The sequence below is a fragment of the Heterocephalus glaber genome, unplaced genomic scaffold (assembly GCF_053883595.1).
Source record: "Heterocephalus glaber isolate CG9 unplaced genomic scaffold, H.glaber_assembly_v1.0 deba00001442, whole genome shotgun sequence".
Classification (NCBI taxonomy): Eukaryota; Metazoa; Chordata; class Mammalia; order Rodentia; family Bathyergidae; genus Heterocephalus; species Heterocephalus glaber.
The window spans coordinates 21,611,735-21,720,387 of NW_028258296.1; the positions used below are offsets into that span (position 1 = coordinate 21,611,735).

A 108,653-nucleotide genomic window follows, 5' to 3' on the forward strand; every position below is an offset into this window, starting at 1 on the left:
ACTGATTAGCACAATTATGTCACCTTGGCTAAAATAGTACAATCAGCAATACCAATAACATCAAATACAGACTAGAAAATGACAAACTGTGGTAACTATTATTTTGCTACCTTTAACCATATGAACTAGATTCGTGGTTATGTAATGAAATCTGGAACAAATCTGAAAGTTGTGTGCAATAAATAAGCTTTTAATATGGCAATTTTACCGTTAGGGAAGAAGATTTAAAAGGGGTTAGTGGGTAAAGAACAGAAGTAGAAGAAGAGAAAGAGATCAGAAGCAAAGCTGGAGGAAAAACTTTAGGGAACTGGTGAAGAAGACTGGTGAGAAAGAGAAAACCAAAAAATAAAAAACAAGAACGGGGCCGGGGATTTAGCTCAGTGTTTTCGCTGCCTGATGCGCAAGCACGAGAATCCAAGTTCGATCCCCAGTACCAAAAAAAAAAAAAACAAGAACAGAACAGAACAACCAGAAAAAAACTAGAAATCATGTTCAAACAAACAAGAAAAACCAAACAAGAAGTAGAAAAGAGGAAAAAAAGAAAAAGAAAACAAAAAACTAAAAAACGTCCAATTCAAGGTATGTCTCTGCTGTCACTGGTAGGCAGTGTGGGCAAACAAGAGTCCAGAGCTTAACGGATTCATCCCAGTAACCAGCTGCAGCTTCATGGTTGTGTAGTGGATAATCCCAGCCAACCTTCTCCTTTAGTTCCTCTGAAGTTCAGGCTGGTTTCTGGCTATGAGGCTGGAACCAGATTCCTTGAGCCTACAATAGCCTATGTAGCCTCTCCTTCCAGCTTGAACTCTGTTCCCTGGCCTCTCGCAGCACCCGCACTGAGGCATCTGGAGCCACTAGATAGAGTAGGCCCATAGCTGTTCTGAGTTCCGAGCTCAGGTGGGCCCTCTCCAAGATGACTACTGGCCAATCGCCCTTCTCCTGGGAGAGGTCTGAAACTGGATACTCGTGAGCCACTGCTATCAGCTACGTCCACTCCTCCGTTCCAATGGTACATTTCTCTGTGGAGGACTCTGGGGTCTCTAGTAATCACTGCATCTCCAGGACCTGCCTACCATTCCCATGCCATGACCTAGGCTCTGGGAGAATACTGCTTGCTACCTCCCTCCTTTTCATTAAAGTCTCTCTCTTCACTCTCCCAGTGGACTTCAATTCTCACTTCAGATCTTTCCTATGCTCTAGGGGTACACTGCCCTCTTTCTTTTCCTCCTTGTCCTGCTATGTTCCAGTGTCAGGACACCAAATCTCAGGGAGGCTCTTTCTCTGCTGCTCATCACTCTGCCATCTTCCCGGAAGTCCCCTTGAAGTGCCTTTTATCAGTTGTAACAGTTTCTGCTGGAAGCAACCAATACTCAACTAAAAATGACCTTCTGGAATACTGTAGGAGCTCTCATTGCTTCACAGACTTGGTGCTGTGGGGGTGCCTCAGGAGTCACCCATGTCACCTGGGACTCAGGCTTTGTCTGCCTTTCAGCTGTAGTATCTTTTGTTTGTTGATTACCCTCTTCAACTTTCTAGTGATGGATACAGAGTTTTCAACAATCTTTGGCACCATTATAGGAAAGAAGGGTGGAGTTTTCCTAGATATTTCTTTTCAGAGGGAGAGAAAAAATATATATATATACATATATACATATATGTATATATATATGAGCTCAACATTACCACTTCCTTCTATTTCCCTCCTGCTACCAGATTCCTTTCCCATCTTTTCTCTCCTGCTAGCAGATTCCTTAGGTCTGATTGTCTGGGTTCAGGTCACACACTCATGCTCCAGTGTAAGAGAGCCTTAGAGAAATAAGCATCAGATATTTTGACCTCTGCTATCAAAGATGGATTCTGCCAGCAGGAAAGAAAAAGGAAAATGACTGTTGGGTAGACAACTAATGGTGCCTTTTAAAGTGCCACACATACCAGGGAAAGGCCATAAATTGATATTGCATTAATATTTATTAAACTCTTACCCTGACTTAAATATAGTTTAGATCACTACACTTACTGCTTATTTATTACACCATTTTACAGTGTAGCCACTGACACAAGTTTAATAACTTACTGGAGCCCATGCAGCCTCTAAAAGGCAGAGTTGGGATTGCAATGCAAGTACTCTAAACTGGAAAGCCCAATTGCTTAATCATTTAACCACTGCTACTGTACAATTATGGCAATCCAGGATTAGCAGGAAAATGTGAATAGAAATTTATGTCATTGAAAACAGAAATGATGGCAAGTTTTAATGCATTCTTAGACTGTAGAATTTTAATACTTGTTTTGACTTTATTCCCTGCCTGATAACTAATTACAATGTTTGGCTTATTGCTATAATCTATAATAATTTATCCAAGAATAAGTAAGACATAGATGTTCTAAAATGACATTTAGGGTATATTATGACACTCAAAGAATCCATTCTTTTATTCTTGGATGAAGAAGACAAAATTCTCTGTGAAAAACTTGTTTCCAGAAATATGTCAGTAGTCTATAACTATTGCTCTTAATACACTCTTTAAAATTTTAAAATATCAATATTTTTTCATGGCTAAAAAGTATCACCTGCCGTGCATTTTTTTTTTCTAAATTATTGTGTTTTAGTAAACAATTATAGCATTATATTAAAGAATTAATTGATTTTATTTTTTCCTAGTTATATGACTAAATAATTCCTACTCAGAACACATCCTGTTATAGTACTTTCTAATAGAGTAAAAATGAAAACAGTATGTCATAAATATACACCCTAATATATTTTTCAATTTCTTACCTATGCTTTTGGGAAAATAGAGAAAATAATGAGACAAAAGGACTCACATGGGAGACACAAAAAGAATTACTGAGTAATGAAGAATAAAGAAAGAAGATCAAAAAGAGTCTCAGTGTAAGCAGGACTTTCACTGGATTTTGCAAGCAAGCCACTGCAAAACTCTTGAAATAATCACAGTAGGAGATTATTCAAGAAAACTGGGATTAAGGTAGACTGCTAGGCTCTGTGGGATATGAAAAGAGCTCTGGGGCCTTAGCTATGCCCAACTAGTTAAAGGGAAATTAGCAGTTTAAGAGATTCAAACTTACATGTCACAAGAAAAACAAGGTAGAGGAGTATTTTGACTTTGAATTCAGAGGAGAAGCAATAGAAATGAGCTCCAGTGCCCTTTGAAATACCCTGGAAGACTTAGTGCTTATTTTCTTAATTTGCCTTTCAAAGTAAGGAAAAGAGAAAAAGGATAAGAGATAGGCAGAACGAAGCTGAGATAAATTAGGAGCCAAAGGAGCCCCGCATTTATAAGGAATTATTTAAAGACTGTCAATACTTTCAATGACTAGTAAAAAATTTATATTTTTGTGACACAAATACCTCTTTCATCTCCCTATGAATTCTTCAGTGAAGTCTAAATTGCAGTCAGACATGCCTATGCTTCTTAGAAAAACTCACGACACTACACTTGAGGCAATGTAGTAGAGCACAGGAACAGCGGGTATGGCTCAAGTCAAGGGTCTGGGTGGGTGCAGAAATCTAGGAGGAAGCCTGGTCTTCCACAGGCTGCAGAATGGACATTGATAAAAGCCAATTACACTTAGATCTCTGAGGAGCAAGGAAGCCCAAGTGGACAATACTGATAGTTGTACTGATATAGGAAAAGTAATATAACTCCCGACCTGCTAGATGTCAGATACACTGAGTTTGTGTTCCCCAAAATCAAAGAATGAATTCTAGGGAACAACGTAGGTTAAGAGGAGAAAAATTTTATTGCGAGAGAGAGCTCCCGAGAAATGGGAGGGAACCTGAAAGTGCATTGCCAAAGAGCCTGTTTCTCAAAGGAAGTTTTATACAGCAAACTCATGAGGTGAGTACAAAATCATAAGGTGGATACAATGTGGGCATCAACCAATAAGATTATAAGTATAGTCATTTAGGTAATATTGATCCAATGCTGAAGCAGGTCATGTAACAAGTGTACATGAAGAGAAGGGATGGATCAGGAGGTCCTTGTCACCCATCTGGGTGACTGATGTCTATCTAGACTTTATTGGACTACGTGATACCAATTTAGTAAATTGGGGGCTGGGGATTTAGCTCAGTGGTTCCACCGCCTGCCTCGAAAGCACAAGGTCCTGAGTTCAATCCCCGGTACCAAAACCAAAAAACAAAACAAAACCAATTTAGTAAATTACTTATCCCTTTGGGAGGCATGAAGGTCTAGTCATTCTGTCTTTGTCTTGAGGCCTGGCCTTCAACAGATGCACCTCCAACTACAGTTGTAATGTGTTTTCATCCTCTGCCCTGACTCCCTCTAGGGCCTATCCCTATCTGACTGCCTATAATATTTCTACCTAATTTAGCTGTCTATAATATTAGTATTGATAATGATAGCTGCTGTTTTTTGAGACCTTATGAATGAGGCCTTATTTTATAAACTTAAACTTGGGCTATATTGTCATTTGACTACAGAGGATTATGAGTCTCAGTTAATTTTCATATCATTATGTCTCATTTTATCTCTTGTCACTCACCCTTATGTTAGGCACTTCAAGGCAAGCAAAAAAGTGTGACTTGATTCCTTCCCTTTAAAAAGCCTATAAACTAAAGGGGCTGTTATTTCACACACTCCCAAGAATAACAACAACAAAATATTTCATGGAGAGGGGAAAGGAAATTCCTAGAAAGCTGGAGGAAGACTTAAAAAAACAAGAAAACCAGGTTCAAAACTGTAGTCTGATGTCTGTCCCTCTCCACAGCCTCAGTTGCACCTGAGCAATAACGCCCAGGTGGCCTTTGCTTCCACCCTCGGCTTTTGCCTACCCACTCAGCACAGCAGCTGGAGTGCTCCTTACAAAATGATTTCGGAAAGTAAGATTGTGTCACCCTCACAGCCACAGACTGAACTCCGTGAGCTGCAAGCCACACCGGACCCATGCTCTGGAGGCAGCTCCACGCCACAGGCCCTCTGATCTCAGGGTCTGTCCACCTCAGCCCTCGCTGTGCTCACTCCCTCCAGTGCACACCAACCTCAGGCATTCTCCCCTCTGCCTTCATTATTTTAATTCCCTCAGAGAATTATATGACTCCTCCCCTCACTCCTGATAGATAATCTCACATGTCTTTCCCAGACCACCTGACACAAAATAGCAAAGCCCAACCTCCACCTTCTCGTTGTCTCCCACCTGATTAAGACTCCATAACACCTTCACTAGGAATCGCAGTTGTATTTGTTGCTCATCTCTCTCTGCCTGCTCTAGAAGGTAAATTCTGTCAAGGCAGGATTGTACACTCATTGGTTCTGTTCACTCATATCCACATTTAGAATAATTCTTGGCATCTGGAAGGAACACAGGTTAACATCTTTATTGAGATATCGTTGACAATATTTTATTTTTAATAAATGAATGAATGAATGGAGAGTGAAGTAAAAATTAAGGGGGCTGTTCCTTGCCTGAATAAGGTATATTACTGAGACTTACATGCTTGAGGATACATGCTGGCGATTGTTGAAGAAGGGAAAAAGAAGACAAATGTGTCATTAAAACAATCTTACCATTGCTTTCATAATAGTAAAAAAGAAAGTAAATGAATTGAATTTGAGGCAGGGCTTGAATAAGAGAAACAATTTAAACTAGAAAGTTTTAAGAATCTAAAATCTACATCTGTGTGGTGGTATTTTTTTAACATAGCACTTTACATTTTTTCACAAAGAATATTTAATTAATAAAAATACATCATTAACTCAATGTTTTTTCCTGAGTGCCGAAGAAAACATAAGCAAAAAAATAAATATTTTCCATGGAAGGTAAACGTGTTTAAAGTCTACAGAGTGCTTCTTTCTAGTATAAAGGTTGTACTCAAGCAGGACATCATTGCACATTCTCCACTTTTCTGATAAACTATGACAAGTGTGGCCCAAGGACCTTAGCCACATAAACATATTTCTAATACAAATCCTATACATTGGTCACACTGAGCTTAGGATATTAGTGTTTACCATAATGATTAACTGGTTCTTTACAGGCAATTCTTGCTGATTGAAACTGTTACTGACTGAGGTAAAATTAATTTTCTCTTAATTCAGAATTCATGTTTAGGTGGTGTGTTACTGTCTGTCACAGTGACAGAATACTCTAGAAAATTATTTTAAAGGAGAGAGTATTTATTTTGGCTCACAGTTTCAGAGGTTTCAGTCCATGGTCACATAGCTACATTGTTTCTGAACCTGTACTGAAGTAGAACTTCATGGCAGGGAGTGCATGGTAGAGCAAACTGCTCATTTCATGGCAGCCAGGAAGGAGGGATGGGGAGAGGGAGGGAGGAAGAGAGAGAGAGGGGGGGGGGGGGAGAGAGAGCGAAGCGAACCAGGGACAAAATATATCCTTCAAGGACATGCCCCCACTGACTTAATTTCCTAACTAGGCCACATCTTCCATAGTTTCCAGAACCTCCCTTACCCCTATAAATTACAAAGCCTTGAATGAGTTAAATCATTGATGAGATGAGAGCCCTTATTCTCAAATTATTTCCCCAAAGACCCATCTCTGAGCACTGCTGCATGGGGGACCAAGCTTCAACACGTGAGTTTTGGGGGGGTCATTCCAGATCCAGACACAGCAGATAGTAGTTATGACATAAAGGCTCCATCAGTCATATATTAATTTCTATATCTATTGGAAATGTATGGAAGTTTGGTAGAATATTGATCTCATCTTGACCTACAGAATCAGAATTCGAACACGTGATGATTCTTAGGTTCATTCTATTTGCTGCCAAATTCCTCTGGACATTCAGACCTCCAGATAGCTGCACTTCAGAAACAGAAGGGGGAGCCCTAATACTCTAGTAGCCAGCTTTCAAGGGGTTGATCTGTTCACAGGGATGGCTGGATTTGAAGAATAGCAGAACTAAAGGAAGGAAGGAAAAAGAAAAAAGACTTGCCTTTGGAATTGGAGGCAGCAGGAGAATTTGGCAAAGACTTGGCGTCTCAAAGACTTATTGAGACCAGAGTCAGAGCAGGAATAAAACAGAAGTGGAGACTACGGAAAACACAGAGTCAAGAGCTTATGCTACTCCTAGGTGCTGTTCTCATAGTTTCTCTGGTTGTTTTTCATCTCCTTCAAACTTTCCCCTACATTTCTACCTTCTTTTTTTTTTCTTCTCTCAAAAATAATGCTGTATTCGATCTCATACATGACAGATATAACAGTATTTTATAGAAGGCAGTTTTTTATACCTGCTTTGCAAATGAAGACTATTTCATACCTTTTCCCATTTTCTTTATTGGGTTGCCATTAATACTAGTTCTTATTTTCCATTCATTTCAGCAAAATTTGGGGTGTGGTTGTGTGTGTATGTACATACACACACGAAGTAATCTGCTAAGTTACTGTCACATTGAATCACACAAAGAATATGCCATTAAGTAACTTAACCTCCTTATTTTTTATTTTTATTTTTATTTTTATTTTTATTTTTGGTACTAGGGATCAAACTCGGGACCTTGCACTTGTGAGGCAGGCGGTAGAACCACTGAGCTAAATCCTTGGCCTTAACCTCCTTACTTTAAAGGTGAAGAAACCAAGCCTCAAGAGTTTAAGTGATTGTACAACCAATATTTCCTGCTCTTTTCAGCGTACATTCTCATGATATGCACAGAATGAATTTTAGAAAAACCATAAGCTAAATGGAGTTAAATTTTAGCTTTGTATCCATGAAAAACCTCATTCAAATGATCTTCAAAAGGAATAACTACCTCTACCATGTTTTAATTTCCACAGAAGGATTCATAAGTTCCTGTGATTCATGAAGTAAAGTACATATTGAAAAAGTACATGCTTTGAAAATTATAAACCCCATACAAACATGAAAGGTTGTTTGTAATAATGTTCGGGGTTCCCAAGTCTTTATCCCACATACAATATCCAAATTCAATGCTTTCTTCTGCCCTGTAAGATTGTTTGTTCAATTTTGGAATTTTTTCAGCAGCAGGCCCTCAAGGAATTATCTCTGGGCATTGCTTGCTTTATTGACGTGCTTAATTCTGTGTTTATGTTTTATTGTATCTCACCTTTTGTTCTTGATCTCCATGCTTGGGCATGATGGTGACTCAGCGGAAAAAAACGGCTTCTCCAGCTTTGTGTGGACCATCTGCTTCACTCTGTTGCTCTGAAAATGGAAATGCGAAAAAGGTAGTACAAGAAATGCCATCAGGGCCCTTGGCAACCTCTTTTAATTTCTGTTTATATCTTGGGTTTTAGAATTTGTCTCACTTCTATTTTGGTTCATTTCATAAACATTGCATAAGCCAAAGTACCCATAAGCTTTATAGTCCAATCACACACTGTCCACACTTTTCTCTTTTAAATAGGATTGTTGAAACAAGAGACAGAAGAAAAGATCCCAAACTTTCTGACTCCTCAAGATTTCAAATCTCCTCACTTCTCAGACACTAACTAGATGGTTTATTCACTTTGCCTGGGGCTCTGCACCAGCAGCCTCTTTGAAAAGAAACAGACAGGCCTCTCTGAGGCTAAGCTGACCCACAGATTCAGACAATGAACAAAGATGTGCTTTAGATTCTTCAGTTACTGAAATTGAATAACTTTTATTTTTTGAAAGCAAGTAAAAGCAGAGTAGATTCCTAGAGTTTATATAACATTAAAATAAGTCCTTGAGAATTGTATTCACATTTTTCTTCACTTCAGGTATATTTTATTTCTCAGATATCAAAACATCTATGGACGTGACTAGTAAATACCTTTTGCATAAAAGGATAAATTATTTATTGAAAGTCATACTTTGCCAGAAGAGAACATTCTGCTCAAGAGTAACTTTTAATCATTTAGTCAAGTCAGTTTTCTCCAGCTTTTCAGTTTGGTGTCCTGTAGGGTAGGAGAGGAGAAGCAATAAGAAGAAATACTGCTGAGAGGTGAAGGCAGTAAGAAGAAATCTTCAATTGGCCTGGCTCCATGCCTGATTGCTGACAGCAGAATGGGTTTGAAAGGGCAGGGAAGAACAGAGGTGACAGGAAAGGCTTTTAGAAGTTAATGTGATTCCCAAAACATGGCCTGAAAATGAGTTAATGACTGGGAACCGAAACCGTTGGTAAAAGTAGAGTCCCATATGATAAATGTAAACATATTGTATACCTAAAATGTACCAATAAAAGAATTTAAGGAAAAATAAATAAATAAAAGATCACAAAAGGAAAAAAAAAAAGTAGAGTCCTGTAAAGTGGCCAGACTAGATAGAACCAAGACACCAAAATGAAGATAGATATGAGTAGATGTCAGCCTGGACTATCAGCGCAGGCTAAGCAAAGCCCAAATGATTCAGGTTTTAAGTCAGGTAAAGTTGGACAAGATTGCTCACTTGTGGTTGTTCTTTATAAATCCACATGCACACTGTAGCTACTATCCTCCATACTCACACCCTAACGCGGTTGTTTTTAATTGATAGCAGAAACAAATGGAGAACACTGAATGGCTGTCTTAAATTCTCTCCTCATCCAGTGAACAATTTACACAAGTATATCTAGTGGCAAGAAACACTTTCCTGATTTCTGGGGGCGGGGGGCAACTATTCTTGTGATCTGCTTCTGAGTTTAAGTTTTGAATATATTGCTTTACAGCTGGGTATAATTTTTCTTAAAAGCACGAGAGACTGGCATAAGAAAATAAACTGCCAAGAAAAGTTGAAATGAAGTGTTTTATTCTGCTGAATGAGTCACAGTTATAGGCAGACTTTTGGAATTGCCAGCCAGGGGGCTCGGCGGGGGGAGCTCACGCTGGAAATCAGTACCATAAGATAAGGCTGAGCTGCAGGGGAACAACTTTGGCAGCCACATGGTGAACGGGGATATTGCATTCCTAACACACCCAGAGAGCACCAACAGGCAACAGCTGCCTGTCAGGAGAGAGCAGGTGGAACACTGCTTGGAACAGAGGAGATAACCTGCTAGGAAACAAAAGTAGGGAGCAGCATTTTTGCACTGAAATCCAGGGCACCTTTGTGATATGGATTTATTTACTTCTGCTAACTCCATTTGTTCATTCAACATTTATTAAGCACTGACTCACCTAGATGCTGGGGAGGCAATGAACAAAACAGCCATGGCCCTTCTATCATACACCTTACCACTGGAAGCTGTGATTACACAAATGTCTCAGTGTAACCATGCTCATGCTTCAGAGAAGAGATATCTGATGCTGTAAAAGTATGAAAGGAAGGACTTGTCCTAGTGAGAGAGCTCAGGTCAGGTTTGTAGGACAGTGCTGGAATTTGAAGGAAAACCTGGTAAAACAAAGTAAGAGAGGAACTCTGCACAGAGGGGCTAGAAGGGAAATATTCCCCTCAATATTCCTGAATGGTGCAGCTCTGACACTTTATTTCAGGTTTTGGAATTCTCCCCATTCAGCCCTTTACCTGAAGGCTTTTGCTGTGAAGGTTCCTCCCCAACCTCAGTCACTCCATCTTGGTTAAATCCTGCTCTTTCTTTTTGGCTCAGTTTAGATAGCCTTGCCTTCAGAGAATCTTTCCTGCACCCCATCTCAAACCTGGTTTAGATGTTCCCCAATGGGTTACAATTATCTCTAATGCTGACCCTTTTATAATTTATCATTGTTCCTGTTAGGTTGTGAGCTGCTTGGGGGAAAGGAGCTGAAATTTGTTCACTGATATTCTCATTGCTTCCCACAGTGCACTGAGTTACTGAGCAATAGATATTTATGAGAGGAGAGAAAGGTTTATATATGTCAGGTGATGGTAGTAATAACAATGATAGCTAATATTTATATGTCACTTACTATCCGCTAGATACTGTTGAAGGTATTAATAAAAACTTTTTTCAACTAGCCAATGAGGTGGCTATTATTTTCTGTTTTATGGAACCTATTAAGTCCCAGTTCCTCATCTGCAAAATGAAAATCATAATATTACTTACTTTATAAAATGAGGACTGCAATCAATAAGCAAATTACCTGCATGGTAAGTGCTGGTTAAATTCTGTCTGTTGTTATGATTATTTGCCTTGTCAAAGACACCAGAAGACTCCAGTTCTTAGGGAAGTGAGAACAACTTCAATCTGCCCCTGACCATGGCTGGTAGAACTGATAAGAGTCTTCATGAGAGATCATGCTGAGAGTAGGAACAGATAAATCCTTCCCTGCCTGCTACCCTTCCCTCCCCAGCAATACTCAGAGAGGGAACCATGGTAGAGAAGAGTGTGCAGGTGATCAAAAGTCTCCAATAAATAAAACTTTCCCCTTAGTGTTAGACAGTTTTTCAGTGGTTTCCACTCTGATGGTAGGCATACTTGCATAAAAAAGAAAGAGAGAGAGAGAGAGAAAGAGAGAGAGAGAGAGAAAGAATGTTCATAAGATAATTTGGTAATGTGATAGTGACAAACAATGAAATTTGGAGCCAGTTGGTCTCATTTCAACACTGATAATAAACACAACCTTGAACAAATTTTATAGACTTTCTGAGCCTCAGTTTTGTCACTCATAAAATGGCATAATAAAACCTATCACTAAATAAATATTAGTTCCTTCCCCAATAGGCTAATTATCATAATCTTTCTGATACTCAGTGTCTTTATTTGAAAAGTGCCAGCAAAAGTTATACGTATATCAGGGAATTTAAATGGGATAATTTGTAAACTATAAAGCATTACGTAGTATTCAGACATTATTAATCAGTCATAAAATATTTGTGAAGCCTACTGCATACTAAATCCAGTGGTACTGGTCAAATACATTAACTGAGGCAGGGCCTTGCCCCCAGGAGGGAATTGCTGGGGGTGCAAGAAGCCTGTTCTTCTCCTTGGTCCAGAGGGAAAATGCAACAAGGTCAGAGAAAGGCCTTGTGGCCTGCACACCATTAAGTTCCTGGCACTTGGGCCTCCCTAGGGGATATCTGATACCCTACCCCAGCTATCAGTTGATAGTTTGCCAGACTGCTTCACCCAGAGCTCCAGGGACAGGGCTGCAGAGAGGATTTCTAAATCTTCAAAATAGGGAGGAAAAGAAATCTTACAACCAACAAAAACAATGACCTGAGTACATGGAAGTAGTTGTGCTGACTGACAGGAGGCTGCCAAGGATGAGCAAAGGAAAATCACTAGAGACTCCTGTGTTTCTACTGCAAGTGGATTCATTAGTCTGAATACACTGATTCCCAGCCCAGCAAGGCAGGCATCTGCTTTTAAGTTCCTTTTGAGTTCTTTCCCTTTTCCTTCTGAGAAGATATAAAATGAGTAAAAGGTGAAAGGATTCTTGCCCAACTATGAATCAGGAGGAAGCTTAATCACAGAGGAGTCAAGCGTAGTATTGTCTTAGAGAAAAAGAACTTGTAGAGACAGGTCCCACATAGATCCACCCCAGATTTTTCAGAGAAGGAATTTCTTCATCGAATGTTCCAGACCTTCCAAGTAGAGGAAGAAACCATCTGCTTCTACATTGAACATCTGATACAATGTGCCCAGCAGTCCCCCTGTGAATGAACAGGATACTTCTTTACAACATGACCCACAGGGACAACCTAAGTCCTCTCTGCAGCCTGAAGTTTGTGACTCTTCTTGTTGCCCTAAACCCAGAACTTCTATTCCTGGGAGCTGAAGTACAGCTTCAAGACAATGGCTATGATGGATTACTCGTTGCAATTAATCCGCAGGTACCTGAGAATCAGAATCTCATCCCAAACATTAAGGTGAGTGTCAATTCTGAATCAATGTTATGATCTCATTAGATCAGACTTGTAGGCGTCATTAAAAAGCTAACAACTGCACCTGATTTGCATTTGACTGGTACAGAGAACAGCACTTCTTAAAGATATCACCAAAAATCATGATTGTGATCAAACCAGTTTGTTCATCTAATTGTGTATAATTCAGTTCACAGAGTAATGATCTAGCTCTCTTTTTTCTTATCTGTTACTGTCGTCCTCTTTTTTTGTTGTTGTCTGTTACTGTTAATTTTCATTTTGTTGTTGTTTACCTACATGATTGTCTTGGGGATAACAGCTCATAAAACTAACATTCTATTACCGCAAAGTAAGACTGGGTATTTGGTGAATAACCATAACAGTACTTACTAGAATCATCCTGTTGGATCTCAACCCGAGGCTGAACATTCTCAGACAGAAAAGGTAAGAGTCTGTATTGAGTGCCAGAGAACAAAGCTATCTTTTCACCTGGTGTTCTGTAAATGAATGTTTCACTTGAATATAACAAGGGAGAATCATTACTCAAGAGCCTCTTTTTGGTATTGCCGGAGTGAAAGATGTATCATCATAAGGTGTGGTCATGAACATGCCTACAGATATGAAATGAAAAGGACTTGTTTTGTGAAAGCTTAAAGCCCTTTCAAAATTTTAGGATAATCACGAGGGCAAGCCTAGACACATAGTTTCCTCTCTTCCACATAATTATTAAAAATTGTTTTTTTACAAATTTTGCTCTTATGTTTTCACACAGCCAGAGAACCAAAATAGAAATGATTTACAAGTGATAAAAACGTTCTCTTTTGGTTTGTGTATAGGAAATGATAACAGAAGCTTCTTTTTACCTGTTCAATGCTACCAAGAGAAGAGTGTTTTTCAGAAATATACAGATTTTAATACCTGTCACATGGAAAGTTAATAATTACAGCAAAGTAAAACAAGAATCATATGAAAAGGTAAGAAGCCAGCATTTCATTAAATAAGCTTACCTACATTGGAAGGGAAAAAATACCAAAATATATTGTGTTATAGAGGTTAATACACAACTAATACTTCTGAGCAGTGTTATTAACAAAATGCATGGATTGTACCCCATAAACACATAAAATTATTGTGTCAGTTAAAATTTTTAAAATTAATAGAAAAAGAAAACTATGTGGAAATAAAATAAAAGAATGCAAATCACGGAGTAAAAAAATAAGTAGAATGGCATTTCCCAAGTAGCTTTTTAGAAGGCCTCTTTGTTCTGTAAGTAGCAGGATCTTTGCTGAAATTTTTGGTTGAGGACCAAGAGTCGGTTGTATCCTGCTGAGGATGAGTAGTGAAGGGAACATTTCCAATTATGAATATCTTTTTTAGTAATATGCATGTCTAGACAGAAACATAAGCCACCCACGCATATTAAAAATATGACTGTTTTCTAATAGTATGAATTATCATAATTTCACCTTAAATCAAGTCCAGGATGTTAATTTAGAGGAGTAAGGAAATAGGAAGGAAGGCCAGAAGGTTGAGGGTAGGTGGGGGAAAGGCTATCTTTTCTTTTCCAACTGAAGAAAGAACTTAAACTCAAAAGATTCTCACAATTGCCGATCATAGGTAATCACCCATAAGGTTGCCTGCCATGTACTGGTATGTACACTCCAAATAAATATTAAATATGTCTGGCCAGTGACTGTTGGAAATTAATGTGAACAAGAGCCACTCACAGCTACCGGAAGGGCCAGGAGAAGAGGCCCTGAGAACTTGGCTCGGGGATTCAGCAGTAGAGTGAGCTTGAGATCTCTAACTCCAGCTCAATCAGTATAGCTAGAACACATGACACAACTTTCCTTTTTCCTTATTTGTGTCTTTTGGTATGAATGATCCTAAGATTGTTTTCATTCTTAGCTCTCCTTTGAAGTTACTCTGAGGATTTAGATGGTATAGCAATGTAGATAGGAACCCTAAAATCCTAAAGAAGTTAAAGGAGCCTTTAAAAGCATTTGATTTATGATCAATGAAAGCATCTAGCAATGCTTACTATGGAGATAAGATAGATAAGTAAACTGGAATAAAATGGGAAGAGAACTAGTGTTATTAAACTTCAACTAAGTGCCAGGTATTTTACATATATTATTGAATTCCTATGGAGCCTGAAATTAGTTACTGTAATTGCGTTTTAGAAAATTGTATCTCACATAAGATAAGGATATTGTTCCAAGTGAAACACCTAATAAATCACAGCGCCACAATTTGAATGTCTGTTCAACTTCAAAATGCATGTTGTTTGCACTAAGCTATGGAGTTTCTTATTATCTATAAAGAGCACATTAATCAATTTGGCCTTTAGTAAAAGGGGAAGTATTAGAAACACCCAGGAGCAGAACTAGGTTACCAAAGGTAGCAATCCTGATCTTAATGGCAGGGAGAGAAATAAATAAGTCATCCATACATGAGATTATGACAAACCAGAAAGATCAGAGGAAAGAATAATCATTGAATTCTGTTTATGTATCTCATGGATTCACAATGTCAATTAACACTGAATGAATAATTATATGTACAGGGACCTTGTGAAACACTGCAGAGGACATAAGGACAAGCAAGGTATTTCTTGATCTTGTGAATCTACAGTGTGGTATAAGTAGGAATCAGGAGAGAAGAGGGAAGATTAGGAAAAGTAGATAAAATCTGAATTATTACAGTCTACAAGGTACAGCATAACCCTGAATAACCTCTGAGTATCCTATTGCATGCAGGGCATTTTTTCCTTTTTTGCTTCAGGACTAAGTTCGCAACAGAAGAGTGAGGTGGTGTCAAAGTGAAGACTATCCAAGGGCATGACCTCTCGCCTTGCAATGCCCTTGGTTTTCTAAAAATAAATAGTAATAATAATTTTTAAATTATAATAATTTGTGTTCATTGGGAAAAACCAAAACATATAGAAAGATTGAAAATATCATCTTCCTCCACTCCTCTATGTCTCACATATATACATACACATAGCATGTACGATATATACATATGGGATCTAATTGCTCCACATCCAGGCCCCTTTATTAACTTGTTTTAAGGGTTGATCTGAGACATGTTATCCTTCTTCCTAAAAATAATGAAAAGTAATGTTATATGTAAATTTCTGCTGTCTTGTTGGCTATTGGAACAGAGACTTTATTTTTGGACTTAAAATATCATGTTTTAACAATAGGAGTTTAAATGGTCACGGCATAAGATGAATTATAATTTCATTAGAATGATTGTTTTCCTGATTGAATTGGTTATAGAAATGAAAGGAAGGACAAAGCTAAAAAGAAACACATCCTCCTGCCTTCACTCATGAAATAACTCATGGTTGTTTTCAAAAGACTATAACTCTTTACAGCACGAATTTGAATAGTATACATGAATGCTCTTAAAACCTCTATTTTGTTACATTTTATAGCATTTTATAATATCAGATTTTTATAGTTTTGACTTTTGAGAATATTTTTACCTGGAAAATGGGAACTTCAAAGGAGGTAATGAAGTGCCATGGAGATTTGCCAAGCATTTGAAATAGTTTTGAAAGTGCCAAATGATTTAGTTGATATTTAGCTATGTCTATTCTAAACCCAACCTAGAAGGCATTCCTTTTCTTTTTTCTTTAACTTGTTTTTAATTTAGGGCATAATTACATCCAGTGAAATGTACAAATCTTAGGTGTACAGTTCAAAGTGCTTTAGTATACATTTATGTCACCAACATCTTAGTGGAGATACAGAGTATGACAATGTATTTCTTTCAATTTAGGCTAATGTCATAGTGACTGATTGGAATGGAGTAAATAGAGATGATCCATATACCCTACAATACAGAGGGTGTGGGAAAGAGGGGAAATATATTCATTTCACATCAAACTTTCTACTGAATGATGACTTGACAACTGCCTATGGATCGCGGGGTAAGTGCAACTAATAAAAATGGGCAGTACTATTCACAATGTTTTGTGCTGAAAGGGGCTCAGAAAACCTGAAATTTGTCAATGTCTTACTTACCACTTGGATAGAGAGGCCACATGCACATGTAAAGGTAAGAGAGAGTGAGCCAGGAAGAATTAAGTGCCTGATTAGTGGCCCAGGACAGGAGTACTCTAGGAATTCAGTGAAGGAACTTTGAGCCAAAGGTGGTCAGAACAGGTCTCACAAAGTGCTTTCAAGGTTGACATAATTTTTTTAATGGAAAGAACAAGAGATTAGTGGAGAGAATATGAATAAAGCTGTGGTTGTAGAGGAATCCAAGGCCTGTTTCAAAGGTGCAGAGAAGTAGATTCTGAGACTGGCTATAGGAGAAAATGATGAAAGTCATAGAGGAGCCAGGTGACGTGATGGATGCCAAAAATACTCCCATGATCAAGTTACCACTGACAGTTCACAAGCACAGTAGTGGCACCATCACGACATTGTTTTCAGAAGATTAATCTGGCTGTGTGATAATCTGACCCACTGAAATCAATGTGGGAGAAACTGGGTATCAGGAAGAAAATTGGGAGGAGTCCAAGAATGAGGCCATCAGACACGTGTTAGAATGGAAGCAGAAAGCCAAAAAGACATTACGAAGAGCAATAAGGACTCCCTATGTGGCAGGAATTCTGGGCTGTCTTGCTGAAAGGTTCAACCTCTGGTTGGATATCAATGGCTGGAGCTTGGGAAAAAAGTCAGGATCACAGGTCTGCAGACTCTGGGCAGGCAGGCTGCGAGTGAGATCTGAGTAAGAAACAGTGAGAAGAGATCAGCTGGTCAAGGGAGAACTTTCTCAAACTTATTTTTTTTAATTTATAGTAGTGCCTTTCAAGTAATGTTTCAAAGTTTTAACCTATTTGAATCTAAATAGATTTTGTTATTTTCTGTATAGTTAGCAGGAAGTGCAGCTTCATGTTATGAAACATTATTATACCTTTATAAAGCCCTGTAAATGATTTTTCCCCCCTGGTTATCATAAGGTGCAGATAATCCTGCACCAACAGATGACATAATCAGTGCTTCTAAATTCCGTGTTAGGCACAAACTCCTCTTAATACTTTCAGCTGGGTCTGTTCTCCTCCCTTCCCCTCTCCTCCTTTGTCCCAAGATCCCCAAATTGCACAATAGGACCCAGCCTGAGTCAATTCAGAAAATGCTCCCTGGGCTTCCAGAACTTAAAATAATTCAGAAAAAAAGAAATATGTGCTTTGCAAGAGTAGTGCATGTGGAAAACTTCTATGAGGAAGTAAATTCTGGTCTTAACTTTGCAGGAAATATAGGATTTAGAAAGGTAAAATATAAAGAATTTGATGCCTAGGATGGAGTTTTTCCATGAAATAAGAGCTGGAAATAAACATAAACATGAATAATAAAAGATACAGGAGGGTGAAAACTGGAGAGGGAATTCTGCCAAGTTTTTTTGTCCCCCCACCCCACCCCGTTTCAATCATTGTTATAAATAGGAGAATTACTTGCAAGAAAAAAAAAAAAACACAGGCATGTTTGGATGGCACAGACTTGAGATGGGGAGAGCTTTATTTGCTCTCCTGGATATACTTTTTCCTGTTTCCCCAGGCCCTGAATTTATAGGCCTCTCTGAAGCCCAATAGAAACCTGTTAGCTTCACTGGGGAATGAGATGATATGGGACTCTTCACTACCTTTCAATAGATGTAGAACTAAATCGCTGCTTTGCATTTACAGGACCATTAATGCTTTCATGTTGTGTGTTTTTTATGATTGTACAGAGTAGGACGAGAAGAAATGGGAGAGGAAAGTGGGAGAAGGAAATGTATTTCAGTTCTTTCAAATAGGATATACTGTGTAGTCAAGTGAGGCTTCATCTTCCTGATCAGTCAGGCCCTTTGCTGAGATTTTAGGAACTTCCTCTCTCTTCCACAGGCAGAGTGTTTGTCCATGAATGGGCCCATTTCCGTTGGGGTGTGTTTGATGAATATAACAATGATAAACCTTTCTACATAGATGGCCAAAATGAAATTAAAGTAACAGGGTTAGTATTTTTTATGTTTATTATGTATTTGACTCTAAAATTAATGAATGTATTATACATTTCAAAAAATAGAAGAAAGCATTTTGAATGTTTTTACCATAAAGAAATGATAAACTTTTGAGGAGGTAGATGTTTTTACTGATTTAAATGTCACATGATCTGAAAAAATAATAAAATTAAATCTATAATGGCAACTGAAACTTAATAAGAGATCCTTTCATTTTAAAAAACTTTATTGCATTTTTAAGAAAAATGGGTAAATATATGGTTAAATATCAAAAAAATATAAAAAGTTATATTCTCAGCTGTCTTTATTCTATCACTGTCTTCATTTTGTTCCCTTTCATCAACTCTAAATAGCCATTTTGATTAATATTTTCTTGATTTATAGTATTTCTTCAGAAAAAATTAAATAAATATGAATATACATTTTCCTCACCTTTTTTTAAGTTGTTGCACGGTGTTTCATTGTGTGGATATCCCATAATTTGTTCAATAGATTAAATCTCATCTTTTGTTATTACCAATAACACTGCAAGATATAATGCTACGCATATGCCATTTCTAATTATGCAGGCAGAACTATATATCTATTGAATTCTTCCAAGAATTACTGTGTCAGAGGATACCCTTAAGTGTAATTTGACAGATAGTCACTGATTGCTCTCCTGAAAGTGACACTTATCACTCCCATTGACAACATTTGAGATCACTTATTGAGGAAGAAATTTTTTAAATTCCATCGTTGTATGATCATTCCCTTCTTTTCTTGATATCCAGGACACGAACCCAAAGGAACATTGACTCAAGATTTTGCTGCTTATGCCCTTGCTTGGGATTCCCAAAGTTCCTCTAGATTTCCTGGTATCTTTCGATTTGATTCTGGTTGTTAAAATCTTCAGCAACACACAACCCTTTCATTGACATAAAATGCTTTACAATCAAGTGGCATGCATTTTTAAATTAACAAACTTTCTTAATAGAGCAGTTTTTGAAATTTTTTATGTGTATTTAGCAAGCTACACTACCTGGAATAAATTATTATCTAAGCTAAGTCAACAAGAAATATAAGTACTTCTAAAACAGAACCAATTTCCAGTTTCTCCTTCTTTTTTAGGTGTTCATCAGACATTACAGGCATTTTTGTTTGTGAAAAAGGCCTTTGCCCCCACGAAAATTGTATTATTAGTAAGCTTTTCAAAGAAGGATGTACATTCCTCTACAATAGCACCCAAAATGCAACTGCATCAATAATGTTCATGCAAAGTTTATCTTCTGTAAGTATGTCCTTGGAATGACAAACTCCTATCAGATTTCATCTCTTCCCAAAATGAACTGACATGTTTTCAATATTTAAAATACAAGACAATTAAGATTCTTTACACTAGCGCTTGTTGGACCTTAGGGCTCATTTAGTTTCTATTCTGTGTATTAAAAAGCAGAGGCCCTCCAAGATGATCAGCAAATTTAAATTTCTTTAGAAAAGTGATAATTTGCTTTCCAAAGAAGGTGATTTTACAAAAGGACTCTAGAGGTCACAAAATAAATTGTTCACATAGTGGTGTTCCTGTACCCTTTCATAGGAAAGTGTTTTAGGTTAATGAGAAGAAGAAAACAGATGATTGTGTTTTCCTGATTTGAGGTAGCAAATCATTTTATATTATAATTGCATTTGCCAATTCTCTTTGTTTTGCATAGCTTAAAACTTGAAAAGAAATTTAAGGTATCACTTGCATCCTCTAGCTGTCTCATTTTCTCTCTGAAGGAAGCAAACAGAATAGCCAAATTCTCAGCAGAGGCCTGCTCTGAAAGCATGGAGTCAGAAAGGAGGGAGTTGGATAACTCAGAGATTTAGAGGAATCAGCCTTTATGACCTGGTGTATCTATCCAACTTCACAAAGACCTGAAAGTCACACCTGTGGGTCTTCTCTCCGAGGGGCTGGGAGCATTGTGGACACGTGGCTATGAGGAGTTTCCTCTTTGTTTTCACAGCTGACCAATTGGCATTGAAATGCTGCTTTTTTTGTTTAAGATTGTTTTTTCTCTCAGCCTGGTTTTAGACAAGGCTAGGAGGCATTTGTAACTTTAAGGTGATTTTTCATATTTCTCATGCTGTATATTATACTTTTAATTTATAGCTTTCATATCTGAAGCCAATCTAATTCCAGATATTTAATTCATATTATTTTGTGACTAGGTACAATCTTTGTAATCCTTTAAAAGACCTACTCAAAAAACATCCAGCTATAATTTTGCAATCTCCTAGCCACAATCATGAAATGTAGGGAAAAAGACCTAAATACAACAAAACAAGTTCTGCTCCTGCATCACACCCTCCTAAGAAGCTCATGTCTTGAGCAGGTATTAACTTCCCCGAGCTTCAGCTTCCTCTTCTATGAATTAGAAATAGGACTAGAGTCTATAAGTGTTCTAGTTCTAAGTTCCCATGACTTAGCAAGAAGTCTAGGTGTTTGTAGAAATGGAACTACTGGGAACAGGTGGTGATACATTACTTTGCAATGCAAACCATACCTTTAAGTGGGATGCTGACACTGATTTATTATTTTTGTTAAGTGCAATAGAGCTGTATTTCTAAATGAAAAGTTTTGGGAAGTAGATTTAAGTTGCCTTTCCTCTTATCCTACTCTTACAGGGATCAATATTTGAAGTAGATCATAAAATAAACATCCATAAATAAAGGTGCAGAGGTCATTTAATATGACTCCAAAGAATAGGCTGGCCAAGATAATATCTCTTGGGGTGTTTCCTTAATACAATATCACTCTAAGAAAGGAGGGAGATTGTTTTTTTAAGACCAAGATAAATATACATGGTCTGTTGTCTGTTATCCCAGTACAAATAAACTTTATGATAGAATTTGTCCTCACTAGCACAAGGATGCCACTGTTTCAAGCAAAGGGTGTCAAGGTTTATTGGTAAGCTTGATGTCCTTTTTGAAGGAAAGAAATACATGAATGTAGCATTTTCATTGTTTTTCTTTCAGCTCACCTTTCCTTAACCTACAGTGGCTTGAGAATGAGAAATGTGTCTGGGAAATGTGTCTGCTCTTACTCTCTGATGGACTCTGCTCTTTTTGCAGGTGGTTGAGTTCTGTAACACAAATACCCATAACCAAGAAGCTCCAAACTTACAGAACCAAATGTGCAGCCTGAGAAGTGCCTGGGACGTTATTATGGGTTCCTCTGACTTTAGTCACAGTTTTCCCATGAATGGGACTGAGCTTCCACCTCCTCCCACATTCTCTGTTGTACAGGATGGTGACAAGGTGGTCTGTTTAGTGCTGGATGTGTCTAGCAAGATGGCAGAGGTAACATTTTGAAACAAAATTATTGTAAATCATTCATCATTTTTCAATTCTTTTCATTTTTAGGGTTAAGGATGATGGTTAGGGAGACAAAAGTTCAAAATAGTTAAAAACATTTTATTTGGTGGAGAATAGGAGGAACAAATTCAGAATTCGGCCCAGAAATCAAAAAATAAAATCCAGAGATCATTTCTAATCATTGTTTTTTAACTGATTCTAACTTTTTCAATCAAGACCCTTTGCTAAAACTCTGACATGTAAAATAATCACTCACTGGTGAACATCATTGCTTGAGATAGTAGACTGAACTTGCAGGGAGCACGTGTGTCCACTATGCATGTTTTTCGTGTCATTGTGTACAGTTTTCTGGCAATCTGGAAGCCTCCTGGAAACCCACTCTGGAAAACTCCAGCTCTCAGAGAATGATTAAAGGCTTAGTGTCTGGAATCAGGCAGATATGTTTTAAGTCTTGATTCCTTCTATTGCTTGCTATGTAAGCAAGATGACCTCTTTGAATTAGTTTTCTCATCTTTAAAATAGATACAATGATATCTAGTTTCATGAGAGTCAACTGTCAAATTTTTAGGAGACTTGCAAGCCAGTTGTTAAGCACAGCCATTATTAAAAATTGAACTGTGGGGCTAGGGTGTAGCTTAATGGTGACAGTATGCCCCAGAACCACACAAAAATTAAACTATTTAATCTTACAATAAATAAAATATATTAGAAAAAAGTGCTAAATGCTCAAAACTCATCACTTCCTAACCTACTATTGATTACACGGTTATCTATGTTCAGGGTTGGAAAATTATTCCCACGTGCCAAGGTTGCCCACTATCCATCTTTGAATGGCTTACAAGCTAAGAGTGGTTTTACACCTTAAGTGGTTAAGGAAGAAAATCAAGAGATTATTTTATGACACATGAAAATTATATTAAATTTCAGGGTCCGTAAGTAGAGTTTTATTAGAACACAGCAACTCATTTATTATATATCCATGGCTACTTCAGTGCTATAATATCAGAGTTAATCACGTGGAAAAGAGAACTTATGGCCCACAAAATCTAAAATTTTTACTATCTGGCCCTTTATAAAACATGTCTGCTAACACCTGATCTATACTGATAAGGTTTTCTCTGTCCTATTGTATTTGTGTGTATCCCTTTCCACTTCTGCAGTCACTGATATCACAACCTGAAATCATCCATGCTAGTAATACTTATCCAATAGAAACTGGCAATTGCTACAAATCAAGTCTCTTTCTTTAAACCAGAAAGCCAGTTATTAAATATTTAATAGCATACTCACTACCTATGTTATAGAATCATCGAGGAAGCATAGATGAGACAATAAATATAAAATTTTGGGTTAATAATTAATAATAAGTGCTTGTTGGGGAGAAATTTTATCTTGTTTTACTCTCTGGATCAATGATTCTGGGATATTTACCTTTTTTGGCTTGTCTCTAAAATACTAGGAACTCCACTAATACAAGTCGGCATCTGGATAGTTTTGTCATGTTGCTTAACTGCAGTTTACCAGAGCGTGATTTTCTCAAATGTATTCTTTGTGTAATTTACACAGTATTGGCATTCTGCCTCTAATGAGTAAGAATGAATGGAAAGAGAAAGATAATTGTACTCAAGAGAAGACTTGAAATAAGCAGAAGAGAAATAAACGCAAAGTAACAAACTCACGGCCAAATAACCTTCCTTCCCTTTCCCTACTAAAACTGTCACTGAACTATGGTGGGCATTTGGCAATGAATTAAAAATGAGTAGAATCTGAGGTATCTATGGAACATTATATTGGTGTTGTGTACTAAGAAGTATGAAGTGCAAGTCTGGATGCTAAGGGAAATGCCTATGTTGGAGACAGAGATCAGTCATCCCTAAATGAAACTCACCATGTGCTCCTTTCTCTTCCTCCACAGCCTTCAAAACAAGAGACCCTAATGAGTTAATTGGTAGCATTATCTGCCCAAACCTTGGCACTAACATTACTGTGGAGTTGGTTAGTAGCTCACAATGATATGCAATTTCCAGGTACAAATCTCAGTTGAACCTCATAGCAATTCTAATTCAATAATCAAGAAATATATTATTATTTCCACTTTACAACTTCAGTATCCAGCCTAAAACATCACCATACCAGAGAGTAGCAGCAGGATAGACTGCTACTCCTCTCCATGATCTGGTCTCTTTATAAGGTCTACTCTTACCTGGACTGAATTTTAAAAGAAGCAATTATAAACCTAATCTCAGATGGTTCCATGTATCTTTGAATTCTAAGCTGGAGAGAAATAGTGACAATATACGTTTTTAATTACAAAGAGCTTGTTCCAAATCAGTCCCTCTTCCTACAGAAGCAGGGTTTTCTGGGGCCTACAATTAATCAGAAAGTATTCTAGCATTATGTCACTCTTTGTAACTCAAAATTATTATGCAATGTCTCTAAAGAATTGTAACTCAAAATTATTATGCAATGTCTCTAAAGAATTAGAATTTGATCATTGAGTTACTTAGTCATACTTTTGTCTACCAATCAAATGTTGTCACTTTTCTTTTTTCTGTTTTGGGACATAGGCTGACAGACTCCTTCGACTGCAACAAGCAGCTGAATTTTACTTGATGCGGATTGTGGAAATTCATACTTTTGTGGGCATTGTCAATTTCAACAGCAAAGGAGAGATCAGAGCCCAGTTACACCAAATTAACAGTGATGATGACCGAAAGCTTCTGGTTTCTTATCTGCCTACTACTGTGTCAGCTGAAGCAGAAACTAGCATCTGTTCAGGACTTAAGAAAGGATTTGAGGTATAGTACAGTAACCTAAAATTTGATCACCATCAGTATCCTTGTAGCTGAGGTTCCTTCTAATGAGGGAAGATCTGCTACAGTGTGGTCACAGCCTCAGTATGGAGTAAAGATAGATCATCTTTAAAGTCAGGGACAAAGTCATAGTCACCACTGTACTCAGCAAAGTACTTGGCATGTAATTGTTGCTTAGCAAATGCTTATTGAAGAAATGACTATATAAATGAACACAACACCCAACACCGAGGGACTTAAACATCATATGGACAATTTCTTAACTGTCTCTGTTTATTCTGGGACATCTCAGTTGTGGCCATTGTTAACCCTGGATTTTCTAGTCAAAATCAATATGTCTGGTTCCTGACTATAGTCATACTAGACCTTAAGTGTATGGGAATCAATTAAGGTCAGAGGCATATTTTAGGAATGATACTTTGTCTAAATAAGCATCTGGGATGTAGTCCTGTGTTAAGTACAGTTATCTGATAGCAAGCAAGACATAAGTGTGGTTGTCGCTGTATATAGCCAAGTGGCTCTCAACCAAGGCTGTCTATGGAACCACCTAAACAAGAAAATACTTAGAGGTTGGGGTTATGTAGCAGTGGTAGAGCACACACTTAGCATGCTTAAGGCTCTGGGTTCACTCTCCAGCACCAAAACAACAAAACTGATGCCTGGGTCTCATGCCCAGTTACTCTAATTTCATTGATATGGGATCTCCCCATCTAATTCCAGTGTGTAGCCAAGGTTGAGAACATCTGCTCTAAGCCCTTTTATTAGTCACTTGGTAGACTTCAGAGGCAAGGCTGTCCTACGGTCCTGTACCCTATTTCCTCTGTGATGGACACTTATGAGCACTATGAACACATCAAAGTGGTTTAAACAGGAAAAGTCCCCAACCACAAGTAAACTGGCACTGGCATGCAGGGTGACAAGTGCTGTGATGGGAAGAGGTGAGAGCTGAATCAGAGAGGGCCTGGAGTATAAGGAGCTGCAGAGGACATCAGAGGCATTCTAGGGAATTTAGAATGAGAGTGAATTCTTGTGCTCAATAAGAAAATGTGTGATCTACATTTCTTTCCCGATGACTGATACTTTTGTTCAGGTGGTTGAAAAGCTGAATGGAAAAACTTCTGGCTCTGTGATGATATTAGTGACCAGTGGGACCCATGAGCACATCAGTAACTGCTTGCCCACCGTGCTCAGCAGCGGTGCAACCATTCATTCCATAGCCCTAGGGTCCTCGGAGGCTGGAAAACTGGAGGAATTATCACATCGCACAGGTAATAATTTCTGAAAACTAATTTTTTTTTTTGGTACCAGGGATCGAACTCGGATCCTTGTGCTTGCACAGCAGGCGGCAAAACCACTGGGCTAAATCCCCAGCCCTAAAAACTAATTTTTGAGAGCATTTCTTTAAAGTTGAATATCCAAAGTACAACCATGAAACTCAGATTATATGGCTTAATTTAAAAAAAAATAGAAAAGACTTTCTTAAAAACTACACAAATCATTACTAAAATTATGAAATGACTAAAATAATTGCTAAAATCAGTCATACAATTTTATTATATTCAATAAAAATGTGTATGCTGATTTACCATTGAAATTTAGAATGTATTAAATTATATTTTAAAAGTGATTTCAGAATATAAATGTAAATATAGAATAATATAAGTAGATAGCAATTACCCTAGATCATCTAGAAATTACCTTGATCCCAAAGCTATTTAATAAACATTTATTGAGTTCTTACATAGTTGACAGAGAACAGGCTGCTTACCATGTGGCTCTATAGGATGTCAGGGAAAGTGAGTTGAACATTGCTCCTACTTCCCTAAAATTAACACTCTAATGCCAAAGAATATTTGTTGGAAAAGGCATCACACTTTATTTTTTGTTTTATTTTATCCATTTAAAGTTAATGTTCCAATCATGTATTTCAGGTGGCTTAAAGTTCTATGTTCCAGATAAATCAAACTCTAATAGCATGGTGGATGCTTTCAGTAGAATTTCCTTTGGCACTGGAGACATTTTTCAGCAAAGCATTCAGGTCAGTATTTCCTCCGTGTTATATTTACATTTTGGTAGGGAAATGGGGGAGAGAAAAAGAGAAAGTGAGGAATAAGTTGATTGTTTTATTTGCTTTATTTGAAAAATTAACAAGGGCTGGGGGAATAGCTCAGTGTTAGAGCATTTGCCCAGCATGTGCGAAGCCCTGGGTTCAATCCTTAACACTGCAAGAAAAAAGAAAAAAGATTCCTTTAAGTTAAAAAAAAGTAACAGTCTGAGTTCTTGGTGTCTTGAATGCTAGGCTTTCTACCTGAGGTCTTTACTTTTGAGTTCTAGGTGATATTTTCTGTAATTACAGTACTAGTTCAGTTTTTCAAAGGTGTTTGAGATAACTTGCTTTTTCTTTGTGGCTCAAAATGTAGGTAAATGAGGGAGCAGGATGGAGGCAGGTCCAGGAGAAAAATAAGAACCATGAATTTGGTTCCATAATAACTTTCCACCAACCAGACTATATTTATTTTTTGCTTCTTTACTGTCTTTGAAGCATCAGCTAGTTCATTAAATTCTAAAAATTTCTAAATAGCTTTTTACCCACAACTTTCTTGATTGTGGTCACAAAAAAACTTCCTCTAATCAAGCCATTTTTAAAAGGACCAATTTTTTCTAAGCAGTTTAAAGATATTTTGTACATAACTGAATAATGTTTCAAAAATTTTTATCTGTAGTTTGCTCACAGATGGTGAGTGAACTTGCCAAGTTAATAACTTATGTAAACAATGAACTCAGTACATTATTGTTAGAAAATATTTAACATGAAGATTATATGTACATAGTAAAGGCAATAACCAGAGTCTTGTTGCTAGAAGTAAAAAAAGAAAAGAAAAAGCCCCAATGCACACTATAATCAAGCTCTCAGAGGTTAAAGAGAAGATTGACAAGGCACCAAGAAAAGCAAAATGTAGGCGTTTGTCCCAATTTGCATGACAGCAGACTTCTCAGCAGAAATCTTAGGGCCAGCAAAAAAGTGGCATGAGATTTTTCATAGTACTGAAGGAAAAATAAAAGGGCCAACCAAGAATCTTGGACCCAGTGAAGCTCCTCTTAGGAATGAAAGAAAGATAAAGACATTCCCAAACTTAGCTGAAAGAATAGATGTCCACCAGACCTCTCCTATAAGAAAGGCTAAAGGGAATTCCTCCAAAGATAGAAATGTTAATGAGGAAGAGGAAAATATCAAAACGTATAAAATTCACTGCTAGAAGTAATAACATAGACAAATTCAAACTGCTGTAATATGGCAAGCATGATAAGCCAGTCATATCTTTAGAATAGACTAAAAGTAAGTCAATCAAAATAATCACTATATTAATATGTCAAGAGATAAGCAATATAGACAGATGTAAAATGAGACATCAAAAATTCACAATGTCAGGAAGAAGAAGCAAAAGTGTGGAATTTTTTCTTTTAGTATGTTTTCACTTTGTCTCTTTTCTTATATTTATAATCACATTATTTTGCTATCATTTCAAAACAGGTTATAACCAAAAGAAGTTTTTTGTAAGCCTCATAGTAACAAAACAAAAATCCGTAACAGTCAAAACAAGATAATTAGCAAGGAATCAAGCCACTATTAGAGTAAATCACTTAACCGTAAAGAGCCTGTAAGAGAGAGAAAAGAGTGCAAGAAATTACAATAAAATTAAAAAATAAGTTACAAGATGGGGTAATAAGACCTTACCTATCAATAATTACTTTATGTGTAAATAGGTTACATTCTCCAATTAAAAGACAGAGTTACTAAATGGGTTAAAAAATCAAGACTCTTGGGCTGGGGATTTAGCTCAGTGGTTCTGCCACTGGCCACGCAAGTGCAAGGTCCCGGGTTCAATCCCTGGTACCAGAAAAACAAATCAAGACCCTTCTCTGTGTTGTTTATAAGAAGTCCCTTTGACCTCTAAAGACACACACAGACTGAGAGAAGAGGGCTAGAATAAGATACTCTATGCAAATGGAAGGAATTCAAAGGAAAGCAGGAGCCAAACTTACATCACATTAAGTATATTTTAAATCAAAAGGAATTAAAAATAGACAAGGAATGTCTTTATATAATGATAAAAGGGTCAATTCAGCAAGAGGAAATATATATATATATATATATATATTATATATATACAGAGTACTCAAATATTCATAGACCTAAAAGAGAGATAGACCCCCCAATACAATAATAGCAGGGGATTTGACATTCTACTTTCATTAATGGACTGACCATCCAGGTAGAAGGTCAACAAGCAAACAGCAATATTAAAGCATATATTATGGACCAAATGGACCTAAGAGACATCTAAAGAATATTTCACACAACTGCAAAATACACATTCTTTTCAACAGCATGTGGAACATTCTCCAGGGTAGAGTATATGATAGACCACAAAACAAATCTCAACACATCTTGAAAAATTAAAATCACGATGAATATCTTTTATAATCACTATGCAATAAGACTAGAAATCAATAACAAGAAAAACTTTGAAAACTATACATATATATGGAAATTAAATAACTTACTCTTGAACAACCAATGGATCAAAGAAGATATCAAGCAGAAAATTAAATACTTTGGTGAAACAAATAAAAATGGAAGCACAACATGCTCAAACTTATGGGTTACGACAAAAACAGTACCAAGAAGGAAGTTTGTGGCAAAAAAAACTTATATCAGAAAAACACAGAAAGATCCCAAATAAACAATCTATTACTAGATCTCAAGGAGTTAGAAAAACAAGAAGAAACCAAACCAAAAATTAGTAGAAGGAAAAAAATAAACATCAGTCTGGAGGCATGACTCCTTGTAGGGTTCCTGCCTAGCGTATATAAAGCCCTTGATTCAATCCTCAGAACATCAATATAAGCAAAAACAAAAACAAGAAAAAAGCACCAATTAAAAAAGGGGTTGGTTCTTCTAAAATAATGAAAAATAAATAGTCAAACCCTTGGCTTTACTAGGAAAGAAGATTCAAATAAATAAAATAAGAGCTGAAAAAGAAGACACTGCAACTGACACCACAGAAATACAAAGATTGATGGAAATTATATAAAATAATTTAAAAATAAATTAAATAATTTAAAAATAAATAAATTAAAAATAGAACTACCACATGGTCTAGCAATCCCACACTACTGGGTGTTTATACAAATGAAATGAAATGATGTATGTCAAAAAGACATGTACACTCATGTGTCGATTGGAGATTATTCATAGCAGCAAAGAAATGGGAACAATCTCAGTGTCCATAAACTGATAAATATATAATATATAAGAAAACATAGTACATATATATCCTGGAATGCTATTAGGCATAAAAAGCCTACCATTCATGACAGCTGAGTGGATCTGGAAATCATGGTATTAAATGAAATAAGCCAGGCACAGAAAAAGAAGTACTGCGTGACCTCACTCGTACTTGGAATATGGGAATGGATCTCATAGAAGTCGGAGTAGAATGGAGATTACCAGAGACTGGGGAGAGTAGAGGGGATGGAGAGAGGAAGAAAGGTTTATCAGTGGGTAAATTTTAGTTAGATGGAAATAATAAGTTCTAGTGTGCTATGGCACAGTAGGGTGACAATAGATTATAATAATGTGCTTTCTATTTCAGAAACCTAGAAGAAAGAATTTTGAACGTTTTCACCATAAAAATGATGAATTAGGAGATAGATATGCTTAATCTGATTTAAACATTATATAATGCATACCTTATTGAAATATCACATGATATTCCTAGAATATGTATAATTTTTATGTTTTTATCTATGAGTTAAAAGTACATTCAAATTAGAAAGTAAAAATGTGAATTATGAATGACAATACATAAGATATATTGTAATTGGCTTTCCTGCTGATAGTTCCCAATAATCTTTATATTTTATTTCCTTTTAATACAGATAAAAAGAATTGTCAAAAAACAAATTTAACGTAAAATATACTTAATATGGTCTCAAATTAGCCTTCACATTCACAATGTTGGCTGCCTCTCCCTAGTTGCTAAGACATCATCAGTCCCTTGAAACTCAGGGCAGGAGCAACCTCTAAAGCTCACTCTGCAGCCCAGGGTCCAGCACAGAGTGCAAAACATAGTTGGCAGCCGGCAAACACTTGTTAAATTGGTTTGAACAAATAATCCATAATACTTTTGGTGCCATCTGCCAATATAATTTTACATGGTGTCTCAGTCTGAGCAATTTTACAAAGCGTTCCTAATGTGTTTAACAAAAATAAAATTTCAAAGTTATTCACAGAATTGTACCCATTGTGAATACACAGTGATTAAATGCAAGGTCTCTAGAGTTAGCCTGGTTAGGTTTTATCCTAGTTCCACCTTTCTGGTGTGTGACCCTGGGAAAATTGCTTCTCTAAGCTTCCGTCTTCTCATCTGGGCAGATAGTGATAGTACTTATTTCAGAAGGTTTTCATGAAAATCAAGTGATGCATGTAGTACAGTGTCAGCCATATGTACACACTCTGTACACTGTGTGCACACGTACACAATCTCATATACAGTTCATTGTGAATGGCTAATAATTTGTTTCATTATACCAAAAAGTAAAATTAAATATACCAAAATGAAAATTTTATATTTCTCATTAAAATCTGTCAGAGTATCTGGATATATTATATACAAATTAAAACAATTTAAACACATTCACAAATAAAAGTTTTAAAAAGCTTATTAAAATTGTCTTTGATTTGGATGAGAGATAATACAAGAACAGCTAAATTATTCTTCACAAAGAATAATGAAGTAACACTTGCATTAACTATAACAAAATATTTTAATAACTATTTACATAATATATAGTATGTAAAATGATTTATGTAAATATAGTAAATGTCAGAACTAAATGATTTTTTGTCAATTTATTTTTGTGATTAAAGAAAAAGAGGGAATGACTAGAACATTTTACATATATATTCTCTTTAACAGCTTGAAAGCATGAGTGAAAATGTTAAACCTTACCATCAACTGATAAGCACTGTAAATGTGGATAACAGTGTTGGAAACGACACTGTTTTTCTAATCACATGGCAGACCAGTGGTCCCCCTGAGATTGTGTTATTTGATCCTACTGGAAGAAAATACTACACAAATAATTTTACCACCAGTCTAGCTTCTCAAACAGCTAGCCTTTGCATTCCAGGAACTGCCAAGGTAGGTGTTATGATCTTGTTTATTATGACAACATTTGGCCAAGTATATAACTTTCAACTGAACACAATTAGATGCATTTTATAAAAGAAATTTTATTCTGATATATGAAAGCTTTGCAGTTATGAAAACCTTTTGTTAGTGCTAAAAGTTAAAGGGGAGCAAATAAGCTATATTCAAAACTTTAAATATTGACTGGATAAAAGTTTCTCATGTCAACAATGAAAATTAATATTTTCAGTAGTTGTACAAATAACTTCTGTAGCTTACATTTTTCTTTACATAATCCATACATTTCTATAAGCTTAGGAAAAATTCTGTATCTAGAATTTATAAGATGAGCAATGTAATGCATGTGCTTTTGAGTACCTTTTTTATGTGGAGGTTCCTGTCATACAGCTGTTAGTAATGGTACAATTCCAAAACAAAAATAGGTAGAGAGATCTCAGGGCTTGAATCAGATGTCACTGGAAAATGAGGAAGCACAGGAAGAAGGCTGTGCTGGGTGTGACAGCATCTGAACTCCCCGCCTTGACGCCTTGCTTTCCTCTGATGGTTCCTGCTGTTACCTCTGGGATTTAACAAGGAGCAGCAGCAGGAATCAGGAAGAAATCTGTATATAGCTTAATTGCAAGGACATGTTTTGATGCATTGAAATCTCAGCCTTTTCCTTCACACTTTCTTTCGAGGATTTCTTCCAGGTAGTCTAGGAAGGCAAGAGAGTGGTGTGTAGCAATATTTCTTATTTTTAGTAAAAGAAAATGATTTATTTGAAGGTGGGGAGAGGGGAAGAGAGAGAGAGGACAGAAAGCTATTCTGGGTGAGTAGAGAGTATTCAAAAGCTGATTATTCGTGGATTTCTTGTCTGCAGCTCCTTTTATTGAGATCAGTATGACTGTAAATTACTCCACACAGACCTTGTAACATCCTGACCTACCAAAAATAGATCTTTTCTTGGTCCCTAACAGTTCCTTATTTTCGTTGTTTGAGGTTTCTTGGACTGGAGGTTTGGGAGGAGTGAAGGGAAATAAGAATATTATTGTCCCTAGTCCAGTGTATCTACATAAATCCTAACAGCCCACTTAATTTGCTATAAATTTCTCAGTAGTGAAAAGGAATAAAAACACTTAACCTCTTTTCAGGTAAAGGGGCCCAGATTAATATTTGCAAAGAACTTTGATCTGGATGCTGCTACTGTTATGTGCTAAAAATATGAATCAAAATGTATCCTCCCTCCTCCAAATAAACCCACATTATAATTCCCTGAAGTTACTTAACAGTAACAGTGGCTTGTTAGCCATCATTTAACCAATATTACTTTTTCTGACATCCTTTTACAGTATTTTGAAAAATACAACATCAACAAACCAAAAACCCTAAAGTCTTAGATAGATCCTGCAAAATTAAGTGTTCATTTTTTTCATCACACTTCACCAAACAAAAAGTGTTTGTTTTGCAGCCTGGGCCCTGGACTTACTCCCTGAACAACACCCACCATTCTCCTCAACTCCTGACAGTGACAGTGGCCTCCCGCGCCTCCAGCTCCGCTGTGCCCCCAGCCACTGTAGAAGTCTTTGTGGAAAAAGACAGCACTCATTTTCCTGACCCTGTGATGATTTATGCAAATGTGAGAAAGGGGTTTTATCCCATTCTTAATGCTACTGTCACTGCTGTGATTGAGCCAGAGACTGGAGATCCTGTTATGCTGAAACTTTTTGATGATGGAGCAGGTAACAAGAGAGGAATGATGTTTTTACATGTGCTTTAAGAGCTGTCACATCATGATGAGTTTGCACCGATGTGAAGCTTATCTGTAAAATTTTAAAATTCTTTTTCTTATTTGGTCATATCATACTCTCAAATTCTCATAGAATTACTGACATACTAAGGATGTATGGGCTAACCTGGGGAAAAATAGTGTCAGGGAGGCTCCTCAGAGGGGCTATGCCAGAGCGAAAGTGTGGGAGGAAGCCACTTGACACCTAAATCTTGGCTTCCACATGGCCAGCAAAACTGGCCACAGTCACTTAATGAGATCACACCGAAATAGGTGTATGCGCATTTATGACATGCCCATTATCTTCTCAAGTTTCAGAATTCCAAGAGACAGGAGAGACCAGTGGGAATCAGGAGGACTTTAGTTCAGGTTTTAGGTGAACACAGGCTCAGAAGTCTCCTGTCCAAAGGAAATGTGCTGAGCAAACAGAAGTTCCAGCTTCTATACATTTTGTCCAAGGGTTTGGTCTTTCTAGTAACTAGCAAGGAATTTACAGCAACAGAACAAGGACAGACAATTTTGTAACTTAGCCTTGAAAGAAGACAGAGCCTTATGAATCATAGGAGAACAGGGCGTCATAAACTTTGTTTATGGGACATAGTTGTCAATTTTATCTGTATCAGAACAAGGAGTTACAGCTACAGGGGAGAAAGGGATGATGGGGGGTTATTGCCCAAGGCTGGGAAGGACTTGTTTTTCATTAAGTCCTGCTTCACTCAGAGTGACCAGCTTTATTCACTGCAGCAATCAGACCTGACAACTCAAAAGAGCAAACAAAAACCAACAAGGGAAATGCAGTGATAGTTAACCCATATTTTCCTTTTGGATCCAGTTTTGAAAAAAAAAAAATGGAAAATTGAACTTTTGACTCATGAGATAACCCTAGATCAGTAATGGTAAACCTTTGGCACACATATTATTGTGTTTTTCTTTTAAGACAAAAGATGTTAATGTATGAGTTGTTTTTTTCTAAACTAAAAATCTCAGTATTCAGGTTTAATTGCAGTGTTGGTACTTTGCAATGAATACATGGATTTTAGGTTGCAGTTTGGGCACTTGGTCTCTAAAAGGTTCACCATCACTGCCCTAGATTATTCTTTAGCCACGTAATGAGGTTAACAAGAGGACAAGCCCTTCTCTAGTACAACCAGGGCCAGTGACTTAGTCCCAAAAAGACTAGATCAGCAAGCTAGTGGAATCCAGAAGATTTCCCTTACCACTAGGAAAACAAAGTAAATCAAGAAAACTCTACTGTGAATCTCTCATTCTGCACAATAGAATTTGAAGCCCCCTTGGTATGGTGTATGGAGAGCACAGTATCAGGCCAGGCAGACAGTGGCTGTTGGACTCCTTCTGAGTAACATTTTTTGACTTCTAAAAACAAACTCATTTGTCATTCCACTTTTCCTGTTTCGTGTTCTGTTCTTTTACTAAACTAAATTCTCAGAATGATAATGATCCTTAAAGTCTGCATTGCTGTCTTCAAATTACATATCTTTGCTCTGTTATTTCAAAGTTCGGTTTTTTGGTTTTTTTCGAGATTCTTGGGTTTGGCACTCCACCATGGCAATCGTGTACGACATTTATGAACAGAAGTCTATTTAGAGGACTTTAGCTCAATTCTGCTGTGGAGGGATACCAGAGAAGTCTTCTTTGCCTGTTGAAATGAGTCCAAATGGACTCTCATGTTCTGATTGCTTATGAATGACCCTACCTTTCATTTTTTTGTATATGGTTCAAAAATCCACTTTGCAGAATGTTTCTCCCTTGCTTCAGCCTATGAGCTGACCTGGAGAGCAGATCATGCTGTCTTAGGGAAAATCACCTGATTGAACTCAATAGGCTCTTATATTTATTTCCTGGGAAAATTCATTTGTTTGTTATCTAAATTTATAACCTAGTAAAAGAAACAATAAAAACTATTTTAAGTGTTTTATTATACCACATTCACACTTAGAGAATAAGTTTTTAGAGGTTAAAGAATCACAAAAGGAAATTATGGAGCTATTGAATTTTAAATCACCAGTTATACCCATGGTAACATATACTAAAATGGAAAAATTGAGGGGGGATATTATTTTAATAGCTTTTAAAATATTAGCAATCAACTATGATGGCAAGTGTTGACACTGACTTTTTGTCTACATATACAGGTGCTGATGTCATTAAAAATGATGGAATTTACTCGAGGTATTTTTTCTCCTTTGCTGTAAGTGGTAGATATAGCTTGAAAGTGCATGTCAGTCACTCTCCCAGCATAAGCACCCTAGCCCACTCTATCGCAGGAAGTCATGCTCTGTATGTACCGGGTTACATAGTGAATGGTAAGAATCATCAGCACTGTTAACTTGTGATATCATTTCATGTATATATCTCTGGTGTGTGTGTGTGTGTGTGTGTGTGTGTGTGTGTGTGTGAGAGAGAGAGAGAGAGAGAGAGAGAGAGAGAGAGAGAGAGAGAGGAAGGAGAGAGAGAAGATAAAAAGGAATTTCAAAACTTTATGTAAGTTAATCCATAATTCATTGACCACCTTGTCAGTCTCATTTATAACAAAAAAGGATAATTTCTTTAGCTAATTCCTACCCTCATTTTAGTAATTATTTTGACCTTTCTCTTGTGACTGTTTTGACAGAGTCAGTACTATATATATTTATTGAGATTTCTAAGTTCCAGCTCTTATATTTCCTCTGTAGAGGTTTAGGCAAAAGAAAGAAGCAAAAATTTGTCAACAGCTGAAAGAAGCAAGCTTCTGGCTCAAATAATCTACACAGGAAGTGGGTTCCTGAATAAATATGAGTTTGGATGTTACAGACATCTGTGGGATTCCTGAAGAGATTCTGTTTCTCTTCAAGATGAAAAAAATCCCAGATGAATAGGAGATAGACATCTTTAATTTTTTAACACTATTATGTTAGTTCCTCATAGAGAGCAGTAGTTGGAATATCACAGACAATGTATCATGCTGTAGTCTCTCTAAAAACAGTCTCAAAAAACATTTCGAAGCATTTTAATGATGATGAGTATTACTCATTATTTCAGCAGTTACAACCCATCATCTGGACTATTCCATAACATGATTCTGTATTTTTCTGTTCTATTCATACTTCACACTAGAAGCTAATCAGGGTGCTACAGCGGATTTGCATTTCCTGGTGTTTTTTTGTGTTACCTGGTAGACAATTTCACTCTCACTTATATTTACAATAATTGGGATTGCTTAAAAACCAATGTAAATCAATTTGCAAGGTAACATGGTTTTATTGCATAGATATGATGTTATATCTAGATAAAATACTTCATTTCCAAATAAATATTCTGTTTTTTATTAATGCATAACATTTTTGCAGGCCTACTAGGTGACAGGTTAGGAACTTGGCACACCAAGTAGAAGACCTGATTCTCATCAAGGAGCTTGCAAGCCCCTGACTCAATTGAGTACCTTTCCAAAACCCATAAGTTTAAAGGATGCAAATATCAGTACCTAGTGTGCAGTCTGACTTGAAATGTTCAACTGTGCTTTTGTTTTGGTATTTCATATAGGCCTTATAGCACAGAAAAGAAAACCTTAGGGCTCTCATGACATGCCTACTGTTCATAGCATTCACTCTATTAGCTCACTTCCAGGTGATGACTTTGAGCGCACACTTCTCTGAAAAAGTGGGAGCTACTCTTATTTTCATACCACCAAACCTCCAGACAGAGCAGCATCTGCACCTCCCTCTCCTCCCCTGAGGCCACTGCCTCTGCTGGGTGTGCTCTGCACCCTGGAGAGCCCATGAGAGCTCTCCCCTTTGCATTCCCTCTCTACTGTCCTCTCTGGGCACCATTCAAGCACACACCCATATTAAAAATTAGTCACCTGCGAGCTATCACCTCTCTATTTCTATCATTTTCTCCCGAAATTAACCAAAACCTCACAACTGTACTTTCTCACCTCCTATTTACTATTCTGCTCCCTGCAATCTGACTTCCACCCAAATGTTCCATTGGAATTTCTCTGGCCCTAATTGCCAATGGCCGCCCTCCCACTAAATCCAAAGGAAACACTTCAGACCTCATTTTTCTTGACCTCAGCGGTATTACACAGAGACTGCTATTTCCCCGTTTCTATGACCCCACAGTCTCCTGGCTATCTCTTATTCTCTGGAATATTTGTCAGCCTCTTTTTCCAGCTCCTTCTTTCTTAACAGGCCTCTAAATGTTGGAAAGTCTCAGCGCTCACTCCTGACCTTCTCACTCTACTGACTGGAGCCAAACTACATGAGATTGAGCTATGTGACTTTGATTAAGTTGCTTAGCTTCTATGTCTCAGTTTCATCATCTATAAAAATGGAAGCAATAACTGTACCCTACTCATAGCTTTGCTGACAAAATGAAATATTTGTTATACACAAGGTTCTTAAAAAAGTGCTTGGCATAGAGTCACTCAGTAAATACTATTTATCATTATAATTAAAATTACTATTAGGTAATCTCCTTAATCTACACAGCTTTAACAGTATCTAAATGCCTAGAACCTCCATATTCAAATTCATCATCCACTTTTGCTGACTTTTTTCTCCAAAATGCACCTTACCATCTCTCACTACTATCACCTGTCCCAAGCTGCTTTCTTCTCTCATCTGCACCATTAGGTGGCTCTCTAAGAGGCCCCCTTGCTTGTTATGCTCCTTCATGAACTTCTGCCTCCTGTCTCATCTAAACTCCTTTCCTCTCCTCTTCTTCCTGCTCTCGGCTCCCCTCCCCTCCCCTCTCCTTCCTCCCTCCCTCCCTTTGTCTTTCTTTCTTTCTTTCTTTCTTTCTTTCTTTCTTTCTTTCTTTCTTTCTTTCCTTCCTTCCTTCCTTCTTTCTTTCTTTCCTTTTTTCTGTTTTTGTTTTTGTTTTTTTTACTGGGAATGAAACCTAGGGCCTCAGGCATCCTAGGCAAGCACTCTGAACACAAATCAGGCACACAAGCTTAAATATTAAATAGAAACTGGGAGATTGAGATAGATCTTTTGCAAATAGGCAGGGGACCAAGGGAGGGGGCCATAAAGAGAATTAAGATGTGCTGTGTACTTGTAGCAGCCACCACAAAGAACGTAATCATTATCTATTTCAAACACGTACTAATAAAAATAAAAACAAAACAAACAAAAAAGCTCTTCTGACCTCAGAATTTTCACACAAACTGTACCCGTTGCCTGAGATATTGTTTACCTGGATGATATTTTAACCTTTAGAAAATCTTTGAGTGTGATATCACTCTAAATTATGTATTTGAGCTATTTTCTTTCGAAATACCACAATTTGTCAGTGTATATTACTAATACAATTTATTCCATGAGGAATTGTTTTCTTCTGTCTGTAATTACTGGCATAGCATATCCACTCAGTACTTACAGAATGAATGAATGAATTATTGAATAAACTCAGGTATTCTAAACAAGTAGTTTTTTTTAAAAAAAGTTTTGCAAAAGTCTCTTGATAATCTGTCAGGAACAAGATATTCAGGAGATTGGTAATTCGTTGCCTGCCTATGCTTTTCTTTTGGGCCCAGATAACATTCAGATGAATGCTCCAAGGAAATCAGCACACAGAAGTGAAGGAGAGCAAAAGTGGGCCTTGAGCAGAGTAAGCTCAGGGGGCTCCTTTTCAGTGCGAGGAGTTCCAGATGGTTCCCATCCTGACGTCTTCCCACCGTGCAAAATTATTGACCTGGAAGCTGTAAAGATGGAAGAGGAAGTGATTCTATCTTGGACAGCACCAGGAGAAGACTTTGATCAGGGTCAGGGTAGGTTTGGTGGCTTCATTATCTATTTTTCCACAAGACAACATTGCTAAAAATGAAGTCAGGAGTTAGTGGGGTGAAAATAACTTGGGGATTTAGAGCCCAAAAAGCTGCAGAGCGCTGTCATGAAAGGCTCTGAGTTGCTCATAATGCTTGACATCCTGGAGCCCAGGAATGAGAGTGAGTCAGCTGCCACAGGAGTAGAGAGGCCAGGGTAGACTCACTGCAATCACACAGAAACCTTGATTGGAGACATGCACACCACACAGGTTGGTGGTCTCTTCAGCAGAAATGAAGTTTGTTACTATGGAATCTATATTTCCAAATACTTACAGTGACTATTTTTCTGAAAATTCACTAGCCAATACTTACAAGTCAGGTTTAGAGAACTATTTCCCATGACTGAAAAAAACTTGGTGCCCTCTCCTCTCCTGCTCTAGTCATCATTTCTGTGATAAAGGCTGAGAGGAGTTATCTAATCCAGGGCTTTCTCACTTTTTCTTGGATGAACATTGATGAGAACCTACTCCTACTCTCCCTTCTCTAAGGCCTGTGCTAACTTTTGAGCTTCCATCTATGCCATTTTTTTCCAGATTTTTATCCAATTACTACAATGCCTTTTATTAAGAAACTTTTATTTTTCTCCTATTAATTTGAATTCTATTTTATACTAAATTTCTGAATTTGGCCTAATTTTGAATATAAGTCCATTCATGTACTAGTCCATGGTAGTTTAGTTATTGAGGCATTATACTATTTTTATATCTGGTAGAATCTGTCTTTTTGAACTATATTTTAGACTCAACCTGGCTATTTTTATTATTTATTTTCCATATAAACTTTGCAAAAAGCTTCACTAGTTAAAGCAAGCATTGAAAGCATTTTTAATAAATATCACAAAATTTACATCACCATAATAAAAACATTATAATGTTAATCTTAATCTCAGAAAACATAAATCCTCTTGCTCACCTTTTAGTATGACTATGTAGTGTTTTAAAGTTTGACTCTTATTTATTTTTCTTGTTATGTTTATTCCCAGATATTTTAACTTTTTTGTTGCTATTCTCTCTCATTAGTCATTACTAATAAACTATGAAACTTACTTAAGGTGACTTCTTCCCATTTATGTTTTTAATTTCAGCTGCAAGTTATGAAATAAGAATAAGTAAAAGCCTACAGAATATTCAAGATGACTTTAACAATGCCATTTTGGTGAATACATCAAAGCTAAATCCTCAGCAGGCTGGTACCAGAGAGATATTTACATTCTTACCCAGACGTTTTACAAGTGAACTCGAACATCGACCTGAAAGAGGAACACAAGAAAACTACAGAATTTATTTGGCCATTAGAGCAACGGATAGGAACTCTTTAAAGTCTGCTGTATCTAACATTGCCCAGGTGTCTCGGTCTAGTTCTCCAAACTCTGCTTCTGTTCCTGGCAGAGATCATCTTATAGTGAAAGGAGTTTTAACAGCAATGAGTTTGATAGGAACCATTTGCCTTGTTATAATTGTAACATATTATATTTTAAACAAGAAAAAGAGCAGTCAAGGAAGAGAGTGGGACAAAATTACTATGAACAAATGTACAGAGTATCTTCCTTCTTAGTTTTATGACCCCTGGGCTTTACATTTTGCAAAAACATAACAATAAATTGAAATGAACATCAAATTGTATAAAGTGCATTGGATTTTTGTGTAATATGGATCATAGTTTTATATATAATACTCATTTTTGGATGAGAAATTAGAAAATAGTCTTAGTTATGGAAAACTAATAAAGATTATTCTTCACAGTAATGTCTTTAAAGGCAAGGGCAAAGTTGAGTCAGGGTCAAGAAAAGCTTGTTTTATTGAAGTGGAAAAATAGCTCCAAGTATAGGAAAGGGAGTTAGATTCTGAATTATGCAGTATAACTGTCTATATGAACCAATTGTTTAGTTACTTTGATTAATTTTTCATTTGTCCTTATCTGTGCAGAACAGATTGCTTGTTTATGACAAATGATCAAGCTGCATTTTTTATATGAAGCCCCAATTGTAAAATTCTTTATCTCTTGTCATTTCATTAAATGTACTATGGATCAAATCCCACCACTAATGCTCAAAGGGACCTTTTTTAAGAGTAAGAGGCAACCTTAAGATGTGGTTATTATCCTTGTCCTTTCAGACTGGTTTTGTAACAAAGCTTTATTGAATTTATTGTTTATAAGTTTCTACTCCCATCAAAGCAGTTTTCCAAGTTATTGCCCTGGGGATAATTGAATGAAAATGGTTCTCATTCTCATAAAGCTTTAAAGAATGAAAGACGAGGTTCTCAGCTTATTTTAAGAAGTATGTAGACAATACAGTTTTATTCAATCTCCACTGAAGAAGAGGTCAGGGGGAGAGACTGATCTTTAGAAATGACTATCATGTTCTCTTCTTTGGTTAAATAAAAGTCTAAATCCTTTTTCCATCAAGGGCAAAGGAAAGGGGAAGCATATGTCACAAGGAAATAAAAATTATCTTCCTATAATTTTACTTGCTGGTATTTTGTTAAAGATACTTGAATCATTTGGTTTTTAAAACTGGAGAGCTTAAAGCTTTATTGAATAAGTTTAAATAATAATGTAGAAGTGATCTCAGTTTTATAACCAGGACCTGTTAAGAATGAAAACTATGATATTTTGAAAGGTAAGTAGAGAAATGTGACCTCGGACAAAAAGGAAGGAAAAGCTTGAAGCCCTGAGTGGAGAGACATGGTACAAGGCTGGGGAGAAAAACAAACAGTGAGGTTCCCCATCCAGCCTGCTTCCTTGTAGCGCTACTACAGCACATGTCTGGCCTGTTACACTCTAAGTCTCAGTGCCTAAATTTTGGCACATGACAGCTGCGATCCATGCAGCCTGGTTCCAACCCCCCCGGAGGTAACTTCTGGTATGGCCATTTACCCCTGCTGGCCTGGAATTTGTTTCTCTATGATTTCAAACATGGCTGGTAAGATACAGAGAAAAGGTTGTGATCAGTTTCAAGTCCTCAAATATTTTCCTCATTTTACAGACAGAAGGATGAAAAGTTAAGTGAATAATTTGAAGTTTTGTGCTGATGAATGGCAGAGCTACAGAGAAGAGGAGCCAGGTTCTCAGACTACTCCTTCACACTGCCTGCTTGAGAAGGAATGGAAAGATGCTGGGGATTGTGCCTAGAATACTTAGCTCTTTAAAGATCAGATACCAGGCCATGGATGTAGCTTAGTGGCATCTTGCCTGCCTGGCAAGCACAAAGTCTTGAGTTTGATACCTAGTATCAAAAAAAGAAAAACAGAAAGAAAAAGAAAAAAAAATCAGATAGCAGGAGAGCAAATCTAGCTTCAAAGGAATTGGTTTCTTTTTGTGCATATTTGCTCTTTAGTTCTTTTTTCCATTTAGTGAATACAAGGATAGAGGAAGCGGACTAAAGTCTAGAAATTGGTGAACTATAAGAAGAGGCAAAACTAAGGGATATCAAAGATATAAAAAGTTTCAACCATAACAAGGTAGAAAGAGTGATCTTGTGAAGGGGGTATGGTAAACAATGTTCAGTGTTGTGAGGGTGTGAAAGCATTAGACAAAAAAGACGTAAATGTGAGGAAATAGGATTTAGAGACCCTAGTAATCAATAGAACAGAATCACTGTAAAGGCCCTCCTGATCCTTAATAAAAAATAGAAACAGAATAATTGGGGCAAGGAGAATGAGGAACTTTTCCCATTTGTCACTGGTGCAACACCAGATGAACAATGATATCATTGAAGATTTGATTCAAGATTACAAGATGATGATGTATGTGAGTTAGATGCTCAGTTGTCTTGGAATACAATTCTAGGAAATGAAGGTGGGTTGAGGATGTAGCTAGGTGATACAGCACTTGCCTAGTATACTTACAGCTTTGGTTTCAACCACCAAAAAGAAAAAGGAATGAATGCAATATATATAGATGATATTATCTTCAAATGCCAGAATAATCATTGCTCTGCAATAAATATAAATTTGTTATGAAAATTCAAAAAAATTCAAGAAAATATTTCCCCATTTCTGCCCAATTCTTTTAGTGACAGTACAGTAAGATTAAATTTCAGCGGTGGAGAGATAAAAGTAGTATGTAGCTCATTTTTAAGGGTGGTTGATATAGTTTATACACAAGTAGGCTACTGTTTATGTGGGCACTGTTGATTGCCCCCAAATATCTTTGCACTTGGATTTTAATACATTAAATCTACAGAAATGTTTTTACTTATGATTATTTTTCATAATGTAACTATTCTTGGAAGAAGTGAGCCCTAGATACATCATTCATTTTAAAATATGACAAATTTAATAATATTAATGGTGAGGTTGTTCAATCAACTAATCCTTTTGATGATAATATAACTCTGGACACAATAGAAAACAAAATTCTTAAATACACTGGACTCTTGACAAAGGCAGGCAGAACTAGAAAAGGGAAGAAACCCAGGCGAAGTGCATGCTTAACCAGCTTTCTTTTGGAGGCTCTGCCCAGTTGGCTTGGTCCATCTAGACAGGATTCACATGGAAGTCAGCAATCTTACTGGTTTGAGAAACCAGAAGTAGTAGTCCTAGATTGCCAGGATATTTAGAAATTGAGGGAGAAAATCCAAGAATGGAGGCAACCACAAAAGGAAAATTTCCCCACCCACATTCTCTTAACCTTTGGATGAGTCCTGAGCTAAACGAATCTAGTGGAAAATGAGAGCTGAGAAAATGAGCTGAACAAAGATTTCAGCTTCTGCTTAGTTCTTGACAGAAAAGGTTTAGAATTTAATTCCACTTTTATTAGAGGGGAATGGTAAGCACTGTGGGTTTCCACTGGAACTCCAGAACATCCACAAAAGGGATGAGGACCTTATCCCCAGAACAAGAGTTATGCCCTGGAACTCTAGGCAAATCTTAGATAAATTGGCTCTGACAAAGCCTAAAATGAAGTTTCCACAAAATCAGGGTGATTCACTAACAATTTACTACCAGAACATAACTCAGAGAAAGAAAACATAATACAGAGACCCTACAACATACCATCCAGTATGTAGTAAACAATGCTAGATATGCCAACAAGCAGGAAATCTGTCAGTATTGGAAGAGTCAAAATTATCCAGATCTGAAGTGGAAAACAAAACTCAAAAAGTATTAAGAAGTGAGTGGTGCCAGGTGGGACTCTTAAAAGGTCATTAGATCGGGCTGGGGATTTAGCTCAGTGGTTCTGCTGCCTACCTTGAAAGTGCAAGGACCTGAGTTCGATCCCCAGTACAAAAAAAAAAACAAAAAAACTTGATTAGGTCAAGAGTGCTCTGCCATCATTAATGGATTAATGAATTATCTCAAGAGAGGGCCTTGAAATAAAAGCCACATCAAAGGGCCGAGGATTAGCTCAGTGGTACCACACCTTCCTCGCAAGCACAAGGTCCTGAGTTCGATCAGAAAAATGAAAAAAAAAAGCCACATTGGTTTTATATCACCATGTGATGTCCTCTTCCACGTTGATGCCACAAGAAAGCCAAGCAGATGATAGCGCCATGTGTTTGGATTTCAAAACCTGTTGAACTAGGAGCAAAATAAATCTCCGCTTTTTATAAATTATTCAGTTTGTGGAATTCAGTTGTATCAATACAAAACAGATTAAGACAAGGGATTCATTTTCAAAGTTTATAAGGAACTCAACTCCATATCAAGAAAAAACAGTTGTATTTTTCAAAATGGATAAAGGTGGGCATAGTGGCACATGTCTGTAATGCCAGCAATTGGAAGGCTGAGACAAGAGTATTGCAAATTTAAGGCCATCCTGAGCCACACAGCAAGTTCAGTGCCACCCTGGACTATATAGAAAAATCCTGACTCAAAACAGATAAATGGACAAAATACCTGAACAGACATTTCTAAAAGGAGACATATAAACAGCCAACAGGTATATGAAAAAGTGTTCAACATTGCTAATCATCAGGGAAATGCACAGCAAAAGTATACTAAGATATCACTTCACACTTGTTAGAATAGCTAACACCAAAAAGATAAGAGACAATCAATACTGGTTAAGTATATGGAATAAAAGAAATAACTATATATTGTGAGTGAGAATGTAAATTAGTACAGCCATTATTGAAAATAGTATGGAGGTTCCTCAAAATAATAATAGGACTTTCATATGATCCAACAATCCCACTGGTGGATATATATCCAGGAAATAAAATCAGTATGTCAAAGAAATATGTGCATTCCCATGTTAATAGTATTACTCACAATAGCCAAGATATGAAACCAACCTAAGTCTATTAAGGGTGGTTGGAAAAAATGAAGTATATAAACACTATGGAATATCATCCAGCCATAAAAATAAAATCCCTTGATTTATGACCATATAAATGAACCTGCAGAACAGTATGTTATGTGAAATAAACCAGCCACAGAGAAATAAGTGCTGCATTGTCTCACTCATATGTGGGATCAAAAAAAGTTGATGTTTCATGGATCAAGAGAGTAGGATAGTGGTTACCAGGGGCTTGGGTGGTTGGTGGGGTGTAAGAGATATGAAGAAATGAGAAAATGTTGGTCAAAAGATATATAATTTGAGGTCATCCTTTGTTGATCAAAGGACATTTAATTTGCATTAGGTAGATGGACTACTAACAAATATCCAAATATAGAGAGACAGAAGGTAGACAAGTGATCACCTGGAGTCAGGGTCTTAAAGAAAAAGTTGGGAATGGGGGCAGAGAGAAGTAGAGAATGACTACTAATGATTTGTGGAGCTTTTTTTATGGCTGATGAAAACATTCTAAAATTGATTGTATTCAACTCTGTGAACCAACTAAAAACTACTGGATTGTATTCTTTAAATGGGTGGATTGTAAGATATGTGAATTATTCTCAGTAAAGCTACTTTTCAGAAAAGAGAAAGAAAAATTCACCTGGTGAGAAAACAAAGGAGGATGTATATAAATTCGGTGGCTGCTGCACTGTGTATAAAGATTTGTTAAGGCAAACTCCAAAAATAAACCAAACAAACAAGGAATAGAGGCAAAAAAATTTCAAATGAGAAGTGGGCTCTGAAAGAAAGGAGAATCTGACTTCTCCTTGTGTATCATAAGAAGTTGAAAAAGTATGGAGCAGGCTCAAAGAGACAGAAAATGAAATGTGAAAGTTAGAGACACAAAAAGCAGCGTACATGATGACAGAGAAGCACTCAAGGACTCCACACATAATATGTGGAGGTAACAAGATCTTATGCCCAAGGTCCAAGAAATGTTTCCAGCTAAATCCGTCCTGCTCCTGGATTGGACAGCTCTTATCAGAGAGATGGTTCCTGGGATGGGTGGAGAGGAACCCAGACGGTAACCAATGTTATTTCCATCTGCCTGCCAGATACCGGATGCTGAGTCTTATCAAAAAGCTGTTATCTTTCCCTATGCCAATGTCATTGAGAGTTCTACCTAACTTCTTCCAGCCTTTATGAACAAAACCTCAGTAGCACGGGAACTAGCACAAAGAATCAACAACTGGGACTTCATCTTATTAAAAAGCTTCTGCACTCCAAGAGAAACTTAACAACAGAGCTAAGAGACAACCTACAATATGGGAAGAAATTTTTAGCAGCTGTACCCCAGACAAATGTCTACTATCTAGAATATATAAAGAATTGAAAAAAAATCAGACCCCCCCCCAAATTAAAAGACCCAATTCAAAAATGGGTATCTGAAATAAACAGACATTTCTCAGACAAAGAAGTCAAAACAGCAAATAAATACATGAAAAAATGTTCAACATCACTGGTCATTCGAGAGATGCAGATGAAAACAACACTGAGATTCCACCTCACCCCACAAAGAATGGCTGCTATCAAGAAATCAACCATCTGGGCCAGGGATTTAGCTCAGTGGTTCCAGTGCTTGCCTTGCAAGTACAAGGTCCCGAGTTCGATCCCCGGTACCAAAAAAAAAAAAAAGAAAAAAGAAATCAACCAATAACAAATGCTGGCAGGGGTGTGGAGAGAAAGGAACCCTTCTCAGTTGTTGGTGGGAATGCAGACTGGTGCAACCACTGTGGAAATCAGTATGGAGATACCTCAAAGAACTAGGACTAGAGGTCCCATTTGACCCAGCTGTTTCCCTACTGGGTATCTTCCCCAAAGAATTAAAAGTATCATACCACAGTGACATATGTGCACTTATGTTTATAGTGGCACAATTTGTAATAGCCAAGGTTTGGAAACAGCCCATGTGCCCATCAACTGGAAACTGGATAAAGAAGATGTGTTTTTTTTTATAAAATGGAGTACTAATCAGCCATAAAGAATGAGAAACTAGAGTCATTTATAGCTAAATGGATGCATATTAAGGCCATACTCTTAAGTGAAATAAATAGGACACACATGTGTAAATACCGAATAGTATCTCTAGTGTGAGAAACTGAAAGTGTAAATAAGGATGAAAATGATTAAAACGAATAATTGATAATTTGAAATAGGAAAAGGTCCAAAGGTGGAGGAGTGGTGGGAGGGGAAGGGGAAAGGGAAAAAAATTATGAGAAAAAAAAAAATGGAAACAAAATCTATGTAAATAGGGAAGGGTGGTGGGGGTGAAGGGCACTTAGGTAATGGGGAAAAAAATAAGAACTAAGATACATCATGTTCAGGTACAAACACCCAATGATAAATGTAAATGTATTGTATACCTAAAATGTACCAATTAATATATAAATTAAAAAAAATATTTTAAAAACCTGTTATCTGAGAACAGTTGTCTGAAGAGCATAGCAAGGAGGAAGTGACCCAATACAATGGGTAGTGTTTTCTATCTCCCTGGCTCCAGGAAGCAGTAGCGATATAATGAACAACCCTCCAAAAGGAATAACTTATAAATTGATTTCACCTTATTTCACATCAATGTAGGAAAGAAGCAAGAATATTAAGAAGATAAAAGGTGAAAAAAAGTGAAATGGAAGGGTAAAGAAAAAGACGGAATAAACTAAAAGTAGACAAGACAGGATTACTATTAAATTACTTCATTGGGATTTTGAAGTGATGCTTTTTGGTATTTTTGTTTTTATTTGTATATTTATTTCAATAATAAAAATACTGTCATTGTGAAAAGCATTGATGTTGAAGTGAGATGCAATAAATAAAACAAATGGGAAATAAATGGGACACCTTTGTACATATACTTTTATAAACCTGTGTGAACTTGTCCCTTGTATATTTAACCTTGTGCACCTTGTATATCTGTAGAATAAATTCCTAGTAGTGGAAGTGCTAGGTTAAAGCTAGAAGCAGTTAAATTTTAATAAATACTTCCCTCTGAAACATCTGTATTATTTTTTCTCATCAATAATGAATGTCTTTTGCTTCATGACTCTAATGTTACTAAAGGCAGTAATGAAATGGAAATGTAGGAGCAATCAGGCTGTGCATGGGAAAGAACTTCAAATTGACTCTTAAACATTTGAGTCCTTAAATTAAATCTTCAGCATTCTTGTTTGATGACATCTGATGTAAAGCCTTAGCTTGCTCCATTTTGTTGGCTTTTCTCCGGTCTATTCTTACAAAGTTAAGCACTGGGTAAGTGGGAGGAAAGGAGTATTTTAAAGACACTTAGCTTATTGAATAAATTCTATGTGTCAAGCATCATATTAGCCATGCTATATTTGTTTTCTTTTTAAATTTTCAATATTAAAAATATAGCAGTATATCACAGATAATATCATAACAGAAGCGGTATTATTAGAGACAGAGAAGATGTACTGCACCTGGCACAGTAGTATATTACGTAGCTGTAATCCTAACTACTTAGGCGGCTGAAGCCTTTCTCAAATTTTTAAATAATAATTTTGTAGGGCTGGGGATTTAGCTCAGTGGTTCCAGTGCCTGCCTTGCAAGCACAAGGTCCCAAGTTCGATCCCCGGTACCAAATAATAATAATAACAATAATAATAATAATTTTGTGAAAAGCTTGGTACATAGCTCAGTGTGAAGGCTCTCTGATCAATCCCCAGTAATGTGCATACACACACACACACACACACACACACACACACACACACACACACATGGGCAAGGGACAGCTAAGTATGTAGCTCAGTGGTATAGCACTTAACCAACATTCATAAGGTTCTAGAACCACAAAAAAGAAAGATAGATCATAAACCTCAATGTTAAAGGTAAAACAATAAAATGTATAGAATATAATATTATATAATTTCTTAATGAACTTGGGAAAGCTGTCTTATATATGACAAAAAAGCCACTACACATAAAAGAGAAGATTAAATTAGACGTTACTAAAAAAGTAATTATGTTTATCCAGGGATCCCATTCATTAAGGCAAGCCATCAACTGAAGGAGACACTTATAATACATAGATCAAGCAAAAGACTTAGTATCCAGAATATATAAATATATTTTATACATCACTAAGAAAAAGACAACGTAATTAAAATCAGATTTAAATAGCCATTTCACAAAAGAAGATACTCAAATAATAAAGAAGTATATGAAAATATGCTTTAAAATATTAGCAATCAGGGATTGCTAAATAAATAAAAAATGCAGAGCAATATGGGTATCCTAGAATGGATAAAATTAGAAAGACTGACAGTTGAAAGGGTGGAAGTGAAACAATCATTTTGAAAAGTGTTTGACAGACCCAAACATTAGTTAAAGATGGTAAAAGGGGGCAGCAGCACTAGAAACAGGGACCCCTGTAATAGGGGTCACACGCTGGGGAAGAGAGATTGAATTTAACTACTGCCCCAATAAGAACGTGTTGAGATTTATAATCAAAGAGTAGGGTGGTGTCAGTGGAAAGAAAATCACTAAAAGGAAGCATCAGGATAAGATACAGGGTTTCTTGGGCTGGGGATTTAGCTCAGTGGTTTCGCCGCCTGCTGTGCAAGCTCAAGGACCTGAGTTCTAGCCCCCGTACCAAAAAAAAAAAAAAAAAAAAAAAAAAAAGATACAGGGTTTCTGGCTGAGCTACCTTGTTAGGATTACTGTGGAAGGAAGGCCAGGGTAACAGGATACTGAAGGTGGTCAACTCGAGACCCCCAGGTGAACAAACAACCGATAAGCCAAAACGCTGGCTAGGGGAGGGAAACAGGCGATGAAGGAGGGAGATGATCAATACCTATAATGGCCTTGGGACCGGCCGTAGCAGCAAGTACCTGCCTTATGTAATTTAGGAAATTGTGATTAACCATCAATTTGAAGGAGATTCTATCAATGATTTGACTTGTAACTTTTCTAAGGGAACAAGTGAGACACTTTGCACTCACCAAAACAAAAGCAAACCCTACATTATAATATTGGATGGAGCTGGACATGGCAAAAGTGAGTCTGAGCTATTCAAAGAGAGACTCATCTTAATGAACGTACTAGAGTCATTTTAATGAACAACCTCCGATCTGGTCCCCCCATATATGAGAACCCCAGTCACCTCCATCATTACCCATTCCTTGCAGATGCCAGTGGTTTTGCTGCCTGAGGCCAACCTGGCAGCCTTTGGAATCACTGGCCTTTCACACACGACAGGTCATGGATCTTCCTTTCCACCCAACTGCTGGAGGGGTTGAATGACACAGCCAGGAAGTTTAGGAGAATTAGAACCTGTGAAAGATGAGAAGGAGCCAGAGTTCCCTTCTCCTCCCTCCAGGGGACAGCTCCAGGCATGGTTCCTTTTTCCACCCTTAGGAGACAACCCCTAAGGGAAGGTAGTTCCCCTTGCAGGCTGATCTGCTGGATCTCCCTGGTGTATGGCATTGGACAGTTTATTAACACTTCTTTCACTGCCTCTCAGCACTCCCTGGTTCATTTTCCCTTCCCCTCATGTTCTTGCTGTGGAATTAACTCTTCAATAAACCATTAGATTATAAGCTTTGACTGAGGCTTGCTTTTCTAGGGAACTCAAACAATGACACATATTGCTGGGCATCTAGATACTTTTGAATCTACATTTTAAAATTTGGTATGTATAATACATTTATTCATTTTTTATATGAAAGCATCTAGAGAACCACTTCATCATTTTGTACTTCTTTATTTCAATGCTTCATTTTTAATTACTGAAGTTCATGTTAGCAGTAAGTACTTATTTAATTTTATGAACCAGTGAATGTCAAAGAAAAGGGAAAGACAAGATGAAATAGATGTCTACCACTACCTGAAGACAAAAGTAAATTTGGATAAGAGATATTTCCAAATACTTTGAATACAGAAATGTGGGTTTTCATTTGGGGTTTGGCAAACTTAAGCATCTATACAGTAGCTGACAATCTACAATTCATATTCTCAGAGAATATGAATTTCACATTTAATTTCAGCAAAATAAGTTAATATTATTAATTTAAACTTTATTGACTGTTGGGAGATGTGGAATAAAGAGGAGAGGGCTGATGAGGAAACTTGAAGGAGTTTGCTTTACAAAGTGGGATAGAAATTTTATCTTTTCTTTCTAATATAAAGTAATACATACTATCAATATTACTTGCTAATGCTTCTGGTGGATTGTCTAAAGGGAACACCAAGAGCTGCTGAGGTTATGTCAAGTTAGAGGAGAATAACAATAAAGACAACCATCAGTTATAATTAGATATCGAACATGCAAAATTAAGCCTCTGTTGGGCAGGGTTAGCAAGGGTTGGTGGTGGCGCTGGGTGGGTGAGTTTTCCTGGCTGGACAAACATTTGTAAGTAAACACATCCTTCAGTGTGTTAGGGATGAGTATTTCCAGGGAACTGCGTATGGGCTTCCCCACCCTCAAAAAACATCTGGCACAGCTGAAGGCAAACCCAACAATCCTTCTACATCGAAACACTTAAAAAGTACACAACTTGGTTAAGCAATAGCTGTTTTCATACTGAAGACAAATGCAATAATGAAACATTTCAGGTCAAGAGGTTAAAGTCCTGTGATAAACCACCTTTGATAAGTTGGAAAAATTGTGTGCATATTTTCATATATATAGGAGTAAGGAAAGTCCTCTCCCTAAGCAACATCGTCCAAAGTAGGATGTGCAGCCATGAGATCATTTAAGAGTTCTCTCTTCATCTTGGTCCTTCACTTTCTAGAAGGGGCCCTGAACAATTCCCTCATTCAGCTGAATAACAATGGCTATGAAGGAATTGTCATTGCAATTGACCCCACTGTGCCAGAAGATGAAGGACTCATTCAACAAATAAAGGCAAGTTCAAAGTTATACTTATTTATGCTTTGATAATGATCAATAGTAATGATCGTAACCAGCACAATATAGTGAACATAAATTCTCTCATTCTAGGTACATGACACTGGTAAGTTAATTTTTTATGTGTGAGTCTCAGTTTTTTCATGTGTGAAATGGAAATAATAACCCTTAACCATCAGAGTTCTTGTGAGGGATGAAATGAACACAGTGCACATAACTCAGCTCCATCATTGTCATTTAAGGAAGGATGCCTGTATTACTGACAGTGAGTTATTTCACTGAAAATGACTTCATTCTACACTGAAGCAGAGTCAGCTTCATTTGGCACATAATGTGAGATGCACAAAGGGGTATTTCTTTGCCTGATTTTACCACGGGCACATATCAGGCTCTCTTTTATTCTCCTAGTTGTAATCCCCTTCCCTATGATGCCAAATAAGAGCCCAGGATGCAAGCTCTGAGTTAAGAACAACCTGGAGCCTTCTGGGGAAGGAAATTGCATTTTGTCAACCCAGAAGCAAGGGTCATCTCAAGTCTGCTGAGGGCCAGCACCTCACCTTATTTCCTCTTTGGTGGGAGAAGGGAGACAATTAGATGCTTGGGGTTCTGGCAAAGGCATCCAAACTCTTGTTGAGCTGGAGGGATTAGAGGTCTTATACAACTGCAAACCACTAGAAATAAGAGAAAAAAGCCTTTTGAAAGAATGTGGAAGTAGCACATCCAGAAGCAGTATTGCATAAAGAATAAGAGTAATCTGTAAAATGGGAATGATAAAAAAATAGGATGTTATGAGGATAGAATAAAAAAATGCATGCATATAAAAGGAAACTGGGTGGAGAGTAAATAGGAAATCTGTACAATTTTTTGCAAGTCTGAAATCATCTGAAAACTTTAAAAATACCTTTAAAATACATCATATATATATATATATATATATATATAGCTCTATAAATAGTAGACATACTCACCAATCACATGTACCATTTTTATATCTCTAGATGGAAAGTGAATAATAGTACAAGGGCTCAGAGGTTCCTCTCCTAAAAATTTGGAGAAAGAACCATCACTACTTGTAAGGGGTTTTTTAGTCCTCACGCCATAGTTTCTGATTTCCTTCCTGTTCACTGACTGCTTCTTCTGACTCTTCTTTGTTGTCTCCTCCTCTGCCCACCTGGAAGTGCTAGAGCTCCCCTCCTTCCTCCATCAACACTCGCTGTCGGTCCTAGCAGACCCAATCCTCCCCAACCCCCTCTAGAGCAATCATTTGCAAGACTCGCACTACTATTTGGTCAAAATCCACCTCAGAGAGCCAGCACAGGCATTTAACATCATGGCTCTTTCATTTTAGAGAAATAAAGTTACATGTAATTAGAAAATATGTAGTATGCCATCTCCCTGTATCCACTTCTTAATACTATACTAAAAATGAAAGCCATCATAAAATGTAGTATTAAATTTAGTTTAATTTGGTACTAAATCCCAAAATTATTATAAGATTTGCCAAGGGTTGAGGTCATACTCACTTTGACTTTCTCTCTACTGCTGTTTGCTAAATCTCAATTTCTTCCTGAATTGTTCACTGATCCCCAAGAAAAGACATGCAATAGAATTACTAGGTGACATTTAACAAGAACTTACTTGTGCTTAGAAAGCACCATTCCTAGTGTATCACATGTTTGATTGCATTTGTTCCTAGCATCAACCTTATCAGGTAGTCACTATAATATTTCCCATTTAATAAATGGGGTAATTAGGACTCAGGATTAGAAAGTGTCCAAGTGGTCGAGCCAAGATTAGTGTCTTCTTCTAGCATCTGGATTGCCTACCACTACACTATGTCACAGAGTATGTGGTAAATGCTGAGAAGGTTTAGCTGCTATTATTAATAATGCTATCTCCACATTTCCCCTTCCCATCCAGTCTTTCCAAAGGTAAAATAGAGGTGTAAATTTAAAGGTTTGGTGTCCTAGTCTATTTTCAGTCATAATTGTTTGTTTCAGTATGTTTTCTTTCTTCCTAGGACATGGTCACTGAGGCATCTCCATACCTGTTTGAAGCTACAGAGAAAAGATTTTACTTCAAAAGTGTTTCCATTTTGATTCCTCAAAACTGGAAGACAAAACCTGACTATGTGAAACCAAAACTTGAGACCTACAAAAATGTGAGAATACCAAGTTCCTTTTTCACAGTTATTTTTCTTCTGTGATCCAGATTTTTTTTAAAAAATTAAAACCCTCCTGAATCAAATGGAATTGTTTGAAAATACTCCAGTGTAGTTGCTGAAATGTTGTGGTGATTAAAAAACAAACAACTTTTTTTTTTAAACCTCAGGCTGATGTTCTGGTTGAACCTAATCAACCAGGTAATGAAGAGCCCTATACTGAGCAGGTTGGAAAGTGTGGAGATAAAGGTGAAAGAATTCATTTCACTCCTGACTTCTTAGCGGGAAAGATGTTGAATCAATATGGACTCCAAGGTATTGGCACAAATAAAATGTTCTATTATATCACTCATAATCCAATAATTGTATTTTCAAAGTGAATATGTAATAGTAGTATCTTTGTGAATTAGCCCATATAAGCTAAATAAACTGACAAAGCATGTTTTTTTGTGTAAAATTCAGAACAAAGCATTTCCCAGCTATACCTTATTATTTTGCATATATGTGTAAATGTAGTATTTTAATTTAGAAATTATCATAGTATCAGCTTATAACTATAAAATAGTTTAATACAGTATGTAGTGTTAGCTTTCTATAGATCTGTGAGGGACCTAAATGAAACCTCCTACCTGCAACTCGGGTGTCAGCCACCAGAGGGTGTAGATTCACGGTGCTGGTGTTTTCAGACCAGTGCTTTGTAATTACAAACAGCTCCTGTTAAATGTGGACCCTGACTCAGCAGGCACCAGAAGAGACCCAGGGCCTGGGGGGTACTGACACTCCTGGTTTCTGTGCCACACTCTTGAGTAGCATGCAGAGTATCCTTCAGCATTCAAAAGCCTGCTACTAAAAAAAGTCCAGTTTTCTTTTGCAAAATAAAACCCTATCATTCCTACGTGAGCTTTACCCAGCAATCTTTCAAGGAAATATTGAAATAAACAAGAAACAAGTATATATATATAATGTGATTTTGAAGTATAATAAAATATATTGGTTAATAAATAATTGTGTTGAATTGATTTACCTAGCTGCCCCATCCCACTCCTGAGTCCCTTCCATCCACCATGGCACATCTTTATGATGTCCCCTTTCTGTGTTGTGGCTCCACTCCTACACCGTCACAGTCTGACCTTACCTGTAAGAAGCCATCAGCTGTTCCCCCAGCGCCTACTGAATAAAGTCTCAATCCTTAGTGTCCCATATCAGGGCTCCCTTAGTATGCCACGCTCATATAACTCTCCAGATGCAGCCTACCTTGGAATTTACAATTCAGAAAAACTAAACTGTACCTAAATTACCAAGATCCATCCAAACTTAACAGATATTTAACCAGATGCCTATTAATTTCAAGATACCATGTGCTCAGACATGACAGTGAAGGAGTCATACTGCCTGTCCTTATAAGACAGGTGTCTGGTGTGGGAGACTAGGAAGGAAGCAGCAACGACCATACTATCTAAGTGTCCTAATGGAATATATTGAAAGCTTAAAGGAGAGCACCTGGTCTAGCCTGAGCATGTCAGGAAAGGCTTGTAGGCAGACAGAAGCTTCACTTTGAAACAACAGTGGGAGTTAGCCTGGCAGAGACAGGGAAAGGATATTCCACCAAGAAGAAAACTGTGACAAGAACCGGAGATGAACAAGAAGACATGATGCATGAAGCATGATGTGGCCTAGAATACAGAAGCTCAGGAATTCATCTCAATGATAGAGTTTCAGAAGTGGGTGGGGAACAGCAAGAAATATGGCTGCAGAAAGGAGCAAGACCTGAAACATCAGGTACATCATCTCCCTTGCTAAAGAGTTGGATCTGGCACCATGAGGCATTTCATTTATTGGATCTTGCCTGTTTCCTACCCAACCACGGGCTGTGTGGGGAAGGGTCAGTGTCTCTTCCTTGTGTGAATAACTGCCTGGCACATACTAGGTGCCTGATTAACATTTGATAAACGAAAATGAGTATTTATGCTTTACAGAAGTGTACGTTTGTCATATTAGATCACTCTTCAGAAATCAAACCTCTAATGTAAAAAATAAAATAAAATAAAACTTAGCTGGAGATAGTGGTGCATGCCTGTAATCCCAGCACTCTGGAGACTGAGGCAGGAGGATTGCAGTGGGTTTGAGGCCATCCTGGGGAACATAGTGAATTCAAGGCTAGCCTGAGACTACATAGTGAGACCCTGTCTCAGGAAAAAAAAAAACTGTCAAAACATAATAAACATTTGGAAGAGCTGCTTTCTGCTCTAACCAGGTTATCTTACCATTCTTATTGTACTCAGATGTCTAAAATATTTTCTCACAGGCAGGGTCTTTGTCCATGAATGGGCTCATCTACGATGGGGAGTGTTTGATGAATACAATAATGATGAGAAATTCTACTTATTAAAAAACAAACCTGAAGCAGTAAGGTATGTGCATTTGGACTTCATCTTTGTCAAACTATTTTAAATTACAGCCAGTTTCTTCTTGAATTGGTTACTTTAAAATCAGTCTTTGTATTTTTTTTAATTCATTCTCTCAATGCATTCTTTTTGATTTCAACAAAACTACTGCTTCGCATTCTTTTGAGTGCATCAGTTAATTGAAATCTCTACTTTGCAACTATAAATCATTTGCCCCTTTGAAAAATAATAGTGTGACAACTATAATAAGTCCATGGGCGCCATGTGTAGTGTCTGTCTCCCTGCCCCAGAATCACTGATGTAAGGAGAGCTGATGGGGCTCAAGACAAAACGATATAGTGTGTGGACTTTGTCAGTACAAGTGGGTCTGGGGGCGACTGGAACTTACCTGAAAGACAAGCAGATATCAAAACAAAGCAAAAAAATCTTCACAGTTTGAATTAAACAAACACAAGGCCCAGTAGGATCTTCCAGCAATCCAAAAATGTAATGTTAGGTAGGAAGGAGCTATAGTATATCAAGGAAAGCAAAAAATAAATGAGTATTCAAAAAGTCTCAAAATCAACTTGACAAAATTACACATTTATTCATGAATTAAAAAGTAATAACCTCCTTTGGAAAAATAAAAGTTGGTACAACACCCTTTCTGCTTCCAGTCTGTCTGGACTGATGATTCCTTAAGGAGGTTGCTCAGCTTTGGTTCATTATTAGCCTTGACTTGGTACAGTCATTGTCAAGGGGGCTGCAGTGGGCTCAGGCCTCAACTTGACCTCCCACATGAATGCTGCTGTTCTCCACATTTCTCTGTCATTCTTACATTCAAGCTCTTTAAGTATTGTCTGCCCCATTACATTGTCCCTCATCATTGGTGCTCTTCAGCCATAAGTGGACACTAGGTATAATACTAAGTCCACACACAGCCTCTCAGATTCCTTCAGCTGTGACAGCCACATCCCAGGGTCACTTCCATGATATAACACATGCTGGTTGACCTTTCAGATCTCAGCCAATGAGCACTATTTCAAACCCAACATCTGCCTGTCTCACTTCCCTTTTCTAAGCTTCCAGATAATGAAGACACTGTATCTTTCTTTGAAAGAAAGGCTGATTCACACATCTTCCTTTCTGAGATATTCTAGAAATATTCATATATCAGCATGTTCTTCCTTCCACAGTAACTATGTATACTACATTGGCAAAGCTAATATGATGGTCATGTCCTCTTAAAAATAAATTTTATAATAACACACTAATAATATGTATTGCTTCTTACCTTCCAAACTTTTAAATTATTCTTTAGGCCTAGAAGCAATCACCAAAATGACAGTACTTCCTAAAACAGAAGGTTACTCCCTGAATTTGACATGACATCTGTGAAAACCAAGTCTATACCCTATTTCATGAAGAAACACTAGACACATTCCCAGGAATGAGATAAAGATGGCCACACTTATCCAGATTTGTTTAAGAAGTTGTAGTTATGCAGTAACATGTGAAACTTGGGAGGTACTAAAATGGAACAGACAGAAAGGAAGAGAAAAAGGGCTTTTATGCAGATGATGCATAGTCCATTTACAAAGCCCAAGGGAATAAGTTGAAATTAAAATCAACAAGGTAGCTGGGCATGGTGGCATGCACCTGTAATCCCACCACTTGGAAGGTCAAGGAAGGAAGATTGCTGTGAGTTTGAGGCCAGCCTGGGCTACATAGCAAGACCCTGCATCAAAAATAAATAAATAAATAAACAAACAAATACATAAATACAACAAGGTGACCAGATACAAAATAAACAGTCAAATTGCTTTTCAATGAATTAGCAGTAATTACTTCAAAAATACAATGGAAAAAATACTCTACTTAAGGTAGCAATTCAGTAAAAAAACTCTTAGAAATGTGAAAGATGTATTTGAAGAAATTATAAATTCTTTCCAAAACACTTAAAAGAAAATCAAGATAAATTAAGAAACTTTTAATTCATGAAAGACACAAATTCAATGAAGATTCATATGTAGATTTTATGAAACTTTAGTAAAAAAAAATAAAATAAATTTTTATCTCATTTCAAAAATCCTAGAGTTTATTCAACTGAGATAACTTTTGAAAAAATCATAATAAAGGGAACTTTTACCTATCAAATTTTTAATATACTATAAGACTAAAAACAATATGATTTACAGTCATTTACATGTATGAGTCACTATTTAATATAGTTTGAATTCCAAATCTATGAGAAAAGAAAGGAATTCATAAGATAGGAGGAAAATTTTTAATTGTATGGAAAAAATTAACAGATCTTTCAACTGGGTAGACTCATTAAATGTAAAAATAAAATTATAATGCAAACTGGAATAATATAAACAAGTATCAAGTGCCTGCATAGTGAAGCTCTTTCGAAGCATTTGGGAACTGGAAAAAGACATAATTAAGAGACTGGCCAGCTGTACTAGAACATTCTTGTAATCCCAGCTGAGGCAGGAGGATTTCAAGTTTGAGCCCAGCCTGGGCAACTTAACAAGAACTTTTCTTAAAATAAGATTTTTTAAAATGGCTGAGATGTAGCTCAGTAGTAGAAGCCTTGCCTAAAATGTGTGAGGCCTTTGGTTCAATCTCCAGTACAAGGAGAAAAAAAATACATATATATATTTATGATATGTATGATATATATATGATATATATAATTAAAAGAACAAAGGAAGATAAATGTCACTACATATAAATTAAAATTTTTGTTGAACACAAATCAAACATAAACTAAATAAAAAGGTTAAAAAGCAGAAAATGATATTTATCAAAAGAAAAATAAAAGCTTTTTGAAGCCTAGAATTGAAACATATTAAGAACTCTTGAATCCTGTAAGAAAAATCGGCAAAAGAGAAGAATATATAATTCATAAAAGAAGAAATAAAAATGGCCAATAAACATATAATGTTCATACTTACTAGTAACCAAAGAGATGCAAATTGAACAAAAAAAGAGATTCATCTATTACCTAGAAAGTTATTGTCACAGGGTTGATAGTGCCCACAAATAGTTGTTAGAGCATAAATTTGGTCAATCAACTTTTCTGGCAAGAGATTTGGGTGCTACATACCAAATCTTTTTTTTCTGTTTTTTTACCCAATAATTTCATGTTTAAAAATCCATTTTAAGGAAATAATAGAACAACCCAAATCAACAGGCTTTAAGACGTTTAAACTTTAGATCTGATAATTTGCTCTGGGAATTAATTGTATGACAAACTTGAAAATATAATCAAAACTTATTGTAAAATTTTGCTTATTCGTTAGTGTTTTATTTTTAGTGTTGACAAGTTAGGGGAGAAATTAAATAAAGTATGCTGAATTTATATTGTAGTATCAAAAGGTGAAATTATAAAAATCACATTTTGAAAGAATATTAAATTTTAGAACATACTAACATACTAAATTTTTTAAAAGCAGAAAACAGCTATCTGTGCAATATAATACTGTTTTGTAGAATGAGATGGAAATGCTTCAACATGTTAACAGTAGTTTATTTCTGATGGTGAAACATGGTTTTTTCTTGTACTTTCTTTTTCTTCCTTTTACTTTTTATGATTTTTTCCAAATATTCTATAATATTCATGTACTGTTTATATAATCAAAACTAATTAAAAAATAAAAGATGGGGAAAATAACTCCATTTATAACAACAAAGTTCATAGCATATAAAAATTTTACAATATCCATGAACATAAAGGGTCTATGCAAAACTGTGTGAAATAAACTAATTGAAAAAAGCAAATTAAACAGGAAATGTCAGCACATCTCTTGGAGAAAACAAAGAGGGCTCCTGATTTTCAAGGGTCCAGAATAGATTAGGAGGCGGCTAAAGACTTTGATCCTTGTAAATGTTGATAGCAGCCATAGCCAGACTTAGTTTTCTGCTGCATAAAAATAAACTCTGATACCGAGGGGTCCCCTCAGATACTTTCTACCAAGCAGAAATGACTTTTAATGAAAATTCAGTAATTTTGCTAAAGGCACGTATTTGTTTCTTGAATTATAAAAAGAAATCATAGACAAGCAACTTATCAGAAACTGAACATAGTCTACCTCTTTGAAATGATTACATTGCCTAAATAGCTAACCTTAATCTATTTTCAGATGTTCAGCAGATATTACTGGAAAATATGAAGAAGTTAAGTGCCAGGGGGGCAGTTGTGTTGTAGGACGACCATGCAGTTTTGACAAAGTAACAGGACTGTATAAAGAGGGATGTGAGTTCATACCACATAAGCAACAGACTGTGAAGACTTCCATAATGTTTGCACAAAGTATTGATTCTGTAAGTACCTTATTTTTCCCCCCAGACTCTTACCAATTTAGTAAGGCTTTTCCTTTGTCCTCCAATGGAAGATTGAATTTCAGAGAACATTTTTTGGAGAAATTATCAGCTTTAAGGAAAAATCAACAGCTGATTCTTTCTGAGACAAACTGGGAGCACAAAATCAGGGATAAAGTCATAGCATTCCTAGTATTCTGTCCTACGTACATTCTTTCTTCTGCATCATCTTTCTTCTATCAGCTTTTAATTTGTAAGTGCTTAGAATTACTTCAGCTACTCTTACCTTCATGCAAACACAAAAACTTTTAGTTAAATAAGACGTTTACCCAGGAAGATTAGGTGGTTCTTTTCATTAGTTAAGAATGAAAATAATGAACAATAGTCCTTACTTCAACTTCCAAAAAACTCTTTTCTGCTTGCGTATTTGCCTTTAATTGTCAACCAAAACTTTCTATCATTTAAAGATCACTAATACTCTTAGGGAGTTCTTTCATAATTTTAGTAGCTTTAAACAGTGTAAAAATACTGTTTTGGTTTGGTTTGATTTGATTTGTTGAAATAGGGTTTTGCTACGCTGACCTTGAACTTGGGATCTATCTGCATCAGCTTCCTGAGTGCTGGGATAACAGATGTGCACCATCATGGCAGGCTTACTGCTTGTTTTCAATGATCAAGTAGTCATAAATGAACTTCACTATCCATATTAATGTTAAATATATACATCAGCAAATTTCCACAAGATAAAATGAAATGCATCAGCTACTTGACTTTAGTGGGGAGTCCTTTTTATCTTCTAGTATCCTACATAAAATTAAGTTTTCCCAGTGGAATAGAGGGTGATATAATTTACCAGAGTCTATCAATAACAATGTGATGTAATTTTAAAAATCTGATGAACTACGGCTCACCAGGCCTCTCTCTCAATCTGTCTTTTTAGTCCACTCCCAGACCTATTAAGAAACTTTCAGGAAGGGCTCAGAAAATATACAGATGATCTTTAACTTATGGTGGGGCTAAGTATCCCAAAAAACTCATTTTAAATTGAAAATAATGTAATTTGAGAATTGATTTAATACTCCGAACTTACAGGGCATCGTAGCTTCGCAATGTAGTGAGCCAAAGTATGGGCTGTTTATGAGCTGCTGGACTGGGAACCATGGCTCACTGCCACTCTTCCAGCATCTTGAGAGAATATCTCATTCAGGAAAGGACGAAAATACAAAGTACAGTTTTTACTGAATATCTGCCCCTGTTGCACCACCAAAGTTGAAAAATCATAAGATGTACCACTGGAAGTCAAGAGCCATGGATGTTTTAAATTAGCTACCGAGTTAAATTTGATGTAGCTTTAGGGAATTCTGGTTGAGGTTCACGTAAAAGTTTTTCAGGTTTCCTTGTTAAAAACTAGCCATACTGATAATATGGGAACACTACCAAAACTGATGAGGTGGAAAATGAAAATACAGAGAAAAGTAAGTGTTTTACAAGTAATGATTACTTTCTAAATCATTAAACTCCCAGATATGTAAGATTTTTAATTGAATGATAATATTATACAGCCACTGAGAGGAGGAACTAGGTTATTCCTTCTTTGTATATTGAGCTTCCCTTTTTAGTTCCCCAAATGCTATGGACATAAACACCAAGAAAATAAAAAGGAACCACTTTCTACTGGCTGTTAGTAATGACCCTGTTGCATGTATTTTTATGTTATTCTTGCATAATAAACATCATCATTTTGTAGATTAAAGAATTGAGGAGTAAAAGCAACAAACTTAATATTGAGCTTTTTTCCCCTAACACTGAGTGTTTATTATGTGTTAGACACAGGACCAAATTTTGAGAAAGTAAAATTTAATGAGAAAGATTTCTTAAATATATGGTTTTATAGCCCAATGCGTGCACCACAATGTAAAAAAGACCTTAGTGAAGTTTCTACATTGTACTGTAAGCTCACGAATTGTTAATTAGAAATTCTCTGAGGAAGGACAGAAAATGAGAAAGCATTTCAGAAGTGACCTTCCGGCTGAAACACAAGGTAGATATATACAGTGCAGGAGAGCCACAAGGAACTTCTTGTCCAAGTATCATGAGCAGAGGCACTGGGCTAAAGAAGTCTGGCACATATGGGGACTAATAGGAAATAGTGGGAGAAAATAGATACCAGGAATGTGTAGCCAGAATGAGAACAAAGAGTGAAACAAAAATGTAAATTATGGAGATTGCTGTTTACTATGTGAAGGAGTCCGGCTTATGGTATGTGAGAAATGATAAACCTCAAAAGGATTTAATGTACAAAAGTAAGAAGGAAGACACCTCAGGCAGCTGTGGGGTGGACCAATGGGAGGAAAAACAATACGGAAAATTCAGACAGGAAATTACAGTAGTCTGAAGGAGGGACTCTGAGGGCTTAGATCATGAAAATTCCATTAGAAAACGAGAAATAATGATGAATTGGAGAGATGGTGAAATGTATTGATTTTAGTTATTTTGTAGTGGGGGAGGAAGGCAGCAAAACTTTCAGTTTCCAGATACAGGCAACTGGAGGTTAGTGGGGACATCAAGTTAGGTAATACACGAGGAGAAGGAGCAGTGTTGGAGAAAAGTGAGAGATCATTTATGAACATGTAGCGTTACAGAGCCAGAGGGACACCAAGTGGATCTCAGAGAGCTGGAATGATGGATGTTGAAAGTTGGAACGAGGGGTATTGGTCAATGAGTGGTAGGTAAGAAAGTGAAGTTTACTGGTGCAAGGAGGGAGGAAGAAGATAGTATCAGGAGAGGAGTGCAGAAAAGTGTGGTGAGAAGAGAGCTGTGATGACTTGGAACTGCAAGCCTGAGGATTACAAAGGAGGTAAATGGATTTCTACCTACAGTAGAAACAGTAGAAACTACCTAGTGTAGGTAAATGGATTTCTGAGAGGCACTAAAGGTACGTTGAAGTGGAAGACATGGTGTGAGGTGGCAGCTCCAAATTATGGCTAAGATTTTCCCCAGAATCCTCTGTAGTAGTTGTGGTGTAGAGCCATGGTGAGAGGTTAGCAAGGCAGACTGGGAAAAAGAGATGGGAATTTAAATTATTTGATATTTTTAAAAGTAATTTATTGTTAACTGTATTATTTTATTGACAATTTCAGGTGGTTGGGTTCTGTACGGAAAAAAATCACAATAAAGTAGCCCCAAACATGCAAAACCAAAAATGTAACCTCCGGAGCACATGGGATGTGATCAGCGATTCTGAGGACTTTAAGAAAACCACTCCTATGACGACAGACCCACCCAATCCCACCTTCTCATTGCTGCAGATTGGACAAAGAATTGTGTGTTTAGTCCTTGATAAATCTGGAAGCATGGCGGTACGTTCACTGAGCCTTAGTCTTTCCTGGGTCCCTCATAAATATGTGTATGATATGAACTGGAATACAACTTTGAACTGGCTGGAAATAAATACATCCCCAGAATTAGAACAGTTACAATATCACTGTCATCAGACCTGCCCACCTTACTTCATTCCACAGAGATTTGGCATCAGTTGCCTTATTTACCAAATTAACCTGGTTTTAATTTATGAGCAAAGATTTGATAAGTTACATAAACTTAATTTTTTAAATGTTTCATTGACATTATGTACTTCTATAGGTCTATAATTCTATATAGGACGTATCTAGAACTACTACTAAACCATTGTATTTTAATAATTGTGTTATCTGGCTTTATCTTTTGCTGTTTACGCAAAAGTTCTAAAATTTTACCCAAAGATGCTCCTAAATACAAATGGAAAATTTCCCCCATAAGATATGCCTCAAGCGAACTGCTTGTCGTTTACTCTTTCTCAAGGCAGCCGCTTCAAAGCATCCTCTAATTTGCTCAGTGATTAGTCTGTTCATTTAAACCCAACATGACTACTTTTCCTCTTGTCCATTCAGAATGATGACCGGCTTAACAGAATGAATCAAGCAGTCAAGCTTTTCCTGCTGCATACGGTGGAGTACGGGTCCTGGGTTGGAATGGTGATATTTGACAGTCAAGCCAAAGTACAGAGTGAACTCAAACAGATAACCAGCAACACAGACAGAGACGCACTCATCCAAAGCTTACCCACAGTAGCTTCCGGAGGGACATTTATCTGCTCTGGGCTTCGATCAGCATTTACTGTGAGACATGTTATCCTATTGTGGTTTGCCAATGTTTGCAATTTTTTTTCCTAAGAAATGTTTCCAGTGTTTCCACATTTGCCTTGGATCTAATTGAATTAGAAAACCAAGAGCAAAGCAGTGGTTCAAATGATGGAAAGACATAGGCCCCCAACTCTTATTAACTCATTTATTCATGATTTTGTTCTTTTTGCCATCTGTATAGTCATGCTTTTTCTGCACATATGCTTGCACTCATGGTATTCATGGTGGCCTTCTACATGCCAGGTATAGTGCTAGGCACTAAGGGTACCATGAAAGCCTGGGTGAGGTGCATTAACTATATTAGTAACACAAATAAGTGTATACTCATGAACTGTAATGAGTGCCGTGAAAGAAAAGTACACAAGGGTCTAAAAGTATCTTCTGTGGAAAAAAAAATCTATAAATATAGTGAAATTGTGAGGCAGCTGGACATGCCAAAGGACATCTTTTGGGGGGAAGAAAATGACTTGTTGAAGCAGCAGGCCCTAGGAACTTTAACTGTGATTGTATTAGGGTCATATCTAAAGAGCTCACTGGACCATCCCCCAGTTAGACATCAGCGTCTCCCCATCTTCAAGAAAATTTGATGTAAATTTTCTATCTAATATTTACTACTTTCATTGTAAATCTACTACCTACCTTTCCAGGGTTAAGCAGCAGAGCCTCTTCCAGGTATCCTGCATTTAAGCAAATCAAATCACCTGTCCTTCAGAGCGTCCACACCTTTGGCAGGCTAGCTCCTCAGCTAGAGTATGTTTGCACCTTAATTTGCATCTCAAATCATACCTGCCCTCAGCAAACCATCACAGGCATCATACACTTATTGGCATCATTTCTGATGCTTTCTTCTGTGTAGGAATATCTCTTTCTGAATCCTATAACATTTTTATTTAAAAACATCTCTTAAGACTTCTGGGCTCACCTGTCTAATTATTTAATCATGTATTTCAGCCAAGCAAAACTTCTTTAGAGACAGGATTTAATCTTTTTATTTCCCAGTCTGCTGACTTAGTATCATTTATATAGGAAGTTCATTGTTAATAAAATTGAACTGAGTTATTTGATACACTAATAACACCTAATGTTTAATTGCTCCAAATAATCTATATTTATGTAGGGGCTGTTTAGCCACATGGAACAGAACAGCAGGCTGAATGAATTGCGCTGGCCTAATGCTTCAGAACCTCACAACACCTTTGGCAGGTCTACCTTCTGCCTGCTCTTTGGGCACTACACACATATTGATAGGTGTTGGAGCTGTTACAGCTCCCAAAGAGGCTTCAGGAATATGTAGTTTCCAGGTCACATAGTTAGAAGTGGACACTGGACATGACCATTTCCTCAACACTTTGGCCCTTTCACTCCGCCTTGAAGATCAGTTCACTGAGAGTACTTTGTATTGTATACATAGATGCAAAACCCTCCTCCAGACCAGGAGTGTGGACCCTGTGCATACCTGGGTTCTGCTGCCTCTGCCATCACCCAAACTATGATTAAAGGCATGAAGGAGGGAAGAACACTGACAATGAAATTGCTGGTGTGCTGTACTGAACTCCTGCTGTACAGATCCCAGCTGGCATGGTGGCAAGCAGAGAATTTCTGATTCTGCATTTTTCATTCAGATGGGTGAGAGAGTGTGAGGGATGCAGCTGGAATTTAGACTGCTTCTCCTCCTGGTGGAGGCTGGGTGTGGGGTGAAGGAGCTTGTGTGACTTGTGAGAGGCGAAGGGCCTTGGAGCTCACATTGCCCTCCAGATCCCTGCTGGTCCCTGCTGCAGAACCTGGTCAGGTCTGTCCTGACCCCTGCAGTGGTGCCTGCAGAGGTGGTAAGAGCACCTGCTTGTTCTCTAGGTGTGGCCAGAGTCCAGTGGTCCTCCTTGGCCAGTTCCACCAGCACAGCAGAGTCTAGACAGCCCAGGTCCTCCAACAGGTCCCAGTCAGGCTGCTCAGACCTCAGCCCTTTGGCAGGATCATTTTCCACACCTGCTGACTTTCCGCTCAGTCTTCCTTATGGCAGATGAGGGAACATCTTCCTATTTCCCCTGACACACAGCACTGATGGGGAATGAGACAAGGGCGTCCACACTGGCCATTTCTCTAGCCTCTCAGGCCCTGAGCTTGGTCAGACCAAGGCCTCAACTGTAGCTGGCCAGCTCCTGGGCCTTGGCTCTGTTCCATGGCCACAGTCCCAGTTCTGCCCTCTCCTCGTGTCATCACGGCTGCCTTGTGTGCTGGCCTTTTCTCAGAGTTCACATAGGGAGGGAGACAGAAGGTTCCTCTTTCCTCAGCTTTCCCTTCAACCTTCTGAGGTTCTCATCCAGATTCTCAAGCAGCACTTAGGCCTGATTGCTTGTTTTCCCTACCTCGGGGTCTTTCCTTCCAGTCATTTAGGGGAACAATGGACTCCTACCTTCATCTCCTTAAATGGGTCACATATTCTTTTTTCTAACTTTTCTTCCATCACAATCTTATTATGTAAAATTAATTAATAATATTAATAATGGTGGCAGAACCAAGGATAGTTGAGACATAACAATCATAGGACAACTAGGAACTCAGGATTAATAGGAACAAAATACTTTGTTTTAATTAGAAGACTATGAAAAAAATTTAACTACTCCTATAATCTGGGAATAACCAGCCAGAACCAATGCCAGCCATAAACAGCTGCTTATTGTCAGAATGGTGAATATCATACAAGTTAAAATCTTCCCTGGGTCCAGTATCCTACAAATAACCTGTATTGTGAAGATGTTTTCAGAAGGGACGTTGGAACCTCTACAAGTACATCCAGGAGAGATCGGGTGAAGAAAATGAGAAAAATTTTTGCTGCTTCTCCAGTGCTGTCCATCCCCAGAAGTGCCCTCACCCCACAGAGTCCTTTTCTGTAGGAGGCCAACCAAGAGGAAAAACAATTGCCAAATTCCATGAAGCTGGGCATAGTGGTACCCAACTGTAATACCAGAACGCTAGGAGGCTGAGGAAAGGGAATCACAACTTTGAGCCAAGCCTGGGCAGCTTACTGACTTATCTCAAAACACTAGGGGAGTATAGCTTAGTGTGAAGGGCCTGGGTTCAGTCCAGGGGGAAAGAAAGAGAGAGAGAGAAAGAGAGAAAGGGAGAGACTGGTTCATTCATGTTGTTGGTGCCATAAAATCATGTCACATGATGTGATCATTTATGCATATCAAAAGTGTACCAATTAAATTAATTTAAAAAAGAAAAACAGGCCCATAAGCACTCCCACGAAGTTCTGTTTATTGCTCCTGGAATTTCTCCACTTGTCCCTTATAGAGAGAGTTTTTACATACCCCAATAATCCTGGTCCCGAATTATGTCTTTAGGTGATTAGGAAGAAATACCCGACAGACGGCTCTGATATTGTGCTGCTGACCGACGGGGAAGACAACACTATCAGTGGGTGCTTTAATGAAGTGAAAGAAAGTGGAGTCATCATCCACACAGTCGCCTTGGGGCTCTCTGCAGCTGAAGAGCTAGAGCATCTGTCTCAGATGACAGGTGAGGGATGAGTGAATGAGACCTGCTGTGTTGTCTCTCCCACTGGACTGAAAGCTCCATGCATTGGAGAGGAGAGGGACTTGGGATGAAAAGAGATGGGAGTGATCTTCTTGACCAACTAGTTGTCCTTCCCCCATTAGCCATGAGAATGAACTCTATCCATTTATCTTAACAACTTGGGCTAGGACTAGGGCAGTCTGGAGAAGATAGGTCAAGCAAGCATGGCACCTTAGTGAGGGCTCAGGGCTGCTTTCTTTCCCAGCACCTTATAAGAACTAAGAGGAATCTAATAGATTAACCAGGGCCACTTACTTTCAGTTGACAATGGCCAAGAGAGCCAAGGGAGACAGGTGACAAGCCACTGACTACGTACCACTGCAATACAAGTGTTATATTAGCAATGCAAAGTACTATAAGGCACAGAAAAGGTAGAATTTAACTTTTCCTGGGAAAGAAGGTCCTGGGGAGGAGAGCAAGGAGTAACATGAAAGGGCAAAGACCCTGATGAACAAAACAGAACGTTGCTCCGTACTGTATCATATAATGTAGTTTATCTATAAAGCATTAATGCATCATGTGTCTAACTCCCATGAACAGATGGGTTAACTAGATCCCATGTGTCTCTGGCTACTTTAGCAGAGTAGGTAAGCACAGTCTTTCTCTTTTACTTAGGTACGGATGGTATGAAAGATATAAATTATTATACTGAGCTGCCTTCTGGGGCAACTTGGATAAGATTTTAATAGCTGAAATATGATTTCACATTAACTGGGTTAGTTATGCTTATTCTAAATAGCCCAAGACTGGCAAGCTTGGTGCATAATCTTATTTTTACTATGTACCCTACTTTTCTATAATTATCCCTTTTTGTACTGGTATTTCTTGCTGTGGTCACCTGCACATCTTACTTGAGTTAGAAGAAAACTCTAGAACTGAGTGTGATAGAGTTACATCTCAAGCATAAACCAGTCTCCGGTGACTGATGGACACAGCAGTATAGATGATGGACACAGCAGTATAGAAGGCGGCCTTCTTGCCTCAGGGTGCAGTTCCTGATGCAGAGCCCCTGAAGGTGGCCTTCTGCTAGACTCCAAGTTTAGCTCCTCCCCCCATCACTCCCTCCCTCCCTACTCCTTTTTACTTGAGAGCCTTCTCTCCCTAAATCACATGAGCCCAAATGCCCAAGAGAGGCTTAATGAATTCTCTCATGTGCAAGTGCATGATTTTTAAAATGTAGATTTTATAGTATCAATTTTAGCTTCTCAGTCAAGGCTGCTATGCATATAGTTGAAGTAGCTAGATGACAGAGATACTGCTAAAGCTTTATTTACTAGTATTAAAAATGTAGTAACAACTTCTAAGTTAATTTGTGCATACGTTTGATGTTAATCTATTTTTACTTTAATAACCCAATTAAATATTTATTTTATGTATTCTGCCATTTTAGCGACAGCTAAAATGTTGCAAACACTTGCTTTCTGGAAAATAACCTCTGCTAATGTAATTGTGTTTTAGGAGGTCTACAGACATATGCTTCTGATGAAACTCAAAACAATGGCCTCATTGATGCTTTCGGGGCCCTTTCCTCAGGAAATGGAGCTATCTCTCAGCGCTCCATCCAGGTAGGAATTTTTCCTCCTTGGTTTTTTGTGTTTATATTTAATCATAGCCAAGATACAAAATTTCATGGTTAAAAGTTTTAAGTTCTATATTCCTCTAGTATTGCATTAAAATGAAAATAGAAGGTTCAGTTTGATATTAGACATTATTCCTAAAATGCAACAGTACACAATTAATGTTTACTTGCTTAGAAATAAAGCTAAATGAATTCCTCTAGAAATCAGCAATAGGTCCAAAAATTAACATCTGCTAGCAAGCACCCAAAGCACTATAATTGTCTCAGAATTTTCTTCACAGTAAATTATCTCATTACAAATTTTCTGGGATATGTGTTCAGGGATTATTTGCTGTTTTTTTCCATTACCTCAAATCTCTAATATTTGCCAAGATTGTCACATAACACAGGGGAAGCACTTTGCACTGTAGAAAGTCCACGGTGTCCATTCAGATGCCTGCAGTTCAGTCCTTGGTCTGTCATTAACTCCAACCAGAAGCCAAGCCTGTCTAGGTATGAACTAGAAAATGTCCATGACCCCATCTGGTTCTAGAGTTTCCAGAAAACCAAATTATCTTTCAGAATTCTTGGGACTATTTTTAAGAGGACAAATGTATTTTAAAATACTCATTGTAGTAGTTGCACACATTACTTACATGAGTTTTTTAACTAGAGAGAATAAATAATCAATAATGACATTAGTGTAAATTATATTATTATACAATTAATTATTTTATTATAAAAGTTTGGGTAAAGGTAAAAGAATATGAGAATGTCCAAGTCTAAATGTCACATTTCAAAACCATAGACTTTTGGGTCTACTGATATAACATTTATTCAATCTAGGAAGACAGTGACCATACCGATCTGGGCTATCCTTGATCAGATTTAGAGAATTAAACTCAAGAGCCTGGTTTGGAAATGAAAGGAAAATGTCTCAGAAAAGTAATTTCCTAATGAAATGACAAACTCACAGGCAGTTTTAGGAATTGTTTTTATATAAATAAATTTAACAGGGTTAGGAGAAATGATCAGGACTCACCAACCTGCCACAAGAAGCAGATCTAAGGGCCCTTCATATCCTAGATCATTAATAATCTACATGTGAAACTAAGAAACCTGGCTCCATGACCAGGCCACTCTATCTTCTAAATTAATAATTAATAATTAATAATATCTAGGAGATAATTCTCAAAATCACATTTTCTACAGAAGGCTGATTAATCCTTCCCCACTCCAATCCCTGCTCTGAAGTTCCTCTATTCCAAAAAACAAATCCACCTTGGTCATCAACATATTTCATCTATCTTCATAGGGACAATGGGGATGGTCAGCATAGCAATTAGTTATTTGTAATTTAAATAATTTATGTGTGGGTGAAAATAAGTCAGAGACAATCCTTGTAAGGTTTATAGTTAGTAAATGTGATTAGCCATGTACTCTCATAACTTTAAGATAAGTGTAATGTGATGGACATCAGAGACTGAGAAATAAAAAGCTAAGAGAGTTCACAGGAAGAAGAAGTGTTGTACAAGTAATAAATGACGTGAACATCAAAGGAAGTTTCATGGCGAAAGTGATTGGAGAGAGGTATTGGGATTGAACCCAAGACCTTAGCACTGAGCTACACCCCCACCTCCTTTTTATTTCTCTTGAGACAAGATCTCACTAAGTCACTAAATTGCCCAGGCTTGGCTCGAATTTACAATCCTCCTGCCTCGGCTTCCCAGAGTGCTGAGGTTACAAGCTTCTGACAGCATGCCCAGCTGAGAAAGTGATAGTTGACTTCAATTTTTAAGGATAAGTAAGGTTTAGACAAATGGAGAGAAATGTAAAGATTTCTAGGAAAAGCAGAGAGTGCAAAGTTATAGATTTATAATAGGGATTTTTTTAAAGTTAGGGATTTATTAAAGTTAGAGATTCATAAGGATCCTTTTAGAAAGTGCTCTTGTTTTCATAGAAAATTGTGGACACTAAGACTAGAAAAATAATTTAGAACTGGATCATAATAGTTGTAAGCACCAAACCAAGGACTTGGGCATCACTGATGGCTTTTTAATGGGCACTTGGGAGTGGGGAGAAGTGGGAAAGACCGTGAGATGTGAGCTGTGTTCTCTAGAAGGTAAAGAGTTGTTTTCTTAACAGCTGGAAAGTAAGGGATCAACCCTTGAGAACCTTCAGTGGATGAATGGCACAGTGATTGTGGATAGCACAGTGGGAAAAGACACTTTATTTCTTATCACCTGGACAAAAAAGGAGCCCCAAATTTTTCTCTGGGATCCCAGTGGAACAAGACAGAATGGCTTTGTAGTGGACAAAGCCACCAAACTGGCCTACCTCCAAATCCCAGATATCGCTAAGGTATGGAGACAGGTTTTTTTCCCCCCTTCTCATAATCTGAAAAGATAAAACAAAGTTTTAACAGAATAATTATGACTTTTTAAATGTTGGTAGTTGCTAAGAGGAGGGTAAGTATTGAATCAAGAAGAAAATGGTAGAAATATCTCCATCCAGTGGAAAATGACTCTGTTTGCCATCAGGTCAAAAGAAAGGAAATTGATGATGTTTTGTCCAAATACTAAAAGGAGAATCTTCATATTACATAGCATTGAAGATGGAAAACAATCCTTGAAGTTTTGACAACACGAAAAGAGTTTCCTCTACCTTAGAAATCCATCTCTTGGAAAACCAAGGCAATGATATATGAAGGCACAGCTTTTAGACCTCATTTTCTCTGGTTGGGACCTTCTCGACTATGGGGACCATGTAGTCTGCTCAAATATTATGAAAGTTGCTTTGGCTGACCAAGTGTCAAGGATGCCCACATCTTAGATATGGATATGTTTGCAACACACTGTGTCAACAGGCTTTTCCTATAGGTGACACTGAAGTCAAGCCTTTGTCACACTGTAACTCATTGGAAATGTCTGCATCTATTTTGGTCAGGTTGGCATTTGGAAATACAGTCTGCAAGCAAGCTCACAAACTCTCACTCTGACTGTCACCTCTCGCGCATCGAGTGCCACCCTGCCTCCAATTACAGTGACCTCCAGAACGAACAAGGACACAGGCAAATTCCCCAGTCCTATGATAGTTTATGCAAATATTCGCCAAGGAATCTCACAGATTCTCAGGGCCAGTGTCACAGCTGTGATTGAATCGGCCAGTGGAAAAACAGTCACCTTGGAATTACTGGACAATGGAGCAGGTAACCATCCAAAAAATTGGAAAACATATTTTTGTTTTTCCAAGAAGCAACGAGGGAATTGCAGAAGGGTATGGGTCTGGTGAGGGAGCCCAGCTGTGGTCTCGTGGGGGGCTGGCTGGAAGAATCCTCTGTGTCCCCATAATTCCTGCATTCCAAAACGCTGGAAAACATGGAGAAGGGCTTGCCTTCACTTTTGCAAAACCAAAATGCATTAGCGGCTGGAGCTCAATAGGCTCAGAGACTCTAGAGAGATTTTAGACCCCCAAACTAAAAGAAGATAAATTAATAGATTATTTTGTTAGATATTCTCTCTCTCTGTCTCTCTCTCTCTCTTTCTCTGATTCCCTTCCTTCCTCTCTCTCTCTCTACACACACACATACACACACAATGCATATATATGTATATGCATATGTATATATAAGCATATATAGAGATATATAGATATATATATCTTCATCTTTATGTTTACCATACACTTTTAGACATTATTATTCCTACATTAGAGTGAATAAATGGAAGCTTTCATATTTAAAAAATAGCAGCAATGGATCCCAGCACACTTCTGCATGATTACTATGTCTATGCAGACTCTATGTTAGCTTGTTCCCAAAGTCAAATCTCTGCCCATTATTCTTGTATTCAAGAAACCTACCAGAGAGAGAAAAAGAATTCTACATTTCTTTTCAGAAGAAACATGTCTGCTTACCATGATGCAAATATCCTTATTAAAATGAATTTCCCAGCTAAATCTACCTTGAAAAGTCAGGAATTTTATTGAATATATAATATTTTTTCTTCCCTAGTCATATACGGTAATTTTATTCTGGTTGAACAAATACTTACTGAATAGTTATCTTGTGCTATGTTGGGTGTAACAGAGACACATGACATGATCTCTAATTTTCAAAAAGAATGAATAATTCAGGAAAATAGACATACAAAACTACACACACACACACACACACACACACACACCACACACAGTGGTAAAATAAGAAGTAGGCCTAATTCTTAGCACAATCAAATCTTAAGGACTTTTGGAGATAATGCTGATTTCTCTTTGCTTTGAGAAATGCTAATCCATATATGAACTGGAAATATATGAATGCCCAGATACCTTTAAAACATTCATTATATCCTTCATTTTCCTGTCCAGGTGCTGATGCTACTAAGAATGACGGTGTCTACTCCAGGTATTTTACAGGTTATGATACAAATGGAAGATACAGTGTGAAAATATGGGCTCTGGGAGGAATTAATACAGCCAGACAGAGAGCAGTGTTCCAGGCAAACGGAGCCATGTACATGTCTGGCTGGATTGAGAACGGTAAGCAACTTGGCTTAAGTAAAAGGCTTAGAAACAGGAGGAAACCATTAAGTCTGGGAGGCAGAATGATTCAGGATTAATTTAGGGTTTCTCAACCTTGGCACTATTGGCATTTGGGGCCAGACAACCTTTTGCTGTTGGGCACTGTGCAGTGTACTGTCGATTATGCAGCAACATCCCTGGCCTCCCCTCACCAAGATGTCAGTAGCAGCCCCCACTCATGACAGTAAAAAATGTTCCCAGACAGCATCCATTGTTCTCTAAAGAGACAAAATAGTTGAAAACCACTTGATAAAACATAGTTTTTTACTATCTTGGTACAAATCCTAGCCCTCTACCAAATAAAATGTAAAATTTCTTTGTGCTTCGCTTTTCTCTGTTGTAGAGATAATAATGATAACTGCTCATTTGATGGTAGTGAGGAATAAACAGGGAAATATATCTAGTGTCTTGCTGCTAGAAAATATTGTTTAATAAGTGATTTTATTGTATTTTAAAACTTTAAAATATTTTGTAATGAAGCTCATTTCACTGATATTAACAATTCCACAAAATAAAAATATAATTTAGAGTTTATTGTGTACATCAATATTATCATAAGCCTGCTGTCTCCCTTTCCTGCCTTCTTCCTGCTCAGACCAAAGAGGACAGTAGACAAATCTGATACTGGCCAGCACACTGAGCCCACATGTAACCAGACGGGAAAATTATGCCTATGAAATAGATAATTCCATACCACTCTTGTTGCAAAAACCTGCCCTGGATAAGTGCAGGAATTGGGATGAAGAGTGAGTCCAATAGGTTCTAGGCCTTGCTTTCCATCCATCTCCATTGTGTCTTGGGCAGGCCTCTTCTTGTCACTCAATGGAGAAAGAGAAGAGCTTCTCCAAGAAGCTTCCCCATGTCCTCTTTTCTTGGGTGAAAGAGGACTCTGGGATATATGGTGTCCTATCAGCAAGGATGATCATAGGAAAAGCATGCTTTAAAAGATACCTGTCTTAGTTACTCTCATGGCTGGAACAGAATATCCAACAGCCACAAGTTAAAGGAGGAAAGGTTTATTTTAGCTCACACTTTGTAGAGGTTTCAGTCATAGTCATCTGGCTCTAAGGCAGGGTAGAATGGCAGAAGAGCATGGCAGAGGAGAAGCAGACCATGGCAGGGCGGGCAGCAGGCAGCAGCCTTCTGTCTTCTTTCCCTTTTTATTCTATCCAGGCTACAAGCCTATTGGTTGGTGCCACTCATTCCCGGGGTGAGTCTTCCCTCTTCAGGAACCCCATCATCCACACCTGGAACTATGCTAAATAAATCAGTGAACAAATTCAATAACACACACCCATGGTCCAAAGCCCATCTGTAAGTGCATGAAGTTTTGGTGGGAGATCTAGATATAACCCATAACAATACCTTTGCATCCAAGACACTTTCATATATTTCATCATATTTTATTACTGTTTTCCCTTCCTGAGTTAGGAAGAAAATTTAGGAGAGGACAGGGTTAGTGACAAAATTTAGCCTTAGCCTTAGCTCAGTGTTTAATTACATCAGTGTAATTACATCATTCTCCTAAATACCTCTTTCACAGACAGAGAAGTAGAGCCAGAGCATTTGTTTGAATCCAAAGATTACTTTTATACAAGAAGAATGTGAAGAAAATTGGGATTGTTACAAGAACAAAGTTCCCATGAATTTATTGAGTAAATTGGAAGTCTTTCAGAAGTATAAAATGTTGGAACTCTTAACATAAAACATTTAATGAGAAATTGTAATCAAACAAGGAAGATAAAACACAAGTATGGAGAAAGTGAAAGAAGGATGCTTAGAACAAATAATCAAGGAAACTCTTGAAGGCCTAGATGATTCATTATTAACAAAATGGGAAAGATCATGAAGCTCACAGTATTGTTTATCTGGGTGAGAGATTTCTTAAAGAAATCAGGCTTAAAACAGAAGCAATATTTAAACTGACCTTGTGGAAAGCCAAGATCAGGGTTGGCAAAAAATGAAAAATAGATAATTACAGAGCAAAAGTTATGAAAATAGCCTTGCAAAAGGTTTTTCACTAAATCTGAAAGTATCTGTGAGATAAAGAAATGTCATTCTTTTTTTTTCTCTGATGCAACCTGATTTGAGGTCTCATACATGAGTTGCTGAAGTGAACACTGACTTGGGATGGGGTCTTGTCACCAAATATTTAATAGAAATTTCATCTGTGGGAGAAAAGAAGAGTTGGAAGAGGGTTATCCAATAAGAACTAGAGGGAAGTACAGCCATTTAGTGGTGTTGCTTACCATATTTTGAATAATCTTTTAATACAGGTGAAATAAAATTGAATCCACCAAGACCTGAAAATAATAAGACTCAAAACAAACAAGTGTGCTTCAGCAGAACATCTTTAGGAGGTTCATTTGTAGCCTCTGATGTCCCAAGTGCTCCCATCCCTGACCTCTTTCCACCTTGTCAAATCACTGACCTGAGGGCAAAGATCTATGGGTACAGTCTCATCAATCTGACCTGGACAGCTCCTGGCGATGATTATGATCATGGACAAGGTAAGCTGAGCAGTGTGGACTCTGTCAAGTTTACCAGCCAAGCAGTGGTACAGAAGGAAGTGAGGAAGGAAGGTGTGTGGGAATGCAGGATGGGGCAGAGGGCATGGGATTCTTGGATATTCTCTGAAATAAAAGGAAAAGGGTTTTAAAGGAGAGAAAAGATGGCCTACTTGAGGAACACAACTTCAAAGAGAAGAAGTTTATTATGGCTCACAGTTTCAAAAGTTTCCATAGCTCCCAGGAAGAATCCACATGGTGGAAGGGTCTGCCACAGAGGAAAGCCTTTCATGTCATCTTGGCCAAGAAACACAGGGAGAAGAGAGGAGCCAGGGAGAGAGACACACTTCCAGGTCAGGCCACCAGTGATCCGCCTCTTCTAAGGAGGTCACACCTCTCAACAGGACATGCAGCACTATTAGAACAGCATCCTCATGATCCAATCACTTTCCAAACACATGAGGATTTGGGGACCGTTTTAGACCTAAGCCATAACAGGGAATAAGAGATTTCAGCCAAGAAAGGCAAACCTTAGGGTTTTTTTCTCAAATTATTCCCTTGCCAAATTATCCTAGGAAACCCCACTTTTCAGTAGTGTTCTCTGGAGAAGGACTAGGAATAGAGTATAAGTATCTATGGAGCAGAAATGTCCTTTTGGAGAAGTCTCAGGTCCTGCCAGACTCTGCCTCTCAAAAGGTGATCTATGTATAGCAGCATAGGCATCACGGGGACACTTGTTAGAAATGCAGAACCTCCAGCCCCACCTCAGGTCTAATGAACTAGAGCCTGCATTGTAAGATCTCTGGGTGATTTGTATGCACATTAACATTTAAAAAGCATTGGTATCAAAATCTCCTTTATAAATAATAAAACAATAAGCAATAAATAAACAACCTCTTCTCTCTGCCAGAAATATTGAGGAAAGTTTTAAGGCATGACCAGTACAATTTTATATTCATCTTTTTTTCAGGATTTACAAATAAGAATATAGAAGAAACATTAATCATTGACAATATGAACCATTGATTTCACTTATTCATTGAAACCTTATGGGATGGTGATATAATTTCTAATTGACTGTTAACAATTATAATGTGAGAATTACAAGTCATATTTTCCCTTTTTCTTTATAGCTTCCAAGTATATCATTCGAATAAGTACAAGTATTCTTGATCTCAGAGACAAGTTCAATGATGCAGTTCAAGTGAACACGAATGATCTCATACCAAAGGAGGCCAACTCTGAGGAAATCTTTGTGTTTAAACCAGAAAACATCACTTTTGAAAATGTCACAGATCTTTTCATTGCTATTCAGGCTGTTGATAAGGTCAATCTGGAATCAGAAATATCCAACATTGCCCGAGTGTCCTTATTTATTCCTTCTGCTCCAGAGACACCTAGTCCGGATGACACTTCTGCTCCTTGCCCTAATGTTAGTATCAACAGCACCATTCCTGGCATTCACATTTTAAAAATTATGTGGAAGTGGATAGGGGAATTGCAGCTGACCCTGGCCTAACACTGAGTTTTCATGCGACGAGCAAAATAAATCATCCAGGCTATTGATTATAACATTTTCTAAATTATATTTTAGGCTTCCTGCAGGGGGCAATATAATAAAATGCTAAACAAGTAGGAACATAGGAGTATAAATGTATTCTCTCCATTGGAATCCAAAAATTTAATCATTGCTCAGTCTTTTAATAATGATTTGAATTCTAGATAAAAGAAGTGCTTGTATCAATACATGAGAGTATGTTTTAATTTATTTTTAAGAAGCTTTGCCTGCTAAAAAGGACATGCAATTGTTGTTCATCTAATGAGTAGCTAAAGGATTTTGTTTACTTTTGAAGGATGCCAGAAATGCCCAAGGTAAATTATTTAAATGTAAAAGACATAACTTGTAATGTATGGGATTTGGAATATGTTTTTATGTTGCTAGATTTGAGCAAGGATAATGCATTTAAGGAAGTCCTGAAAGAAATAACTACATGAAGTTTCCACAGACACAGACATGTGTGCTAGGTGCATGAAATTACAAATCAGTGATGCTCAAGGGATTGCATTTAGAGCAAGGCCTTACAATCTAAGGGTTAAAAAGCAGAAGACAACCACTACCATTATCACCCCGCTGGCCAGGCGGTAGGGTGGGGATGAGGTGAGCAGGGTTTCAAGATCATGGCCAAGAAGAGAACAGTGTGACATTCTTGTTATCATTTTTCATTATTTTATCTGATAATGATGATGGGCACCATTACTGGACTTCTGCTAAGCTCCAGGCACTAAGTGCTACACATATTCACACCCAGTCACTCTTCTAATATTTGGGGCTTCTTGGGCAAGAGTACATAAGAAGATCTAGATACTGTGTGGCTAAATATGCAGTCATAATAAATTAAGATAATAAGCTCATAATACTGACAAATATATCTTCATACTGAACTGGAAAGCCAGGTTCACATTTAAAATTCTTAGAAACCTCTCAGTGTCACATTGGAACATAGCAGCTGTGGAGATGAACAGGAGAGATACCCCCTTTTCTTCCTGCCCGTCTCCATCCACAGTCCAAATCCCAAGGGGCTCATGTCCATGAGTATGGCTCCATCAGTCCACACACCATATCGACAGTTGCCCTTTGGCCATCTCTCCAGCCTGGAGGTGCGCACACCTTTGATCCTCTCTGCTCTAGTGAGACCCGATCCTGGTCCCAAAGTCAGCTCTGGCCTATGCAGACCACAGAATGAGGATCGGTTACCTGTGAGGGAACCTCAGTTCATGCATCTGAAGTATGTCCTATAATTGAAGGTCCCTCAAAGGATAGGCACATCCCTTTGGCCCTGTGGATTTGTCACTCCATCAAAGGAGGACATAACTTGGGGAGCCTTATGCAAAATGAAACTTCAAGACCTCTTTATCAAATGGTAGGAAAAGAGTAAAGTGAAAGCTAATAAGATGTAGAATTTTTTTTATTTCTTCCACAATGCTTTTCTTGTTGTGTTTTTTGTTAGCCATTTAATATTGCTCTAGGTAAAGAAATATTATAATTTTAAAGAATCATACAAATATCATCATTTGTTTTTATATTATGCAATGACAGTTTTAAATACAGATGTAACTTAACTTGCATGATGAATATACATACAATATGTATTTTGTAGATTATACATACCTGTGTGCTTTGCTTTGCCAGAACAATGAAAGCATAGCATAAAACATACTACCAATTCCCTCTGCTTTTGGCTTGCTGATGAGTTAGAAAGGGCTGACTGTAAAGGGGACCATTTTGTCCTATCTTTCTCTTTCCTTCTATGTCTTTTCACAGGTATTTGGCTGATATAGAGGAGTAACAGAAAAGAAAAGCGCATTCTTTGTAGTTTATGGTTCTTAGAATGTCACTGCATTCTTTCTGTATTTGAAGAAAGTTTTTGTTTGAACTGAAAGTGTGTTGTCTCTGGCTGTCAGGGAGCCTGGTTTTCCATCAAGAATACGATGTGCTCGCCTTGCATTGTGGGACTCTCTGAGCTCCCACGCACTGTGGGTTCACCTGAATTCTGGGCACAAACAATGCCAGAAACCTGTTTGCAAATGGCATAGCAGGGAACACTGAACACACACACACACGCGCGCGCGCACACACACACATGCACGCGCACACATGTATCTCCTCCACTTACGTTCTCCATGGTCCCATAGCACTTCCCTTATAAAACAAACATTCAAAAATAAAGTTATTAAGAATTTCAAGACAGCCACAGCAGAGCATTCAAGCAAGCACAGGACTGTTCTGAGAAGAGGGTCAGATGTGATGGCCCAGGTCTGTTGTTCACAAAGCCAGTCCTGGAGGAGGCACAGCCAGGGAAGGGCCAGAGCAGGGCCCTCTAAAAGGAAGGCATGTCCTATCAAAAAGCTGCAGAGTTGGACAACTAAGGCTTAGATCTGAATACTCTGCCTGCAATCTCATCTACTATGTGATGGAAGCTGTATTATCTCCCTAGAAACAGAAGCCCAGTCATGTGACCCAAGCCAATGTTACACACAGCTCAGATTCTCAGTTGTTCTGTTCCTCATAGCCAAGAAACATTTTCAAGTTATTTCACTGACAGGCTGGCTCCAGAAACAGAGTTATAATTATACTCATGCCATTCACAAGATATTGGCTTGATGAAGTCAACTACTACAGAAGTAATAATGATTATACTATTCAGACTAATATTTACTTTTATGAGAGAATAGCTAGTATTTACTGAGCATCTACTATGTGCTAGATGATCCTCTAAGAGCTTCTGTTAGAATATCTTACTTTTCTTCACAGAAATTCTATGAGGTCAGCAATATTTTTATGCACATTTAACAAATCAGAAAGCTGAGGGAAAGAGTGATTCAACAAATTGAGTAAGGCCGTATAACCAGTTAGTGACAAAGTCAACTTGTTCAACTAGGGCAGTTCTGCTACTTTGAACCATCTCTCCACATGAATGATGTCTATGCCAGCAAAGCCCACTAGCAGGCAGGTGGAAGCAAAGTCATTCATCCTGAAAGGACAGTCAGTAGGATACTGACTATTTGTAGGATACTACAACCAGGACTTTAATAACATTTTAATTTATGTGATGAAAATAACTAAATACATATTAGCCACTTTTTCTTGTATTTTGCTTTTTAGAAAATAATTTGTAAATACTTTTATTATAGACCTAATTCTTTACCATGTGGCCAAAACCCCACACGCAGGAAACATTCCATGAGGTTCCATATGAGGAAACATTTTATATTTAACTGGGTATCCTGTGTACCTTCCTTATCTACCCTTCAGGTACAGTCAGGAACCAGGAAATAAATGGAAAGCCCCACTGACTCAAAGAAGGGATTGTTCTCAACATTGACTTTAGCTTTGTGCGTCAATCAAATTTTCTAACTTAACATACATGGTTAGTTGCCTAGTTTGCTTGTTTGTTTTGTTTTCTGTTTTTATGCTGGATAATGTGTTCATGAAACTTGACAATTTAGCACAACAAAGTTAATCTAGTTTGTTTTGTTGTTCTGTTTTATTTGTGGAGTGAATCAAAGCTATGAGGTAACTCATGTGTCAGGTATATATACCAACTAGTGAATCAGTGGTTCTGAGTAATAAGCAGTGACAAAGTTAACCAAGAATAACAAGCAGAAGATCCTAAGCACTAGGATTTATGCTTATCAATTTTCTTATCTCAGAATAAGAGTATCTTTCTTAATTTTCTGTGTGCTCTGAGAAATCTCAGTGATTGGGAACGACGCCAACAAATCTGTGTTACCAAAATAAATTATTTTTACTTTTCAAACTAACAAAAGTATCTTTAAATGTTAATACTAATGAGTGCAGTGAGGTGTATGCTGTCAAATGCTGTCTCATGGACTACAAATAAGTACTGTCTTTCTTGAAAAAACTGATAATTGCAAGGCCCGTAAAAATGCTTACTTCTTGATGCATCAGTTTGTGTCCGGACATACCCATAAAGAAATAACTTTGCTGATAAAGATGTTCTTAGCAACATTATTTTAAAATGCTAAATTAAAAATGATCTTAATATTTGATAATGAGTAAATTATGATATGTTCATATGATGAAATTCTAGCCAATCATTTAAAATGGATTTCATTAAATACAATAAGATGCTTAAAAATATATCTCTTCACTAGTTACGTAACATTAGGCAAGTTAACTTATTTCTCTCTACAACTTATTTCTCTGTGCTTGGTACAGAGGAAATACTAAGTCAATGTTAATTATTTTATCACCTCTATCATCATCTTCATTCTCACTCCAAAACAGTTTTTGGTGGATTTCTTAAAATGTCCAGTTTTTAAATTTTAAAATATGTAGTTTGATCTTAATGGTTTAAGAAATATTGTGTGGGCATGTTTGGGCGTGTGTGTGTATGTGTGTGTGTGCACATATGTGTTTACATGTAAAATAACAAGTAATTAAAAATTTCTTCTTTAAACCCTACAATATTTTCCATTTTTAAAATAACAAATGTATTATTTATTATCAGAACAGAAGTTTTTCGATATAATACTGAATGTGTATAATACATTGAGAAAGGATTTATTCTGCTTGGTATATCTTCTTTTAGAAAGATAAGCATGAAAATAGCTAAAATTAGGCTTTGAGACTAAATGAGTTACACTTCACTATCTGGAAAATTCAGTGACATTATTTATTTCTGATTAATGTCAGACAATGAGACTACAAACAGTAACAAAGGATATCAAATTGCCTGAGACTGCTTCATCCTGATCATCCTAGATAGCAGCCTGCTGCTTGATACCTAGGTGTTTTCACCTGGCACCATATCAAATTTCAGGAAATTATCCCCTGGAATGTCCCAGAATTTTTTCTAGATTGAAAGAGTTCCCCATAAAAGTCTGATTCTGTATTGCTTCCTAGATAATCTGTAGTCTGAGCTAGTTCAGAGTTCTCTCACGGACTTACTTCCTGAAAGAGCAACAATTTAGCTACTGTCCTGTAAATTTTCCAACTAATAAAGAGGGCCCTCAGCTACTGTAATTTCATTACAATTCAGGCTACTGTAATTTCACTACAATTCAAATGTATAATCTGTTCTTTGGAAACAGTACAACCATATATTCTGAGAGTAAACGGGAAATGCTTCAATAGGCTTAACAAGCTATATCTCTTTAAATTTCTGCATCAGATTGCAGCTCATAGAACAATTCAAGCCCCTCAGTATTCATTTCTTTAGTCTGTTACAAGACGGTTCCTCTTTCTTTCATTTCTTACTTCTATGACTAAGTGGTACACAAACAAGAGGAGAATCTGCTGGGACTCACCCAATAGGAGTGACCACCTTTCCATGGTGTTAGTATTGTCTTCCTAAAGTAGCAGAAAGTGAGAAACCCAAAGTATAAATAATTTAAATAGCAAAATAAAAGAGAGATGATGGGAAACAAGGAGGTAGATCTTGCGGAAATGGGAAGAGGGTCTGGGGATGGGGGAAAGAGGTACAGGAGAGATGAAAGGGGAAGTAAAAGATCAAGGTGTGATATGCATATGTACCAACTCCCCATGGTTACAGTAGGTATTATGTATCACAAACATACCAATAAAAATAATAAAGTAACACAAGGCATTAGATATCTATAAGAGCTTTCAATAGGGCAGATGCACACACTCTCATTTGCCAATATAAAAAAGTTTTTGTTATCTAAAAATAAACCTTTCAGTTCTCCATTTTTCTTTGTGTATCAATGAATCCTTCAAAAAGTTTTGTGTCTTTAAAATTTATTAGCCTAAGTTGTTCTATTTTCTTTTGTATGAAATCATTAAATAAATTTATCTTAAAGATTTGATTCTCAAATTGGGAGATCTGGTATCTTGCTGAATCTTCCTCACCATGGGCTAGATGGTATAAGAACCAAATGAGATTTTTGGATCTGAATCCTGAAAGTGATTTCAGATACTCTAAATTTTTATGCCTGTCTTAAAAGAAAAAAATCTAAAACGATTTAAATCATTAACACAAAAAGTAACACTACTAAAAAAAATTATCATGTTTTGATTTAATCCATCAACAATAAGTCACAAAAGCAACTCTGTAAAAAGTCAATAGTCCGCTGAAACTGTCTTCCATCCTTTGGGGGTCTGTAATCAACCTTTGTTTTGAATGTGGACAAAGACACTGCCTGATGTTTTAAAAAATCTTGATATGCAGAGAAGATAAAAAGAATGATTAATTCTTGGGAATATTTCTTCCATCCACCAAAGAACAAATTATTTGGTGTCAAAAAGCATTTTCTAGATCTCACCTGCAACTCAAAGGAAGAGGAGATTGGTGAATATAAGAAACCTGTTACTAATTTGATATGCGAATAAACCCTTACCTTTGTTCTTTCCAGGAAAAGCACTCACAACATTGTGCACAGCATAGTATGGAAGGCCCAGCATCTCACACATGCTGAAAGGGTGACACAAGTTACTCTTACACAAGCCCAGAAATGTGTAGATACCACCCTAGGACCATCCCAGGAGCGTTCATGGTCAGGGTCCAACTGTTAGATCAGGATCATCCGGGGAAAACATAATGAGAGTGAGGCCCAGGGACAGAGAGACATTGGTATAGAAATGGGGACTTCCAGGAGCAAGCACTAAATCTCTGGTGTTTGAGATAAGAGAAATTATATTGGTTATAAAAATGATAAAGGAAGTTGAAATGTGTATTTCTTTGCACATGTGACAATCTGTCCCAGAGAAAAACAGTGAATATTTCTCGGTGAAATTTTCTCAAAAAGAACATTCTGAAACTTTTCATAATATTTTACTTAAGATCATCTTGCAAGTATATTCTTGAGATACCTCCTGCTACAACCCAAAATCAGTGCTAACTTTCCCAGCCTCAGGAGAAATAAGAGAATAGCTATTTCTGATTAATGCATCCCGTGCTTCTCAAACTTGAATGTGCACACAACTCACTTGGGGAGCTGGTTAAAATTTGAATGAGCTACTGCAGAGGATGCCAAGGACTTCACTTTGAAAAGCAAGGATTGTGACTCTAGTAAACCTGCCAATCTGACCTTGCCTTCCGTGCTACAGTTGATCCACCCAGCAGCGGCGCCTGACTCAGGCAGATGCATCTTCTGATTACAGTTGATTCATTCATTGGGAATGGGCACCTGACTCATTCAGGGCTTGTCAGTGCTCTTCTCTGGGACCTTTTGAACCATAAACAGTATATCAGTGTCTCTGTGGCAACAGAGCTATGTGTCATGATGTTCAGGTTTAGTCTCTACATTTTTCCTGCTAAAAAAGAAATACTGACATAAAAATGAAGCCAGTAAGTCAAGAGATGGGCAGAAACCTGGCTACATCCATGTTTCTAGTTTCCCCAGTTCTCACTGAACCTGCTTTAGGGGCAGCCTTGCCTTTGCAGTGCCATGTGAGACTTGTTCAATATTCTTTATGTACAAAGTATGGTTGAAAAGTACGGTGAATGTTTAACTTTTAAAAAAATTTATTACAGTAAAAGACATGTTGCCATTAGTTTTCCTCAAAGACTCCCCCTCACTTCAAATACATTTATTCCATCATTTTTGCAGCTCAGGGAGTCTTCCTTTGTGAGTGTCTTTAGTTACATTTTTGTGGTTCCCTTGATGTCCCAGATCTACTGTTTTTGATCATTTTGACTTTGGGGAAGAGCAGAAGTTGCATGGAGCCAGATCTTGTGAATAAAGTGGGTGATGACATGCTATAATGTTTTTACAAGCTGACCTTTCTGTTGGATGGCACTCAGCAGCAGCATTTTCCCTATTTTTTAATCACACCTCATAAAAACACTCATGAAAGAGAACTTCTAGAACTCCTTCAGAAGGTGGCAAGAACAATGGGATATTGTTCCATTGTTCCAAAGTGGGGGGAGTATTTTGAGGGGGATTAGTGGCAATGTGACTTTTAGTGTAATGGACTTTTTAAATTTAAGCATTCATCATATATTTTAATCATGCCTTGTATATATAAACTTATTGGAGTTGGTTTTCTGTCACATGGAACCGAGTGCCACCTAAATACAATACTCATACAATGAATTTTTTATTTCAGAAAATAGCTTATCTTAATTCCTCTTTTCCCATGAGCTAAATAATCATTCACTGAAATGTTATACACAGAATCTACTTCCTAAATTTTTATTTCTCAACTTGTTGACTGAGTCTACCACTGTCTAGCACTTGAAACATGATATTTGTGGATAAATTTACTTTTAATTGAGTATAATTCATACTATAAAGGAGGTACCATACTAGTGGCTAGTTTCATATGATCCTTGCCCTTCCAGTGGCTAATGGTTTAGTAGAGAAGACAAATAAGCAAACTAATTTAATATGATCTCACATATCACAGGAGCAAAAAGGAAAAAGCATCATGGAAGACTAATTTGAAGGATAAACAGAAAAAAAAGAAAAAAAAAATTCCAGGTAGAAAGAACCAAAGAGGCAAAGGCGTAGAAATAAAAGATGAAGTGTTCCATTTAGAAAAGTTCAAATATTCTGGCCCAAAGAAGAGAAGACAGGAAGGTAAGAAGTGAGGAGAAATTGATCTTGTGCAATAGCGAGGAAAGGTCTAAAGGAGCAGGGGAAGTGGGAGGGGTAGGGCAAAGAAAAGAAGAGAAAAGAAAAAATATGAGAAAAGGAAAAAAATGGAAACAAAGACTTTGTAAATAAGGAAGGGAGGAGGGGGTGAGGGAGGGCAGGGGAATGGGGAAAAAATAAGAACCAAGATACATCATGTACAGGTACAAGATCCCAATGATGAACGTAATTGTATTGTATACCTAAAATGTACCAATAAACTTAAAGAAGAAAAAAAAAAAAAGAAGTGAGGAGACAATGGCAAGGTATCCAGGCTACAAACCAAGGAGAGCTATGACGTGCCAAAAACACTTCATCCTGTAGGCAGTGCATAGGGACCGTGGGAAGCAGCAACAAGGTCATGTTTGTTTTTAGAAACTATGCTGAAAAATATATTGGCAAAATTCAGAATAGAGACAAAAAGAGTTCTGTTAGGGACAGATTGCAATCTTTGAGCAGCGAAGTACTGTGTAAGGGTAATAATAAAAATAAAATTTTTCAGTATCAACTATGTTATTACCTGTTAAAAATAGCTCACCTTTCTTTCTTTCTTTCTTTCTTTTAATCTTTTTTTGGTACCGGGGATCGAATTCTGGTCCTTGCACTTGTGCAGCAGGCAGCGAAACCACTGAGCTAAATCCCCGGCCCCTTTCTTAATTTATTTTATACATATATAATTTTGGAATTGCTGTAACATTATGTTTTTACATGTATCTCTACAGACAACATTATTTTTGTATCTTTTAAAAATCTAAGCTGTGAGTTTCTATCTTACTAAAAGTCAGTTTAAACCAGTCCACATAGGCTTAATTTTTAAGAATGATTTTTGCCATCTTCTTTCACATTTTCCATTTTATGGATTTTCTTTTTTGTTTTTTCCATTTCCTTCTTTTCCTAACTTCTACTGTATAGCTTGAATTTTACTCTGCTGGTTTGAATCTCTAACAATATGATTTTATTCTTCTTTCTCAATTTATAGCCTAGTCTTATATTTATTAGCCATTCATTTATTTTTATACTAATAGAATTCTAAAACTTGCCAAAGGCTGCATTTCACTCATCCCATTATCTTCCAATAGAAATGCCTTAATAGACTCTTGTCTCTCTATAGACTTCAATATCCACCTGTCTCACATTGGTTTTTTCCAACAGTAAACCATTCATAGAATAGTTTAGTAGATTTTTGTTGTTACTAGTTGCTTCTTTAGACAATACATTTTTTAAATTACTGGAAAGAAAAATTTTAAATTATTTACTGATATTTGTTTCCCATATTTTCTTGGTTCTTAGATTTATTTTGCTTCTTGCTGGAAAATTCCCTTCAATTATACTTTCAACATGTGTGCAAAGTGGTCAGAGGCCTAGAATTCTTACATTATTTTCATCTCACTTTATCAGATATGCCTCATTTAACAACTTACCTGTTTAACAAGTGTTCAGATTTATGACAGAGGTGTGCTGTTCAGACTTATGATGCATCACTTGGACTTACCACCTGTCTTTTTTTAGTACCATTCTTTACATCTTGTTTATAGAGCCTCAATGTCTGGGTTGTTTTGTACATTACACCTTGTGTATACAGAACCATACTTTTTGCTGATTGTACTATGCAGTATAGTAGTATAGTTTTATGCTCTCTTGTACATTACAGTACTGCATGTAAGAGTTATGCAAAAAAAGCCATCAAGTTGCAGTTTCCCTGACCATTCCTCTGTTCTGAATATTGTAATGTACTTACTGTATACAGTTCCTTATTTAGAGACCTATTTACTTAATGGCCCAGTTGCAGAACATAGCCTGGTCATTAAATGAAGAATGTCTATAGTTGTTATAATTAAAAATACCAAATTTTTCTTTTGACATTTTGGAAACATTATTCCACTGCTTCTTGTACCTAGGGTTGTGGCTGAGATGTGTGCTTGTTCATCCTCAGCATCCAGAGGATAACTGAAACCATGTGCAGGAGTGAGATCACCAACTGGAACAGGGAGCCAAAAATAAAGTGTTGAGAAGGGCCAACTTTTAAGGGGGGATAAAGAAAGAGACATTGTGAACCAGACTGGAAAGGAACAGTCAGAGATTTGTAAATACAATCAGAAGTTTGTCATGAAAACCAAAGGCAATTTCAAAAAAGAAGTGATCATGACATTAAATATTACAAGAAGGTCAAATAACATAAGTATGCCAAATTGTTCATTGCATGAAACAATACATCCTGTTTAATGTTTTTTTTCTTTTTAAAATGAAAAAAAGTTTTTATTATTTTCAGATTCTGGTGAGAGTGTATAGAGAGAAGTAAGAAGCCAGGAGAGAAGAAAATACACAAAGGAGAGGAACAATTAATGTATCCTCAAAGTACTGGATAAGAATGGAGGATAAAGACCACAAGTGCATGGAGATTAACCTTTAAAACAGTATTATGGCCAGATGTGGTGGCACACACATGTAATCGCAGCACTCAGGAAGGTTGAGACAGGAGGGTCCTGAGTTTGAACCCAGCTTGGACAACTTAATGACTTGGAGAGAACATGTCTCAAAAAAAAAAAAAAAAAAAAGGAACAGAGGATATAGCTCAGGGCACAGGTTCAATCTCCAGTACTGAGAAAAAAGTATAATCATGCTTGAGGAAAGAACAAGTTCATATAGAGACAGATTTTTAGATGTGAATGAAAGTATTTGGAGGAGACTTCATATCTAGAAGCTTCTTTTCCTTGTGAAATAGGAACCAAGGACTTTTGCTGATAGGTAATAAATGAGGTGAATTAATACAATAGTAACCATAGTATTGTGACTATTAATAATACCAGTAAAGAGTAGTAGTAATTAATATTGGTCCACTTTCATTAGTGGTATTGGATATCCTTTCAGAGCACACCAAAGAATAGAAATATTTGCTTAAAGCAAATAATTAGATATGCTCATTTATTCCCCAGAGCCATAACAAAAATAGACTTGAGAGAAGAAATGTTGCTTTCATTCTCTTCCTTAGTTACATAACAGAATATATTGCTTTGACTGTACTTTTAAGGACCTATTATATTTTCCCTTTAAAGTTATGAGAAGAAAAGAGGTTTGATGAGGGACTGGTAAGAACCTACAAGATAGGGAAAAATTTGGTCTCAACTCAAATTTTTGTAACTCTAAATTCTACAATTAAGGTAAAAAAACTGGCTAATAAAGTTTTAAAAGTTAAAGAATGATGAGGGAGCAAAGTTTTAGTCCTTATATTGATTTCCTAGGGCTGCCGTAACAAAGTACCACAAACTAGGTGGAAGGAATGTATGGTCTCAGGACTGGAGACCAGAAGTCCAAAATTCAGGTGTGGGCAAGGCTGGTTCCTTTTGAGAAGTGTGAAGGAGAATCTATTCTGTGCTTCTCTCTTGAAACTTCCAGTGGTTTGCTGGCAATCTTTGGCATTCTTGGGCTGTGTATATACCACTGTCTCCCACGTTCAGGTTTTCATAAGTGTTTCCTTGTTTAAGGGTCTGTGTCTAAAGTTTTCCTTTTATAAGGACATTGGCCATACTGGAATAGGGGCCCACCTTACGCAGGTATGGTATCATCTTAACTAATCACATCTGTAATAGCTCTATTTCCAAATAAGGCCACATTCTGAGGTATTAAGCGTTTGAATTCAACCTATGAATTTTGGGGGAGAACATGTTTCAACTTATACAATACTTTTTCAGACTTTCAAAAGAGTTTCCAGAAACTATTTCCAAACAAACCATTTCAAAACTTTTCAGAGAGCAAAATGTAACCTATGAGATTTCAAACTTGCAGTCCATGATTATTTGCTTTGCTTTTGTTTCTTTTTCCTGTTTCTTCTGCTAATGGGAAGGAGGGCAAGGATGAGTAGGAAGAGCTGTGTATATGAACACCTGGAAGAAAGGTGCTGGAAGCCTAAAGGAAAAAAATGTAAACAGAACTGGTCTACACAGGATGGAGATTGATGTAGAACATCATGGTGGGGAGTGCATGGTGGAGCAAAATTACTCACCTCACAGCAGCCAAGAAGCAAAGAGAGAGAGTGGAAGGGGCCAGAGTAATGACATCTGCTTCAAGGGTATAGCCCCAGTGACCTAACTTCCATCTACTTGGGCCCACATTTTAAAGACTCCACCATCTCCCAATGGTGCCATAGGGCTATTCACCCAGCCTTTACCACATGGTATGTTAATGTTAATGATTAACTATATAATTTATCAATTGCATTTTTAAAAATCTAGAAACAAATTTTAAAACATTTTATAATATGTTGTTGTCATTACTTATGAAGCTTTTACCTTTTGAGGAAATTTACTTTTAAGAAGATATAGACTAGGTACTTTATTTACTCATATTTGAAACTCACTTTGCCAAAAGAAAGTTAAGATTGATTTTCCTCTGAAAATCTTCTAAATAAAATATCTCAAAGTAAACAGGAAGAGAAAAATATATGTACTCTATCTAGAGTACATATCTAGAGGGAAAATCTGTCATATAAACAATGTATTTCTCTAAATAAGGAGCTCCATAATGACTCTGAATTTTATTACTTTGGTGCAACATGCATGTAGAAAAAAGCAAAACAAGCAGCCCAACCAATGATTACTTAGGCAAGTATTTCACTGAAAGAGGAACCTCTCCTCCCAATCACCTTCTTCAGTTGGTAAGGATTAAGCAAGAACAAGAGCAGAATCTGAGCAGGCTTTACAAGAATAATTAGAAAGCCATAACACAGCATGAGTACACAAGCTAACTGAACCAAGAACCAAGGCCATGCCTACTAAGGCAATGCAAAGATGTGAATACCTAACAAAGAAAATACATCAAGCATGAAGGATTATGAGGGTGGCAAGCCAATAAGCCTATTTTACTTTATAGGTCATTGGTACTAATGTATTTGTATCCAAGTCAAACTAATAAAGCCAATGTATAACAACAATGGTTAATGTGGTAAATACCAGTGCTTTTCAAAATGGAATGTGCATATGAAACTTAGGAATCCTGTTAAAATGTAGATTCTGATTCATTAGGTCTAGGGTAGTGCTTGAGATGCTGCATTTCTAGTAAGTTCTCATGTGCTTATTAGATGCAAATGCAGCTGGTCCATAGACAGCACTTCTAATAACATGATAAACAATCAAATCTGGAAAATTAGATAGAAAGTGAAATCTTTTGGAAATTTTGGTGAAATTTTTTCCTTTTCTAATGAAAGAATAGACATTTTTAGGCTTACAATTTTCCTCTGCTTAATAGCATATATACAGGGCCTGTGACTACAGCAGTCATCTTGTGATTATGAGTAAAACGTCTTCAATCCAAGGTCATGGGGGGAAAAATTATAGAAAGAACCTATTGATGCCACATTAAACCACTCCACCAGCCCTGGGCTGCTCTGTAGGGAAAATACACCACATTTGATTAAGCTACTGTTAGATTTTATAAATGAAAACACTCTAATGAATGTGTAGGGCAGAGGTACTAATGTGTGACAAAATTGCTCACAAGATAGGGAAAGGAAGGAGGAGTAAAATCATGTGTCCATGATTATAGCATCATACAGAGTCTTTTCAGTGCCCTAAAAATGTCCTATGTCTGACTATTCATTCCTCCCCCAACTCAAATGTGGAAACAGCTAATGTTTTTACTTCTCAAAAATTTTGCCTCTTTCATAATGCCAAATATTTGGCTCATACAGTACATATATCTTATCAGTATCAGTTGTATAGTTTTTGTAGTTGTCATATAGTACTTGGATATTCCTTTCTTTCTTTCTTTCTTTTTTGAAACAGGGTATCTCTATGTAGTTCAGACTGGCCTTGAACTCATTTTGTAGCCCAGGGTGGCTCCAAATTCATGACAATTTTCCTGCCTCAGCCTCTCTAGTCCTGCAATTACTATCAGGTGTCACCACATCCAGCAGTACTTCGATATTCTGTTGTGTTTTTGTTCTGTTTTTAGTCTTTATTGTCATTGGTTTTCAGTTTGGGAGGTTTGATTGATATAATCTTGAACTCAGAGCTTCTTTTCTCAGTTGTGTCCAGTCTACTGATAAGCCTACCAAAGGCATTCTTTATTTCAGTTACTGTATTTTATCTCTAGTATTTCCTTTCTATTCTTAGCATTTCAACTCTGATTACAATGTTCATCTGCACATACTATCTATATTATTCATTAGCACCTACAGTATACTAATCACTGTTGTTTTAAATTCCCAGTCTGACAATTCCAATATTCCTGCCATGTGTAGTTCTGATGCTCTCTCTGTCATATCAAATTATTTATGACTTTTAACATTCCTTGAAATATTTTCTTGAAAGCTGGGCATGAAGCACTGCATAAAAGGAATGGCAGGAAATGGGTGTTCAGTTATGCAGGAGTAAGACATGAGTAAAAGGAGAAAATGTTCTATAATCTTCAGATTAGGTGTCACCTTTAAGTGAGCCTCTTTATGCCCCTGAACTGTGATTATCACATGAATATCTCAGGGATTTTTTCCTCCTCCTCAAGTGGGACAGGATGACTCTGGCTTGGGCATTTCCCTTCTCCATGTGGAAGACTAGAGCTGCAGGCCTTAGGTATTTCCTTTTCCCCAAGTCAGATAGGCTCTGGTGAACCCCCAGCAAGTTAGGCTCTGGGTAACTACTTTCTTCCAAGAGTAGTCTTTGTTAAGAACTGAGTTCTCTGGAATATTTCAAAATAGTTCTGCTTTCCCTCCCCCTAGTGGAAACACGAGCTTGTTTGTTTGTTTGTTTTTCCAGTATTCACTATGAGAATTCGGTCAGGATCTTCAAGGTAACACTCACAAAAGGATGGGAACCCCCATGATTGTGTCCCCTGGAGTTTTAAATTCTCAGACTTGTGCACACTGAGCCTGTAGGATTTCATCAATCACTTTAGATTAACTTATCTTGGCACAAGTTCTCAGTGTGGTTTAGGCTCACAACTGCCCCAGTAAAAACTTCCTGTGTTCCCCAGGCTATCTCTCCCTTCTTGAGGACAGCAGTTTTCCCGGTGTTCTCCTCTGTCTTCTAGATACAAGAAGAGTTACTGATTTTCCAGTCTGTTTAGCATTTTACTTGTTAGGACAGAGTGACAACTTCCAGACTCCTTACATGCAGAACCCAAACAGAAGTTAATATCAAGGTTTTTCAGAAACAATCCATTGTTTTTTTTAAATGTAAAAGATGCTAGGATATATTTCCCTGACATGTACAAAACAATACCCACTTGTATTTGCTGAGCACTTATCATATGTCAGCCTATAGTCTAAGTGTCCTACATTTAATTCACTTATATTTTAAAAGTCTTTGTAGAAAGCTTTATTATCCCCCCCTCTGAGAAAATTATGGCACAGGGAGGTTAATGATATTCATCCACATCGTAAATGATGAAGATGACATTTCAGCTCAAACAGCAAATCTTCAAATCCTTGTGCTTTCAACTGCTTTGTCTTATTGCTGTATTCCAAGATAAAAATCCTTGTATCAACAGCTTGGAAAATGAGTGCATATGTGCATATTAATTTGAATTCCCATCCCAGTAAATTTGAGTTTCCCAGGGCACTTCATCCACAGGTTGCAAATCACTCTCCTTTACCCAGTGTTGTCATTAACATTTCCAACTTCTCATATACATATTAGAAACATTTGAAAACATGAAATCTCAATTTTAGAGTCATGTATTTAACATAGTCATGAATAGCTATGAATATAAGCAATCACTTCTTGAAGCAAACATTCTGTGAGGTGTGATAGAGTCTAGGGCGTCATGCATCTAGCTCATCATGTTCAATTATTATAATTCATTCTCTTTTATCTATGCTTCCATCATATCATAGCATATAAGGTATGATTTAAAAAACTATGGACAATGTTTAAAAGTTTTTTTTAAAAAACTTTTAAACATTACAGTAAAAGACACAGTGCCACTAATATTCAAAATATTCCCCCTTGCTTTGAACATCCTTATCCCATTATTGTTGCCACTTTTTGAAGCAGTTCTGGAAGGCCTTTTTCACGAGTCCTTTTGTTGTTGTTGTTGTTACCAGAGATTGAACTTGGGACCTTGCGCTTGCGAGGCAGGCAGCAGAACCACTGAGCTAAATCCCCGGCCCTCATGAATCCCTTTAGTTGTAACTGTCTGGCTTCCCTGATGTCCTGAATATGATTAAAATGTTTATCTTTCATGGTCATTTTGACTTTGAAGAAGAGCCAAAAAGTCATACAGTGCCAAATCTGGTGAAAAAGGTGGTTGAGGACACACCATAATGTTTTATGAGCCAGTCTTTCTGTTGGATGGTGCTTGGCAGCAGCATTCACTGTATTTTTTTAATCACACTTTAAAAAGACACTCATGAAAAAGGCCTTCCACAAATGCTTCAGAAAGTAGCAAGAATGGTAGGATAAGAGTGTTCAAGATGATGAGGAGGGCCAGGAATTTGGCTCAGTGGCTCTGCCCCTGCCTGGCAAGCAGAAGGTCCTGAGTTCGATCCCTGTTAACCCCCCTCCCCCCCGCCAAAAGATGATTTTGTGATTTTGGCCACTCTTTCAACACAATTCTGATATGTGTTCTCCTTAATAATAGAATAGAATAGAGTAATAAAATATTGAAATCCTGTCTACTCTTTAAGACCCAGCTTAAATGACATTATTTCTCAACCCTGTCACCAGCCCTGACTCACTCTAGGAATCACTAACATGTGATTCCCCATGCCATTTCTTCTTGCTATTATATACTTTTATTATGGCACTCATCTGATTATATGATAGGTCTTCCCTGGTCAGTCCCCTTCACTAAACTTCAAATTGCCTGAGGGAAACAACTTCTTAATTTTTTGAGCTTATCTCAAAACATATGTTCCATAAATACTTAAGGGATTTGTCTAAAGACTATATGAGCTATTATATGTTTTCCCCAGAAAATAATTCTACTTCTCCATAATTACAGAAATTTAGATCTACTGGACAAAGAAGGGAAAGTTGTAAAATATGCAAGAATTAGATTTTTCACTGGTACTTTAATCATTTGTTTTTAATATTCTTCCTCAGATACAAGGTAGACCAACCATGAATTGGATCTGTACCAGTGGAAATGATGTGTTCTCAAGGAATATAGCATAAGGGTTATGAAAATGATTTAGAGTCAGGCCAGGGTTTCCATTTAGTTCTGACACATACTGACTGTGTGATTTCAAGTAAGATATTAATGCTCATTTTTCTCATTTGTAACATGAGAAATGCTATCCATTTATGGAGTTGTGAGGATAAAATGAGTTAATATATATAAACAATGCTATGTAGTGCTTGGCACACAATGAATGCTTAATAAATATTATTTGATAAATTAGACATGACACCATGTGTTAGGTTGCTTTCACAAGAAGCAGAACTTGAGATAAGGATTTGTGATAACCAATTTACAAAAGAAGCTCGCAGGGAAAAATGGTAAGGAAGTAGCGGGAAAGGACAACAAAAGAACAACCAGTGAGGCAATGTCAGGCTGACCCACAGATACCTCTGTTACACCTTAGAACTTGTCCTAACCTGAAGTAAAGGCACTGAGGTTTCAGATCTCTCTACTGCCAGTCATTGGCTCAGGACCAGCTCCACGTATAAGCTAACTTTGAGCTGTCTTCATGAATCAGCTTCAGTTGCCTAAGCACAATTCTCTAAAGAAGAGTTGTAGGTATTGGGTCATTGGAAGCAAAGTCATGTTTGAGCAAGGAGCCTTAACAAGCACATAAGAACAATAAAATGGATAGGAAAGGACACATGTACAGCAACATATCTCAAGGTGCACTTAACCAGATATAATATAACTACCCACACTAGAGACAGACAGGTTCTAATCTCATCTCTTTCCCTTCCTGGCAATATGAATGAATTGGGATAATGTAACATCTGTATGTCTCTGTTTTACAACTTATAGAAGGGGGGTGCTAATACCTGTTTCAAAGAGTGATTATGAAAACTAAATGAGTTAATAATGTAAAATAGCTATGATTACCTGACATATTGATATACTCAGTAAATACTAACACGCAGAATCTCCCATTTATTGCACACTCACTATTGTACAGTAACAAGAGAGCAAAGTCTCTGACATCACACTAGTTCATAAAACCTGCCTCAATAAAGGGAAAAGAACCAAAATCATCCCATGTATACTTTCAGATAATTGCTCTTACAAACTAGAAATCAATCACAAAAGAAACTACAAAAATTTTATAAACACCTGGACACTAAATAACATGCTCCTAAACAGTCAATGCATCACAGAAGAAATGAAGGAAGAAATTCAACAGTTCCTACAATCAAATGACAATGATAGTACAACATATCTGGGAAAAAAATTGACAGCTATTCCTCAGAGGACTAATATCTAGAATATAGGAAGAATTTTAAAAAATATGAAGTCTTCAAAATAAAGACCCAATCAAAGCATGGGCAAATGAAATAAATAGATACTTCAAAGAACAAGCACACATGACCAATAAATACATGAAGAAATGCTCAACATCACTGGCCATTAGAAAAAGGTAAATTAAAACAACACTGAAATTCCATCTTACCCCAAGAAAGGTATAAATGTATGAGGTCTATTTTGGAGAAAGTTCCACTGCTGCTGAGAAAAATGTGTATTCTATTGTTGTTGTGTGGAATACTCTATAGATAGTTACTAAGTTCATGTATTCAAAGGTGTAGTTCAGCTCTGATATTTTGTCATTAAATTTTTGTTTGGTTGATCTATCTCTTTGTGAAAGTGGAGTTTTGAAGTCACCCACTATGATTGTATTGGGGTTTATTTGGTCTTTTATGTCCAGCAGTGTTTGTTCTATGATATTAAGTATGCTGATTTTCAATGGATAAATATTTACAATTGTTATCTCTTTGTGTTGAATTGTTCCTTTAACTAATATGTAGTGGCCATCCTTGTCTCTTCTGATCTGTTTTAGCTTGAAGTTTACCTTTTCTGAGGATAAATTTGCTACCCTGTATTCTTTCAGACTCCTGGCACGTGGAATATTGTTTTCCATTCTTTGGTTTTAGTCAATGATTTTCTTTTTTACTAGATGAGTTTCTTGAATGCAACAGGCTGTTGAATTCTTTTCTTCTCTTACTTTTTTCTTTTTTTGATCTACTCTGTGAATATGTGTCTTTTAATTAGGGAATTGAAGACATTTGCATTGAGAGTTATTACTGGAGTTGTTGACTGATTCCTATCATTGCCATTTTTTTCTGTTGTTGACTTCTTTATTTTTCCTTTTGTGTTTAATTTCTCATCTTACTTGATATATTCATTCCATCTGATTTTTTGTTGTTGTTGGCTTCATTGTCTCTGATATTCTTGAATAGTTTTTTGGGATGCTGGTTTGATGTTCATGTATCTCTTAAGCTGTTCTTTGTTGTGGAATGTCCTTTTTTCTTCATCATTTTGAAAGATAATTTTGCAGGATATTTTAATCTTGATTAGAAGTTATTTACTTATAGGGCTTGAAATGCTTTACCCTTGGCCTGTAAAGTTTTTGTTGAGAAGTCTGCTATAATACTAATGGTTTTACATTTATCTGTGATTTTTTGCTTTTTATCTGACAGTTTTTAAGATTCTATCTTTTCATCTGGAATCTTGACTGTCATGTGTCATGGGGAGCATCTTTTCTCATCTTCATTATTTGGTGTTCTGTAAGCCTTGATTGAATGTATGTTGAAATCTTTCCTCAGACTTGGTAAGTTTCTGCTATGGTTTCCGTAAACAGATTTTTTATTACATGTGTGGTCTCTTTTAATTTCTAGCTCCAATTATCCTTAGGTTAGTCTTTTTAGAATCATCTAGTAGCATTTGGATGAATTCTTCTTGTTCTCTTAACATTTTCAAGGCTTCTCTGAATAAATTGTCATAAATTTCCATTTTGTCCTCAATTTCTGAAACCTCGTCTTCACTTTGGTTATTTTTGCTCTTTATAAAATCTATAGAATTTTTTTTTCCTTTGGGATTTCTGTTTGGCACTTTTCTGTAGAATCTATATCTTTGGTACATTTGTCATTCATGTTTTAAACAGCTGTGGTCAGTTTTTTATTTGTTTCTCCCATATTCTCATTGGTCATTTTGTTTGTTTGTTGCACTGTCTTTTGGTTAGGTCCTCTTTGGACTCACTGAGGGTTTTGGGGGGCATTTTTTAGGGGTTTTTTTTTAAAAACATCTTTAATCATTTCATACAGCTAGGCTACCTGGTGTTTTCTTTCCTCTCAGTATAAATTGGATCATCTGCTTTGGGAGAGTTGAGAGTCTTTGGGGAAATTTTGTTGCTTTGTTTTTTCATCTTTTTTGTGTGCTGAGCGTTGAGGTCAAATACAGTAAAGAGAGTTTGTTGTTGACATGAGGATCTCTTCAGTTAGGATCTGCTTTCCAGTGATGTGATCTTGGCTTTACAATGTTTTCCCAGAGATGCTGTTCATCCCTTTAAGCTATGCTATTTAATTGGGTTGAACCCTGTCACATGTTCTCCAGCAATTCCACTTATAGGCATTTATCTTTTGTGGGACTGAGATTCTGATCTATAAATCCTTAGTTCTGCATTTGTGAAAGTCAAAGTAACAGGGTTTTTTTGTCATGTCAAACTGTTTTCTTTTTAAGATTCTTAGATAATCTATCAAGGATCTACTTAGCAATTTGTCAGAATGCTGCAAAAGAGACTGCCAATTGGACACAAGACCAGGAGGCCTGTAAAGCTGTCAGACTGAGCCTTGGGCATGTCTTCAGGTGCTGCTGCTTCTCTGGCACTAGTACTTGGCTGCAGCTGGTCCTGGCAGACTCACACCTGGGAAGCCAGGGTCTGTCCTGTTTAATCTCATGATTCCAAGGCCCTGGGATGTTAACTTTGTGTGCAGTCTTGAACATATCCAAAAACAAAGGATCAAGGAGTGTTGTGGGTGCCAGGCCGTGACAGCAGCACAGCTGAGACCACTGCCAGCCAAGAAATTCTTTAATAGTCATGTATTAAAATATTTTTGTAGCATTGGCTAAGCTTACATCTTCTAAGAATAAATGGATGTCCTGAGTTCAGGATATAGGAAGAGTAACAAAAGAAGTAGAATAACAGCCAGAGAGAGTCTAGAGGACCTTTTGTAGCATTGGCCAGTAGGAAGTCATGACAGGAGAACACAATTGACTAAAAGTCAGATATCTTCAGTCCAGGTTTTCCCATTAAGAAGTTGTTTTACTTGAACATCAGTATTCTCAACTCCAAATCTGTGGTTGTCTCTAAGAAAGTTTCCAGAGAAAAATTCTCAAAATTTTGTTATGTAGCTATGCAAAACATCAACCTTTCATCCAGAATCTAGAGGATTTCCTGTGTGGAAAAATCCCTTTATGGTACAAAGGGTAGAGAAGTCCAGAAAAGAGAAGTGAGAGGCTGGATTGCTAAGGGAAGCTTCAAGAAATAAACAGCACTAGAAAACTGAGTGTGTCCAAGGATATAATAGTGGGAAGTAAAAATAATTTTTCACGAAACATACATAGATCACTTCGACAAGAAGATACAATTTATTATAGGTAGTATCTGGAGATAAAACTGGAAATGGTAGGTAGAAATGAGATTGTTGTAAGTTCTAAATAGCAAGTAAAGGATTGTCCTGCCAAAGGTAATGATTAGCTCTTGAAAAATTTGAAAAGAAAATGTGGTATCATGCATAAGACAACTTGGTGATGTGGAAGATAAATCAGAGCCAGGATATACTGCTAGCTAAGAAAACTTTTAAAATGCTGCCATATTGCCCAGTGGTAGAAAAAAATTCTTGAAAATTGAATCATTTGGTTAATACCTTAAAGAGAGCTGTAGACCTGAGCACAGTCCTCTAACAGTGACAGAAATTAGAATCATCACCCACACTCCAACCCCATGAAGAGAACTTGTACGGAGGAGGTAGCTATCCTTTTGTTTATGTCAGCCTATGTAACTCTTTATAGACATAATTACCTCCCCTGATGGCTTTGAGTGTGCCAGTTTGAGATGAAGAGTAGGAAAGAGTGAAGTACTGCTTTGCAGAATAGAAAGTATTGGATTTCTAAGAACTGAGCATAATAAGAAAGGAGGAAGAAGAGAAGAAAGGGAAGAAAGGGAGAAATATCACACTAAGAAGAACAAGAGAAAGAAAGAAAGAAAAAAGAAAGAAAGAAAGAAAGAAAGAAAGAAAGAAAGAAAGAAAGAAAGAAAGAAAGAAAGAAAGAAAGAAAGAGAGGCTGATGAGCAGTCCTTAATAAGAGAGTGTCCCAACTGTAAAATGCTATGTGATTTCACATTGTTCCCAGTTTAGTGTGTTGGGATTTTAAGTTGGCCAAACACAGCCATTTCTCTTTCAGAGTTTGGAACTTATTGCAAAGAGGCATAGGAGTCAGGCAGATGATCAAAATATTAGTAGTAAAGTATACATGATGAAGTAAAACTAACAAGTTTGATCTAACCTAAAGCCATAATTGAGACTTCTAATGCTTCTCCTGAGGTCTGGAATTCAGAAACACATTCCCTCTGCCCTACAAAAACATTGTCTAAAAAAAGATGTTTATCTAACTAGGTCCAAATGTAATCACCCTTCCCATTAACTGAATGCAAGTGGTAAGGAAAGAGAGACTAGTTTCCAAATTTGCCTATAAAAGGCAGGACAGAGCCTGACCCTTGTGCATTCAGGAATCCATAGCAGGAAATACACCTTGCCAACAGAGAGATCCAAATAGGTGGGGAAGAAGCAAAGCCTCACATAATAAATTCCAAACTATTTACATCCTAGGTTCTGTGTTAATGATGAGTATCTTGTAACAATTAAGATCCAGAGTTTCACTCAGAAAAATTGTCAAAAGGTGGGTAATTCAGCTTCATGGTTCAAAATAACCTGCAGTGAGATGTTAAAAATGCAAAAGAATAAAAACAACAACAATAAAACACCCTATTTTCTACATGTGGGATACTATTCTCCCTCTGAGGAATATGTAAGGAACTTTTCTCACAATAAATTTAACATGAGAAAACACAAATCCACTTATTTATGGCCTTTGGGAAAAAAATGTTACCGAGGCAATAAGATGTCTGAGAATTATTAATACAATAAAAGTTAGTTCTTCTAAGACCTCAAATGTTCATTCAATATGTCAATACTATATCATAGAATCTTTTAATGTTATCTACTGAAATCAGCTATTTTTCTTTTAACATACAGAAACTGTTCATCTTAATGAGAATCAGTGTGATATTTCATTACATGCACACAGTTTCCACTGATCATTTTTAAGTGAAGTATTTTTATCATTATAATTATTTTTTGATTTATGATCTAATAAGTAAACATAAAAAAATCTATATTTTGAAGTTGAATATTTGTATGTGCAATGATGACTTTATACAGAAAACAATGCATGGTAATTATATTTGCAAAAATAAAATATTTACCAGTTTTGTATTATAGAGTGGATCAACCTAAATCTCTTATTAAAAGTTAAAGTAAAACTGAATATGATCAGACCGCTCCCAGGGCAGAGGAGGTGAGCCAATCCCAATGCCCAGGAGGAGGCTCCCCAGCCTCATTTCACCACTCCCAGGGCAGAGGAGGTGAGCTGCGTTGGCACCTGCAGCACTGACCCCACCCCCGTGGAACTGAAAAGACATGTAAACAAGCCTCCAAAACAGACTTCCAGATCACCTACAACAACCCCAAAGGGAAACCAGATGAAACAATCTGATAGTCAATCACCTGGAGTCCCTGAACTGGCAACAAAAGAGGATCTGGAAAAAATGAAATCAGAAATAATTTCTCACGTAACAGCAGAGATTGTGCCCATAGGAAAAGACACGATTAATAAATCTAGAGAGGACACAGGTAAAAAAAAATAGAGGAGCAGAGGAACATGATGGAATCCCAACATAGAAAACAAATGGAATCCATAAAACAGATGCAAGCAGATTTGCAGGAGGTTAAAAACTCCATTGAAAGTTTATGCGACAGAATGAGCCAATGTGAGGACAGAATTTCAGATCTAGGAGATAAGATTGCAATTAGTGACCAGGAAAAGAAAAATTTCTTTAAAATAGTAAGGAACCATGAGAAATCAATCCAGCAGCTGCTAGATAATGCAAAGAAGAATAACTTAAGGCTAATCAGAGTCAATAAAAAAACAGGAGAGAGTGCAGGCGGCATAAAAAAACTGTTCACAGAAGTGATGGCAAAAAACTTCCCAAGCAGGGGAAAAGAACTTGACATACAGATAAGTGAGGCATATAGGACTCCAACTCAACTTGATCAAAAAAAATCTACACATAGGCATAGGATAGTTAAGATTCAGAAACCCAACAGAAGAACAAAATTCTACAAGCAGTGAGAGAAAAGAAACAAATCACATACAAAGGAAAGTCCATCAGAATCATAGCAGACTTCTCAATGCAAACCCTCAAGGCAAGAAGAGCTTGGAGTGATGTATTGCAAGCCCTAAAGTGAAACAGCCTCCAACCCAGATTGATGTACCTTGAAAAACTATCTTTCAAAATTGATGGAGAAATAAGATACTTTCATGATAAAGAGCACCTCAGGAACTTCATGAATACCAAACCAGCACTCCAAAAAATTTTGGACAATACCCTAGGAAAAGACAATGAGGATCACAACCCCAGGAAACCCAGCAGAATGAATCCATTGGGCGTGACAAATTAAATGCAAAGGGGGAGAATCCAACAAAAAGAAAAAGTCTTGACAAGGCTTTTAAAACTTTTAACTTCATCTCCCTAATGAGTGTATAATTCAATCTTGTTATTGTACTGATTAGTATTTTTCTGATTGTAGTGTTGCACACCTTTCCTTGTGCTGTACTGGCTATTTATCATCTTCTTGTGTCTACTTTTTAATTGGGTTGTCTATTAATGAGCTGTAAGAGTTCTTTATATATCCTGGCCATAGGTTATATGCATTGTAAATATGGTCTGTTTAAGGACTACTTTTCATTTTAATGATGCCATTTAAAGTTCTAAATTTTGATGGAATCTCATTTATCAATTTTTTTCTTTTATACATCATTCTTTTTGTATCCTAGGAAGTCTTTGCCTACCCTAAATTCATAAAAGTTTTCCCTTATAATTTCTTCTTAAAGTCTTATAGTTTTAGTCTTTCATATTTAAGTTCATAGATCCTTTCAAGTTATTTTTATGTATGGAAATAAAAGGTTAAGGTTAATTTTTTATATACCGATACCAGGTGTTCTAATGTCATTTGCTGAAAACACTATCTTTTTCTCTACTCTTGAACTGAGTTTATATTCTCTAAAATGTTAATGTTAAATAATCTTTCAAAACTCAGTAGACCATATATGTATGGTTCTATTTGTAGATTATTTGTTTTATTCCAATGAGCTATATGTCTTTCCTTACACCAACACTGCCTTGATTACTGTAGCTTTAGAGGAAGTCATAAAATTAGGTATTAAACGTCTTCCAACACTATTTTTTTTCTTTTTACTTTTCTAGGTCCTTTGTACTCCCACATAACTTTTAAATTTCAATATCTAATTCTTCATTTATAGCAATTATACATAGACCTGAATTTTTATATGTACCTTGTGTTTTCTAATCCTGCTAAATTCAAATACAAGTTCTAGGGGCTCCTAGAGATTTCTTAGTATTTTCTCTGTAGATGAACATTTCATCTACATATAAAGATTTTGTTTCTACCTTGCCAATCCTGTACTAATTGTGTCATTTTATTGCCAAACTATTTTGGTTTAGGCCTATGTTTCAAAGTTTAATGGACAGATGAAGAGTAGACATATCTGCCCTTTTTCCCCACCTTAGGGAGAAAGCATTGTACCTTCTCCATTCGTATAAGGCATTTTTGCTGAATGTATGGAGTACATATCTTTGATCTGTTGAGAAGGTTCTGTTCTACTTCTAGTCTCCTGACAGCTTTTACCATGAACAGCTGTAGAATTTAGTCCAATACTTTTTCTCCAACTAGTGACAGGGTCATATGGCTTTTTCCTTTCCTCTGTTAAAATGATGACTTTTGAGGGTGGATCTTCCAATGCTGAACTAACACTGCCATCCCTATAATAAAACCACTTTCTACATACTGCCAGATCTGACTTCTAATAGTTTGTTCTGTTAAACAAATTTCTATCTATGTTTATACATTTTTCTTCTATTATCTTTATCCAGTTTTAGGATTAGCACACTGTTGATTTCCTAAAATGAGGGGAGCAGTGTTCCCTCTTTTTTCTGCTTTAATTGTTTGATATAATTCATCAGTTAAAATGTATATGAGCCTGTTGTTGTCATATAGGTAGGTTTTCAAGTTAGGAATATACTTTCTTTAATAGGTGCTATTCAAATTTTATATTTCCTCCAGAGTTAGTTTCATTAATTTGTCTTCCAAGGTACTTCTTAGAAGTTGTCAAATTTATTTCAAAAAAGATTTTTGTAATATGCTTTCTATATCCTTTTAAATTCTGTAAAATCTGTGGTAATATCTCCTAGATCTTGCTATTGTAATTTTTAAAATGCATAATTGATATTGTGTAACAGGAAGAAAAGGTCTAAAGGATCAGGGGAAGTGGAAAGGGTAGGGAAAAGGAAAGAAGGGAAAAGAAAAAATATGAGAAAAGGAAAAAAATGGAAACAAAGCTTTTGCAAATAGGGAAGGGTAGAGGGGGTGAAGGGAGGGCAGGGGAAGGGGAAAAAAATAAGAACCAAGATACTCATGTAATAGTACAAGATCCCAATGATGAATGTAACTGTATTTTATACTAAAATGTACCAATAAACTTAATGGGAAAAAAATTTTAAAAAATTAGTATGATCAGATCTGAAATTAGCATAGAGTATTCAAGGATACTGGGAAGATTTTAGCAAAATAGTCTTAGCATTAAATGTGCTAATTACTCCTAATTTGGTATAGAATTAGAGAGGAAACCAAAAGAAATTAAATGTATAAACTACATACAAACAAATGTCAAATACAAAACAAAAGAGATAGTGTAGACTTAAAAACTGTGTACTAAAACGTGTGGAATATGGCCAAAATAGTACTCAATGAATTTGTTCTAACATTTATTCTTTTTTTGATTATTGTTAGTTTATGTTTGCAGTATCTAATTATTATATTCTTTGTGGGGAGTTGGTACATGAACATAATCAATTCCTTTTCATCCCCTTCTCCTCCCCTCCCTTTATCAGTCAGTCCACTAGCCAAAAATAGTTTCCTAAGTACAAACTTTATGTGATGGAAGTCAGCTTGGTGCTTGAAATCACCACCCTAGAGTTATGTAAGAGGCAGAGAGCAATAGGAGGGGAGGTCAACAAGGGAACCAGGGCAAGACTGCAGAATACACGTTTGCTGATATCCCATCCGCTATCCACTCCAGGTCATCTCAATTTTCCTATGGTTGCCAGTGCAACAGCTCCATGCAATTCTATGAATGCACGATTATTCTGCAGTGTTCTTGAGGGGGTGGAAGGAGGGCATATGGTGCAGCCTGAGAAGGCAGAGTCTGGGCTCCTACGATAAAAGACTCTATCTTAAAGATGTGGCCAAAATTTCAAAATTATGTTCTCTTATCTGAATTCTTAAAGACAGTTGCTGTGTTCTATTTGTTTGTTTGTTTGTTTGTTTGTTTGTTAGAGGATCCTCTTTTTGGGTTCTTATGTATCCTGATTGATTTTCCCTTAGAATACTATATTCTTGATTTATCATCCTAACTCCTGAACTAATTCCTTTTCTTCTTTTTAAACTGGTTACACTATTTACTTCATAAAACAATGTTGCTTTCTTATGAGATGGTTAAATTCCTGAGCCCTGAATAAGAAAACTAAGACTAGAATATGATTCTGTCATTCACTATCTGTGTGATTTTGGCAAGTTTTAAACTCTGCATGTCTCAGATTCTCTATACATAAAAAGATTCTCCATATATAAAAAGAAGATAATATACCATATACCAAACCAGGAAGGGTTAAGCGAGATAATCTGTACCCTTGTAAATATTGATTAAAAGTTAACTATAAATGTTACTCATGCTGCCTTAACAGTAACCAAGGTACCAGTTGTTTTTGTTATGCACAGATATAAAACAAATTCTATTCATACTATACTAGACAGGATTTTTTAATTTAATAATTTGAATTTATCAAATCTTCTTAAATTTATCAAAGCCATTAAAATTTTTGTGTTTAAATATATCTACTTCATTTGGTGTTACTTATACTTAATGACCTTATATTCTCTTACATTACCTATATCATTGTTTAGGTGAAAAATAACCTAGGTAATAATTAAATTGTTTTGTAAAACTGAGGTACATCATTATTATGTCTGTTCAATTTATTATGAACATAGGAAGATGTATACTGAACTGGCTTATAATTCATGAAATGAGATGTTCAATCTTCACATTACACTCTACGCAAATTATAAAATCTATGTCTGCA

At 36.9% G+C, this 108,653-nt stretch overlaps 2 protein-coding genes across 2 annotated transcripts; both read left to right on the top strand.

Moving 5' to 3' along the window:
* The first annotated feature begins 12,153 nt into the window (after positions 1–12,153).
* Clca2 (chloride channel accessory 2) lies at positions 12,154–41,299 on the top strand. The gene is given in 15 exon segments (XM_004841571.3): positions 12,154–12,703; positions 13,534–13,671; positions 16,487–16,637; positions 18,597–18,705; positions 19,823–19,982; positions 21,806–22,033; positions 24,616–24,846; positions 25,952–26,129; positions 26,793–26,899; positions 31,845–32,069; positions 33,526–33,796; positions 35,997–36,167; positions 39,383–39,616; positions 40,758–41,151; positions 41,153–41,299. Coding segments are annotated over 15 exon segments (2,853 nt in total). The 5' UTR covers positions 12,154–12,493; the 3' UTR covers positions 41,199–41,299.
* Positions 41,300–52,615: 11,316 nt separating this feature from the next.
* Positions 52,616–84,075, top strand: Clca1 (chloride channel accessory 1). The gene is made up of 14 exons (XM_004841341.3): positions 52,616–52,817; positions 54,841–54,981; positions 55,152–55,296; positions 57,287–57,392; positions 61,514–61,694; positions 64,832–65,050; positions 65,621–65,848; positions 69,217–69,391; positions 70,907–71,013; positions 73,152–73,367; positions 73,953–74,214; positions 75,372–75,542; positions 77,861–78,094; positions 79,225–84,075. Exons 1-14 carry the CDS (start codon positions 52,656–52,658, stop codon positions 79,608–79,610), a joined length of 2,733 nt encoding a protein of 910 aa, XP_004841398.1. The 5' UTR covers positions 52,616–52,655; the 3' UTR covers positions 79,611–84,075.
* The last annotated feature ends 24,578 nt before the right edge of the window (positions 84,076–108,653 follow it).

Bases quoted from the DNA above. Each gene is read 5' to 3' on its own strand.
- Clca1 (XM_004841341.3), top strand. From the start codon at position 52,656: ATGAGATCATTTAAGAGTTCTCTCTTCATCTTGGTCCTTCACTTTCTA. The intron at 69,392-70,906 runs GTGAGGGATGAG...ATTGTGTTTTAG, and splicing joins GCATCTGTCTCAGATGACAG to GAGGTCTACAGACATATGCT. The intron at 73,368-73,952 runs GTATGGAGACAG...TATTTTGGTCAG, and splicing joins AAATCCCAGATATCGCTAAG to GTTGGCATTTGGAAATACAG.